Consider the following 108611-nt stretch of genomic DNA (forward strand, 5'->3'; position numbering starts at 1 on the left):
TTTAAAAAATCTTTTTGGCTTTCACAATGTTTAGCTATTTAATATTTATTCCTACATGCATGAATCATTATTCTTATTAATATTCATGCTTCTCTCATCGTTCTTTACCTCCACTGTATTCATTCCCACCACAATACAACATTATCAAAGTAAGCTACATCCCAGAAATTAAAAGGAAGCCGAGAATTGAGCTTCTTAAAAAAATATATTCAATTATAGGAAAATAATTTATTATGACATTTTCTTGTCTGTTAGGAAAAAATATTTATTAATGACTGAAAGCCCAAGTATAAAATTATGTGATGTAATTATTACAATGTGCTTCTTTCATAAAATCCTATTGTATTTTATATTAAATTATTTGTTTTAAAACTTCTCCACATTAAAAAAGAATGAAAATTTCTCTTGATCTTCTATGTTGAATGAATCAATTCTCTGTTTTAAATGGACTAAAGGTTAATTGCTCAAATCACTTCTGGAGTCTATTCATAACTTAGTCTTTGTGTTATTATTCAAATTATACCAAAACATTAAATATTAACCCGGCCAGTGGCTATGAAGTCCAGTTGAAACAATCAATCCTGGAGATAAGAATGTTAGGGTCATATTACAGCATTCTTTTGCAAAACAAGGAAAAATATTTAGTGCATGGAATGCAGAAAATTCTAACAAGATTTATTTACAACTGTTTGCTTTTCCTTTTTCAGATTTATTAGAATAAATATTTGTGCAGCTGTAAGTGTTGCTGGTAGCAGGTCCTTGATGGCTTCTCAGGGAAAATATGTAGTGGTAGCTTGAGTGTCAGGTTTGGGAGTAGAAGCTGGCTATTACATAAGGTGTTCTCATTGTCTATGCATGGCTTCAGCTTTGCCTGCCTACACCCTTAGCACCTCACTGTGGCTGAATACATGCAACCTTCATGATGTACTCTTAAAGTTATCTTCGTGTCATATGTACACATTTCTCAGAATGCAAACTTAGGCAGGCACACGTAACTATTTTTCTAAAAGTGTATCTAAAATCTACCTTGAACCTCCTATTTCTATCACTGACAGGCAACTTCATCAGTCTTGGTCATTTGAAGTTAATACTTAGGTTTCTGCCCTTCCCATTTTCTCCCTACTGCGGCAAATAAGTCCTGAACAGACTTATTAGTGTCCAAGTGTTGGGGTAGAATGAGTGGGTGATGAACACATGGTGTACCTTCTCTTAAGAGGTAAGTCTTTGGATCCTGGCTCAGTTCCTGGTATACTCACTGCCAGGATTTCCCTTCACGTACTTCTCCATACAGAACTGACTTCAGTGCTGTTCTGTATCAGTCTGGTACCCACAAAAAACTCAGACAGTGGGTTCAGTTCCTCCTGTGTCTAGCTGTGCCATGCCACCAGTACTGCGGTGACATTATCACTGCGTCATGGAGCACAGAGGCAAGAGTGTTTCTTACCCAAGTCTCAGATGGACAGCAGGGCACGGTATATCTCTACTTGTATTAATGAGGATAAATTCAGTTATGCCGTGGTGGCAAATGCTCCCCAAATCTCAGTGGCTTAAAAGGACAAAGGTCTATTTCTCACTTGTATGTCACTCCTGGGTCAGGCATGGTACTGCTGGTTCTTGCCCTCTTCACTCCTGGGTCCACGTTGATGGAACTGACTCTGTCTGGGACACTGCTGATATCAGAGCAGAGGAAGAGAGAACAGGGTGAACTTGGTTCTGGCTAGTAGCACAGCTCACACTTTATTGACCAAAGAAGTCAAATGGATAAGCAGAGAACTATAATTATTCCCCAGAAAAGGGGCAGCTTATGTTTTTAAATAATACAATCTACCACTCTAATCCTGGGTTCATAACGAAAGGGAAGGATCTATCTTTCTCTAATAATTTTGCCTGAGGAATGGTGAGAAGTCAGCACCTTCATGCTCAAGGATATCAGTATTACTTTTCCTCTTCTTAAGTTCTCCTCTCCAGTCAAATCTAGTCTTCAGGGAGGATGGTCTGGTTCTTGATCTGTTTTCTTTTAGTTGATTGCTTATGGGGAAATTTTTTATGTTCAGTTTCTTTCAGCATTTAACCCTTTGAAGATTAAGAGCACCCAACTTTTGCAAATCACAAATCTGAGTCCAAGGGGCATCCTAGTTATTATGGTTTTATAATATATTTTCATATCTACTAAACCAATCTGATTACATGAACCACAGCCTTGTCTAATGCAATAAAACTATGAGCCATTCGTGTAGGGCCATCCAAGATGGACAGGTCATAGTAGAGAATTCTGAAAAAACGTGGTCCACTGGAGAAGGGAATGGCAAACCACTTCAGTATTATTGCCTTGAGAACTCCATGAATGTTATGAAAAGGCAAAAAGATGAATTCCCCAAGTCAGTAGGTGCCAAATATGCTACTGGGGATCAGTGGAGAAATAACTCCAGAAAGAATGAAGAGATGGAACCAAAGCAAAAACAACATCCAGCTGTGGATGTGACTGGTGATGGAAGTAAAGTGTGATGCTGTAAAGAGCAATAATGCATAGGAACCTGGAATGTTAGGTCCATGAATCAAGGCAAATTGGAAGTGATCAAACAGGAGATGGCAAGAGTGAACATCAACAATTTAGGAATCAGCGAACTAAAATGGATTGGCATGGGTGAATTTAACTCAGATGAACATTATATCTACTATCGTGGGCACGAATCCCTTAGAAGAAATGGAGTTGCCATCATAGTCAACAAAAGAATCCGAAATGCAGTACTTGGATGCAGTCTCCAAAACGACAGAATGATCTCTGTTCATTTCCAAGGCAAACCATTCAATATCACAGTAATCCAAGTCTATGCCCCACCCAGTAACGCTGAAGAAGCTGAAGCTGAACGGTTCTATGAAGACCTACAAGACCTTTCAGAACTAACACCCCAAAAAGATGTCCTTTTCATTACAGGGGACTGGAACGCAAAAGCAGGAAGTCAAGAAAAACCTGGAGGAACAGGCACATTTGACCTCGGAGTACAAAATGAAGCAGGCCAAAGGCTAACAGAGTTTTGCCAAGAGAACACACTGGTCATAGCAAACACCCTCTTCCAACAACACGAGAAAAGACTCTACACATGGACATCACCAGATGGTCAACGCTGAAATCAGATTGATTATATTCTTTGCAGCCAAAGATGGAGAAGCTCTATATAGTCAGCAAAAACAAGACTGGGAGCCGACTGTGGCTCAGATCATGAACTCCTTATTACCAAATTCAGACCTAAAGTGAAGAAAGCAGGGAAAACCACTAGACCATTCAGGTATGACCTAAATCAAATCCCTTAGAATTATACAGTAGGAGTGACAAATAGATTCCAGGGATTAGATCTGATAGACAGAGAGCCTGAAGAACTATGAATGGAGGTTCGTTACATTGTACAGGAGGCAGTGATCAAGACCATCCCCAAGAAAAAGAAATGCAAAAAGGCAAAATGGTTGTCTGAGGAGGCCTTACAAACAGCTGTTAATAAAAGAGAAGCGAAAGGCAAAGGAGAAAAGAAAAGATATACCCATTTGAATGCAGAGTTCCACAGAATACCAAAGAGAGATAAAGCCTTCCTCAGCAATCAGTGCAAAGAAATAGAGGAAAACAATATAATGGGAAAGTCTAGAGATCTCTTCAAGAAAATTAGATATACCAAGGGAAGATTTCATGCAAAGATGGGCACAATAAAGGACAGAAATGGTATGGACCTAACAGAAGCAGAAGATATTAAGAAAAGGTGGCAAGAATGCACAGAAAACTATGTAAAAAAAGATCTTCAAGACCCAGATAATCACGATGGTGTGATCACTCACCTAGAGCCAGACATCCTGAAATGCGAAGCCAAGTGGGCCTTAGGAAGCATCACTACAAACAAAGCTAGTGGAGATGATGGAATTCCATTTCAGCTATTTCAGATCCTAAAAGATGATGCTGTGAAAGTGCTATATTTAATATGCCAGCAAATGCGGAAAACTCAGCAGTTGCCACAGGACTGGAAAAGGTCAGTTTTCATTCCAATCCCAAAGAAAGGGAATCCCAAAGAATGCTCAAACTACTGCACAATTGCACTCATCTCACACGGTAGTAAAGTGCTCAAAATTCTCCAAGCCAGGCTTCAACAGTACATGAACTGTGAACTTCCAGATGTTCAAGTTGGATTTAGAAAAGGCAGAGGAACCAGAGATCAAATTGCCAACATCTGCTGGATCAGCAAAAAAGCAAGAGAGTTCCAGAAAAACATCTACGTCTACTTTATTGACTATGCCAAAGCCTTTGACTGTGTGGATCACAACAAACTGTGGAAAATTCTTCAAGAGATGGGAATACCAGACCAACTGACCTGCCTTCTGAGAAATGTGTATGCAGGTCAGGAAGCAACAGGTAGAACTGGACATGGAACAACAGACAGGTTCCAAATAGGGAAAGTAGTACATCAAGGCTGTATATTGTCACCCTGCTTATTTAACTTATATTCAGAGTACATCATGAGAAACGCTGGGCTGGATGAAGCATAAGCTGGAATCAAGATTGCCGAGAGAAATGTCAATAACCTCAGATACACAGATGACACCACCCTTATGGGAGAAAACAACCAAGAACTAAAGAGCCTCTTGATGAAAGTGAAAGAGGAGAGTGAAAAAGTTGGCTTAAAACTCAATATTCAGAAAACTAAGATCATGGCATCTGGTCCCATCACTTCATGGCAAATAGATGGGGAAAAAACGGAAACAGTGACAGACTTTATTTTGGGGGGCTCCAAAATCACTGCAGATGATGACTGCAGCAATGAACTTAAAAGACGCTTGCTCCTTAGAAGAAAAGTTATGACCAACCTAGACAGCATATTAAAAAGCAGAGACATTACTTTGCCAACAAAGGTTCATCTAATCAAAGCTATGGTTCTTCCAGTAGTCATGTACGGATGTGAGAGTTGGAATATAAAGAAAGCTGAGCAATGAAGAATTGATGCTTTTGAACTGTGGTGCTGGAGAAGCCTCTTGAGAGTCCCTTGGATGGCAAGGAGATCCAACCAGTCCATCCTAAAGGAAATCAGTCCTGAATATTCATTGAAAGGACTGATGCTGAAGCTGATACTCCAATAATTTGGCCACCTGATGTGAACTGACTCATTGGAAAACACCCTGATGCTGGGAAAAATTGGAGGCGGGAGGATAAGGGGATGACAGAGGATGACATGGCTGGATGGCATCACTGACTCAATGCACATGAGTTTGAGTAACCTATGGGAGTTGGTGATGGATAGGGAGGCGTGGCATGCTGCAGTCCATGGAGTTGCAAAGAGTTGGACACGACTGAACAACTGAACTAAACTGCAAGCAAGATCCCCATTATGATTTTCAAAATTGGTCACTTGGTACAAGGATAAAAATATGCAGAAGTAAGTAGTGATGGGATCAAACTCTAAGAAGTACTGATATTTTTGAATGATTCATACATGTCATATGAGATGGTTTACTCAATTTAAATGAAGTTTAAATTAATGTTGATTTTTGATGTTTTGGTATTTCGGACTATTCCTGTGACTTTCATTATGGCTTTCCACTTGAAGTTGCAGTTGAGAGAGACTCTACATGGCCATCACCTTCCTTGTGCCTTCTATCGTTTATTTTGGTTTCTTTAGAAATGACCTTTTCTTCAGGCTTTCCTCAGAACTTCCAGATAAGTTATTTCAGGTACCACTGACATCTCACTCTATAGCTGCCATTCCACTTCCTTATACCATTCACCTGCTTTAAGCATCATCATTGCTAATTAGGGCAGATAAGCAAAACTGAACGGTGATTCAGTTCAGATACTTCCCAAAGGTAAGAAAGACAAATCTATGAGCCCCTGCCCTATACTTGGAGGTCTAAGCTGAGCTGCGGGCAGAGGAACAGGAGCCTCTTTTCATAAGTCCTGAGAGGAAGAAGTCCTGTCTGTGTCCCATTTTGCTTCTCATCATGGCAGCTGGCTGACCTGGTTTTAGTTTTGTTTGCTTATTTATTTACTTTGCAGCATTTCTTCCCTGCCAAGTAAATGCTGCCTGACACAAGCTCTCCAAGGTCACAATTGTTCTTCCAGCCATCACTATTCCATTCTATCAAGTATTGTAGAATCCATCTCCTACACTGGCCTGCCTTTCCCCTCATAGAAACAATGTTATAAATCTTTGGGTCTCCAGGAACATAAACTAGACCAGTTTGTATACAGGAAGCTGATCAGTAAATGTTTGTTGAAAAAGTTTTGAATGATTTTCCAGCCAGTGATCTTTAAGGCAAAGCATATCCTCAGGCTTTGTGTTTACCATTTTTTGCTGTTAATTTTAATTTGGTTTTACTGATTAAAATTTTTTTTTTTTTGTAGAAAAGTGAGATACTGTAGGCCCTACAAGGATTTACAGAATCTGGTGGATAATCCCTCCACAAAACTAGCATTTAGAGCCACATTTGTCTCTTTACTTGCCCTTTGCGTCCTGTCTCCTTTTCCCTGTTCCTGCCTATAGGTCAATAAACTAGCTCTTCTTCCTGCCCCATCCCCTCTGCATATCTTTCTCGCATCACTTCCTTGTCTTCTGCTCAGATTTATTAAAAACCATCTAGTTAGAATGTCTTTTTCCTTTTGCAACACAGTTCACCATCTTTCCTTCTCCTTTCTCCCTTTTAAGGATTCATACATCAAAGGTAATCACATCTGGGTCTACAGGATCCCTGTTCCACTTTGCGTTGCTCCAGTTCAGGAAGTTCCCAAGTTACAACATAATGAGTTGCCAAAATCCCTTTGCTAATAAGTTGTTTGGAACTTGGAACAAATTTCTCAGCAAAAAGAAGGCTCTATGTGGTGTTTACAGTTCCCAGTCCAGCCTACAAGTTACTCACTCAACATACTACAGATTTATTGAGTCAAGCATTTGGTAAGTGCTGGTGGTTGAGAATTTTTGTGTTTACCACATTGCCCTTCAGCACTGTTATTTGAGTTGAGCTGTTCACTCCCCTGGCCTCATTCTCATATATATCGTCTGTAAGAGTTTTGCTTGTTCCGGTAAACATGATCTTTAGCACTAACTGCAAGTTGTATCTCTCTATATACAATTTATCTGTAAGACACCACAGTTGTTTTCTGCACACCCAGAAGAAGCAACAATATTTTGGGCACATGTTGATGAACATATAACCCAATCTCTATGAAAGTTTGAAGCACACTAGGCTGTCATGGCCTACAGGATGAGATCCATTGCATAAAGAATAAAACATTATTATTTGCAGAGGGAGCAGAATTTCTTTAATGGTAACAATCCAGATTGTTTCCTGGGACTTGATTCCTAGTTAGCATACAAAAGGACCCAATATCAGCATTGAATGATGAATGAAAGAATGGATGAATGAATGGCAAAGGGTTACTGGAAGACTTCTCCGCTTCTGTCTGGGTGAAGCATGAGGAAGGACCTCACTTTACCGTATTTCCCTCCTGTGTGGTCACTGGGAAAACGCGACTCTGCACGTCTGTGCCCTTTTTGCTTTGCAGACTTTAGAGAGAACAAAGTCTTCATGACAAACATTGTTTTACTTTGCACCTTCCTTCTTTACCAAAGGTGGGTCAATGGAGGCTTTAAATTTCAGCTTTGAGAAACAGTATCCAAGACTCTTGACCCCGAGGCCCATAATTCTCTTACAAGAACTTTAAGTATTTTTTGTTCCCTGTTGCAATAAACAGGTGCCTAGGAAAGGCCCCGAATCAAATGTCTGTAAACACCCTTGGCCTCTGCGGCTGCCTGCTCCCTTAAAGGGCTTCGGGATTCGAGTTTTAGAGCAAGTGGCCAGCTGCCTCCCACGTGGGCTGTACTTTCCTGAAGCCACTTCAAAGGAATCTCTCCCCGCAGAATGAGGAGAGGTACAGGGGGACAGTGCTTTAATACAGGGCTCCAAGGTATGGCTCTGTAGGGCCTATGGGTGCTAGGGGTCCTTCAATGAGTGCCATCTCCTCCTGGAGGCCGGTCGCACTCCTGAGGACCAGTCCCAGGCAGAAGGGCACCTGAAGAACCCCGAGCGCCGATCCGTGCCTCGCCGGTGGGGGGCGCTCTCCCGTGGGAACAGTCGGGCCGAGCGGAGCCGGGAGAGGCGGAGCAGGGCGGGACGCGGACCCTCCGCCCCCGGGGCCCCGCCCCTCGCTCTGCCAAACTTTGGGTTCCCAGGGAGTCTCAGCGGCCACTGGAGAGGAGGCGCGCCGCCGCCCGCCCGCCCGCCCGCCGCGTCCTCCGCCGCTGCTAGCGCCCGGCCCCGGTCGCCCGTCGCGCTCGGCCCCGAGGGCATGCGGCAGCAGCAGCGGTCCCGGTTCCCGGGCTCGGCGGCGCGGGCGAGCGTGAGCGGTGAGTGGGGCGCGGAGCTCGGGGAGGGTTCCCGGAGCTGCAGCCGGCCGGGCCGCGTGGGGAGGTCGGGGCTCATCTCTGCCGGGCCCAGCCCGCGGCCTTTTTGGGGTGCCTGGCGTCCAGCCCGGACCCCAAACCTATTCCACGTACCTTGGACAGACCTCTTTGGGCGACGTGGAGCACATCTTGCCCTTTCCGCCTTCCCTTTGTCCCGCTAGGAGTGAAAAGCCGTCGGGATGCGGAATCCGCGCTGCGTCCGTCCGTGCTATGAGCTGGTGGGCTGGACGCAGAGGAGCGGAGAGCCAGGCGCAGGTTCCGCTCTGCCTTTGCACAGGTGCCTCTTTTCCAAACTCGATCTTGCAGCCCTCGATGGTAAACTGAGGTTCTCCCGTAGAGCCCACAGAGATAACATTTTCCAGCCATCAACTCCTTCCGGGCTGGCGGTGTGTTAGTTAGGGAACAGTTCGAACCATGCGAGGTATCCAAAGATTTGGGAAATGGTTATTATGAATTCACTAGTAACTCTGTCACAGGCAGTGCTTTGAGAGTAAGTGAAGGTCCTGACGGTCCCCCTCACCATCGGCAGACAAAAGTGCTTTGTTCTGTAGCAGTGTTACTTTATTGCTTTCCTTCAACAAGTTACAACTACCTAAACTTGCTTAGAAATTTCTCAAGCAAGTACTTTGAGGAGTGACTGTGCGTATTGGAAACAGTTTAGTTTTATTAAGGGAATCAGTAAAACTGCCCCCAAAACATGTAGGTCATTTTTAAAGGGCATTTTCCACGAAATGTTACTTATTACTGTCACTGCTGTGCATTTCTCCCCCCTCACTTCTTTGCTGCCCTGGGTATTGCCTGGCTTTGGCATATTATTTTAGAAGTTAAGAGCTTCTTTTAGCTTCTCGCGGTTCCTACTTTTGTAAGTCAGAGAATAAAGTAAACGCCGGTTACAGGCGATCCCTCTCCACCAGTCGGTTACTGTTTCATGCACTGCACAGCATGTCATCAGTGCATAAACTTTTGTATTGCTAAGGAGAGTTATTGGGTTTTCCAGTGAATTACTTATCAGGGGTTGCTAACCCTACTTCTCATGAGGAATTGCATCCAATTTTGTGTGTTCTGATCCAGTGAATAGAATTTTCCTTTTTTTGAACAGAAAGGATACAGTTAGAAACACACCACCTCTGCTCTATTAACTCCATGCTTGTCCAAACAAAGTGGGCTGTTCTAAAAAAGACCAGCAAGCAACCCCTGCCAGTGAGGTTTCTATACTTGAGATAAGCTTCTGGAGGTGTCTCTTGTACCATGTGACTGTACGTATCATGTGGTGATATTCAGTCATCTGGATATAACATATCATTGTTATGTTAGTATAATACCAAGTGCGTGCATGTGTGTGAACGCATGCTCAGTCATATCCGACTCTTTGCAGCTCCATTGACTGTTGCCTGCCAGGTTCCTCTGTCCGTCCGTGGAATTCTCCAGGCAAGAATACTGGAGTGGGTTGCCATTCCCTTCTCCAGGGGTTCCTCCCAACCCAGGGATCAAAGCCATGTCTCACATCTCCTGCATCGGCAGATGGGTTCTTTAACACCAGCGCTACCTGGGAAGTCCATACAAGTACCAAGTACCTAAAAAAACCAGATTATTTGAACACATTTTTCAGGTTTTCTATTTTTGTCTTTAGAATTCAAAACTTTGTAGCTTTAACTCTAAGTAACACATTTCTAAATCTTACAAATACATAAATAGTAGTTACCAGCCTCTTTATATTATTAGGTCAGGTCTAGTTAAATATCTAGGTTTCCCTGGTAGCTCAGGGGTAGAGTCTGTCTGCCAAAACTGGAGACTTGGGTTTGATCCCTGGGTCAGGAAGAATCCCTGGAGAAGGAAATGGCAACCCACTGGGAAATCCTATGGACAGAGGAGCCTGGTGGGCTACAGTCCATGGGGTCACAAAGAGTTGAATAGGACTTAGTGACTAAAGAACAATTTACATATCTGGATGATTTACAAGATGTTTAATTGAGTAGATCTACGTATGTTTTCTACAAATGAAGACTAAAATGAAAACAGTTCAAAATGGGATAATTTTCCATTTATGTTCATCATAACCTATTTGAAAATCTACATGCTAATCCTCTCTCATTTTTCCAAAACACATAGACACAGAGGAAACTTTGCACATATAGCACCATAGCCAGTTAGCAATCACGGCACACACCCTCAAAGTGGTGCACCCATGCCGGAAGCTGGCTGCCTCTCCCCCAGGTTTTTCATCTTGGAGCAGAAATCCACCATAATCTAAGCCTAGCGTCTGATTTCTTCGGGCTGTGGCTGGGGGAATCATTGTAACTCGAATGGGAATTGCTATAACTCAAATTACCCATTAGCCATTCTCTGTGAAGTATATATTAGTTCAAAATGCTTTCTGGACTGTGATTATACCCAACAGAGTGGTTAAGTCTGATTGCAAGGTTCTAAATGGCAGAGCCCAGGCCCAGGGCGTTATTACTGTGGTGTAAAGAGAAGAGCTGGGCTTTGCAGTCAGACTAGCCTTTGTTCCAGGCCAGGCTTTGCGACTATGAATACTTTGCTTCACCTCTCTAATTTCCTTGTCTGTAAAAATGAAGATTATATCCACCTCCCAAGATGAAAAGAGAAAACACTTAGTGGGGTCTTGATGTACAGGAAGTACTCCTTAAATGTTGGCTGCCCCCTTTCCCTCCTAGATAAACCCTAAAGTATTGACATTTCTGTAAACATGGTGCAAATGTACATTGTATTGGTGAGAGTGCAAAGAGAGATTCCCAAGCCCTGGGTGACTTAGAGATGTTCTTCTCACTTTTCTTACTCATTTTCCTGCTTCCTCGCCATGGCCCTTTTACTCTTCTGTCCATCGTTTCTCCTGAAGGTACTGAGCTGCCCCCTCTCTGACCTCTGTCCCTCATCCTCGATTCTTTCTGTATGTGGAGGAGTCCCCTGGAACCTAGTCCTGCCGTGGCTGGGAAAGGTGGAGGTAAGGGATGCAGAGCTGAGTGAAAGCCCCAAGAGCTGTGCCCTTACAGTGCTGCGTTAGAGAGGCAGTTTGGTGTACAGGGGTCTGAGTTCTAATCCCAGCCACACTTGAGTGAAGTCTTGTGACCTTGAATAAATCGTGTATCATCTTTGAATCAGTTTTCTCATTTGCACAGTGGGGATAATAATTCCTTTTCTGGCTACCTGCATTGGTTGTGTTGGGTCCCGTTAAATCAGGTGTGCAGGAAAGCTTTGTGCTCAGCCAGAGTCACATAACGGAGAAGGCAATGGCACCCCACTCCAGTACTCTTGCCTGGAAAATCCCACGGATGGAGGAGCCTGGTAGGCTGCAGTCCATGGGGTTGCTGAGGGTCAGACGTGACTGAGTGACTTCACTTTCACTTTTCACTTTCATGCATTGGAGAAGGAAATGGCAACCCAATTCAGTGTTCTTGCCTGGAGAATCCCTGGGACGGGGGAGCCTGGTGAGCTGCCGTCTATGGGGTCGCACAGAGTCGGACATGACTGAAGTGACTTAGCAGTAGCAGGGTCACATAAATGTTGGAATTAAAGAGGCAGGGCCTCCAGATATGGGGCAGACAGGCTGTAGGGCTGGGAGGATCTCCACATGGGTGCTGAGTGAACTTGCTGCCTCCTCAAGGAGGAAATCCTGCCAAAGGCTGCGAGATTGCTCTGTGGGAAATATAAGAGGAAGAGAGATTTCAGGACCAAGATTACCTAACATTGTGTGATCGAAGGCTCAGGGCAAAGGTCCAAAGAAGTTTTCATTCCATCTTAGAATTACCTGTGCTGTCTGCTAATCTCAGTTCTTAGTAGATAGAAACATAGAGTTAACTAACCAGCCAGTGAGTCAGAGCAGAGTGGTATTGGTGATCATCAGACATTAAATTGGGGTGCCCACTGCAGATGGTGATTGCAGCTATGAAATTAAAAGACGCTTACTCCTTGGAAGAAAAGTTATGACCAACCTAGATAGTATATTCAAAAGCAGAGACATTACTTTGCTGACTAAGGTCCGTCTACTCAAGGCTATGGTTTTTCCAGTGGTCATGTATGGATGTGAGAGTTGGACTGTGAAGAAGGCTGAGCGCTGAAGAATAGATGCTTTTGAACTGTGGTGTTGGAGAAGACTCTTGAGAGTCCCCTGGACTGCAAGGAGATCCAACCAGTCCATTCTGAAGGAGATCAACCCTGGGATTTTTTTGGAAGGAATGATTCTAAAGCGGAAACTCCAATACTTTGGCCACCTCATGCGAAGAGTTGACTCATTGGAAAAGACTCTGATGCTGGGAAAGATTGAGGGCAGGAGGAGAAGGGGACGACAGAGGATGAGATGGCTGGATGGCATCACAGACTTGATGGACGTGAGTCTGAGTGAACTCCAGGAGTTGGTGATGGACAGGGAGGCCTGGCGTGCTGCGATTCATGGGGTCGCAAAGAGTCAGATATGTCTGAGCAGCTGAACTGAATTGATCCTGCCCCTGGGCTTCCCAGGTAGCACTAGTGGTAAAGGACCAGCCGGCCAATGAGGGAGACAGAAGACATGTGGGTTGATCCCTGGGCCAGGAGGATTGTCTGGAGGAGGGCACGGCAACCCACTCCAGTATTCTCGCCTGGAGAATCCCATGGACAGAAGAACCTGGTGGGCTACAGTCCGTGGGGCCGCAAAGAGTTGGACACTACTGATGCAACTTAGCACGCATGCACAAGCCGTCCTCACTGGCCTGTGCCTACTTGGTAACTTGAATCTCCAAGGCTTACTCTGCAAAGCACTAAACTGACTCAAGGCATTCCCCCTCTTACCCCAAACAATGAAGTTTATTACTTAATTCAGTCTGAAAGGTGTGTGTTTCTCTCTGTCTGACTTGCCTGGTGAGCCAGGATAACAAAGCCCAGTGAAAGGAAAGTCTCACTTCCTGGATTGTACCCCCTCTTTCCTCCCCAGGCTGATGTCTTCATCCTTATTGCTCCTCATCTCCTGGCCTGGCCTCTGTGGCCCCGACCCCTAAGCCTCTTGTCCCATCTGCCTACTGTCTTGAACTTCCCTGCTCCTGTGGACCTTGCCTCTCATCCTCAGATGTGAATTATTCATACAGCCAAGTCTGGGCCAGAATGAGTGTCACTCTGAAAAACAACCTGCCCCACCCCTTCCTAACGATGTTAGTCAGCCCCTGAAATTACTCATCAGCTATCCTGTGTCTTTATTGTTCCCTGGATGTTTGGCTGGAGGACCTACTAGCCGTGGTTGATTCAGCCTTGTGCAGCCTGATATGGTATCATCAAGGTGGCTTGGCAGGTGGGTTGGAGGGCATTTTATCTCCTCCATAAGTGCCACTAGTTTGCCCAAAGGCTCTTCAAACAAATATGCAATCTGAATAAAAGCAGTGTGCTTGCTTTGTAAATGCACCTTTAAGGCAAGTCCCCTGGTCTCCCCTTTCAGTCATGCTGCCTCCAGACCCCTCTTTTTCAGAAAGGCTTGAGCTGTCCCCAGATGGACTCAGAGCATGTAAATCAAAGGTGGGCAGTAGAGTCCATCACAGATGTTCACTTCCCAAAGAGAGCTAGAATCCAATGTTAAGGCTCAGAGCCCTTGTTATCTTCAACTAGTTATTGAAGATCAAAGCAAGACATTGGGTGTAGAACATCCCTGAATAATTTGCCTCCTGCCCTGGTTGATTTCTAATAGGTCAATCCTTTGAATAGGAGCCCTTTCCCTGAACTAAACTGTTACATGGGTCTGGCAAGGAGAAAATAAGTATTATCTTTTTCTATATCCCCATGACATTAGGCAGAGAAGGCAATGGCACCCAACTCCAGTATTCTTGCCTGGAAAATCCCAGGGATGGAGGAGCCTGGTGGCCTGCCATCTGTGGGGTCACACAGTCGGACACGACTGAAGCAACTTAGCAGCAGCAGCAGCAGCATGGCCTTAGGATTAGTCAGGGTTCTCCAAAGAATGGAACCAATGGGATAGCTATTTATAAGAGGATGTTTGTTTTAGGAATTGACTTAGGGTCATGGAGGGTGAGAAGTCACACAGTCTTGCCATCTGCAAGCTGAAGAACCAGCAAAGTAGTGTAATTCAGTCTGAGTCTGAAGGCCTGGGAATAGAAGCTCTGATGTCTGAGGACAGGAGGAGATGTTATCCCAGCTCAGACAACAGGGAATAGTGGCTCTTCTGCCTCCTTTTTGCTGTATTCAGTCTCTCAGCAGACTGGATGATACTCAACCATGTTGCTTAAGGATCATCTTCTTTACTCAGTCAGCAGATCCAAATGCTAATCTCTTCTAGAACCACCCTCACAGCACACTTACTTACCAGCTACCTGGGCATCCCTTAACCCAGTCGAGTTGCACATAACAATAATCCTTGTACCACCAAACCAGGAAGTTGCCATTGTTACAACAGTACCATCCAGTCCACAAAGCCCACCCATATTTCATCAAGAGTCCCCTAGATGTCTCTTTTTTCCTGCCTGATTTGGGATTCATGTTAAATTTGTCATGTTGTTTTCTAGAATAGTTCCTCAGACTTTCCCTTTCCTAAAGCCCTTGCAGTTATACAGGTCTTGCATACAGTAGATGACTCTCAACCTGGGTCTGGTGGGCATTTCTTCCCAACCAGACTTGAGCATATGTTCTTGGCAGGATGCTCTGCTCTTCTCAGCACATCACATCAGAAGGTACACAATATCAGCCTATCCACCACTGGAATTTTGGCCCTAATCACCTGATTTTGTTGGTGTCTGCCACATCTCCCCACCTTCAATTCACCATTTTTCCCTTTGAAACATATTGGTGTTTGTGGAGAGGCGTTTCGAGATTATTCTAATAGCCTGTTCCTCATTAAACCTCTACCTAAAGCCTTATTGGGATTCCCTGATAGCTCAGTTGGTAAGAATCCGCCTGCAATGCAGGAGACCCCAGTTTGATCCTTGGGTCAGGAAGATCCACTGGAGAAGGGATAGGCTACCCACTCCAATATTCTTTGGCTTCCGTTGTGGCTCAGCTTGTAAAGAATCTACCTGCAATGTGGGAGACCTGGGTTCAATCCCTGGACTGGGAAGATCCCCTGGAGAAGAGTAAGACTACCCACTCTAGTATTCTGGCTTGGAGAATTCCATGGACTGTAAAGTCCGTGGGGTTGACAAACAGTCAGACATGACTTTTTATTCTTCCCTGCCAATTTCTGCCTGAATCAGCTACCTCTCTGAAGGTTGCCAAATGGTGATTCTTTAGTTCCTTCAGTCTTTCCACATTTGTTAGTTGGCATTCTATTATAAGGAAGAACTTTCTTTCTCCTTCATGCATTTACTCATTATATTAGGACGTATTCATGGATTCCTTTTGAATACAATGTGTTGAGATCTCTTACTATCATTATGTATTTTGATGCTCAAATTGTTCTCAGTTTGACCAGTTGAGAGTTCCTCTGAACTGACTCCTTTGTCCTTTTGGCATCCTTATCATTCACTGAGCATTTTAAAGTTTTCTGTCATCATGAGATAGCCCAGGCTTATCTTGTACTTTCCCTGACCTGGTTAGTCATCACTTTTGGTAGAGAATAGTATTTAGAAAACAAGATATGGAAGGTTGGTGTGCCCGTTGTTACTGGGGTATTGTTGCTTTAGATCTCTCAGAGGACAAAACTAGGAAATATATGTATATATACATATACATTTATATATTATCTACATAAGGCCATAAAATCATGAGTTTATACTGCTGCTGCTGCTGCTAAGTCGCTTCAGTCGTGTCTGACTCTGTGCGACCCCATAGACGGGGCTCACTGTCTCTGGGATTCTCCAGGCAAGAACACTGGAGTGGGTTGCCATTTCCTTCTCCAGTGCATGAAAGTGAAAAGCGAAAGTGAAGTCGCTCAGTCGTGCCCAACTCTTAGCGACCCCATGGACTGTAGCCCACCAGGCTCCTCCATCCATGGGATTTTCCAGGCAAGAGTGCTGGAGTGGGGTGCCATTGCCTTCTCCAGAGTTCATACTAAGACCTCCAATTCCAATCCAACACCCAAGGATCTTTCTAGTCTTACCTGTTTATATATTTCTACATATCATCTCTGGCAGTTAGAAACTTGACTCCCATTACCTTCAGTATTTTTACTTATTTGTTCAAAGTAGCTCATCTCTCAGTCACAAAGGCCATCCTGCTTCCCCTGCATCCACCTCTCTTCCCACTGCTGCCTGTCTTTGACTGCCAGGCCTGTTAGCTCAGGCATGTGTGCAGCTTTACTATCAGCCTCCAATCCCTCCAGCTCCCTATGTGGTTCCCCAGCTATAGCCCATTCTTCCTTGCAACTCCCCAGATTCCCTTTCATCATAACTGCATTCTCAGCCACCTGCTGGCCCATCAGTTCTGGGGAGGGAAGAAAGGAAAAGGCAGAGGAAGACAGAAGATGGGAATGATAGAAAGCAAAAAGAGAAATAGTATATACATTTTTTAAAGTTTCCATGAGTTGATACTAGGTCATCACTAGCCTTTCTTAGTTAAGTTCTAGTCTAACTTTTCTGTAGTCAGATAATTGATGTCTGTGGCCTAGTTCAGCTGGTAAACTCTGTTGAGTTGATGGGGAAGGTAAAATTCCTTAGGAGAAACTGTTTCTTAAATTGTATCATTCAACATGTTAGAAGTAAACTGGGTTGCTTGCTCTCCTGAGTTTTCTCTGAAGCAGGCAAACTAACTAATCGTTGCTATTTTCTATCTTGTATTTAGAGTTTTAGCCACTAATTTTCATTTGATAATGGATTTTCCCCATAAACTCTTGTCAAAAATTCCAAATAGAGATACATTTACAAATTTTTATTGACATTTACCACAATCATATTATATTACTCTAGAATCACTAAATGTTTGCAGAAGGCATTAATGTCATTATGGAGAACAAATCTGCATATTTTATTTCTCCTGGGGTTAGGGGATTAACTACTGAAAAAAAGAGGCTCCAGTGGTCAGTGTGATGAAAAGAGCCCTGGACTCAAAGGATGAGAGCTGGTCAGTGAATCAGTGTCTCCTAGTTTTGCTTTTCTCCTCTGTGAGAGGGAGAAAGCTATACTGCTCATCTCACCATGGGCTCAGTGGGAAAAGAGACATGAACTACCTTGAAAGCTGCTCACTGGTCTTTTAATGAATATATTTTGATGGGTTACTCCAAGATCCAAAGTGGTAGAGGAAGTGTAGTAAAATTATTAGAAGATTAAAGATTGGGTTTAATTTTATCAGGTGAAGATTAAACACCCAGCTGGCTAAACTCCATTTGTACTTTTTCTCTGGAGCTGCGTGTTTCCAGCTGGTAGTGGGAAACACCAGTTAGTGACCCTGGACAGGGTGGTAGAGGGGAGACGTCTTGAGGTTGTAGTGCCAGTGACCCACCCAGCCTGAGGGAGGGATTTCCTCCTTTGATCTTCCCTCCCTGGTAGTCTCTCTTGGGATCCCCCGTTCCCCACCTGTTGGGAACAGACTTGCCCTGTTGCTTTACTGGACTTGTCTGACTCCTCTGGACCTGGAAGTGGGTTGAGAACTTTACACTGGCTGTTTCATTCACTTTGTCCCAATAACCCGATAACCTGACAAGTTAGTCTTGTCTCACTTTCATAACAGAGAAAATTGAGGCTCAAAGAGGATAAGTAACTGTCCTCATGTGTGCGTGCTCAGTTGTATCCACCTCTCTGTGATCCCATGGACTGCAGCCCACTAGGCTCCTCTGTCCATGGGATTTCCCAGGCAAGAATACTGGAGTGGGTTGCCATTCCTTCTGCAGGGGATCTTCCTGACTCAGGGGTGGAAACCACGGTCTAGTGCCACCTGGGAAGCCCAACTGTCCTCAGGCCCCACTGACAATAACAATACAGCCTCTGTGTCAGAAACTATTCTGAATGCCTCATTAAATCTCCCAGTAGTCTTAGGGAGAGCGTACTGTTGTTATCCCCATTTTATAGATGACAAAATTAGGGCACAGAGAGGTTAAACCTGGTAAGCAAGGCTTTGGGTTTACCTGTTGGCTCAGTGGTAAAGAATCTGCCCACCAGTGCAGGAGACACAGGTTGGATCCCTGGGTCAGAAAGATCCCCTGGAAGCAAATGGCAACCCACTCCAGTGTTCCTACCTGGGAAATCCCATAGACAGAGGAGACTGTCAGGCTATAGTCCATGGGGTCACAAAGAGTCTGATACAGCTGAGCAACTAAACAACAACAACAAAAGCAAGGCTTTACGTTCAGGCCAGTTATCACCAGAGGCCATGCTCTTTTTGGTCTTGTGATATCCAGTTTCCCCAGCACCATTTGTTGAAGAGACTGTCTTTTCTCCATTGCATATTCTTGACACCCTTGCCAAAGATCAGTTGATCCTATATACATGAATTTATCCCTAGGCTCTCTATTCTGTTCCATTTGTCTATGTGTGTCAGTCACTCAGTCGTGTCCGACTTTGTGACCCCATGGACTGTAGCATACCAGGATCCTCTCTGCATGGAATTCTCCAGGCAAGATTACTGCAGCAGATAGCCATTGCTTTCTCTAGGGGATCTTCCTGACCCAGGGATCAAACCCAGGTCCCCCACATTGCAGGCAAATTTTTTACCATCTGAGCCACCAGTGAAGCCTCCATTTGTCTATATGTCTGTCTTTATGTCATAGTTTTTCTGATCACTGTAACTTTGTATTGCTTTGTAGTATGTTTTGAAACCAGAAAATATGAGGATTCCGTATTTGTTCTTTCTCAAGATTGTATTGGCTATTTGGAATCCTTTGTGTTTTCACATGAATTGTAAGAGTTTTTTCTATTTCTGTAAAAAAAAAAAAGTACCACTGAGATTTTGATAGCAATTGCTCTAAATTTGTTGTGTAGGCATCTTAACAATCAGTTCATTTAAGTTCAGTTCAGTTGCTCAGTTGTGTCCAACTCTTTCTGATCCCATGGACCTTAGCATGCCACGCCTCCCTGTCCATCACAACTCCTGGAATTTATTCAAACTCATGTCCATTGAGTTGGTGATGCCATCCAATCATCTCATCCTCTGTGACCCCTTCTCCTCCTGCCTTCAATCTTTCCCAGCATCAGTCTTTTCCGATGAGTTGGCTCTTTGCATCAGGTGGCCAAAGTATTGGAGCTTCAGCTTCGGCATCAGTCCTACCAATGAGTATTCAGGACTGATTTCTTTTAGGATGGACTGGTTGGATCTCCTTGTAGTCCAAGGGACTCTCAAGAGTCTTCTCCAACACCACAGTTCAAAAGTATCAGTTCTTCAGCACTCAGCTTTCTTTATAGTCCAACTCTCACATCCATACATGACTACTGCAAAAACCATATTTTTGACTAGACAGACTTTTGTTGGCAAAGTAATGTCTCTGCTTTTTAATATGCTGTCTAGGTTGGCCATAGCTTTTCTTCCAGTGAGCAAGCGTCTTTTAATTTCATGGCTGCAGTCACTATCTGCAGTGATTTTGGAGCCCAAGAAAGTAAAGTCTCTCACTGTTTCCATCTTTTCGCCATCTATTTGCCATGAAGTGATGGGACCAGATGCCATGATCTTAGTTTTCTGAATGTTGAGTTTTAAGCCAGCTTTTTCACTCTCCTCTTTCACTTTCATCAAGAGACTCTGTAGTTCTTCACTTTGTGCCATAATATCTTAACAATATTAAGTTCTAATCCATGAGCACAGCATGTCTTTCCATTTACTTATGTCTTCTTCAGGTTCTTCCACCACTGTTTTATGGTTTTGAATATACAAATATTTTGCTTCCTTGGTTATATTAATTCTTAAGTATTTTATTCATTATAGTGCTATTGTGAATCAGACTGTTTTCTTAATTTCATTTTCAGTTTGTTTGTTGTTTGTTTGGAAATGCAGCTGATTTTTGTATGTAGATTTTGTGTCCTGCAACTTTACTGAATCTATCCATTAGTTCTAACAGGCTTTTTTTTAAATGTGTGTGGGATCTTTAGGGTTTTCTACATATGAGATCATGTCATCTGCAGACATATAAGTTTATACCTTCCTTTCTGATGTGAATACCTTTTATGTCGTCATCTTGTTTGATTCTGGCAAGAACTGAGATACTTTATTGAACAGAAGTGGCCAGAATGAGTATCTTTGCCTTGTCCCTCCTGATCTTAAAGGAAGAACTTTTAGTTTCTCACTGTTGAGTATGATGTTCATTGTCGGGGCCTTGCTCTTTAACCACTCTGCTCACCTGCTTTACTATTAGTACTTGAACCCAGAACCCAAAACTTGTGTTCTTCCCCCACACCATGTTGCCTCTCCTCTGCTTCCTCACCCCCTTCTACCTGCCCCTTCCTGCTTCCCTGCTTTGTTTCAAGCAGCAGCAGAGGGAAGTGGCAGTGCCCTTGGCCTCATCACAGCAGTGCTGGGCCCATACTTTCAGGCAGGGGAAGAGTCTTTCCTGGACTGTAGTTAGCTTAGTGTAGGTATAGGATGCCTTTGTTATTGGTCCTTGTTAAATTGAAGTGTTAGAGCGTGTACAGTGATTCCAGAATGCCAGTTGTATATTCCATTGAATTTGGGGGAAAATTTTGAGTTAATGGACTTTCTTAGGAAGTATTATCTACCATTTATTGAATACACCCTATGTGCTAAGCATCTTGCTAGGCGCTTTATAAACATTGCTTTCATTATCCTTTCAACAGTCTATATAGTTGTTGTAGTTATTGTGCTGTAGTTACTTCTAGAGAGGAAGGAAAGGGCTCTGGCCAGATCAGTGATGTGCCAGATTAGAGGTGTTGCTGATAGCGATGAGCCTGTATCTGACCAAGGGCCAGCCGCCGCCACAGCCTGTGCTGCTTTCTCCCTGCTCCCCAGCCTCCTGTGTGTCACAGCCTGCCATACTTTCCTCGAAAGGATTTAGATGACCAGAACTCCACAGGTCTGGCCTTCCCTTCTCCAAACCCTGTTTTAAATACTCATGGTAAAATGTCCATTTCATTGCTTATTCTGACCGACAAACATTCATTATACAATGCAGGAATAGAAACAAGCAGACCACAACAAAATAAAACTCCCATTCTGAAAAGTGGAAGACACCTAGCAGCCACAGGTGTGTAAAAATGATGAACCACCGCTGGGCAGGGATTGTTAAGGTTTCCCTGCCTCAGTCCCTGCTTCTGCTCTCTGGGAGAGTCTTCCTAGCAGCCTTGACTTTGACTGTCGCCTGGGAAGTTCTTCCTTGTCCAATACCCTCTGTGGCCATATCTGAAATGGATGTTGGAAAGTGTGAGCTCATGCCACGCTGTAGCTTCCATAGCAGTATGGTTCCTTAAAAAGTTTACAGTCTTCTGATCTGTTTGCTTCTGGTCAGTTCCATACACCAGTTACCATATCCAAGTTCTGTTCTGGACCAAGTTCTTTACATTCCTTATTTCCCAGCTTCTGTCTGGGCCCATCTCTCTCTTCCTCTCCTTAGTGGTCTCTTTCTGACTTCCTTTAAAACACGGACTTGGGCAGGAGGGTGCACACTTACTCTGATCTTTCCTATCAGCCTGACTTCTTTGTTCCAACGCCATGTTTTACTGAGAGGCCTTTGAGAAGGGCTATGAGCAACGATACTATTTTCTAGTCTTTGCAGTTGTAGAAGCAGTTAACTTTTCTGATCCTCCAAGGCCTCCAACTTCTAGGTACTGCCCATTTTTCTCCACTTTTTCTTACAAATGATCCTTGCCTGAGCTCATCTCTTTCTGGGAATGCCTTTCTAAAAGCGAGGGCTTCCCAGGTGACTCAGGGGTGAAGAATCTGCCTGCCGATGCAGGAGATGCTGGTTGGATCCCTGGGTCAGGAAGATCCCCTGGAGAAGGGCATGTCAATCCACTCCAGTATTCTTGCCAGGATAATCCCATGGACAGAGGATGCTGGTGGTCTGCAGGCCATAGGGTCACAAAGAGTCACACGTGACTAAGTGAGCACGCACACACACACTAAAAACTGTGAGGAGCAGCCAATGCTTGCTCATAGTATGTTTCCTTCCAACGCTTGCACCTAGAGCTGCAGGCTTCTTTGGCAGAGAGGCCCCCAAATACAGTTATTTGAAGATGACAGAAGTGTTTTTTTCTCTCTCTTGTTAATAATCCTGAGGTGAGTGGTTTGGATTTGAAGGGTTCCTTTTATTTTGTTTCTCTACCATCTACCAGGGAACGTTTCTCAAACTCCCTTTGTTTAAAGATAGATTTCTTAACATCCAGTATGCTGAAGACCAGTATTTTGGTTTGGACTCCACAGATCATGCATTTATATTTCATAACAATGTCAAATTGTGACAGACATTTCTAGGTGTTTATTCATAATTTCTGTATTTTTATCTGTTTGTTAATGGAAAGTTGTCCCCAGATGACTTTGAGTTGTGCTTCTAGGGCTCTGCCTTGGTCTGAATGTTGAGTGCCGGATCACAGGCCTCTCTGAGCTCCAGCATGCGGGAAGGTTAAAGAGCATGAAAGTGTCGGGCTGTTCCAGGGCTAACCCGGGAGCTGTGCTCTTCATTAATGCTCACAGTCCATTAGCAAGGAGTTAGCCACACGACCACCCTGGCTGTAAGGAGGCTGGGAAATGGAGTGTATTACTCTGTAGGAAAAGGAAGACATGATCTAACAGTCTGTGCCATAGACCATAAAGCCAAGAATGACGAAACAAATCATTATGAGAGAAGTCACACGGCAGCAGACAGTCATGGGCAAGTGAGTTGGAAGAACTGTCCTGAGCTCAATGTCCTGTCGCCCAGAACAGGGCCTCTTGGAGTCTGCGGTTCTGCTGGTCCTTTTATGCAGCCCGAGGGCCACAGGCTGGTAGTGTGGTGAGGTTAACAAGGGGAAAGTTTGCTCAAGAAGGGGCCAAGAACCATTCTCAGGAGGAAATCCAGAAATGAGATATACAGATTTGGCGTTAGAATCCACAAGGCTGTATTCAAAGTGCTGGGGCAGAGGTGGATCTGATTGCCTGAGATGCTACAGTAATCAGGATTGGTGGACCACTGGGAAAGGGGTTCTAACAGTCTCTCCTGAATCCAAGCAAAGCCCTGGAAGAGGGAAGACAAAAGATCCTGGCCAGTGTGAGCTGGGAGAAGTCTCTCCAATCCCAAACCTCTCTGCCAGCTTGCAAATGCTATGCTACAAACAACCAGTAAAACCCAAGACCACCCTTGCTTTAGCCTCTGTGTTAAAACCTGGTGCTTAAGCCTCAAACTTTGTTCCTATTCCAACAGCTGAACTGAAGGAGGTTTCCTTCCATCCTGCACAGATGCTACCCTCATGGTGACTTTCTTGTTTATCTTGGAGGCAGTTTGGGAGCTTAGCATGAGAGAGAGAGGATATGAGCAGTGCCAGGGCTTGAGCTACTTCTAGAGTCACCATATAGAGGAAATAACTTAAGCAATTATAGCTCTGGTGCAAGAAAGTTTAAAGGGAAAAGAAGAGAGACCTGAGAGCCAAGTCTAGGAATATGTACACTCCAAGGCTGATGGAAGAAAGCATGACAGAAGTACTGAGGACAGTGGAAAGAGAACCAGGAAAGAGTAGAGTCACAGAGGCTTGGGAGGGGAGTTTCAAAAAGAGAGTAACTCTCTGTCCATATCCACAGTGAAACCGAAGAAAAAGAGAGACTGGAAATAAAGGATTTGTCATTGAATTATTCAGTAAAATTGAGCATATTTTTTATTACGTGCTAATTACAAACAAGTTTCTGTGTTTGTGCTTCAGAGAACAGGGAGACAGAAGGATACCAGCTCTGCCCAACAGGTTTGGAAGTGAGGTGAAGACAAATAAATATTTAATACGGTGTGTTGAATGCCATAGGAGAGGTACCAAGTATTTCATAGCCGAATTTCTTGAAAGAATAGCCTATACTTTCTTTCTACTTCTGTATCACCCAGGCATCATTCCATAAAGTGTGATCAAGTTCTTGCCTCCTCTACCCCCAACCAGCAAACTAAAACTAACCAGCACATGAACTAGGCACGTGTTGTCCATGCCTAGGGACATGCCTGTGATGCCCATGTCCATTGGGCATCAGGTGCACAAATGTAAGTAAGAAACTGGTGGCCTTTCAGAAGCTTGCAGTCTGGTGGTACAGGCTGATACTGAGACAGAGGCTGCTTCTACAGTGCAGTAACAGGCGAGTTCCCTCCAGTGGCTAAAAGAATCTGACTTTAGTAATAAAGAGTCACCTTAGGAGAATGAATGTGTATATGTCTGAAAGTTCCAGGGATATACATGTGTATAGGTTCCAGAGTTAAGGACTGCCTCTGATCTCCCCCAAGTGTGTTTGTATTCATTTTTTTAAAATTTAAATTTATTTATTTTAATTGGAGGCTAATTACTTTACAATATTGTATTGGTTTTGCCATACATCAACATGTATCCGCCACGGGTATACACGTGTTCCCCATCCTGAACCCCCCCTCCCACCACCCTCCCTGTACCATCCCTCTGGGTCATCCCAGTGCACCAGCCCCAAGCATCCTGTATCATGCATCAAACCTGGACTGGTGATTAATTTCATATATGATATTATACATGTTTCAATGCCATTCTCACAAATCATCCCACCCTCTCCCTCTCCCACAGAGTCCAAAAGACTGTTCTATACATCTGTGTCTCTTTTGCTGTCTCGCATACAGGGTTATCGTTACCATCTTTCTAAATTCCATATATATGTGTCAGTATACTGTATTGGTGTTTTTCTTTCTGGCTTACTTCACTCTGTATAATAGGCTCCAGTTTCGTCCACCTCATTAGAACTGATTCAAATGTATTCTTTTTAATGGCTGAGTAATACTCCATTGTGTATATGTACCACAGCTTTCTTATCCATTCATCTGCTGATGGACATCTAGGTTGTTTCCATGTCCTGGCTATTATAAACAGTGCTGCGATGAACATTGGGGTACACGTGTCTCTTTCAATTCTGGTTTTCTCTGTGTGTATGCCCAGCAGTGGGATTGCTGGGTCATAAGTCAATTCTATTTCCAGTTTTTTAAGGAATCTCCACACTGTTCTCCATAGTGGCTGTACTAGTTTGCATTCCCACCAACAGTGTAAAAGGGTTTCCTTTTCTCCACACCCTCTCCAGCATTTATTCCTTGTAGATTTTTGGATCGCAGCCATTCTGACTGGCGTGAAATGGTACCTCATTGTGGTTTTGATTTGTATTTCTCTGATAATGAGTGATGTTGAGCATCTTTTCATGTGTTTGGTAGCCATTTTGGAAGAGTAGAGGTGAGGAATGCTGGAATAAGATGAGACTGTTGTTGGAATGGAGATGAGCTGATTCCTGAGCCCCTCCCTCTCCCTCAGTGCCTTAGGCCCCCACCTCTTTGTCTACTTAGGGACTAAGTCTGGTTCATGTCCGCAGGGCCTAAAAATCATCTGCTGTTATAGCATCACCACCATTATAGTATCTACAGCATTTTAGCATCTCCACCAGCCTTCAGAGCTTCTGGGAGAGCAGCACTCATCCAGCAGCCCCCGTGGCTGGCCCTGCCACTGGAAATGCCACTGTGGAGGGTGGATCAGCGGTGCCACCAAAAGGCAGCCCTGTGGCAATGTCTGCCTGGCCTCAAATCGGGTGGCAATGCCCCTTGGCTCAGGTTGTCATTACCCTGCCCCTCTCCGCCCCGCCCTCTTCACAGCACCTTAAGGAAAAGTCTGCTGCTTCTTTCTCTCCACTTGTAGTTTCAGACCTGGCTAACCTGAGGCCCAAATGAACACCTCAACCCATGTAATTTATTTCCATGGTATACAAGACCAGGAACTCAGAGCTGATGCTGGAGCACAGCTGATGCTGGAGTACACTGCAGGACATCCAGGAGGTAGACTCCAGCATGCAGGGTCTCTTGTGCAGTCATCTTTCTTGTATATAACCCCTGATGCAGATGCATCTGTGCTCAGTCGTGTCTGACTGTTCCCAACCCCATGGACTGTAGTCTGCCAGGCTCTTCTGTCCATGGGATTTCCCACGCAAGAATACTGGAGTGGGTTGCCATCGCCTACTGCAGGGGATATTCCTGACCCTGGGATTGAACCCGTATCTCCTGCATTGGCAGGCAGATTCTTTACCACTGAACCACTAGTGAAGCCTGCATATAACCCCTAACTGTGGGCAAATCACTCATCGATTGAATCACTTAGTGTGTGTAGGGAAATTTGCTAGGGTTCTGGCATGTCTAAGGGGACATAGGGAACATCTAAAGAATTGTAATACTGGCCCATACCTTTGAGAATACTGTTTATTCCTCTTTCCTTCTCTGAGAGTTGCTACATTTATAGCTAGGAGATAGTATGTGTGCTTGATCATACTAAAAGAGTTAAGAAAACCTATAACTGATAGCATATTAACATCTTTCAAATAACACTGTTGTATTATAATGTACTTGAAGATGATATCTGTTTCACTCCGTGAGAGTTAATTTGGTATCTGGAGGAGGGGGTTGATCACGTGGTAACTGGGGGAGGGCAGAGTTCATGGAAATCAAGAGATGGTGCAATGACCCAGAGCTGGAAACAGCAAGGAGCTGTTAACACCCCTCAAGCTGAAAGCCAAGGAGAGGGGGAAGGGGAGGCTGCCAGTAACGAGAGGCTGCCTGCCAGGTACTAACCCAGCCAACTCAGAGCAATATGCCAGGGAGTGAGCAGGGGAAGTCAGTGTCTCAGCTCTGCCCCACCCCCTCCTCTTCGTCTTTCACTGTACCTCTCAGGGTAGGAGCTGGAGGGCAAGGAAGCCAGTTGATGAGGTCCCAACAGGGAAAAGAGCAAGTGGAGAGGGTCGGAGAGGGAGCTGGATGGGCGGATGGTTGAAATCAGGCACAGTGTTCTCCTGTCTTTTGTATGCACTTCTGTGACCTGATTACCTTCATACAGGTGTGCTGTTTTGCTTCTCTGCACGCATAGGGTGGTAGAGGGGGATGGAATGGGGATGGCTGTGAGACTCCTGCTTTAGTGACCAGACAGCGGTGCTCTCCTTTAGAGCTTCTGAAGCTTTCATTAAAACAACCGTCTCCCTCTGTAGCCACATGCTTTGAAAGTGTGATTTTCCTTTCTATATCAAATTTCAGGATTCAAACAGGCACTAACCTGGGCGGGCATGCTTTCCAGAAGCAAGGAGGGGTCACTGCAGGTCACTATTCACTTGTTACCGGGAACAGCGGGGGACTATTTGGAACACACCATGTAGAATAGGAGATTCTTGAACATCCTTCTCAGTACCAGAGGCAGATTTAGTCACGAAATGGATCGAGCCAAGGAATGAATGCAGTATGTGGTTACATTAAGACAAGCAATTTAGACCAAAATTTTCTCTGTTGTGAATTTTACAAGGAAAAGAAATCTGATTTTCTTCTTCTGAGAAGTCATTGGCTGTAAGTAGGAACTTCTCAAAATATATCTTCACAGAGTGACAAAGTTCTTTGTACAAAAAAATATCTCTTTCAGGGATGAATGTCCACATTTAAAATTTTGGCATTCTCTCCTCCTTCAAACATGTGATTACATGATGATCTAAGGATCATTTGCTACATAATAGAACATATGGAGTTATATTATATGTAAATATTATTCATTTTAAGCATTCTGATTAGCATCTTTACTTTTAGGACGGCCAAAATGTATGTCATCTGTCCAGCCTAATGAATTAGAGATTAAAATTGTATACAATTGACAGAGTAAACACAGTTAAAGATTTATATTACATGAGGATAAGCTGAGTCAGAGAATTTGCTGATCACGTAAAATCCATGTCTCACCTCTTTTATTTGGTTTAGTTCGGTATGTTTTCAAGTTCGCTTTCCTGTTTAACCAAGAGGTTTAAGACAGTCCTCAGTCAGTCATCAGTGACATCTGGGGAACAATACGTTTGACTCTAGTTGTTTATTAAACAAGTCCCTGGGTAGAAGCTGTGTGTTTACAGCCTGCGTGTTCATAAATCCACCCACCTGATGGAGAGAGAAAGCAGTGATCGAATCAGCTGACATGCAACAGGCGGTCCTCCCTACCCACAGGGCTTAGAAATGAGCTCTGACACAGTAATCTGTTTATTCTGCTGAGTTCTCTCTGCCATTTCCCCTGTGTGTCACCACTCGAAGCTGAAGATGGCTCGAGGCACGGAAGTTTCTCATTTCCCAAGCGCACCCGGTTGTGCCTGCTCCTCCTGTGTGTCTGCTGCTTGGGGAACACCACTACCAGTAGCGTCTCTCGGTGTACCGCCGGACCTGGATGCTATGTGGAGAACAGGGGTCGAGATCAGAATAACTTTATGTACCTGAGTTTACCATTTGCTCTTAAACAGAGTAATGAAACTTTTCAACAGAATTGAGTTTAACTTGCTTAAGAGAACTGGTCTAGTGTATTCAGAGAGGGTCGCAGATTTGTAGTAGCCCTACACTTAGCGGGGAGCCCTGATATAAATGTATGAGCTTTACCTGAGAATATCGAGGATCCCAGTCTTCTGTCATGGACGGTATCTGTTTAAGTTGAATCTCCAATAGATGGCTGCTCCTCTGTGTTATTTTGCTACAGCAAAGAGTAAAATTACTGCTTATAAAACCTGCAGGCTTTATTTATTTTGAAATTGCTGCAGTATAGCAGAGCTGACATCCTCTCCCCTCTCTTTTTAAAATCTATTTTAAATATTATTTGGTTATAGGACAGTTTCATATTTACAGAAAAATTGACCAGATAGTATAGAGAGTTCCCATGTTATACCCCTACTCCTATTACTAACACCTCCCATTAATACGGTGCATTTGTTACACTTAATGAGCTGATATGGAAACATTATTATTAACTAAATATTTAGTTAGTTATTCTCAGATATTAATAATATTATATAATTATAATAATTGCATATAATTATTATATATAATATGTAAATATATTTATAAATATATAAATATAATGTTTATATTATAATTGTATGTGTTATATAATAATAAATATAATATTCAAATATTCTCACTTTTTACATAATATTCCTTTTCGGTTAAAGGATCTAAGATACACATTATATTTAGATGTCATGTCTCCTTAGGTTCCTTTTAGCTGGAACAGTTTCTCAGATTTTCTTTGTTTTTGATGATTTTGATGATTTTTGAGAATGTTCTCCTATTGGAATTTATCTGAGGTTTTTCTCAGATCAGGCTGGGATTATGGGTTTTGCGGGGGTTCCTTGGTAGCTCAGCTGTTAAAGAATATGCCTGCAAGGCAGGAGTCCCTGGTTCAATTCCTGGGTCGGGAAGATCACCCGGAGAAGGGGTAGGCTACCCACTCCAGTATTCTTGGGCTTGGGCTTCCCTGGTGGCTTAGATGGTAAAGAATCTGCCTGCAACGCGGGAGACCTGGGTTCGAACCCTGGGTTGGAAAAATCCCCTGGAGAAAGGCATGGCAACTCATTCCAGTATTCTGGCCTGGAGAATCCCCATGGACAGAGGAGCCCGGCAGGCTACAGCCCATGGGGTCGTAGAGTGGACATGACTGAGTAAGCAGCAGCAGCATGGTTTGGGGAAAGAAGATTACAGAGTAAAGTGTCATTCTTAATGTATCTGATCAAGGTTACAGGCTAGCAGTGTGACTGGTTACCGTTGATGCTGACCTTGATTACCTGGCCGAAGTCATGTTTGTCAAGGTTCTGCACTGAAAAGAGGCCCACACCCTGTCATGCTCTCCTCTTCGGGAAGAAGTCACCATGCACTGTCCACATGTAAGGACTGGGAGAGATGTTCCCCTCCTTTGAACATGTACATAATTTATTTGGAATTCTTCTGCATGAGAGAGTCATCTCTTCTTTTTCATTTATTGTATTTTTCAGTCTTATTTCCATCAGTATGACTAATAGATTTTTTAAAATACATTGGGTGATAGTCCAATCCTACTTTACTTTGTTGCTCAATTGGCCTACCTTTGGCCATTGAGTCCCCCTTTTCTTTGGAAGTTGTGTGCAAAGAGGAGTCTTAATTTCTGATGTCCATACAGACTGGGGAGAGGTCTCTACCATGGGACTACCCTTCAGACCACCCTGATTTGTCTGCTCTGGTGAAGTTTCTGTTCCAAGGTGGCAAACACCACTCCTCATACCTCTCAGCTAGCAGAGCTGGGAGGGAAGTCTACAGAGGAAAGTGAAAGAGTTCTGAGACCCTACTTAGAGAGTATGCAGCAGCAGAAGCAGCAGTGGAAAGTAATAATGCTCAGTTTGGTTAAACAGGCAGGGTGCATGTGGGCACATGTGTACTTCATTTAATTCTGCATTGAACTAGTGTCTACTGAGTGCCTACTGTGTGCTGGGCATTGTTCCACATGCTGGGGATATGCCGCAATAGCACAAAGGCCCCAGCTTCCTAAGCACATGGGGAGACATACCATAACCCCAGGTAGACAGTGTCGGGTGGTGAGAAATGCTGTAAAGAATAATAAAGCAAGGGACAGGGTGACAGGCAGTTGGCAAGGGGTCAGGTGGGAGTTTGGAGAGGTGCTCTTTTACAAAGTGGCACGGAAGGGACTCTCTGATGAAGTGATGTTTGGGCAGGAATGAGGTGGCAGAGTGAGCCCTGAGAATATCTAGGGGAAGAGGCTTCTGAGCAGAGGGGGAGCAGTTTAAGGGCCTTGAAATTCATGGCTGAAATGAACCTCAGGAATCATGTATGGAGTTAAAATATCCCATGCTATCCCAATTTTGCTATTAACATGAATTAGTAAGAAGAATTCAGTGCACAAATGTGGTTGATTGGCAGGAGTGGTCTCTTTTCTGGTTGTTAGTGTACCAGCTAACCTGATCTCCAGCTCCCATCTGGCTGGGGTTTCCAGAGAGGACAGGAGAGTTCTACACTTGTGGACCACAGGAAACGAAAATGTGCACAGCACCAACAGATCCTGTTTTGGAGGTATGCTGTTTCATCCTAAGGGGAAAAAGAAAGTGGTGTTGAAAGCCAACTAAAAGGCCAGCAGCAACTTGTCTCCCAAGATGTAGTTTGAAATAAGCTGCTTGAGTGGTTTTCACATGTTTTAATTTTCATAATTGTTTCCACATTATGGGCTGGCTGGACAGTGTTTTAGAGACTCAAGTTTGGGAGAGTCTAAATGAAAGCTTTGCTCCTGAAGTTTTCATTTGGATTCCACATATAGACTTTCTAAACCATCATTTTCTGAAGTCTTAAATTACTGAAGTTTAAAGTTGTGGTAATACCTCCAGAGTTTAACATCTTTTGTTTCTGGGTCAAAACTATTCAAACCCTCTAAACCTTTAGTATAGAAAAAAAAAAGAAGAAGAAGAAGAAAGAAAGAAAGAAAAAGAAAGCCCAGCTTGAGATTTGGTGGAATTCAAGTTGAACAACATTAGTCTTTAAATTGTATTGTGTGGCCTGCTTTCTATGAAATTTGAAAGCGTATTTTCAGGAAAAAAAATGCCTTTTCCTATATTTCTCGGGGCTTTAAAAACAAAATAAAAAATCTAAAGGGTATTTAGGCTGTCCCATTTTTTTTTTAATATGCGTATAGCACAAGACAGTCTTTGAACGTGATTTGATGGGATCATTCTATTTTGGTAATTCCATGGTTATTGTAAGTATGACTATAGTTCTTCATCTGTCTGGTATTTCATTTGTCTGTGGAGAGAAAATGTAGTGTTGTGGAGAAGCTTGCAAGCCTGGGAGCACAGCTGCCTCAGGAGAAGACAAGGTCTTCCTCTTACTAGCTGTGTGACCTTAGGCGAGGATACTTCAGTTTCCTCACCCACACAATAGATCATATAATAGTATCTGCATCACTGTGGGTATGATTAAATGAGAAAACCTACATAAAATGCTTAGTCCAGCATCAGGCACAGAGTAATCACTCAAATATAGCAATTAAAAATAGTAATAGTAAAGTCAAGATATTAAGTAACTAACCCAAGAACCGGTAGTTAATCAGTGAAATTCTCCAGTTGGCATAGTTAGTGGGTGATGTGTAAGTCATCAAAGGCATTTAACTGAACCTCTTCCTTTTAGTGGGGAAGAGATAGTGTTAAATGGGGATTCATTTGTCCCCTCCACACATGCTAATGCTATAGATGTGAGCATAAAAGGCAAGGTCCCTGGTCTCATGGAGCAGAGAGGTCTAGCAGAGGGGGATGGATAATAAAGTCAAAACACGCACAAAAAGTATGTCGTAACTGGTAGAGAAAGCAAGGCTATCTGATAGCGGGAACTGAGGGTTACTTTGGATTGGTTAGAGGGGGTATCTCTGAGGAGGGGATGTTTAGAATTTATAATAGAATCATATTTTGAGGTTTGAGAGAGGTCAAGAAATAAGTCGATCATTTGTTATAAGCTCACTAAATTTTTGGTAATTTCCAGCTAAGAGAATATGGTGATCTGTTGTTAATATATATTGGGGACTGTCAACAAGCTTGACAGCTTATGGCAAAGGAAAAAAATTTCAGAAGTACTAATTCACAAACTTCCATTATTCATTTTTGGGACTTTGGGGTGATTATGTTGGGAATGTTTTATAAGAGAGTTAGAGAACCTCTTGATTTGGCCTCTTGATGGGACCTCTTGATTTGGCCAGTTGTCAGCATTATAAGGTTTTGTTGTTTCATGAAGTTTTAAGTAGAAAATCATTTTATTTTCATTATCATTGGAAAACTCTAAAGTGTGCTATGCTGATAAGAGTAATAATAATGAACATAAGTGAATCCTTGAGGTTTTTCCTTTGAGGATTAAATTTGATTTTTCAGTGTCATAGTTTCCAAAGACAGAATTTGTAAACCAGCATTTAAGAGTCTATTTATTTATTACAAAAAATGTAGACTGTAGAAAAAACTGGAAAGAAAAAATAAAACCCCACAATTCTACCATTCTTTGTTAACTATTTACACTTTGAGTTTTTTCCCCTCTTCTTTTTTCTGTCTTTTAAAAGTAGTCAAGATGCACACACACACACATATTTGTGTGTGTTTATATGTGTGTGTATATATATATATATAAATATATGTGTACTTACATATATATGTATATATACATATACTTTATTTTAATTAAAACAATAGCATATGCTTTTCTTCATATTAATACAGCCTCATAGTAAACATGATTTTCAATGGGTGCGTAATATTCCATCCTGTGGAATCTTTTTCACGAATTCCCTATATTAACTTTTTAATATTCTCATTGTCTACTTCTCCCAAAAGTAGAATTAGAGCCTGGGACGTAGGAAACTGTGGTGGGAGTTCTGGTTAATCATGGTTTTCCTGTGGTTTTCAACTTTGTAAGACAAAACTACTTCTCATTCTTAGGACAACTTTTGCTAAAATATGTTGAAGAATGTGCCATTTCGGTTTGATGAGGGAAAGTTGAATTTGAAGATTTTTAAAGTTTTTTAAGAATCATTGAGGTTTTAGGGCATGATGTAATTACGAATTCAACCAAGTTTATGAACCACAATAAATGTTAAAAACCCCTTTTAAAGGAAATTAGGAAAATTTAGCTTTCTGCTAGTATGTTAATTCCTACGTCTTTCTGACATTAATCTTGATAAACTGATGAGTTAAAGATAATATAATTTTATAACTTCCCAAGAGGTTCAGTGGTAAAGAATCCACTTGCCAATGCAAGAGACTCAGGTTCGATCTGTGAGTTGGGAAGATCCCCTGGAGAAGGAAATGGCAACCCGCTCCAGTATTCTTGCCTGGGAAATCCAATGGACAAGAGAAACCTGGTGGGCTACAATCCATGGGGTCACAAAAAAGTCAGACATGACTTAGCAACTAAACAGCAATAAATATAATTTTTAAATCAGAACAGTGTTTCTTTATCTAGAACATATAGCAAAATAAAATACATGAAATATTTTTCATTAGTAGAAGGACGTGTAGCAATTGCATACTAAAAAGACACATAATCATTAAAATTTCTTATGTGGTTTTTGGATTTTTTCAGTACTGTTGAAACCTACATTTTCTCTTTGGATTATAAAATTGAATTTTACTAGATTAGTATCTTCCATTCAACTCTCATCTGCTGCTGGTGGGATTAGAAATATCTGTCTCGAGGGCAGTTCGACAACATATACAAGAAACCTTTAAATAAATTTATATTTGCTACTTCATCAACTAAAATCTATGGATTAATCCTAAGGAAATAATTGGCCAAGTGTGTAAAGATTAATGCATAAGAATGTAGTCTTTCTTGTCAAAGTGAAATATTAGAAACAACTTAAATATCCAACAGTTAGGGATTAGTTAAGTAAATTGTGGTATATTCGTACTGGAATATTGTGAAAATTATCATATAGACATGTAGTTTTAATTTGGGAAAATTATCATGATATAATGTAGATATATTGACCTGTTTTATGAAGTTGTCTGATATTGGCAGTTAGTGGTTGGTGAATATCTTCCAAAGAGAATAGTTTTTGTTTTGTCATTAGTAAAAGGCACTTAGACCCATTTGTATTTTGAGATCATTCCCATTTGTTTATCTGAAACATATATCATGATATTTTACCTTTCATTATTTATGGCAGAGACACATATATCTAATTCAGTAAAAATTTCATTGTACTATTATAAATTAAAATGAAGACTGTCTACAATAAATCTCTATTTTGTACTACTTTAGACTGATATTTGATCCCCTTATCCTGATTCTGGATGTGATATTGAGCTTTACAAGAGCCTTTAGAATTTATGAGAGCCTTAAAAGCTGGGGATTTCCACTAACTTTTCACTGTTAGAGCCACTTCGTTCCCACCAGTGGACTGCTCAGTGCACGTGTCTACCAGGTATCCAGTTTTCCAGAAAAAATATTGTAGCCTCGTTTCTTGAGAGAGAGCCCTGGTCATTCTCTCCAGAAGATAGATTTCCTGGTCTTCAACTCCATTCTCCATTGATTGGACCCTTCACAGCAATGGCCGGATCACTCCGAGGCAAAACACCTGGTCTTCCCAACAAGCACGGATGCATCCGCTTCGTTTGAGCCCCTGCCCAGCCCCTCCTTGGTCAGAACCCCTCACTTTTGGACTGCCAGAGACCTCATCCTGAGATTAGTATCTTACTTGTCTTCCTGGTACCCCAGTGTGGGGTGTACTTTCAGACATGTGTCTGGACAACTTGTCTTTACTTGGCAAGTGCATTTTCATACCCTCGGACTCCAGATTCTAGTCTTACCCATGAAGGACTGGTCCTCTGCTACCGGCCATTAAACAGAGCCCAGGGAAGGAAACTGACTTGAAGTGATTGAGGTGGATAATCAAATATGCAAATTCACATTGGTGCAGTTTGGCTTAGGAGAGTAAGAAAGAAGTGAACAAGAAGGAAAAAAAGGAGGATTGAGGACAAAGTCGCCAGCCCTGTGCCACGTGCTTCACCAGTGTCATCGTAGCTTGAAACTAAAACATGGCAAAGGTGGATCAGAAGTCTTGGGAAAGCCATATGGTCATGTGAAGAGTAACTCAACACCTGATCTCTTGGCAAGAATGTGCCTGGCATTACCAACTTGCCCTTGATTAATGAACAGAACCTATAAATAAGCAAGGAGCTGGAAACCACCAGGAGAACTGTTAACATGCTATGCTGTAATTGTTACCAGTATAGAGTGGAATATTGCAAGGTTCAGAATATTTGACCTAGTGTTGCCTCCTGATCAGTCATTCTTTCAGGCAGCCAGCCAATCATTCAGTAAATATTGGTCTTGAGACAGCCAGGGCAGATGGATCCTGGGGTTATCATGATGAACAAAATAGATACGTACCCTCGCTCACTGAGCTTGCACCTAACCTGAGAAACAGGCAACCGTGACTGATGTGAGATAAATGTTGTAATAGGAGGTCAAGGACCAGGGTCCTGGAGCAAGGGACATTTATACCGGGATCTGAAAGATTAACAGGAGTTGACTAGCATAAGGGGCTTAGCAATGGCAACTGGTGGTTTAGTGACTGATTTTTGCAAAGAGTGATATTTGTCTCTTCTTTAAATTTCTTTCTAGGATGTTCAGTTCTTCTCCACAATGAATGAGTGTTACTATGATAAGCGGATGGACTTTTTTTATAATAGGAGCAACACTGACACTGCTGATGAGTGGACAGGAACGAAGCTTTTAACTGCTTTGTGTCTTGGAACATTTTTCTGCCTGTTTATCTTTTTTTCTAATTCTCTAGTCATCGCAGCAGTGATCAAAAACAGAAAGTTTCATTTCCCCTTCTACTACCTGTTGGCTAACCTAGCTGCTGCAGACTTCTTTGCTGGAATTGCCTATGTGTACCTGATGTTTAATACTGGCCCAGTTTCAAAAACTCTGACTGTCAACCGGTGGTTTCTCCGCCAGGGACTTCTGGACGCTAGCTTAACAGCCTCCTTGACCAATTTGTTGGTTATTGCCGTGGAAAGGCACATGTCAATCATGAGAATGCGGGTCCACAGCAACCTGACCAAAAAGAGGGTGACGCTGCTCATCTTGTTCGTCTGGGCCATCGCCATCTTTATGGGAGCTGTCCCCACGCTGGGCTGGAATTGCCTCTGTGACATCTCTGCCTGCTCTTCCCTGGCCCCCATTTATAGCAGGAGTTACCTCATTTTCTGGACTGTGTCCAACCTCATGGCCTTCTTCATTATGGTCGTGGTGTACCTGAGGATCTACATGTATGTAAAGAGGAAAACCAACGTCTTGTCTCCACATACGAGTGGGTCCATCAGCCGCCGGAGGACACCCATGAAGCTAATGAAGACGGTGATGACTGTCTTAGGTAAGAGGAACCAAGTCAGACGTTATTCCCCTTCATTCAGCAAATATTTATTGAGTACCTGCTATAAAACAAGGCACTTACTAGGTAGCAGGAATGCAGGAGTGAACATGAACAGACGTAAACCCCCACCTGCCTGGAGCTTATACTCTAATAGGGGAAGGCAATGTAAGTACTGTAATGGGACAAACAAAATAATTTTATAGTAAATTTTATTATAAATTTGTAAAATAAGATGTTGAGGAGTCTAGTGGGAAAAAATAGAGCAGGGAAGATAAGGAGTGTGCTAAACAGGTATAGTTTTTGCAATTTAAAAAAAGTATTGTGAGGGACAGTTTCACCTAGAAGATTACCTTGTAGCCGAGATAGGAAAGTGGTGAGGGAGCGAATCGTGTGGGTATGGGGGGATGGGTGTTCTGGGCAAAAGATGCAATGAGTTTTGGAGGCTGAACAGCAAGGAGGCCAGTATGGCTGGAGTGGAGTGAGCGAGGTGGGCAATGAGGTCAGAGAGCTGAGGGGGTGGGGGTGGGGAGACTCAGATTCAGTGGGGCTGTGCAGTTACCATCAAGGCTTTGACTTTTCTGAATGAGAGAAGAAGCCATTAGAAGGTTCTGAATGAGGGAGTGACATGATCTCACAGTTTAGTGGCATCTCTTTGGCTGCTGTTTTGAGGAAATACTGTAGTGGGGCAAAAGCAGAGGCTTAAGAGGGCATTTCAGTGCCCAAGAGAGATGGTCCAGAGAGCAGGACCAGAGAGCAGTCGAGAGGTGATGCGACATGGCTGGTTTCTGAATTTTATTAGATGATAGCATCAATAGGATTTGCTGATGAGTAAGGTACAAAGGAAGATGGCAGGGCTAGGGGAAGGTGGAGGTGGGGAAGACAGAAGAGATTTGGGGAGAAGGTGGGGAGTTTGTCTTTGGTCTAGCTAAGTTTAGGGATTTTTTTAGACATCTCAAGGAGTTATTGAATGAAGCTTTCAGGATTTAGGGGTGGACTGGAGATTTATATTTGAAAGTCACTGGGGGGGAAAGTGGTATTTTAAACCAAAAACCTAGATGAGCCCACTGTGAAAGGGAGTGTGGATGGAGGAAAGAAGAGGGCCAAGGAATGAGCCCCAGGACATTCCAATATAGGGAAGATGGAAAGGCAGGGGCAACCGGCATAAAACCAAGAACAGGGGTGGCCAGAAACCCAGGGGAACACAGTGGCCTGGAAACTGAAAAAGAAAGAGTGTATCAACCGTGGTCATACTCTTGAGAGGTAGAGTCACACAAGGTCTCACTGGGTTTAGCAGAGTGGAAGTTGTTTGGTGACCTTGGAATGGTCTAAACTAACAGCTGTTTGGTGACCTTGAACCAAAGGAAATTAAGAAAAGGACAGAAGAGAACCTTTAAGACAATGGGTTTGAGCAGCTCTCAGGAGTTTTGCTTCCCACTGTGATTCTTGGACCAAGAAGACTCATTTGGGTGAAGAATTTTACCTTTGTTTTGTTCTCTGTGACAGGTAGCCAGTTGTGTACCAATTCCAGTCCTGTGTCCAGGTGACAGGTAGACTTTGTGATGGGTGGACAAAGACTTTTATGGTTTTGCAGGCCTTGACTTCCACATTAGAGAGGCCATTTCTCACCCTGTGTGGTGGCTGCAGCTGTGGGGACCATTATTGAGGGAGATTCAGGAGGATAGTCCTTTTAATTCCCAATGTGAAGTAACTATAAAGTGAATTCCTGGGGAGCAGTTCATAATGGAAGATGCAGGGGATTCGTGGTCTGGAATGGGAACCATCAGGATATCAGTAGGTCCTGAAACTGCTAGTGTGGTTTGGAGGTCAGCAGACACATAGTATGATTGTTAAAATAATTTCAAACTGAGGATTTATTTAAGATAACAAATATTTATATAGGGTTTAATATGTGTAAGCATTGTCCTAAGGATTTTATAGATATTAGCTTATTTAATCCCCTTGGCAACCCTGTGAGGTCAGCTACTGTTATCCCTATATCAGATGAAGAAACTGAGTGGAGAGTTTAAGTAGTATGGCCAAGGTCATTCATTGTTAATGGTGGAACCAACACTGACCAGTTGGCCGTTGAAGTCCACATGTTTATTACCACATTCTGTAACTAGTTTTGCTTTATTTGGACTTTTTACTGGCTTCTTTGTTCTGTCTTCAAGTTTGAATACCTCATTCTCCTTGTAGTGCCTTGACAAGAATGTAGACAACAATAAGAAAAGGTGGAGTCAAACTGATCCATTTTTCTACTCTTGAGCTAGAACTATTGATGTTTTTGGTCTTTATTCTTAGTGTCAATAAACTCTACTTTTCCTACTTGCAAGCATAACCGTTTGCTTTGTTGTTGATGTTCAGCTGCTTAGTCATGTCTGACTCTTTGCAACCCCATGGAGTGCAGCACGCCAGGCTTCCCTGTCCTTTACCATCTCCCGGAGCTTGCTCAAACTCATGCCCATTGAATCAGTGATACCATCCAAAAATATCATCATCTGTCATCCCCTTCTCTTGCCACAATCTTTCCCAGTCTCGGGGTCTTTTTCCAATGAGTTGGCTCTTCGCATTAGGTGACCAAGTATTAGAGCTTCAGCTTCAGCATCAGTCCTTCCAATGAATACTCAGGGTTGATTTCCTTTAGGATTAACTGGTTTGATCTCCTTGCTGTCCAAAGGACTCTCAAGAGTCTTCTCCAACACCACACTTTGAAAGAGTCAATTCTTTGATGCTCAGCCTTCTTTATGGTCCAACACTCACATCCCTACATACAAGAAGAACCATTGCTTTGACTATACAAACCTTTGTTGTTTTTTAATACACTATCTAAGTTTATCATAGCTTTACTTCCAAGGAGTAAGTGTCTTTTAATTCCATGGCTGCAGTTACTGTCTGCAGTGATTTTGGAGGCCAAGAAAATAAAGTATGTCACAGTTTCCATTGTTTCCCCATCTATTTGCCATGAAGTGATGAGACTGGATGCTATGGTCTTAGTTTTTTGAATGTTGAGTTTTAAGCCAGCTTTTTCACTCTCCTCTTTCACCTTTATCAAGAGGCTCTTTCCTCTTCACTTTCTGCCATGAGGGTGGTATCATCTGCATATCTGTGGTTATTGTTATTTCTCCTGGCAATCTTGATTCCAGCTTGTGCTTCATCCAGCCTGGCATTTCACATGATGTACTCTGCATATAAGTTAAATAAGCAGGGTGACAAGATATAGCCTTGACGTACTACTTTCCCAGTTTGGAACCAGTCCATTTTTCCATGTCCATTTCTAACTGTTGCTTCTTCAACTGTGTACAGTTTTCTCAGGAGGCATGTAAGGTGGTCTGGTATTCCCATGTCTTTAAGAATTTTCTGGAGTTTGTTGTGATCAACACAGTCAAAGGCTTTAGCATAGTCAATGAAGCAGAAGTAGATGTTTTTCTGGAATTCTCTTGCTTTTTCTGTGATCCAATGGATGTTGGCAATTTGATCTCTGATTCTCCTGCCTTTTCTAAATTCAGCTTGTACATCTGAAAGTTTTCAGTTCATATACTGTTGAAGCTTACCTTGGAGAATTTTGAGCATGACCTTGCTAACATGTGAAATGAGTGCAATTGGACGGTAGTTCAAACATTCTTTGGCATTGCCTTTCTTTGGGATTGGAATGAAAACTGACCTTTTCCAGTCCTGTGGCCACTGCTGAGTTTTCCAAATTTGCTGGCATATTGAGTGCAGCATTTTTACAGCATCATCTTTTAGGATTTGAATTAGCTCAGCTGGAATTCCATCACCTCCTCTAGCTTTGTTCGTAGTGATGCCTCCTGAGGCCCACTTGACTTCACACTCCAGGATGTCTGGCTCTAGGTGAGTGATCACACCATTGTGGTTATCTGGGTTGTGAAGATCTCTTTTGTGTATTCTTGCCACCTCTTCTTAATATCTTCTGCTTCTGTTAGGTCCATACCATTTCTGTCCTTTATTGTGCCATCTGTGCATGAAACGTTCCCTTGGTGTCTCTAATTTTCCTGAAGAGATCTCCAGTCTTTCCCGTTCTGCTGTTTTCCTGTTTCTTGCATTGTTCACTTAGAAAGTTTTCTCACCTGTCTCTGCTGTCCCTTGGAACTCTGCATTCATATGGGTTTATCTTTCCTTTTCTCCTTTGTTTTTCACTTATTTTCTCTCAGCTATTTGTAAGGTTTCCTTAGACAACCATTTTCTCTTTTTGTTTCTTTTTTTGGGGGGGGGGATAGTTTTGATCACTGCCTTCTGTACAGTGTTTGAACCTCTGTCCTTAGTTCTTCAGGCACTCTGTTTATCAGATCTAATCCTTTGAATCTATTTGTCACTTCCACTATATAATCAACAGATTTGATTTAGGTCACACCTGAATGGCCTAGTGATTTTCCCTACTTTTTTCAATTTAAGTCTGGATTTTGCAATAAGGCGTTCATGATCTGAGCCATAGTCAACTCCTGGTCATGTTTTTGCTAACTGTAGAGAGCTTCTCCATCTTTGGCTGCAAGGAATATGTCGATCTAACTTCGGTGTTGACCATCTCATGATGTCCATGTGTAGAGATGCCCCTTGTGTTTTTAGAAGAGGGTAATTACTATGAGCAGTGTGTTCTCTTGGCAAAACTCTGTTAGCCTTTGACCTGCTTGCTTCATTTTGTACTCCAAGGCCAAACTTCCCTGTTACTCCTGGTATCCCTTGACTTCCTAGTTTTGCATTCCAGTCCCCTATGATGAAAAGGACATCTTTTTTTGGTGTTAGAAGGTCTTGTAGATCTTCATAGAACCATTTGACTTCAGCTTCTATGGCATGAGTGGTTGGGGCATAGATTTGGATTACCGTGATATTGAAGGTTTGCCTTAGCAATGAACTGAGATCATTCTGTCATTTTTGAGATTGCACCCATGTACTGCATTTTGGACTCTTTTGTTGACTATGAGGGCTACTCCATTTTTCCCAAGGGATTCTTGCCCATTATAGTAGATATAACGGTCATATGAATTAAATTCACCCATTCCCATCCATTTTAGTTCACTGATTTCTAAAATGTTGATGTTTGACCACTTGCTGTCTCCTGTTTGACCACTTCCAATTTACCTTGATTCAGGTAAATTGATCTGGCCCTAACATTCCTGGTTCCTATGCAATACTGTTCTTTACAGCATCGAATTTTACTTTCACCACCAGACACATCCACAATTGGGCTTTATTTCTACTTTGGCTTAGCCTCTTTCATTCCTTCCAGAGCTATTTCTCCGCTCTTTCTTCAGTAGCATATTGGGCATTTGCTTGGCTTTGTACCTTCAGAAACTACTTGCCTGATTGAAGAGAAAACTTTTTCCACCATGTTCTATATTTTACAGAGCGTGAGATGGAAAATAACTCTGTCATCCTGTTCTGTCCTGGAACAGGACTCTGTGAGATGGTCATCATGGTCACCAGCTTCAGTGTCATATGTAACTTTGTCTGGAACATATAACAAGTTTTTCTGGAAGGATTAAAATTAAGGTTGTATAGTTTGGGCAGGCGTGGTGTTGGATAAGGGCCAAACCAGAAGAAACAGTGAAATTGCCAGGCAGGATAGGAGAAGTCATGGCATCAAAAGGAAACAGCATTGAGGAATTGGTTAACGGCAGGAAAAGAGCTTGGTGTGGAAGACCTGGGGAAGTTCCTCAGTGGTGAGACAGAGGCATCTGGTGGAAGACGGGAAGTGTGGGGACAGAGGAAATGAAACTGAAGAGCTTGGTGGTATGAGGTTTTTAGACTTACAACTCCTGACTTCATTGGATAACAGATTTAGGTGTTTAGCCCCACTGCTATGATTTTCTACAAAGATGATGTGAAGCTCAACTTTCTCTGGTTAAATTTCCTTATCAGAGATTCAATAGGTAATTTTTAAATTCTTTTCAAGTTCTAAAATTCAGTAGTCTACCATGACAATAAATAACCAAAGCCTACACAAAGTGCAAGGATTCACTGAGCATCAAATCACAAAGCCTCCTTCCATGAGAGCATTTTCTATGGTATTCTTAGGAAGGAAGCCACTCAGTTGCTCTGTCTGATGCATGTAAGAATTCAGTTGCCTAATTCAGGTGTCTGTCATATGATATTATATATATTAGAAAAATCAAAGGACTGGCACCTACCACCACTATATTTACTGGTTCTGAGTATGTTGAAATTAACAGCTTAATACTTATTTATTTAATGATTACTTGATTAAAATAAATTCATGATAAAATACTAAATCCTCATGTTTACTCCTTGATGTGTATTTTGTAGAAAATTTTAATTTAAAATTAAGGTTTCTTGTAAACATAAATTCTTTTAAGTATTAGAAAATTAATAAATACATATCAACTGTCTGTTAAATAGAATCTAAGAGCCCAAAGTCTGTATGAATTCAGTGAGCTTAATCTCATTTCAAAAAAGGAAGAAGGGATAACAGGGCCCCATAGAATTTGAGGAAGGCTTCTTAGGGATCTGGAATGGTAGGTGGGATTTGTATTGGCAGGAGGGGAGGAATTCTAAGCAGGAGAAACAGTATAATCAGAAGTGTGATGGTAGAAACATCTCAAGCTTGTGCAACACAGATGCGTGTTGAGGTACAAGGGGAAGTGACTATGAAGAAGAAAAGTTTAGTTGGCTCTTCTCTTTGGAAGGAAAAGCGTAGATCCAGATGACCTTTGTGTTTCTTTCCAGGTTTAGGATTTTGGTTGAACACAAAAAGCATACAGAACTGGATGGGGAGCACTCTTTAGGCTTGAGGAGATAGATGATGGTAGTGACGATGGCAGTACGAATGTTAAGTCTGTGCGTGACTAGAAAGGCATCTAGGCAGTGTGTTCCTATCTCAGCTACCCTGAGGCGGAAGGCTGCTCACATCTGGGTTATGATGTGTGATGATCGCTTTATGTGAAAGAAGTTGCTCGTTGAATGCTCTCATTGAAAAGACACTGGAGACATACAATCCTACTTTCCACAGGGCACGAAGGCCCTGCCTAAGAGAGACCCCTGTATTTTGAAATCTTACTGGACAGCCAGCCTATGGCAACCAAACACACAAAATACCCTGTGTGGAAACCTCTAACTTATTGTCATCAGCAGCACCCTATGTGAACTGTGCACCCAGGGATGTCTTGTTTCCTAGGAAATGGCCTGGACTTTCTTTTATTTTGCAATATCTGGAAATGCAAAAGAAAAGAAAGATTCTAAGGATCTGTGAACCATTCTTTTGAAATTTTTCATAAGCCTTCCTATCTCTTAGGATGGTATTTTCAAGTTGCAAGTGTGACCTACTAGCAAATAATGAAATCAGTTAGGAAATTGTAACTGACACTTTTTTTTTAATGACATACAGTAGAATAGAAGAGGAAGTATCAGAGTGAATTACATATAGTAGATATAAGTGTATTGTTTCATAGTGTGTGTGTGTGTGAGAGAGAGAGAGGGAGAGACTGGTTTATGGTATAATTTTTTTGTTTTTACTATGGCTTATGGAGAAGAATGGGCTTCCCGGGAGATGCTAATGTTAAAGAACCCGCCTGCCAATGCAGCAGATACTAGTTACACAGAGATGTGGTTTTGATCCTGGGATTGGGAAGATCCCTTGGAGGAGGGCATGGCAACGCACTCCAGTATTTGTGCCTGGAGAATCCCATAGATAGAGCAGCCTGGTAGCCTACCGTCCATAGGGTCACAAAGAGTCAGACATGACTGAAGCAACTTAGCACACAGACATGCATGCATGCATGGAGAAGAATATTTGAAAAGCCATGGTCTTAGGGTCAAGGTTATTTTTCGGCCAGTACAGACTGAGGTTTTAAAAAATATGAGCAGCATTAAGTTAAGGGACTTTTCAGTTTGTGGACATTGAAACAAAGAGCTGAAAGTTTTTCTTATTTCTGCCTCCCACCTCTCCACTTAGATCAATGCTGAATCCTCCTTACCTTCTCTCAGTGGGGAGGGAAGGGTGGCAAAGTGGTGGAAGAGAAGAAGCAGTACCTGGAATTCTCATGCTAGGAAATGGGTGAAAAGTTAGTGCCATATGAGCCTTGCTAGAGTACTACTAGTAATCATACACAAAATTTCTGCGACACAGTGTCTTTTTCAGTGTTTTAATTGTTCTTGTTTGGACTTGTGGAAATTCTATAGGATAAGTGGGGAAGATACTATTATCCTTTTTTTCCTGCCACTCCCCTAACTGCTCCCTGTTACTCAGTTATAAGTCATTATTGAGTTCCTCAGTTGGCATCACTGAGCCTTTGCTCAGACTGGAACACCTTTCTTCTTGTTCTTCCTGGGAAACTCCTATTCAGTTTGTAAGGCTCAACCCAAGGGCCTCTATTCTCTGAGTCTTGCCCTGCCTAGATACATCTGGCTCCTATCTCCTTTGGGCCACTCTCTGACTTATCTATATCTCAATCAATCAGCACACTTCATTTGTTTGCATGCCTTTAGTTTGAACTAGGGTGTCCACTTTTGGAAGATGGGACCTGTACCTTGTTGGTCTGCCTTTGCATATATAACATGCTGTCTGGAATACATGTGCTGAGGTTATAATAGAAGGAATAAGTGAGGAAACTGAGGTTTAGAGAAGTGGCTTTTCAAAAGCTAGAACTAAAAGTAGAACCCAAGTTTCTTCACATGCAGCCCGACCTTCGGCAGGCTTTGGCTGTGACTTGCCTGTGAGGTAAGAGATGGGAAGGGAGTGGGTGGGTGGGTGTCCCCTGTCATACTGTGGGAGGCTGAGGTCTCAGAAGGGCCAGTGACAGTGTCTCTTGGGAAGAGGAAAACGAATGGATGTTTTCTGAGTGCTTACTCTGAGGTCTGCATCTTACACACTTTTAGGATTTTCTTTCTCTTAACCCTCATGACGACTCTCTGCCAATCTGTTTTATACATGAGGAAACTCAGATGGACTTAAGCATCTTGCCCAAAGGCCCATACTGGTAAAAATAATAGTAGTTCATACTCGCTGTTGTGCTACACATGGTTCTGAGACATGTTTTACTTCATTTAATCTTCGGTGAGGGAAGATTCTGTTATTATAACCAGTAAGCCAAGGCCCTGAGAGGTTCAATGTCTTGCCTGAGATTAGTATTAATAACAGAGCTGACTTTCAAATCTGAGCAGATTGGCTCCAAGACCCAGTTTTTCAAGGTTAGTTAGCAGCCTCTGGTAAGTGGTAGGGCTAGAATAGCACTGATGCACATAATGAGGTTTATGAGCTTCCCTGCTGGCTCGGATGGTAAGGAATCTGCATGCAGCGCAGGAGACACAGGTTCAATCCCTGGGTTGGAAAGATCCCCTGGAGAAGACAATGGCAACCCACTCCAGTATTCTTGCCCGGAAAATCCCATGGAGAGGAGCCTGGTGGCCTACAGTCCATGGGATCATGAAGAGTTGGACACAACTGAGAAACTAATACTACTAAGGTTTATACTTTGTATCACCCTTCACTTCTAGTTCAATTTATCTCAGTAAAGGCCCTTGATGTCTGACGTTTACCTTGCACTTCGTCTTAAAGATTCTACAGCATGGTGACAGTGATGACAGCATCTCCCAGGGAATGAGAGCACCACACTCTTCAGGCTTTTTGTTCTTTAAAGTCAACGGCAAGAGTAGGGGCTTTGAAATAGGGAGGGAACCAGATTTAAAATACGGCTTTGCTGCTTCCAAACTGCGTGACCTTGAGCAATTCACCTGGCCTCTCTGTGACTTCGTTTCCCCATCTGTAAAACAGATCATATCAGTACCCCTGGCATGCCAAGGTTTTGAGGATGCAGTGAGACAATGCAGGTAAAGTGCCGATAGTAGTGCTTGACACAGGGAAAGTACTAAACAACTTAACATAGTTAAGTACTAAGAAGAGTAAGTTGCTCTGAAGAGCTCTGCCCTGCATTCAAGCCCTCTTATCCCCAGTAATGTTGCAGGTACTGTGGAGATGGGGACTGGAGGCCCACTGTTGGCACCATCATGATGGCAGATTTTTGTAACATGGGCAAGTAGCCAGAAAGAAGCTAACTGGGTGTGCTTTGCAGAGGCTGCCTGACAGAGACACATGGCAGAAGTTCAGCTCCAGGAGACCCAGGCCAACCTGAAAATATGCCACCATGGCCCTGAAGGGCTCTGCGCTTGCATCGCTAGTCCCTATAAACCACCCTCTGCTGCCCCGTCAGCTCTAGTGAAATCCTGTCAATGGTTCCTGTCTCTAACAAATGGTCTTTGCATTAATAACTCATTTTGCCTTTGCATCATTTATGAATCAGACATGCTAAGTGAGACCCTAACTATCAAGTGTTAGCTTAATAGGAATCCTGTAATATAGTACCAACATCTTATGTGTGGATCCATAAGATATTTCTCATAAGAAACTGTCCCCATCTTCTAATGAATTTTACCAGGATTCCTAGTTAACCATGTACTATTACCACCTTTACTAGGATTGGGAGATTTGCCCTTTGAAAAGAATTGGGAACACACAGACGTATACACACACACACATGCACAGAAATCAGGACTCAAGAGAAACTAGCTATGGGTCCCCAGGAAATGTGAAATGTTTCTTTCTAGCTTTTGTGACCTTGTAGTGGCTTCTGCATCACAAAAGCCTGCTTTCGGTGTTTGCTGCCTTGCATGCCTTCATAATCAAATATCTGTTTTTAAAAAAAGCTAAAGCTTTGCCTTAAGAAATGCTGAGTGAAATGATCAGATTTTTGGCACTCAAGAGCTCTCTTGTTGCTGTGCATTTGTTTCAGAATGACTAATGCTTTTCAGAGTCAAGCCATCCAGGCACCAGCACTCAGTACATTTTGTCCAGGGGTGTTTGTACTTTTGTCTTGGAAATGGCTAATTAAAGGAGCACCTTTGTGGCAGACGCTTCTCCCATGGGCTTCTCACTGCAGCAGGGGCCTTCAGGAGAGGGGCTTGACTTCCAGGCCAGCTGTAAATGAATGAGGGTAAAAATGTAGTCACTTCCCAAATGCTGCCCCCAGCAACAGAGTGTCACAGACCCTTCCATTCTGAGGGGAAATGTGAAAATTGAGAAAACCTCAGCATCTGGATTCAGCTCTAAGTTTTTAAAAAAGCGTCATTGTCACTGTATCCCACCTTTTCAAATTGTCTGCACTTCTTAATACTTCTTATCCCACATTTTTAGGAGTCTGTCTCTCCCCTTCTGCCTCTGCTGTATATGTCCTTTGTTTTATCATCTCTGGCTCTTAGTTCTTTTTTTTTTTTTTTCCTGCTTTCATGTTTTAGATACCTTCCTTTGCAAGTCAGTTCAAAAGTCATTTTTCCAAATCTTTGTCCTCATTTCCAGTGTAATCACTTCCCTGCCTTCCTCCCACTTCCGTTTCCTCCGTGTGCCCCTTGAGTTCTGTTCATCTAAATTCATTCAGCTTCTTTCATTTCCCTATCACACTCCCTCCTTCAGAACTGTTTTTTCTGGCTTTTCATCTTTTCAGAAATCTGAAACCTTTCTCTTCAGCTGGAACAATGACTGAATATTTCCTGAGTATCAGGTACAAGAACACGTCTCAAATTCTGCCTCTTCGCTTTTCCCCCCAACTTTATGAAGGAATAATATAGAATTGTATGTGTGTAAAGTACCCAGCATGGCAATCTGATAGACATATACCTTGTGGGACTGATGACCGAGATCAAGATAATGAACACATTCATCACTTCATAGAGTTAACTCTGTTCCCTTTTTCTGTGGTGAGAACAAAAAGATACAGGCTCAGAAACTTTCAAGTAAACAGTCATCAACTCCAGTCATCATACTGTATATTAGATCCTCAGAACTTACACTTCCTCTAACTGAAAATGTGTGCCCTTTGATCTACACCTCCCATCCCTCCTCCCCTCCCTTTGGCAATCACTATTCTGTGAAGTCAGCCTTTTTTTTTTAAGAGTTCACATATACACAGTGTGTGCAGCATTTGTTTTTCTGTCTGGCTTATTTCATTTAGCAGAGAAGTCTCATTACTCAACTGCATCCCACTCTCCTGCCAGCACCTAGCCTCCTGGAAGGTTTAGTTCCAGAGCTCAGTGATGCCCCCTCTTAGGTCCTTGGCATCTGCCAGAGGAGAATGTGCTTATTTCCTGTCATACCAGCTGAGTAGCCTGACACCTGGAAGAGCATGGTATATGTTGATCCATGGTAGAATTTACATCAAATCTGTATTAACCATGTGTGTAATTTTAAAATTTCCACTGGTTCTAAGGGGGGAAAGGAGGGGAGTGGGATAAATTGGGAGATTGGGATTGACATATATATATATATATATATATATATATCCTTCACACTATTTTTTGTTATGTATTCAGATATTACCTTTTATTTTGGGGAGGATATAGTTGCTTTCCATATATACACTAATGATACTATGTACAAAATAAATAACTAATAAGAAGCTAGTGTATAGCACAGGGAACTCAGTGCTCTGTGGTGACCTAAATGGGAAGGAAATCCAAAAAGAGGGGATATATGTAAACCTATAGTTAATTCACTTTGCTGTGCAGTAGAAACTAGCACAACATTGTAAAGCAACTAGACTCCAATAAAAATTAATTAAAAAAATAAAATTTCCACTGAGGACTGCTCTCAGTGTGTAGCTAAAGCACACATTTTATGGGAGGGAATTGGGAATAAAGGGTGTTTGCTGGAATCACAGCCGCTCATAGACCTAGGGGTCAGCATGGAAGCTGGGATAAAGGGAAACCAGGCATTACTGGTGGGGAGGGGACACCACATGGGCAGCCCTCCCCCTGCTCTGATTGTCCCTCTAGTCCTTCCCTCTCCACCAGGTTGATATCATAGCTCTGCACAGTGTGAGAAAGAAAGATCCCATTACCTAGAAAAATCAATATCGGTTGAGAGATTTATCCAGGTTCATCTTGTAAATCATCACTAGTGTGGGGGCCAGAGCTTTGGGTTTCCTAGCCCTTGCTGCTTCCTGCCAGAGAAGGCAATGGCACCCCACTCCAGTACTCTTGCCTGGAAAATCCCATGGACGGAGGAGCCTGGTAGGCTGCAGTCCATGGGGTCGCTAAGAGTCGGACACGACTGAGCGACTTCCCTTTCACTTTTCACTTTCATGCATTGGAGAAGGAAGTGGCAACCCACTCCAGTGTTCTTGCCTGAATCCCAGGGATGGGGGAGCCTGGTAGGCTTCCGTCTATGGGGTCGCACAGAGTCGGACATGACTGAAGCGACTTAGCAGCAGCAGCAGCTGCTTCCTGCAGGTCTCACTTCTTGCCTTGGTGAAATACACCTGTCCTTGGGTGCCTGCGGGGCAGTGATGAACAATAAGAGTTGTATATTTCCATCGAGTCAAGCGAGTTTACATAAACAATAAAACAAATAAAACAATGAGCCTGTTTTATCCTTTTTGTTTTCTTAACAAGAAGAAACTTCTGCTTTTTATACTTCCCCATCATAAATATCTATTGAGTACCTCCTTGATTTTAGACGGTATACTAACTGTAAGACATGGCTTCTGTTCTGAAGGCTACAAATCTGTGCTGCTCTAATGTTTTATGGTCGTCAGGGCATGGCCATGATTTGAGACAATGGTTAGGTGGTGTGTGAGATAGATTGTGTGAGTGACTTATAGGGAATCCTACTTATAGGCTTATCTGAGAAAATAAGCTTATTAAAAAAGATAACTAAAGGAACAAAGAAATATACACAAGAGCAAGTAAAGGGTCCAGGCAAAAAGTACTGTGGGTTTGGATGATCTTTGGAGTCCTCCTTGAAGACAGAGGAGAGATGAGGGGGTCTGCGTGATGTATGGAGAGGAGAGGGCAAGGCCTTACTGATAGGGGACAGGTAGAGTGGGAGGAAGGCATATAGACATCTAGAGAGACATGCCGAGGTCAAGAGGGGAAGGACAGGACAGGGCAGGCGGGTCTCTGGAATAAGGGCTTTGCATAGTGATGACAGTTTGGTTTGAGAAGTGACTGGACCAGAGATTGAAAGGCCTTGAATCCCAAGGCTGCATGGACTTGATTGTCAAATGTCTACAGAGACGGAGCAGAACACCTTGCTGTGTGCATTGGGCCCGGGGTGGGAACCAGGCCCTAGGGAGGGGAGGCACCTGGCTACCCTGACAGCTCAACCCTTGTTAAAAGCCTCCGTGCAGGCCAAGGCAAATAGGTCTGTGGCCAGTCTTCAGCCCATAGCTAAGCTGCCTCACTTGGCAATGGAGAGCTCCTGTAGGATCTTGGGGTATTGATGGCTTGAGAAGATGGGAACTGCAAGATGTGCTGGAGAGGGAGAGATCCCTTAGGAGACTGCTGGTATTGGCCCAGGACTCTGGGGCAGTAGATAGCTCAGATACCAGAGAGAGACAGAGCTGGCTTGTCCTAGCATTAGTTTGCCAACAAAGGTCCATCTAGTCAAGGCTATGGATTTTCCAGTAGTCATGTATGGATGTGAGAGTTGGACTATAAAGAAAGTTGAGTGCTGAAGAATTGATGCTTTTGAACTGTGGTGTTGGAGAAGACTCGTGAGAGTCCCTTGGACTGCAGGGTGATCCAACCCGTCCATCCTAAAGGAGATCAGTCCTGGGTGTTCATTGGAAGGACTGATGTTGAAGCTGAAACTCCAGTACTTTGGCCACCTGATACAAAGAGCTGACTTATTCAAAAAGACCCTGATGCTGGGAAAGATTGAGGGCAGGAGGAGAAGGGGACAACAGAGGATGAGATGGTTGGATGGCATCACCGGCTCAATGGACATGAGTTTGGGTAAACTCCAGGAGTTGGTGATGGACAGGGAGGCCTGGCGTGCTGTGATTCATGGGGTCACAAAGAGTCGGACACAACTGAGCAACTGACCTGAACTGAATGGGTGCTGCAGGAAAGCACATCTGTCACCAGCAGTCCCAGTCTACACAGGGAGGCAAGAGCAGCCAGGGAGGCCCAGGAGACTGCAGGGGAGAGGAGAGAAGCAGGCCAGTGGAGCATGGGCTGGTGGAAATCTGGCAGGAGAGGAGCTGGAATAAGCATGTGGCCAAGGTCGGAGAGACCTGGAGGCAGGAAGCAGGGATCTATCATGGGGACTAGGAATTGTGGGTAGGGGGCTGGTAAGAACAAGATTGGACCTACTCAGTTTTCCCACTTTCCTTTAGGCTTTTGGGCTTTTCCCTTTTCCCCTCCCAGCTGACCTCTCCTTCCTTCTAACCAAGAAGACATAAGTTACCTGGCATGAATTCCCCTAATTTCTTTCCCTTCACCAACTTAGTCAACTGGAAAGGCCCCCATCCGTTACCTTCTAGCTTTTCTGTGAGAGTGATTTCTCATCTCCCCAGGGGCCTCATCCTTAGTTTTGCTCTCAGGTGCTCTATTTTTGGCCATTAAAAAATGTAACCCTTGATCTTAACCTCCCTTTTCTAACGACTGCTACCACTTATTACACTGTTTTCTTAAGACCTCAGACGATGCTACCCTTGCCATTCTGATGAGACTGCACTGATGAAGCCACCATCACCGTGTTGTTGCTTACCGTTGCGTCTGTCTGGATTCCTTTTTCCCAGTCTTCTCTGCCCCAGGCCTTCCTCCATACCACCAGCTGAGGCATCTTCCTAAAAAGCACAGTTAACTCTGTCCAATCTTTTCTCATTCCTCCTACGTGCTAGATAAAACTCAGATTCCTTTGCTGGAATTGCAAGGCTCTTTTCACCTCTCTGTTTCCAGTCTTCTTTCCCAGTCCATGCTTCTGTGTGTCAGGCCTCTCACTGTCACCTTGCAGGAATGCAGGGATGGTTTAATGCTCCTTGTGGTCATTCTTAAAAGGGCAAACTCCTATCCGTCTTTCAGGATCTTTCTCTGTGATATTTTCTGATTCTCAGGCAGAGTTAATTATCCAGTGCTTCTCTAGCACACTGTCTATATGCATAAAAATATTTAGCTCATTTTACTGTAATTCATTTGCAAAATTTCTATATCTCTTACTAGATTGTGAACTTGTAAAGGGCAAGAATAACAAAGAATATCTCCATTCTGCACAGATGTTTATAAAATGAACTAACAAACATATTTACTGGATGGGTCACTGGGAAGCAGCTGCCCTAGCGTCTATCCTTGTCCTTGTTATAACCACAGAGATGGTCCTGCTGCCACTCAGGATCCTTCTTTCTAACTCTAGGCTATCTTAATCTGATTGCTTTCTGGAATACAGGTCCCCTATGTCCTGCTTTTCACCAGTGGCCTTCTTTTTTTGAGCTGGGAAAGTTTTGAAAAGGGTAGAAAGTAAGGCTGGGATGGGAACTGACTTGTGTGAGGAGTGACCCTAATCTCCTTCAAAGGAGGCATGGGACTAAAGGTTGAGGGAGCTCCAGAGAATACCTGGAGTTTTATTATGTTGCTTGGGAAGCAGTTATATCAGGGCTGCTGACAGGACCAGCTGCATAATTTGTGGACCTCTTTTAAAAGAAGGCAGGAAAGGGGGAGGATTGAGAGTTTGGGGTTAACAGATGCAGACTATTATATACAGACTGGATAAACAACAAGGTTTGTGTGTGTGTGTGTGTGTGTGTGTGTGTGTGTGCACGCGCACACGCATGTGTGCACACATGCGTGCTCAGTCGCTCAATCGTGTCTGACTCTTTGCAAACCCATCAACTGTAGCCCACCAGGGTCCTCTGTCCATGGAATTTTCCAGGCAAGAATACTGGAGCAGGTTGCCATTTCCTACTCCAGGGGATCTTTCCAACCCAGGGATCAAACCCATGTCTCTTGTGTCTCCTGCATTGGCAGGCGGATTCTTTACCACTGTGCCAGCTGGGAAGCCCCACTGTATAGCATAGGGAACTATATTCCATATCCTGTGACAAGCCATAATGGAAAAGAACATAAAGAAGTATATATATATATATATATATATATATAAAACAATCACTTTGCTATATAGCATAGTGATTTAACACAACACTATACACTGTGAATTAACTATACTTCAATAAAAAATTTTTTTAATTAAAAATTACAGGGAAAAAAAGTACCACTAAAGGTAGTAAGATATAAAGCTTTTTCCTTTTGTCTGCACATCTCCTCTGCTCACACTCATACTCATTGTCCTGTCAAACTTCACTTACAAAAAGTTAAGTTCAAAGATACACTTAGGATTTCAAGCAGAGCTGTAAGCCAGGCACAGGGCCCTTGTGTGAGCGACTTGTGACTGCACAGTCTTCACGCCCACAAGGTTGGCCCTGGCTGCTCAGTTTGACCCCTTGACCTTAAGTCACCCAGAGCCCCGCTGCTGTGATGCAGGGCACTTTGAATGACTTAAGTCTCACTGAATTTGTACCATCAGTTTTATGAAGACCAGCCGTGTGCGTTGTCTCATGATCAGTCTCCTTGACTACGAGAGGTGTTTGCTTAGAGGCTTCCTTGTCTTCCCCAGGGCCTGTGCCTCTTTCCAGGGCAAGTCTCCTTATCACCTGTTTTGAGTACTGGTGGGAGGTGGAGTGGGGCTATGTGGCTGAGACAGACCTGGGGCTCCAGCTCAGAGCTCATGTGTTGCTGGGGTTTCGGAACTGGATTCACCGATGAGTCAGGGAACAGCCTGTTCCTGCTCTGTATCTGCTCTGAGCTGCCTCTCTGGGTTCAGGACAAGGCTTATGAGATAAGGGTTGTATCCAGAACCGTCCCCCTCATGACTGGATCACCATGAGGACACTGCAGATGAGCCTTGTACAAAAGGTCAGGATTTTGCACGCGACTTGAACAATCCCTCCCGTGGGAGGTCTGTGTTTTCCTCCTGAGGACACGTTCCAAGCTTCTCAATCCTGGGGCTCCTCATCACTAGGTCTGTCATTCTGTGGACAGCTCTGGGCTCCAGAGAAGTTTAGTGAGTTTGTTCCTGAGGGTCTGGATGCTGGAAAGCATGTAGCCAAATTCCTAGGACCTGCATGGCCCCTTTGATATCTTATTGTTACTCTAGGGACCCATGGCAAGCCTTTTGTTTTGAAGGCTTACAAACACACATTTCTTTTCTCATAGTTTAGAGGCTGGAAGGCCAAGATCAAGCAGGACTGGATTCATCTGAGCTCTGTCTCATCGTCCTGTAGATGGATGTCTTCTTGCTGCGTCTTCACATGGCCTTTTTTCTATCCACCACGTTGCAGACTTTTGAATGTAATCGTGGAGTGGAGTTCAGTGCTCTCACTGGGTCTGGGGAGTCTAAGGATATTGAGGTCTCACAGCAGGCCTGAGTGGTGCTGGGTGCTCCATTGGATCTCTCTGCAGCTTAGAAGCTAAAATGGTGTCTCTTTGGTAGCACAGAATGGACCCTCAGAAGGACCTAGAGGTGGTCCTACAAGAGGGGAATGTTAATTTCTGGGGTGAGAACTGGACTCTCTTCATTTGTTCTGACTTGGAGGGGAAATATTGTTCCCCTGCTTTAAGGCAACTCACAGTTCAGGGCCTGGAGGATCTTTAGGTGTCCCGATTCTTCCTTGGGGCCTCTATATAATAAAGGGCCGTATAGACCCTTCTGACACAGGGAGTCTCTCCGAATGTGGTCCCCAGGGGCAAGGCCAAGAACCAGCCCCTGGATTCTGGATTTCTGCCATTTGGGAGAGACATTGGCCAGCCTGGGGGCCCTTCAGTGAAGTCCGGACATTCTTAAGTTGAGGGCTTTCATGGATTCCCTCAAACCCAGGGATGAGATAACACAGGCAACTTCACTCCTGGGTGGGAGAGTCAGGCCTAGGTCTGCCCCACATGGAAAACTGATGCTTGGATTCAGCTTGGCGGGCCTCAGTGATTGTAGACTGGAGGAGCCATGGCCTTCGGATCTGGCCAAGAAGAATGGGGATCTCTAAACTGTGGAGTTCCCTGGCACCTGGCTCTGCAACTTCTCTGCACCCCCTAAGGCTAGGCTCTGGGAATGTGGAAGCAGGGCAGCCTTAAGAGGCATCAGGGCCCCAGGAGAGAGTGCCATCTTGAATCATCAAGAGACTGGCTTAACTTGGCATTGGCAGGCAGATTCTGCAGGCGGCCCGAACTAGATCCCTGCAGGGAAGATCCCCTGCAGAAGGGAATGGCAATCCACTCCAGTATTCTCGCTTGGAGAAGTCCATGGACAGAGGAGCTTGGCAGGCTATAGTCCATGGGGTTGCAAGGAGTCAGACGTGACTGAGCAACTAACTTAAACTAGGCTCTGGTCTTCCAGAGAACACAGCCGAGCCAGGGTTCATTAGCTGCAGGCAGCCTTGGACAATGGAAAAGAAAGTGGACTAGAGTCTAAGGGCTCTATAGGAGATGCCATATTCTCTTAAGGCCCCTTGGAGGCTTACTGGAGGACACTAATGCCTGTCCCACATTTGTCAGTCAGGGGCATCGGATGAGACGACCCTTCCTACGCTGAACAAGCAAGATCAGATGCAAAACTCACTGCACCTGTGGGAGATGAAGTTCTCTAGCAGCTGTGGGCTCCTCTGGAGTTTCCTAGGGAGCTCTCTGGACATTCCCTTGACATGGGAAATGGATGCCTGGAGATCTGATAGGACAGATGGCCCTCTGGAGTCTGGTGGCCATGTACGTGGAGCTTTTCCCACACATCTAGACCAGGATCAGGTCACAGAGTGATGGCAGGACCCCCTGTGGGGTTAAGGAAGTAGTACAGATGGGGCTGCCCACACTCAGGTGGAGAGCGCTGTTCCCTTCAAGCTGCCACTGTCCCCTCTCCGCTGCAGGTGAAGCCTGGGTCAGCTGAGAGGAGGGGGGCCGGGTTGTGGGACCGCTGTGGAGGGAAGGAGCTGGCTCCAGGCAGGCTCACAAATGCCTGTGCCTCTGGTGCTGAGGGAGTGCCACAGAGAGATCAGTATAAGTGGCGGGTCCTCATTGACAGTAGGGGCCCGAGATTAGTGCCCAGGAGCCTCCAAGGAAGGGTGGGGATCCAGGCGGAAAAGCTGGGACAACAGATGCCACTTCTTGCAACAGCCAGGTGCAGGCAGCCCCCTTGGGAGCGGCAGTGGAAAGTGAGGGTCAGGGAAAGCTGGCTGTGGGTACTGGGAACTAGTCATCAACCTGGGCCAGGCTGGGATCAAAATGGGTGGATGAATTGTCTGCAGGGCTGGAAGGTCCCTGAGAGACTGACAGTCTCTGAGAGTCCCTGAGACAGGTCTCTGAGAGTCCAGAAGAGACCCAGCCTCAGTGGACCTTGAGTATCAGGTTGCCATGGAGACCTTATTAGTGGGGCTGGAATATAAGGCAGACACCAGGGTTAAAGCGGAACTGAGGATTCAGGCTCCTCAGATTCCTCCCGATCAGAGATGGGCTCTAAGTGGCTCCAAGTACTTGGTTTGGAGGGTTGAGAAAGGAGGGGCACAGACAGTTCATTATAGAATGTGGTTTCAGGGTGGTGTGGTGATGCTTTGCATCAAGGTCGCCCGGGTGTTTTGTACATACTTAGAGCTCTCCTTCCCCTCCTACACACGCATACCAGTTTCTACTTCAGTGGTCTGCTGGCACAGCCCTGATGTGCATCTTTTGAAAAAACTACCAAGGTGTTCTAAATGCCCTCATTCCATGCATACACGCTGCAGAAGCAAGAGTTCCTGTGATGGCACTGAGAAAAGAAAAGGAAAGATAGAATTAAAAGACATTAAAATGATAGATGCCTCAACAGGTGGAGACATATCAGACATGAGGGGAGCAGCCAAAGGAGCAGCCAGCTTCCAAATTTTAAATGTGGGTGACTGACAGAACAAAGAAAATGGTGGTTTAGAAATGGAAAAGTTTAGTGAAATAGAGAGAATCAAACCCAAATCTCTGATATTCCTAGAAAACATAAAGTATCATTTCTTTTAAGGCCTTTGGCCTGTTTCCCCAACTCCAGTCTTTAGGAAAATAACCTACGGCTAGATCCTCACAACTTCCAGGTAGCACATCGAAGCTGTATCATTTGCTCTGATAGACCTACCTATTCATGTACATTTCTTCTCTTCTGCCTCTCTGTTATAGAGACTTAACACATTTTTTTCATCAATGTCTTATTCTTTTCGTTATAGGAATAAACTATTTTGGTAGGTTGAAATTAGCCAGTGTGAATTTGTATCAGATCTCATTTGCCCTGACACAAACAATCCCTTGGTGGGTAATGAAAACAATTTAGGGATATGGTTTGAAGGAGAAAACAATATTACTCAAACTATTGACACTAGGGGACCTCTCGCTGACCTCTCAAGATGCCCTGCAGACTGTGCTTGTAGTATTACTGCACTCTTGAGGAAACATGGAGTGGAAGCTTGCCCCAAATATTTTAGAGAATGCTTCACGTGGGAGAGTCGTAAAGGCAGAGAAGGGGAGAAGGGACTTCTAAAATTAACCTGATGACAAGGTTGACTCGTTTTGAGAAACATGTCTCCAACACCAGTCTGTCTGAACTGGGCACAGGAGCCCGTTGCTATAGCACCTTGAAGATAAAAATTGCATAGGGTTCTGTAATATTGTGTTTTGAGATTCTCTAATAGGACTACAACTGTCAAGGAAATGCAAATTAGGCCTAACATTTCTAGCCTTGATTCTGAGTGTCGGGTGAAGCCCTTTGAGGCAGAGACTGGTTTGTCTTTATATTGTACTGTGAACTACACCCAGGAATTGAATTATCCAAGCAAGGACATCTTTAAGAAGACAACCTTTTCGTGCCTTGAAGTATAGATGGCACCCCCAAGGAAGAGAGAATAATGATTATTATTTAAAATTAATGTCTACTGTTTCAGTTATATAAATGGGACATCTTTAAAATGCCTGTTTTAATATAGAGGAAAATTTATCTGGGAAGTTATTTTTAGTCTTTTATGATCAATAAAGAGCTTCCCAGATGGCGCTAGTGGTAAAGAACCCACTGCTAATGCAGGAAACATGAGAGACACGGGTTTGATCCCTGGGCCAGGAAGATCCCCTGGAGGAGGGCATGGCAACCCACTCAAGTATTCTTGCCTGGAGGATCCCATGGACAGAGGAGCCTGGTAGACTACAGTCCATAGTGTCACAAAGAATTGAACCCTACTGAAGCAACTTAACACGCACGATGATCAATAAACATGCTATCTCGAATTTGGTTTTTAGATCCGTAGTGCTGGGAAATTGATAGAACTTGTAATATTGATTAAAAACTTGCTTGAAACTGAAAGAATTGGAATATACCCACCTAATCTGGGAATGTGCCCTCTTATTTGAAGTCATGTCAAGAGTGAGAGGGGCTTCCCTGGTGGCTCAGATGATAAAGCGTCTGCCTGCAATGCTGGAGACCTGGGTTCGATTCCTGGGTCAGGAAGATCCCCTGGAGAAGGGAAATGGCAATCCACTCCAGCACTCCTCCAGAATGGAGGAACCTGATAGGCTACAGTCCATGGAGTTGCAAAGAGTCGGACATGACTGAGCGACTTCACTTTCACAAGAGTGAGAAATTCCAGGGTTATGGCTACTTGAAACAAGTAGGACATATCATGCCCTCGTTTGTACACCCTGCTTGTGTATAATGGTAGCTGTGCCCCAATGAACAAAACTTCCTTCATAAACTTCCCAGTGGCTAAAACGTCCACCCCTTCATAGATCATAGCCTTATGGTGGCAAAAGTCTTGCATAACTCAATGATGCTATTAATATGAGCCGTGCTGTGCAGGGCCACCCACGGTGGACAGGTCATAGTGGAGAGTTCAAACCAGTCAATCGTAAAGGAAGTCAACCTTGAATATTCATTGGAAGGACTGATGCTGAAGCTGAAGCTCAGTACTTTGGCCACCTAATGTGAAGAGCCAACTCATTGGAAAAGACCCTGATGCTGGGAAAGACTGAGGGGAGAGGAGAAGGGGGCGACAGAGGATGAGATGGTTGGATGGCATCATTGACTCAATGGACATGAATTTGAGCAAACTCTTGGAGATGGTAAAGGACAGGGAAGCCTGGTGTGCTGCAGTGCATGGGGTCGCAAAGAGTCAGACACAACTTAACAACTAAGCAACAACAGAGTATCCGTTTCTGCACTTGGTGGAATTAGTGCCCCTCTTTTTTCTAAGTCTTATTTTTCCTCCCGGTAAATGCATGTTTGTCTTATCAAAGCGTACATTTTCTCTTCTTAAGTAAAATACTGAATATTTATTCTGAAGAAGTTTCCCTAAACTGTTCTGGTTTTAAGTGCATTTATTTGAGCATAACTAAGATTAATTGGCCTTGGTAAAGATGGACCAACACGCTTTGCAGGAAAAAAAAAAGTACAGTTTTTTTGTTTTGTTTTGTTTTTTTGCTGCAGTCATATTTTATTTTATAGTTCCTTAGGTGCTTATTACTGCTCCTGACTATACCCAATCCCTTACATCTTAGAGGATTTCATAGTTTCCTGAGTCTATTCACCTCCCTTTTCTCTGGGTAATGTATGGGATGAAATGGGAGTTTAACGTCAAAGCATTTGATTCTAGTTGTACTATACAAGGGAGAAATTTAATTTCTCTCTGCCCGAATTTCCTCACCTGCAAAAATCATAACACACATCCTTTCTACAATCTGTTCTTAGGAAGAAATGAAATATAATGCTAACAAGAAACTTAAACAATATACATAATGGCTTCTTGGAATTTAAAGTGTTTTTAAAACTCATCCCATGAATTTGATTTAGCTACCCAATAACCCTGAGCAGTAGACAGGACAAGAATTCCTAGCCTCATGTTATGAGTCAGGAATAAATAAAACCTAGAGTTGATAGAATTTGTTAATCTGACTGTCACGACGAGAGCTCAAAATGTAGATAATTTTGTAAATATTAAAGTTCTCTGGCTCCAGAATTTCAATGATATTTAAAACCTTTATTGTTTTTTATTATTATAACATGGCATTTGTTGCTAAAATGTACACATGACAGAAATGTATTATTTAGAAAGTGGAAGTCCCCCTCAGCCCTCTCTTTAGAGCCATCAGCACCACTGTTAACAGTTTTCTGTGTCATCTTGGAGGCATTTACCCTGCAAATAAAATGTGTGATACACACACATGGTGATGATATTTGAACAGAGGTAGTCTTAATACTCGTAATAGTTCTCTATCTTGCTTTGTTCCCTTGACCATAATATCTTGGATTTTTTGTCATATCAGTATCCACATGTGTATCTGATTTTCTTCAGTGACTGTATATGATTATATTGTATTCCACACTGAATTATTGATATTTTATGGATTACTTGGGCTTCCTGGGTGGCTCAGTGGTAAAGTATCCACCTGCCAATACAGAGACGCAGGAGACGTGGGTTCGGAACCTGGCTTGGGAAGATCCCCTGGAGGAGCAAATGGCAACCCACTCCAGTATTCTTGCCTGGAGAATCCCATGGACAGAGGAGCCTGGAGGGTTACAGTGCATGGGGTCACACAGAGTTGGACACGACTGAGCATGCACGCACCTATGGGCCACTTCTGATTTTGCACTGTTAGCAATACTGCTGCAGTGAGCATCCTTGTATATACATCTCTGGGGATTTGTGGGACTATTTTGTGCACTATATTATTTGAGAGTTTGTAGATCAAGAAAATGCCTGTTTAAGATCTTGTTAGGTATTTCTAAACTGTCCTCCAGCTGATTTTATCAAACCCCTCTCCCACAAGCATGCAGTATTTTCTCCTCATGCTTTCCATCGGTACCAGGTTTATATAATTCACATACCTTTAAATGAAGTGTTCCTGCTTTAGCACAAGATGTGCAGAAGGGTGAGAGCTATCCATCTCCCGATTCCTGTCAGCAAACCAAGGGCAAAAAGCATAGAGGAGTAAATCAGAGCCGACAGGGAGTTAGAAATGAGAGATCTGGCTTCTGTTCCTATTCACTCATTCTTAGCATTCACCCAGGGCCCATATAGGCCAGGCCCAACTTAGGCCCCAGGAATAGAGTGATGCAAAGACAAAGTCCCTGCCTTCGTGAGCTTACATTCTAGTGGGCGTGCACCTTAAATAAATTATAATATCATCTCAAGTAGTGTGATGCTCTTTGATTAAAACATAAAGCAGAGGAAGAGATAAAGAGTGTGGCAGGGTAGGGGCAGGAGGAGAGGGGGTGGTCCTGGAATTTTCTCTGCAGACTTGATGCCTGAATAGAACCCCAGATGCAGTGAGGGCAGAGCCCAGTGCTATTCAGAGAGGGTCCCCCCAGAGCTGGCAGGAGCAAGAGCAAGAGCCTGAGAAAGGAGCAGTTTGGCAGGTTCCAAAAGTAGCCCCAAGGTGTCACTGACTTGATGTGTCTGAAGAGGATAATGGGGCTACTTCCTTTCTTTATAGGAGGCCTAGTGCAGGTGAGTGAATTTAGAAATAAATTAAGTGATGCTCTTAGGGTAAACTAGGACTTTTAACCACTAAAATCCCTCAGCTAGTCCCAGCCAGGGTCCAGCAGAGGTGGTGTTCTCATTGTCTCTCTTACTAGCAATACAGCTCCCTGCCTGGAAATATGAAAGTATAAAACCATACCCCCCACCCCTCCAGCCTGCAGGTTAGACCAGCATACTCTTATGACTGACATGTCCTTCCCTCTGCTTCTTTGCTTCATAAGAATGTGGTTCTTCACTGAAGTGTTTTAAAAACCACCAGAGAGAAGTCACAATTGAAAACCCAAGTTTGTTTGGAAGGTGGTCACAGAAAGCAGCTTCCACTCTCCAGGTCTGGGAAGTTACTCCTGTGTCCAAAGATGAATCACCTGTCCCCTCATCTCTGACTTGGGGACTCAGGCAGAGGCTGAGGGCAGCAGCCAGGAGATTGAAGAGTAGCTGAGTGGAGCTTGAAAGAAGACGCACTGAAAGCAAAAAGGCAGCTTTAAATGTGAGGATGAAGGTAGAAGTTACAATTTTCTGTGGGCCAGAGCCTCCATAGGCATTGAACTTCTGGCTCATCCCTGACAAACACCGCAGGCTTGAGTTCCTTTTAATGATGTGAAGAGTGAGGCAGGAGTTTACTTTCTCTTCAGCGCTTGGTCCCCTCCTTGTAGAGCTCATCTTTTAAGAAAAGGATGAAATTGCCTGGCTTTAAGGATTATAGAGGCCAAAGCATTGCATACTGGGTGGTTTATGCTGCTTGCACACCAGCTCCTTCATGTCTCAACATGTGGTGAGTCTTTTTTTTATCTTCTCCAAGAGTCTTATGTAAGAAGGCTCAAACAAGAAAAACCTCCCTGTGAATCAAACAGTACCCCTGGAAGACTTTGATATTCATGCCAAGTGTGATACTGAACTTGAAATTCAAACATAAGACTGTTACTATCTTCTGCTTCTGAAAGGAGCTCTTGAGTCTACCCCCTTTACCTACATAAGGAAGAAATGTGCCTACTTAGAAGTGCTTTAACAGATGATTTTTTTTTTTTAGGTGACAAGTTTATAAGAGTGCTATTAGAAGCTTCCCTGGTGGCTCAGGGTAAAGTGTCTGCCTGTAATGTGGGAGATCTGGGTTTGATCCCTGGGTCGGAAAGATCCCCTCGAGAAGGAAATGGCAACCCACTCCAATATTCTTGCCTGGAAAATCCCATGGACAGAGAAGCCTGGTAGGCTACAGTCCATGGGGTTGCAAAGAGTTGGACAACGACTAAGCAAACAACTAAGCAACTTCACAACTTCACATGAATAAACAGATGGATGAGGCTTAAAGTCTGCACACTTTGCACTTTATCAAAATGAAAACTAATCTATTTAAGTGCACCTCTTTAATACATCTCTTCAAATCTCTGACTTATGAAGCTAAGGAAAATGGAAGGAAAATAATTTCTAAAAGCTTATTTACATCATTAAAGCCCCTTGTGTGGCCATACATTATTTCTATGCCAGCCCTTCCCCCCAAACTCTTTGGGAATTTTTTGGCTTTAAACTGATGAATGAGTCAACTTTCTGTCTGAGACTCTAAAATTATAGCAGATGATTGATCTGATTGCAGTGGTTATGACACATCTGGAAGAAACTATATGTTTCAGTTTCTGAAATATATGGAAATCTATGCTTACATTTAGAGTTCCATTCATTTATTAACTATACTCTTAACTGCAAAAACAGGGATTGACCACATCTGTCAGCTTAAGTGAAAAAGTAGAAGAACCAAGAGTGTATAGATCACCAGACCTAAGGAGTGGCCTGGAAGCAGGGTGTGGAAAGTCCTGTGTTCTCCAGGAAATTCTACTCCCTTTTCATCTGAGTTTCCCCTATGTGCTTATTTTCTTCTTATCTCCCTCTGCAAACTGCTTTTTATTAGCCTGCCAGGCTCCTCTGTCCATGGAATTTTCCAGGCATGAATACTGGAGTGGGTAGCCATTTCCTCCTCCAGGAGATCTTCCCAAACCAGGGACTGAACTGGTGTCTCTCACATTGCAGGCAGATTCTTTAACATCTGAGCCACCAGGGAAGCCCTTTTATTTTCCAGCTACTTCTATCTAGATTGTGCAAAATGTGCAGCACGTAGCTCCTGTGTGTATGTATCAAGGTCTCTCTCTCCCATTTACATATTCTCTGGGATGAGTCTTACCTGGCCCAGCCTGAAACCAGAACAAAGCTTAGAACATTCACATCTGGCCAGAAACCGGGGTCTAAGGATGGGATTTTGATTGGTCCAGTTTGGGTCAGATGTTTCAGAGGAACCAGTTTTGGTCAGGAGTGGTATCAGGTGTGCCAGGAGCCTTACCTGTGTAACCATGTGGATGGAGTGTCTGTATGTATGAGGGAGAGAGGCAGAGAGTGAGAGACACAGAAGGATAAGGGATGTGATACTTAATTTCTACAAAGCTAAGACACAGAGAGATTAATTGAGGGGTATGCAATTGCCAGAGAAGAGGGAGTCTTTGACTTGTAGTTGTCTGTTTTCACCTCCAAACATGAGGCCCTACACACTGCATAATTTACAAGTACAGTGGTGGGTACTGACCAATGACAGAGGAGCCCCTGAGAATTTCCTAGGGTCTCATGGGGGGCCTCATCCACTTATCTTTCCCACTAAAGAACAAACTCCACTTCAGAGAAATCTAAAAACTCTCCAGATTTTTAGTTGGGGTTTTGTTGTTTCAAAAAATTTGATTAAATTCATGAATAAAATAAACGTTATTTGTCATAAGGGACAATTAGTTGTCCTCCCAAACTTCTCATGCAAATAAATAATTTCATGATTATGCTACATTTTAAGGAAGATTTAATCTCCATCACAAAAATGGGAAATGGAGTTTCGGGAATCCATTTTTAACCTGGGATCCAGAAAAAATAGACAGCCACAGCACCTCAATGAATACTGTTTTATTTTCTTTGCCAAGCATTGCCAAAGAATGGATCATTGTTGAAAACTGAAGGATAATGTTTATAGTAAAAGTTCTGGTTGCTGTTTCTTCACAGGGAAATTCCCGCGAGCATTTAAATGGGTCACAGACGAGAGGACCAAGGCTTTGGACTGCTTGGCAGAGGGTCTACTCTGAGTGAAACTTTCCTGTATTTCTATGTCTCTTTTGGTGAAAACCAGCCATTGTTTTCAGCAAATAGGATCGCCACTCCAGTATTCTCTAAACAGAGAGTGTTCCTAACAAGGGATGCAATACTCAGTGACTCCACAAAATCCTGGCAGAGTGTCCGTTCAGTTATATCCTTTCTAAATTATTGTTTTAATAAGGCATCTGCTGTTTTTTAGAGCACACAGATAAACCCCTGTCAAGGTCTGAGGATGCAAGTTTTTTCACTGTCAGTGAATAAATTGTTCAGGGAATTTTCGCCATAAATTTTTCCCCATCAAATCAACTTCTTTGGTCCTAACGCTTCTCACAAATCTGAGCTTGTCCTGTTAGTTAGTCTTAGGAAGCATTTCTTGATAGCTCTTATTTAATTTGGTCCTTATATAGGGCTTCTCAGGGGAGGCAGTGGCAGAGAACCTGCCTGCCAGTGCAGGAGATGCAAAAGACATGGGTTTATTCCCTGGGTCGGAAGATTCCACTGACAACCCACTCCAGTATTCTTGCCTGGAGAATCCACCTGGAAAAGCCGAATGACAGAGGATCCTGATGGGCTGCAGTCCTTGGGTTGCAAAGGGTTGAACACGACTCAACACAGCACGGGAGCATGCGGCAGTTTATTCTTTCTGCGAGGCCTTTTCCTCTTTGGAGCTGGTTAGAGCTGACTCATTCATCTGCTGTTTTTGTTAGTTTGTTGTTTTTGTTGTTCTCTAAAAAAAATCTGCTGACAGGATATTTTGTAAGGAATCCATCCTTAAGCTGTTTCTTTGATGCTTTGTAACAAGTATTTGGGCAATGGTGTTTAATTCTAGGACCAGCAGATGTTTGAGGATTGTCCCTTTATCTTAGTTTCTCTTGCCTGTAAAATTGAACTAATGATATTCATTCCATTTTACAAGTGCTTTTAATTTCTTTGTTAACAGGAATGCTAATAATAGCAAACACTTGTATAGTCCTTATTTGTGCCAGGAATTCATCTAAGCACGCACAGACATCAACTTATTTAGCTCTTACATGAAATATGTATTATCATTATCCCCATTCTAGGCAGAGAGGTACATTGCTCATGGTTACACAGTCGTGGGAAGATCTGAATGCAAAAAGCTCCTAGAACGTGCTGTGTGCCATCTGTGCTGTGCAAGTTGCTTCAGTCGTGCCTGACTCTTTGTGACCCCATGGATTGTAGCCCACCAGGCTCCTCTGTCCATGGGATTCCCCGGGCAAGAATACTGGAGTTTGTTGCCATGCCTCCTCCAGGGGAATCTTCCTGATCCAGGGATCAAACCCTCATCTCTTAAATCTCCTGTATTGGCAGGCAGGTTCTTTACCACTAGCACCACCTGGGAAGCCCAAGAATGTGCTACTAACCTTTATACCATTTGCCACCCTTTCTACCATATTGCCAAGCATTGCTGTCACTGCCATCAGTTATTAATTTACTGAGCTTCATCTCAGAGACCACCAAAAATCAGACATGTATTTTCCCTTCAGGACTGCACTCTGTGCGGAAGGTTGGGAAAATAGATAACTGTAAGTTCTATGATAAACACAGGAGCCTCTGGGAGGACTTTAGAAGTGGCACATAATCCAGCTTTGAGAGATCATGTGAGCTCATCTATAAAAGAGGAACATGATAATCCCTACCTCAGAGAGCTGATGAGAGGATTCAGTGACTGGATGCACAAAAATGCCCTGAACAGAACCACTCACATTAAGTGAAAGCTATTCTTTTTTATTAAACCGAACACTGGAAACTGGAGTGGTGTGAGGAACTGGCATGTGGTTCTTTAAAGTGTTGGAGACAGAGGGAGCTTCAGGGACAAAAACCTGGAAACAAAAGATGGCATGGCCTGTTCAGGGCGCTGCAAATAACACAGAAGGTAGAAGCAAGGGGTGAAGGGACAAGGAGACTGGTGGATCAGTCAAGGTGAGGTCAAGAAGGACCTGCTGGTCAGGCTGTAGACTTTGGGCTCATCCTGAAGACTTCTAAGCAAGGAGGTAGTTTTGTCAGTCTTGACACATATAGAGACTGCTGACCACACTTTGCAGAATATAGGGGCAGAAAGACCACTTGGAAAGGTATTAAATTAACCCAGGCTAGCAATGATCTACCATACAATTTCACTCATCTCACATGCTAGCAAGAGAGTTCCAGAAAAACATCTGCTTTATTTACTATGCCAAAGCCTTTGACTCTGTGGATCACAACAAACTGTGGAAATTCTTAAAGAGATGAGGATAACAGACCACCTTACCTGCCTCCTGAGAAATCCATGTGCAGGTCAAGAAGCAACCGTTAGAACTGGACATGAAACAATGGACTGGTTCCACATTGGGAAAGGAGTATGTCAAGGCTGTATCTTGTCACCCTGCTTATTTAACTTATATGCAGAGTACATCATGCAAAATGCCAGGCTGGATGAAGCACAAGCTGGAGTCAAGATTTCTGGGAGAAATATCAATAACCTCAGATACGCAGATGTCACCACCCTTATGGCAGAAAGTGAAGAGGAACTGAAGAGCCTCTTGATGAACGTGAAAGAGTAGAGTGAAAAAGCTGGCTTAAAACTCAACATTCAGAAAACTAAGATCATGGCATCTGGTCCTATCACTTCATGGGAAATAGGTGGGGAAACAGTGGAAACAGTGACAGACTTTATTTTCTTGGGCTCCAAAATCACTGCAGATGGTGACTGCAGCCATGAAAGTAAAAGATGCTTGCTCCTTGGAAGAAAAGCTGTGACCAACTTAGACAGTATATTAAAAAGCAAAGACATTACTTTGTCAACAAAGGTCTGTCTAGTCAAAGCTATGGTTTTTGCAGTAGTCATGTATGGATGTGAGAGTTGGACTATAAAGAAAGCTGAGCACTAAGAATTGGTGCTTTTGAACTGTGGTGTTGGAGAAGACTCTTGAGAGTCCCTTAGACTGCAAGGAGATCCAACCAGTTCATCCTAAAGGAAATCAGTCCTGAATATTCATTGGAGGGACTGATGCTGAAGCTGAAGCTCCAATACTTTGCACACCTGATATGAAGAATTGACTCATTGGAAAAGACCCTGATGCTGGGAAAGATTGAAGGCAAGAGGAGAAGGGGAAGACAGACGATGAGATGGTTGGATGGCATCACTGACTCAATGGACATGAGTTTGAGGAGGCTCTGGAAGTTGGTGATGGACAGGGATGCCTGGCATGCTGCAGTCCATGGGGTTGCAAAAAGTTGGACATGACTGAGTGACTGAACTGAGGCATGATGGTAATTCAATCTATGGGAAACATAGGGTAGTTGGAAAGAAGAAATGGATTAAAGAGATACTAAAGAGATACTTGAAAGTCCTTGGCGATTGTTTCCATTTGAAGGTGGGAGAAGGGACAAGTCAAGGATGATATCCAAATTTTTGGCCTGAACAACTGAGTGGACAGCGATCCTATTTCCTTGAACTCATAGCATGTAACCCATATATAAGAGTGAGGGTTCTAGCAGCATTGAGGAACATGAGAGATGGTAGAGTACACAGTGAAAGAGGGTGACCTATGAAAGAATCCACCGAGGAGCCGGCACAATCAATACTGGTTGGCACAGATTTCTCAACATTTGTGCAGAGAGGCTAGTAATCCAACTATATTAGCACAGGGTTATAGGGGAAAATGGTCCTCACCCTCAGATTTCTTTTGTTCTGAGAATATCTGCTGGCCCCTTAGCCTCCAGGGCCCTCCCTGGCAGGAGGGGAGCGCACCTTGTTTCTCAAGGAGTTGGCCTGATGCTCTTTATGCCCCAATACATGATATACCTGTTTTATAGAGCTCTGCTATTCTAGGGAGTTTTAAAATCACATCCTGTTATATCAGGAGGGACTTCAGATGCCATCTAGTTCGGCCATTCACAGAGGATATTTCACAAGTAGATGAGATAATACTGAATTATGTGTATTGTAAGGACACCGTTTATGACTCATATCGTTTTTGCTTCCAGCTCCAAGTAAGATTGTTTTCACCCTAGTTTTTGTGCCAATAAGAACATAACTCTCCCCAGCCTCACTACCCTCCTATTTCTGTATCTTGTTACTTCAATAAGATTTCATCATTTTTTTTCCAGTGGCAACAAACTGATAAGAATATTATTTGTGTGTGTCTTACATATATATGTGTTGTTTTGCATGTATATGTGTATTATATATGATATGTGTGTGTTTTCAAAATATGTGTGTATAATATATGTTTTACATATATGTGTATATCTATATTATGTGGGGCTATGTGTGTGTTTTACATATATGTATATATATATTATATATTAATATGTTCCTGTGTGTATGTGTTAGTCGCTCAATCGTGTCCGACTCTTTGTGACCCCATGGACTGTAGTAGCCTGCCCAGCTCCTCTGTCCACGGGGATTCTCCAGCCAAGAATAGTGAAGTGGGTTGCCATTTCCTTCTCCAAGGGATCTTCCCAACCCAGGGATTGAAATCAGGTCTTCTGCATTACAGGCAGATTCTTTACCATCTGAGCCACCAGGGAAGCCATATATTAATATATGTATCATATTTCCATGTTTTATGATGAGAAACTCCTGCCTAAGTTTGACATTTCATGTACCCTCTGTAGATTCCATTAGAGTTGTTTTCTTTCTAGAATAGGAAAGGACCCCACATTCTCTGAACTGGCCCCTAACTGGCTCAAAACCTGCAGGGAGGCATATCTGCTGCCTAGAATCAAGCTGGGGGAAGTTTCTGTCTTTTTTTAAATGAAGTGCTATGTTCATATCAAGGGGGTTTTATAATAAATAATTGATAAAGTAAAAGTTTTTCTTTCAGTGATATATATATTTTTAAGAATGTAGGGCTTTTAATTTGCTAAAGATATCAGCCTTATTGTATTATTTGCTGATAAGATTTACTAACCCATTTGTCTCTCAGTTCCCACACCTGTGAAATGAAGCAGTTAGCACAGAAATGATTGTTTATTTTGAGACTTGTGGTTTTAAGATTTTGTTCTAATTTACTAAATAAAGTCTCAAATGAGTGTTTATGGTTGATTGTAAATGAAATAGTCTTATTCTTTCCTGGGACATAACGTATATGTGGAAAAAAATAATGGTTTTGGACTTTAGAAATTTAAATTTCATTGCCTGATCACCTTTACAAGATCTCTGAGTATTTTATAAATATGAACATTTTTATATGAAGTCAGAAGATAAGTCATGAATTTATATTGCAAAACTATTTTAATATTTGATAAAGAAACATATACTCAGCAAAATTGTAGAATGGATTTTTAAGTAAAAAAATAAGAAATGGTGCTCACAAGACCCATACATATTAAATAACAAATTAATTCAGTTTATAATTTGTGATAAGGTTGCTAGAAGAGTAGCTAAGAGAATGCTATAGACAGTATGTATATGTGGATGTCAAGAAGACCTTTGATAATTGGACATTGTATTCTCATCATCAAGAGGAACTGTGGGCAAGATTACAGAATAGTCAGGAGATTCACCAGTAACTGAACGTTTCATCTGAGCCTTGGTGATTAGGTACAGGCTTGATGTCAACCTAGCCAGAATCTCAGGACTGCCAGAGGACTCTGTGCTTGGTCTGTATTTCCCCAGCAAAGGAGCAATGACTTAGAGAAGATAGAAAAAAACATTACTCGCAGATGTCAAAATATGCAGGTAGCAAAAAGAGAGAAGAATTGCTAATATGTTAGGTAGGAGGTTCCAGACTCAAACAGCTATCAACAGAATAGATCTGCCAAAGCGAACAAGAACAGCACTTTAGAAGAACAGATATAGTCATTAGGTTTCAACGAAACACATACACGTTGCAATTAAGAGATTAGGAACATCTTAAAACAACACATGTCGGGGGTAGGGGGAAAGAAGAAGAAAGGGTTTTTATGGACCAGAAGTGCAGTTGCGTTGAGGACATCATGTGTACTTGTCCCAAAGTGGAGTGTAGTCATAGACGTGTTGATTGAGTGTGAAGGATCTAGACTTAGCGGATTGTCCTGTATTCACAGTGGCACCATAAAGCCAGATCTGGAGCTCACATTTTGAGACGAATATTGTCAGTGTAGTGAGCACATACTGGAGGGTGATGGGTTTGGAAGGATCCAGAACAGATGAAGGAATTGGAATTGTCACCAAAAAGGAAATGAGGACACAACAATTATTTTAAAACATTTTATGAGTTGTTACCTGGAAAAGGAATTACATTTTAGAAGTTTGAAATTTAAGATAGGATCAAGGGGTAGAAATTATAGCAGGAATATTTTAACTCATTATCAGATGCATTTCCTAAAAATGAGAGCCATTCTCCAGGGGAGCCAGCTGCCAAGTGATGTGAGGGAGCTTCCTCTTGCTGGAGGTGCTGGGTAACTAAGACATGACTCTTAGTGTATGGTGCTATCCAAGGATTCTTACACAGTGTGGGAGGATGGATGGACAAACTGTAGGAAGACTTGTGAGTCTCAGAGTCTATGACTCTATAAAAAATGTTTTATTGGATTTACTGATAACATTTTTGTGCAAGTATGGGAAGATGACTTGATCTAATTTGAGCTGGGTGCAAGCATTAACTTTAGTTGGGTTGGGTGTATATCATCCGCATAAAGCAAAAACAATCTTGCCAAAAGCCCCATGCAGTGCATCAGCTCTGGCTAGGCTAACTAGAATTGCCAAGAGGATTCATAATAAAATCTCTCTATGGTAAAAACTAAGGACTGTGAAATTGAGGTTCCAGGCTATAGGGACATCATTCTTGTTCATCTTTCTTCTCATTTGCTATTGGCTCCTACCTGGCAATCTAAGAGTCAAATTCTGCTCAGATAGTATAAAAAGATCTGTGTGATATGCTTGTACTTGAACAAATGTCTACATATATCTTAGAAAGTGAAATGAAAATGTTAGTTGCTCAGTTGTGTCTGATTCTGTGACTCTGTGGACCGTAGCCTGCCAGGCTCCTCTGTCCATGGAATTCTCCAGGCAAGAATACTGCAGTGGGTTGCCATTTCCTCCCTTAGGGGATTTTAATTCGCTCATTTGATCACTCGCTCATTAATAAATATTAAGTGCCTGCTTTATGTCAGGCACTCTGCTAAGAACTGGGAATGCAAAAGTAAATTGGCAGAATGTAGTCCTCATCCCTTGAGGTATGTACGGTCTAGAAGAGAAAACAGGCATGAAGGTGAAAAATACCTACAGCATCACTAATGCTGTAATAGAGATGTGCTAAATGGGGAGGGCTCTGCAGGCTACTTCTGCCCCTCAGGTCTTCTCACTTAGTTATTCCTATGTTCTAAAAGGCTGTTAAAAAACATAATGAAAAAATTAAAGACCAAGTATCTTGATAAAAATCATTATTCCAGTGGGATGACTTAGGAAACAACAACTAATTTTTGCATCTTAAGTAACTGGTTTCTTAGTATGTTCCCACCTCTTCCCACTCTGGAGTCTGATTCTGAGCATCTTTAAACCTGGAGAGCAGGGTCAGCAGCAAGAATGGCGAACGCATCATGTCTAACTCAGTGCTGAGCACTGATCTAGATCCTTTGTATAATCAGTCATGTAGCCATTATAGCAACCCCAGGAGGTGGGCATCCTTGTTATCTCCATGTTGCAGATCAGGTATAACTGAGGTATAGGTAGATTAAACAGGTTAAATAAAAATAGCCCAAGGGTGCCCCAAAGCAAGTGTAGGTTAGGGGTTTGAACCCAGTAGTTTGGCCCTAGTAGACAAGCTATTAAAATTAATTCTCTGCCATGTTGCTCCTCTGACCAAAGCTGTTGTATTAATAGGTTTTTCAAATATCATATCACAAAGGCTTTTCCTGGAGAAAGAATAAGAGATGCTGATCATGATGATGACTTTGTGCTCCATGCTGTACTAAAGAAACTTAAGTCCGTTCTCCCAACTGGGCCTCACCAACCCCACAAGGGAAATTTTATTGTCTATTTTGCAGATGAGAAAACAAGGTTTAGCAAGTTTAAGAAAATTACTCGTTTATCTAACTAGTAAATCCTTCAGTATAGGAATATTGTTAGGGAAAAAGATCAAATTAGTCATTGTACCCAGTAATAAACACACATTTGCTTCAGGAAAATGTTGAGTTGGCCAAAAAAGTTCATTTGGGTTTTTCCATATCTTCTAGAAAAACCCAAACAAACTTTTGGCCAACCCAATAAAAAGGTATATGTTGAAAGAGGAAGTGTTTAATAGTTTCCAGTGGGTGGGGGCTAAAGGATAAGATAAGCTTTCTGTTATTTGAGTATCACGATGTCTTTAGTTCCACAGTTTGAGTGAGACAGTATCTCAGACTTTATTTATTTGCCCTTTATTGAACTTAGGGTGTTTGATGTACCCAGTATCCTCTACCGGGGTAAATAGATAGTCTATAGTTCAAAGACAGACTCCTTAAATTTTGAATGACCTTTCTCAGCATCCATATCTATGTGATTTGGATGTTTCTTCTTCCCTGATTAACAATTTACAAATTATTTATTGTTGTTTACATATTTGACTTACTAATCTTATTTGATTACTAGAATAGTAAAGCTAATGTTTTGAACAGAGGGTTCTTTCAAACTATGATGTAATGTGACTTAAATGTGTTTGATTAACCCAAATACAGCTTCCCTGGTGGCTCAGACAGTAAAGAATCCACCTGCAAGGCAGGAGAACTGGTTGGGAAGATCCCCTGGAGGAGGGCATGGCAACCCACTCCAGTATTCTTGCCTGGAGAATCCCCATGGACAGAGGAGCATGACAGGCTACAGTCCATGGGGTTGCAAAGCGTTGGACACGACTGAGCAACTAAGCACACAACCCAAATGTGGAAACACGTGGACTATAAGATAAGCCTCAGGCTCCTCTGTTCTAGGTTATAATAAATCACCTCAAATGAGAAGAGTAGTCCTTGGCCTCCCAGGTACCTATGATAACATGGTTTATAACACGGAAAAAGAATGCACTGGCAGCTCTACCATTTTGCTGCTATTATTGCACTAAGGGACAGTGCCTCTTCGCAAAGGCATTTGGTATATTTGCATGTCATGTGTGTGGTCAGTGGGTTAGGAACATTTCAGCTTTCCTTTCCTGCTTCCTTGAAAACTGAGTAACTACTAAACATCCAGCCCCCACCCCCTATTAGGTGTCGGGAATCCAAGGTGAATACGGCAGCATCTCTGCCCTTCAGGTGCTCTCAGTCCAGCTGGCCAGATGAAGGGATAATCCACTACCAGTGTCTCATTCAGTGATACATATGTGGAGAGCCTATGGGAACATGGGGTGGGGATCATTTGACCCAGCCTGGGAGGAGTGTCTGGGGAGAGCTGCACACAGGAGGAAAAAAAGGAACCAACTTCGAAAGAGTAAGAAGAACCCAAGGCCATAAAGTTAGCGCACAGAAGACTGTAGGTGAAGCTTGGAGCCAAAGCTGGTTTCCCTCCTTCCCTCCTCCCCCTGGCCTGCCCTCTGTCTGGATTGTGTGTGTGTGTGTGTTTGTAATTAACTAGAATGCCATCATATTTATTTGGATTGAGGAAATAAAATTACCAAGACATTTGGATACTCAATACCTGGCAAATCCAGTTACCATCAGAGGTTGCTTTTTGCACAGAATCAGAACAAAAGCGATATCCCAGCCATGAAAAAGGCTGACATTGACCAAAAACTTTCTCCCTTGAAATTGTATATGGCCATTCTAGACATCCTTGGCTCGGATGACATTCTTTCTTCTGAGATGTTATTGCCTTCAGTCAGATTTCAGGAAAGGTGTTGCAGGTCTGGGACTATAATATCTCTTTAGGACTTAACTAAAAGAACAACCTCTTTCCTCTTGTTTCCAGGTTCTTACAGAATGTTTTATTGGCATCTCCTTGTACTACTTGTAGTGTCCATTGCTTCTTTCACACTTCTCTGTTACATGTATTCTATTTATGTCCTCCAACCTTACTTTGCTTTCTTCTCCTTTCATCCTCATTGTATACTTAACTACATATTACCTCATATTCCTTCTGTCAGGCTTTGGAAGTTTGTTCAATGCAAACTAAGAACATATTTCCAAATTATGGGGTTTTTTTTCTCTTTTTCTGATTACATAGTATGTTCACTAGGGTATTAACCAGATTGTGCTTTACCAGTAATTTTCTTTTTGTCAAATAGGAACCTGACTGAAAATGGCTTTTATTAAGTTCCTGTAAGCCTGTACAGTTCACCATTATCAAACTATGTCTCACAAGAGTCCACAGAGTATATTCGAATTGAAGATTTTTCCTTTCCTGTGGGAAGATCCCTAAGTGGGATGTAAGCAGATTTGGTCATCAAACTTTAAGACCTGGGTTTGTCTAGCACTCTGTACATTTACCCTGAGCATGAGACTCCCTTGGGACATTGGTTAAACATTCAGATTCTGTCCAATTGGGATGATTTGCAATTAGTAAATGAGTTAGCCAACCAGTCAACAAATAAACAAGATAATTGCAGAGAGTGACACAAGGAAATCCAACAGAATAATATTTGAGGAAATGACAGGGCTGGGTGCTACTTTATATGGCCCAAAGGAAGAGCTCTCCAAGGGGTACACTTGGAGCTGAACTCTGAGAAGGAGCCAGTGAAATCAGGAACTGGGAAAGAGCTTGTATGTCTCATTTTATTTACCTGTGCCCTGGGTGGTTAGCACTATTGTTGGCGTCTCATGTGGCTCAGTGAATTTTTGTTAGGTAATGCATGCAGTCCTGAGATAACACTGCTTATACCCAGATTCTGAACAATAGAATCAAATAAATGCTGTTTAAGTCTGCATGGGTCTCTAAGTCAGGTTTAGAGCACTTAGAACTTGAATGTTTAACCAATGTCCCAAGGGAGTCTGATGCTCAGGGTAAATGTGCAAAGTGCTGGACAAACCTGGGTCTTAAAGTTTGATGACCAACTCTGCTTACATCCCACTTAGGGATCTTCCCACAGGAAAGGAAAAATCTGGACTCCTTCAATTTGAATATACTGTGTAGTCTCCTGTGATATGTAGTTTGATAACGGTGAACTGTATAGGCTTATAGGAACTTAATGTGGGGTTATTATCACAAGTAGGATACAAGCGGAATTCCTGAAGAAATAGAGAAAATGAAGAAAAGTGGATAAAGGAGAGCATCCGGGATGAATAGGACATGGTTGGGGGAGGTGGAGAGAGAGGATGGCAGTAGAGCAGCTAAGGAGTTGAAGGGGAAAAAAACTAGAAAAGAAGGCCATCTTTGCACCCCTGGCATCACTGTACTGCTGTCCAGCAGGGAACCCCTAAAGAAAACTAGAAAAGAAGGCCATCTTTGCACCCCTGGCATCACTATACTGCTAGTTAATAGGCTGATCAGTAATTATTGCCATCTTCTTGGGATTTGAGCAGCGTGCTCTAACTAGCATAGCATTGCTTCTATTTTGCAAAGTAAACTAAAAAAAAAATCTTTGGAAAACAAAGATGGTGTCACATTATGGTGGTGGTTTAGTCACTAAAGGAAATTATGGTAAATACCAATTCCAGCTAGCTTAGGACAAGTTAGATATGATCAGAAGTAGTAGGTAGAAAATATTTTGACAGAATCTGAATGGCAGTCAAATTCATATATCTGCCAAGTTAAAACTATAGATGTTCGTCACTTGGATTTATTTTTACCCATTTGGTCGCAGAAAGCATAACACATGCAAAATGAGTTATTAGAGAAGCTGCCTACTTAAGAACTAGCAGGGTGTATTTACAGCAGACTCTCTCTACATTGGTGTGTGGAGAAGGAAGCTGTAGGTGAAACACAGAATTATCCAATGTAAGAGCCAGAAGGAAATTTCCAGGTCATTCTAGTCCAACTCCTTTAATATACAGAGGAAGAACCTGGGGGGAGAGACATAGAATGACCTTTTTCAAAGCTGCTCTAGTCCAGGGCCTGGATTTGAATCAAGATCCCTTACTTCTTCATTTAACAAGCTTCTGTTAAGTACCTATTGTATGTACCATGCATGGCCAAGCACTGGGTATCACTAGCTGAAGAAGATACACACAGGATCTCCCCTGAGGATGTCATTCTAGCAGGGCAGCCAGAATAGGACAGAGTGTGATAAAGTGTGTGTGTGTGTGTGTATGCAGGTGTGAGTGTACAATAGCAACTGAAGCTCTCTACCAGATGTGAAAGCACAGCAGGGGAAGTATCTGACCCCATCTGGGTAGTCAGAATGAACATTTTTGGAGTGTTTTCTGTATTAGACACTCTCCGCCCATTATCTCATTAAATCTCACAAAAATCCTGTCCAGTCAGTATCTTTAATGCTCAAGAAGTGCAGAGAGGCTCAGGAAAAATTAACTGATGTCCCTGTGGGCATAAACCAGGATTTCAGCTCCAGGACTGCCTGATCTTAAGCCCTTTTTACTGTAATAGGGATAAGTAGATTCATCTCAAGGGCAAATTCCAGCTGATTGCTAGAGGCTAAGCACTGTGCTGTGAAGGAGTCCAGGCAGTATCTAGGTTCAGAAGCACATGGGGTGATAGGTTAATGATGGCGGCCGTTGGGCTTCCCAGACGGCACTAGTGGTAAAGAACCCACCCTGCCAGTGCAGAAGACATAAGAAATGTGAGTTTGATCCCTGGGTTGTGAAGATCCCCTGGAGGAGGCCATGGAAACCCACTCCAGTATTCTTCCTAGAGGATTCCATGGACGGCGGAGCTTGGCGGGCTACAGTCCATAGGGTCGCAAAGAGTCTGGACATGACTGAAGTGACTTAGCACTCACGGGTGTAGAATGAAAAGGGTAGCCCTGAGTCAGGACTTGTACTTCCTGAGCTATACCATGCTCTCACTGTTCCAGGCCCAACTCTGAGTCACATCTTTCAGCTCCTAACACATCCTGTTCCCTTCCTCTGAGCTCAGGATAGTATTTTGTGCCATTGACGTGTCTAGAATCTTGTCTCCTAATCAGGTCAGCTCCCCTGTGCACAGCTACGCTGTGTGTGTGTGTGTGTGTGTGTGTGTGTGTATGCACTCAGTCATGGCCAACTCTTTGCAACCCCATGGACGGTAGCCCACCAGGCTCCTCTGTCCATGTAATTTTCCAAGCAAGAATACCGGAGTGGGTTGCCATTTCCTCCTCCAGGGAATCTTCTCAAACCAGGGATCAAACTCGTGTCTCTTGTATCTCCTGCATTGGCAGTAACTCTTTTCAATATTTTCAGCCCCATCAAAGATATCCCTTTTGCAATGCCCCACAACCTAGCTGTACGCTAATGGCAGCTTATGTGTTATATAAATTATTACATGCCTACAGTTTTGTATGTTTGTATGTATAGGTGTAATGGCAGGCCTTCCTAATTCAAAGGCGTGACTCCAGCAGGAAGAAGTTCAGATCCTGGGGCAGGCTAGCTGGGATGTGTCAGGGTTTAAGATTACACCAGGCAAACAGCTGCTGTCAGTACACACAGTTGACCTCACACCTTTTCTTAGATGCTGGAGAGCCCTTGTTACAGTAGTTACAGAGGTGCTGAGGTATGCAGGCCCCTGCATATAATGCTTAAAGAGGAATCTGGAGGTTGAGATGGTGTTCTCTTACTGCTGCAGTTTATAATTTCCAGCTGTCTCTCTGAGTTAGACACTAGAATTAGGTTTAGGCTGTGGTTCTAGCTGGTATGCCTCTGCTTTAAATTTTATCTCCTAACCCCTTGGCACCAAAGAATTTCAATTTTCCAAAGCTGGCCACAAATTTGAAACAAGTGTCTAAAACCAGTTGTTAGAGTCAAAAGACCCAGCAGTAGTAACAATCGTGTTAAATGAATCATTTGTGGAATGCTTAACTGCTCATCATCTGTTTGAAGTATCTCTGTGCTTTCTTGTTTTCTGCAGTAAAAATAAGTCAGGTTTACTAAAGGTATATATTTTCATTCCTTTCACATATGTGACAATCTATTTTCTGAATTATTGGAGTTCTAAAACACTGTGGGTAAACGAATATAAATTTGAACGCAAACCACATCTGGAGGTGTTACTTTTAAATTATTACATAAATTCCTTAGTGTCATAAGAGCATTTTCACTTCAATATTCCATTAACATGTAACTTACGCATTGGGATACTTCTAACCAAGAACATCTATTGATTAAAAATTTTTTACTTTTAAAATTCTTTTCAAATAAGAAGAGAGCTTCCTGTGGATGAGGCTCCCAACCTGATTTTTATGTAGAGTTGTAATTTTCTATTTTAGTAAATCAGACAGTCCTGTGGCTTAGTAGGTTAGCATTATTGCTAGTACCCTGCTGTTTTTCTCCTGGACTAAAAACAAAGAATAACAGAGTGAACATATCTAAAATATATCCTCTTATTTGATGAAATGAGTAGCCCATGTGCCAAAGTGAAACTATTCTGTGTGAGTGATTTATTGTTAAGGATGTTTTATTTGTGTGTCACTCACATGTGAATGGAGAAGGCAATGGCACCCTACTCCAGTACGATTGCCTGGAAAATCCCATGAATAGTGGAGCCTGGTGGGCTGCCGTCTATGGGGTCGCACAGAGTCGGACACGACTGAAGCGACTTAGCAGCAGCAGCAGCAGCACATGTGAAGGTTTCTTTTTAATTGTATGTGTCAATTTTTAAACAAATGAAAATAAGGCTAACTAGACAGAATAGAAAACTATGAGTACTAAAGAACAGGATTAAAAAAAAAAAACTTGAGGGAAGTCTGAATGCTCTACATATCTTGTCTTTCACCCAGACCCCAAGAACTATCTTAACTACATTCCAGTGAGGGGCCTTTCTCCCAGATGGACTGGTATTCTTCTTTCCTATAATGTGTATCTCCTCTTTCCTGTAATGCAGCAATGATGTATTAACCAGAGTATTGTTTGAGATATTTTGAAACCTTCTAAATAAGGTAGGTGGTGGTTGTAGATTATTTCAAGATAATATTGACTAGAGAATTGGAAAGATTTCACTTGCCACCAATATTTTCAGTTGTAATTTTATTTTCAAAGTGTTAAACATCCCTTAATTTGATGTTTCTGATTATCTTAAATTGCAGTCATTAGATATCATTTCAGTATTTAATTGAATATTTTAGTATCTGATTCACTATACTTTAGAAAGTTACATGAAACTCATGATACTAGTTTCTTAGTATAGCACTGAAACTAGTTGAATTACTGGAGGAAGGCTCATTTGTAGTCTAATTGGACTGTTAGTGAGTCTCTTATTAAACAGGTACTGAAAGGAAAAAAAAGGTACTGAAAGAAAAAGAAATGATTAAAGAAAATCATTAAAATAAACAAATAATTGCAGGAGCTTCCCTGGTAATCCAGTGGTTAGGAATCTTCCTTCCAGTGCATGGGACATAGGTTTGATCCCTGGTCAGGGAACTAAGGTCTCACATGCCAGCGAAGTAAGCCTGCAAGCTGATGAAGACCCAGTGCATCCATAAAAAAAATAAACAGATGCTTCTCATCAACATAACTGACCTGTCATGAGGCACTAGAAGGAAGTTATATTTGTTATCCAAATGTAATCACCTGGAAGCCATTCACCGTTAGTAGCTGGCACATGGCATGCAGTTGCCTGCTGCTGCTGCTGCTGCTAAGTCACTTCAGTCATGTCCAACTCTGTGCGACCCCATAGATGGCAGCCCACCAGGCTCCCCCATCCCTGGGATTCTCCAGGCAAGAACACTGGAGTGGGTTGCCATTTCCTTCTCCAATGCATCAAAGTGAAAAGTGAAAGTGAAGTCGCTCAGTCATGTCTGACTCTTAGCGACCCCATGGACTGCAGCCCACCAGGCTCCTCCGTCCACGGGATTTTCCAGGCAAGAGGACTGGAGTGGGGTGCCATTGCCTTCTCCAATGCAGTTGCCTAGTAAGTATTTATTAATGAAAGTACAGCTTCAATTCCACCTACTGCTGATGACTCCCAAGGCAACATTAGAATCGGGAGCGCTCATTATTCTGAGCCAGGTTTCCGGCTGCTTTCTCCTCCTCTATACCTGGAGGAGTCACAGACAGTCCAAGTCCCCAGTGCCTAAACCTGAAGCAGCATCTCTTCCTTCTAAACCTGTCCTTCCTCTCTCTCCTGCTTGGTTACCAGAATCACATGCTGCCCAAGCACCCTGGATTCTTTCCTTTCCCTCGCTTCCTAGATCCAGATATTTATACATCAAATCTTACAGGTTTTTCTTCTTAGCACCTCCTAACCTGGTTACATCTCTCCATCTCCATCACCATTGTTTTTTCAAATCCTTAAACTTTTCACCTGAATTTCAGCTGGTCTTCAGGGGTGTCTCCCTGCCAGATCAGTGGTTCTTATACTTTACAGTACTAAAGCATTTCCCAGGGAGCTGTTTAAAACTGGAAATGCCCAGATCATACCTTCATCAGGTTCTCATTTGGGAGGTATGGGTGGGACCCAGAAATCTGAATTTCAAGCCAGCAACCCTGGTGATTCTGATGCGTACCACCGTCCCATCCTGAGCACTCAGATACAGCTTTGCTCTAAAATATAAGTCTTATCCATGCCACTGATTAAAATATTCGAAGTACTACCATTCTACAGCAGTGGTTTTCAAACTGTGGTCATTGAGGTTCCCAGGGGTTCCTCAAGGGTTCCTCAATGTGTGTATGTGTAAGGCATGGTGGTGGGGGGCACATTGTATGGTGAAGGGTATATTCTCTATGAAGATCCTTATTCAACTACTCCCACCCCATCTCTTTCTTTAGTCACAGCAGCGCTCATTTTGAAGTTTAACAAAAGGTTTCCTTTGGGAAGTAACCCTCTACGTTTTAAAAAAATAATGAAGTAGATTTCAATTTAAAAAAAAATCAGAACCTCACAATGAGAAATAATGTACATTCTCTATCATGACCCAAAACATGCAAATATTTTTCTGTGTAACTGAAACAAGTTTCATGAAACATACCCTTACTATATTTGATATGTCCTGATGTTTTTCTGTTCTATTTTATTTTTTAGAAAATTGCTGGTTTCAGCCTATTAAATGATTTCACAAGCCACTGATGACTTGCCACTGAGCCACCAAAAACCTCATCTCTAACCTTTCTCAATAGGTTTTCTTTATGAACCGTGGAACATAGAAATATTTTCTTAATCCTCCCATGATGGTCTATGACTCATACCATTCTAGGTGCTTGGAAGAGAGGTTAATTCAGTGTTAATACACTGCATGCCTGAGGGCATTCAGACTTAATTCTCCTGATGAACTCCTGATTGAAAAATACTTATGGGATGTGATTTACACAATAAATCCAAACTCTTGAGAACTTCCCACAGGGCCCTTCCAGGTCTTACCCAAGTTCATCTCTCAGACTTCATTTTACTTCCCTAGTCACCTTCCTGGGTTAAAACCATCCAAACCTGTTTGGAATTCCCCAAGTGTATCCACACTATTCCTCACCCCTGCACAGTCATTCTTGACCTTCAGTGTTATTTCACCTGACACCTTCCTTGACAGTAGTCAGAACCATCCCATTCTGGTTCCCTGCCTGTCAGTACCTGAAGGGCAGGGTATTATACTGCTTGCATCAGAAATGCTAGTGCTTATTCATTACCTGGCCTTGTGGTTGTTAATAAACTTCAGTTACATTCAATGGACATGTCTTCTCTGCTACTTGAGTGTGGGGCTCTATACTTCATTCTGAGGATACAGACAGGTATGAGGCACAGCCTGCATACTTGGGAAGTTTATAATGGACCTGAGCAATGGGACCTATGTATTAAAAATTACTTCAGTATAGCACAATGCTCAAGAATTTGCATGGAGGAATCAGGCTGGTGTTCAAATTCTGACTCTTCTATTCATTGGCTTCTGACTAAACCGTTGAGCCATTCTGAAGTTCAGATTCATCAAGTATGAGACTGAAAATAAGAGTAGCAACCTCACAGGGCCATGAGATTTAAACAATGGGTGTACGTAAAGCTTTAAGCACACTGCCTAGCCCAGAGGTTTGGGAGAAGTTAGAGTGGAACTAAGCAGGTGATATGCCCGGTGCCACGTGGATGTTGTAAGTGGGAAGAGTCACAGGAATTGAGAGAAGAGAATGGTCACTGAGGGTTGGACAAATGGGAGAGGTCCAGTGGAGGAGGCAGAATAGGAGCTAAGCTTGGAATGAAAAGTAGACCTTAGATTAGGAGCCAGGAAGGCATTCTTGGCAGGGTGAACCAGAGAGAGAGCTAAGGCCAGCAGAAGATGGTGTATGCCTTGCCTGTAGACTAGTTTCCATGGTTGTGTTTATACATTTCATTTATGCATAAGATTTGTTCAAACATTTTTCCAAATAGAAGCTGAAGGTATTGATCTAAAGGTGATTTTTTTTTTGTTGTTTGTTTTAAAGAATTCTACCTCCTTTCTCTTTTCCATGTCTTTTGGCCAAATCTATATAGAGTCTACAATTTTGCTGACAAGGTCAGCTTGATGAAACCATATTGGTCAGCTTACAGAAGTGATTTGTGAAACTGGCCATGCATTGTAATCACCCAGAAAACTTCTACAGATTTCCCCATCTGACCATAGAGAGTCTGATATAGGACCAGAGGACATGCATTAGTAAAATGCTCCCTTGGGAATTTGATGGACAACCAGCTTTGGGAATTGCTATCTTGGAGAATTTGTCTTAATCAGTTTTTAGCCATACTGTCTGATAGTGGTGTCTGGGAAACCAACAAGTTGAATTTCTTTGGATTGCGTGGGGAGTTGAAACTCAGAGTTTGTAGATAGCAGTTTTCTACTTGGAAAACAGTTCAGAAGCCACTTAACCCTCTCTCTCTCATTTGGGGAAAATCCCTTCCCTTTGTACATCTCAGGACAATCTGGGCAAAGAAGACACTCAGGCCAAAGGAGGCTCTCTGTCTGCTGGACAACAAATTCCTCTCCAAAATAGCTTTATTTTCTTTAAAAAAATTTTTTGTTCAAATTCTGCTTTTTGATACTTTTCCATTTGGTTCAGGGTGACCTTCAAGCTAAGTTGTGCTTATTTTTATGTAATGACCCTTCAGGTATTTGGGGACAATTAACATAATCTTGTGCCTTTTCTTCTCTAAGAAAAATGTACCTGATTTCCTCCATTTCCCAGATAGATACCTTTAGATCTGCTCCTATTTGTTAATGCCTAATTTAGGGGGAAAAACAATCCAGTCTTGACATATGTCTCTTGGTAAGCCTAGCTTATTCCTAGCTGTTTGTTCTAGGCATTGAGTTTAAATACTCAAATAACACTCATCTTAGTTTTTTCTTCTAGAATTTATTGGAAATTCATAAGGGGCTGACTGATATATATTTGCTAGAACGCACCATCTGGCCCTCTTTTAAGAACTGGGACAGTTGCCCATTTCTATGTTTCTAACATCTCCCACATTCTTCAAGAATTCTCCAAGAGGACAGATTCCCAAGGCCAGAACCATTCCTGGCATTTTCTTCTCCTTTTAAATATTTTTTGGGGACCTCATATCTGCTGCTGCTGACACACAGTAAAAAACCCCTAACAAATGAACTGTTAAGATAAGCTGTGCCTCCACTCTGTGGTGTGTTTAGAAGGAGAGCCTGGCCACTGGGTGGAGGAGTCACAGAGCTGCGGTTTCCCAGGGTCCCTGCTTGGAGTGTAATCGTCACCTCAAATGGCACCACTGAAGCACCATCTCTGGTTCAGCAGCCCAGTGTGTTTGGGCTGTTCTGTCAGAGCCTTGCCTTTTGTTGTTCTTGGAAACAGTGTAATAAAAAGGTCAGCAGATTTTTTTTTTTTTTTTGGCTCTTCATACCCCAATGGCCAGCCTATATTTTTGCTGAAATTCTTTCTCCTTTCCTCCCTCCCCTTCCCCTTCTTTCTTTCCTTCTTCAACTTCCTTCCTTCTTTCCTTCCTTCCTTTGCCAGAAAATCTTTCTGTTAGCAAACCAAAGAATGACGTAGTTGTGATATATGCAGGTTTAGAGTTAGATATGACATTCTATGAACAGGACTTTAAAGGCCAAAAGTACTCTCTCCTCTTCCCCATCACTTACTTTAGAAATAAGATCCTTTGCACTTACTTCTGAGCCTAGTACGTGAACAGGAGCACAGGCTCTGGGGCCAGGCAGCCTGAGTTCAAATTTTGGCCCTTCCACTTATCAGCTGCATGGCTTTGAGCAGATTACCAACTTATCCATGGTTCATTTTTCTCAGATTTAAAATGAGGGTACTGTGACTCAGACGGTAAAGAATCCGTCTGCAACAAGGGAGACCTGGATTGGATTCCTGGCTTGGGAAGATGCCCTGGAGGAGGGCATGGCAACCCACTCTCCTATTCTTACCTGGAGAATGCCCATGAACAGAGGACCCTGGTGGGCTACAGTCCATGGGGTCACAAAGACACAACTGAGTGACTAAGCACAGCACACAGCACTGTGTGTGTGTATATCAGTTCAGTTCAGTCGCTCAGTCGTGTCCGACTCTTTGCGACCCCATGAATCGCAGCACGCCAGGCCTCCCTGTCCATCACCATCTCCCGGAGTTCACTCAGACTCACGTCCATCAAGTCAGTGAAGCCATCCAGCCATCTCATCCTCTGTCGTCCCCTTCTCCTCCTGCCCCCAATCCCTCCCAGCATCAGAGTCTTTTCCCATGAGTCAACTCTTCGCATAAAGGTGGCCAAAGTACTGGAGTTTCAGCTTCAGCATCATTCCTTCCAAAGAAATCCCAGGGTTGATCTCCTTCAGAATGGACTGGTTGGATCTCCTTGCAGTCCAAGGGACTCTCCAGAGTCTTCTCCAACACCACAGTTCAAAAGCATCAATTCTTCAGCGCTCAGCTTTCTTCACAGTCCATATATATAAAATAGTACCTATTTCCAAGGATTGCTATGAGGATTAAATGATTAATTCATATAAAATGGTTACAACAGTGCCTGGTATATAATCACTGCCCAAAGAAAAGTGTTTCAGTGTTGATTGAATGAAATATTTTATGAAGTTCAATGCAAAACAAAAATGTGTATGAATTACCACATTATGACAAACATATCTGAAGATTTATTTAGAGTGTTAAGGTCCCCTGATTAATCCAAACTAGAGTTTTATGCTGAGGAAAAAAGCTTTAATGATTCGATTTAAAGCTTTAAAAATTCCATTTTAAAAACAATCTTTAGAAAAACATATTGGCAATTTACTTTTATCCCTTTTTTGATGTGTGTGTGTATGAAATAGATCATTCAAACAAAATTATATGTGTACAGTTTAAAGAATAATACTTAAAAGAATTTTAAAAATTAAAACACCTGTGTACTTGCTACGCAATGTAATTATCAGTGTCTTTAGAACCTCCTTTGGACCCTATCCTGGTGGGCCCCTCTCTCCTGTAGAAGTAACCATATCATAAATCTCATGTTAATCATCTTGGCTTCCTTCATGGGTTTTACCACATATGGTTGTAATGTTAGACATCAAATTATTTCAGTTGGCTTTGTTAACTATACAGTTAACTTTGATTTTGATTATTAGGATACCATTTACCCTTGAACAAAAGGTGTTTGAATTGAGCAGGTTCATTTATGTGAAGATTTTTTTCAGGAAATACATTCTACAGTACTACATGATCTGATCTGAGGTTATGTCTTACAGATGTGGAATCACAGATGCAAGGGCCAAATGTAGTTATATATTGATTTTCGACTGTGCAGGGGTCAGCGCCCCTAACCCCCATGTGGTTCAAGGATCAACATATTTGGATTCACTTCCAGTACCTTATTTTCCTCTTTATCCCTACTTTTTATGTTTGCCACCTTTCTTTTGTATTGAGATCCTTTTTTTCCTTTGCTTGCATCTTTCCCCTTCCGTTAGTTTGGAAGTTATATACACTATTAAAGTTTGACAAGGGGCTTCTCTGGTGGCTAAGTGGTAAAGAATCTGCCTGTCAGTGCAGGAGACACAAGTTCAATCGCTGATCCAGGAAGATCCCATATGCTGTGGAGCAACTAAGCCCAGGTGCCACAACTACTGAGTTTGTGCTCTAGAGCCCAGGAGCCGAAACTGCAGAAGCCCTTTTGTCCCAGAGCCTGTGCTGCACAAGAGAAGCCGCCACAGTGAGAAACCCAAGCACCCTGACTAGAGAGTAGCCCCTACTCACTGCAACTAGAGTAAAGCCCTCACAGCAACAAACATCTAGCACGGTGAAAAATAAAAAATAAGGAAATATCAAAAAAACTTTGATATGTATATTTAACTAAGTATGAAGTTTACCAATCTTCCTCCTCCTACCCGTTAACACAAAACCCTTGGAAACTCCCTCTGGAATTTCTTTAGAATTCTGCAGTTTTACACAGAAAGGACACATCAAATAGAAGTTGGTAGCTACAGCTTTTGATGTCTGCTTTGTTTAGTTCTTCCCTGTTGACAACACAGTAATCCTGTCTCAGAAACAGCAGAAAGAGCAGAAGTGTTATTGTTCTAGGAAATATAGACCATTGGAGCTAGATGGGGCCTTTTTCAAACTTTCTGACTAATCCCAACAGTCAGAAATATCTTACTTTATGCCCAATGCATGCATAAATATAGTATATAAAACTGAAACAAAAATTGCATGACACAGTATTTCCCTTGGTCTGTGTAATATACTCTGAGCTGTTTCATTCCATTGCATTTATTCTTTCATTTAAAAAAAAAAAACTTTTCCAAACTCATTAATTTGATTGCATACCCACTAAGGTGCCCCAGCTCACAGACTGAAAAACCCACAACTTGCCACAGATCCTCAATTTACAGTTTAGGAAGATGAAGCCCCAACTGACAACATGGATCTCCAGAGTTGTACAGTAAGTGAAGACTTTGGACCCAAATCTCTGATCTTTTAACTCCAAGGTCACTTCTTTCTTCATATATGTCAGCCAACCCCCAAATAATAGAGGATGGAGAGAAAAGGGAGCCACTGGAGAGGTGTAGTTATGAAATGGGAAGTGAAACCCCCTGAGGACTCTGGCATATCTTTTGTCAGATGTCTCTCACAAAGCATCTCATGATAACCACTGCTGAGTGAACCCAGTGCAGTGTTAGACTCCCCTTTTCATTACCTCTGACCTTCCCGATTACCTCATAAGTCAAGATCATTATCTTTATTAAGTGAGGGAACAAAGAAGGCTCAGAGAGGTGATTTGCCTTATTAGTAGCTCGTAAGGTGAGGAGCTGGGCCTAGCTGTCTGACCCCAAAACTCATGGAGTTTCACGGCCTCACACCGCCTCTTTATAATTCTTGACTCGACTTGCTTATCATTATATCTCTCAGAACAAAGATAAAGCACTAAGAGGAATACTGTTCAGGTCTGAATCTAACCGAGAGGAGTAACTAGTTCGTGATACAGTTCACAGACTTGCTTGTCCATTCTCTCTCCCCCATTAACTCCCAGAGCGCATGATCCTCACCTCATTCACCTTCTAGCACAGTTCTTGGCACACTGAAAGCTCACAGTGACTATCTGTGGAATGCATAAGTAAGGGCATTAAGAAATGATCAGGACTTTTGGAAAAAGAAGTCACACCCCAAGGTGGAGGCAGGTCCCATGATGGCCAAGTGCGCCGCCTGTGAAGGAAGATTGCCTAGGTTCAAAATTCAATGTCACTTGCAAGCTGTTTTCTCATAAGCAAGTTACTGAATTTCTCTTGTGCCTCAGTTTCCTGAGGATGATAATGATATCTGCTTTCGTAGTGTGGTTCTATGAGTTAATAAAGGGAAGCATTCATGTGTTAGCTGTCATTGTTATCTGATGTTATGCTGACTAAGTGGGGAAATAATGAACCTGTGTCTCATATCTCAGAAGAATAAATCAGAAAGTTCTGAAGTAAGCTAAATTGGTCAGATGGATAGAGACTCAGAAGAGACCCTCCTTCATGTGCAGTTGGTGCTAAAATTATGCTAAATAAATGTGTTAATAAAAGCACATCTCTATCTCATCATGAAAGAGAAAGACTTATTTCTGACAAAAATATCTATCTCAACTTAGAGCAGCTGATTAAGCAGATGGCCTGTGAATGTCAAAAAGAATTTCGTGCCTACTCAGCTTAAACGTGGTTTTGTTAAGAATATAGTTTTTGAGCAAGTGACTTGATTAAAAGACTAGGAGACACCTATGTATGCAGTGTGTCTTATTTAGGACAGCATTTGGAAAGTCTGAGTTGGAGAACAGCAGAGTTCAGGGTTCCCCACATATACTATGTGTGTGAGGCTTCCCCCACATAGACTCTGGAATTGGGCCTCAATTTTCTCACCTGCAGAATGTGGTTAATGACTGCACAGCCTTCTAGTGTGATTTGGCGAACACATGGAAACAAGGTCTGTGTTGTGTTCAATATGTAAGAGATAAGTGTAAGCCTCTAACTAAGGTACCTGAGTAAGCAGATGGGAAGGTGAAATGGCATGTGGTTTATAGTCTGCTTCTAACAAGCCCAGGTCTCAAATGCTTAGAGGAAGTCTGGAAGTTTGCTTTGCAGTTGTCAAAACAAATCCTCAAAGTCCCTTGATGCCACTGATGGAAGACTGGGCGAGAAGAAACCTAAATAATTAACCTGACGTCTGAGTGCCTGTTGCTTCCTCTCTCTCTCTTTCCAGGGGCCTTTGTCGTGTGCTGGACGCCCGGCCTGGTGGTTCTGCTGCTCGACGGCCTGAACTGCACGCGGTGCAATGTCCAGCACGTGAAAAGGTGGTTCCTGTTGCTGGCGCTGCTCAACTCCGTCATGAACCCCATCATCTACTCCTACAAGGATGAGGACATGTACAGCACCATGAAGAGGATGCTCTGCTGCTTCTCGCAAGAGAAGAACCCGGAGAGGCGGCCCTCCCGCCTCCCCTCCATGGTCCTCAGCCGGAGCGACACCGGGGGCAGCCAGTATATGGAGGATAACAACCGAGGCCCCGTCTGCAACAAGAGCAGCTCGTAGGCTGCGATGCCCCTCCACCCACCCCGGCCTCCTAGGGGAGAAGAGGTGTTTGGAATGGGTACCTGTCTCCAACAAAGCCCGCGTACAGTGTTATTTGAGCTCTGAATGAATCGTTGGGAAGTTTGTTTTAAAAATTGTTTTACGTCAAGTAAAAGCACGGGCAGAAGAGAGAGGACACGTACATTTAGAGAGAAGCACAGAAAGAGGGACGGCAGCACAATGGATTCCCACCCGAGGCCCCGTGACCCTCTCGGAGCACTGCCCACCAGGCCGTGTGTTCTGGTCTCTGCCGCCATCTTGTAGGCATTGTCTCTTGTTTTCAAAGGATGTTGTTAAAGGGCTTAGGCCAAAATAAATAAAAACGTTACTTGAGCCACTATCCGTAGCTGCTTGGAAAGCATATGTAGTTCTTTCTGCATGCATTTGAAATTTTTAAAAATGCTTCAGCAGTGATGTTTTTCTCCTCAAACAAACCATGGCCAGTAGCTAGGTGTTCAATAGGAATCTCAAAGTAACACATGAGTCAGGGCTCCAGATAATGAACTTGATCTTTAACTGGAGCCCTGACTGATGTGTTACTTTGAGACAGTCTGAGGAAAAAAGATTTACTCTAATAACAAAAAAGGTAAACATTAAACACTCTACTTGCAGCAAAAAAAGAGGCCTTGATATAGTCCTCTCAGTGTGCACGCTTGTGAATACACACCTGCATATTGACACACTTCAAATTTGTATTGAAAGACATCACAGATAGTGATGGTGAAATAAATTCACTGGCCACCTAGACTTTTCAGCCTAGGACTAATAGTTGTAGAAATGACCTCTTATGCTCTTAATAGCAAGAGGTGATTCATTTGAAAACAGATCAGCAGGGTGAAAAGCATATTAGCATGTGGGCTGAGTTCCTTGCATATAGGATTGCGTATGAGCTCCAGTTCCAGTTCAGTCGCTCAGTTGTGTCCAACTCTTTGTGACCCCATGAACCACAGCACACCAGGCCTCCCTGTCCATCACCAACTCCCTGGAGTTCATGCAAACTCATGTCCATTGAGTCAGTGATGCCATCTAACCATCTCATCTTCTGTTGTCCCCTTCTCCTCCTGCCCTCAATCTTTCCCAGCATCAGGATCTTTTCAAATGAGTCAGTTCTTCCCATCTGGTGGACAAAGTATTGGAATTTCAGCATCAGTCCTTCCAGTGTACACCCAGGACTGATCTCCTTTAGGATGGACTGGTTGGATCTCCTTGCAGTCCAAGGGACTCTCAAGAGTCTTCTCCAACACCAGTTTAAAAGCATCAATTCTTCGGCGCTCAGTAGTTGAGTCTTTCTATCAAGTTCCCTCCATACCCTGGTAACTTGTCAGATTTAATATATACAGTAATTTTCACATCTCATATTTTACCTACAATTATTGACATATTTCCAATACTTGCTTTACTTATGGCCTGCATTTTGATCTGGGTTCTATTTAAAATTTTTCTCCTTCCGAGACCCAAGTAGCATGAAAGGCAGGTCAGTAAGAAAAGCTTTATGCATGTAGGCTACTGGCCAGAGTTTTCTATGTAAAGCATGTAGATTATATTCTGATTTTAACATAAGAATAACTTCAAAGCAGATATTATAGTATTTATGTAGTTTGCAAAAGAAGTTTACATTTTTTTTGCTATTGTGATATAAAATTTTTGTGCAAAAACTACTTGTAATAAAAGGATTTGAGAAGTCATGCTTTTAAATATAATGACCTAAAATAGAGAGTAGTATGATTTGAAGGTATAAATTTCACAAACTGTGTAGTAAGTGGATCTATCTGAAGCGTATACCAAAGCTACCTATAAAATAAAATAAAAAAGAGAGAATCTGTTTTCTCTTGTTGGAGGTGTATTATTACTTTGTGTATTTTCTAAGTAAAAATATAGTTTGTGGTAACTATAGCTCTCATTTCTATTACAGAAGAAAAATCAGATTTGCTTTGAAGTACATACTCTCAGCGTTTTATGTAAGCATTTTGAATCTACAGCTGGGCAAGGGGTGGAGAATTGAAATTGAAAACCAGTCCCTGAATAGCTACTAAGGGACCTTTAAAGGTTTTATTTTGAGGAAAGCACCATTTTTAGTACCTTTCAGCAGAGTGTCATGTTCAGAACGGTGTCTGGAGGGGATCCAAGTGTGGAAACTCAGGGTGGAAATAGATAGCTTTTGTTTTTATGCACACACATATCTCAGCGCTGGTCCAAGAGTAGAGGAGTCATGTATATTTGCAGATGACAAGTGCCAGCCATCTCAGGACTCACCAGGAACACAGCAAAGCCATCTCTTTGTTGGAAAAATATAAAGAAAGAATGCTCCTGTTCAAATTCTAGGACCCCCAAGTTTATCTGCAAGTCATTGAGATGATACTTCTAAAAATCTGACCTAACCTTTTCAGACGGGCCCTGGACTCAAAGCAGGGGCTACACCCAAGCCAAACAAGATTCACTTTCTCCTTAGATTTGTAGCACTGCCCGAGGTGTTCTGCTAAATATGTATTGATGAGAGAATTTAGTTCTTCATGAAGATTGTCTCTTGGAAAGAAAAAAGTTTTTTGGAAATAAATTGAAATTTCTTGATGAAAAAATTTTTAAGTGAGTGGTAGACTTGTGTAAGCCTCAAACAAAACTCTAATTTCCTTCACAGTCAGCACTTTGATACTCTTTATAAATATTTGCAAAGTTTGGAAACCTCAATGCCTCTGCTTCACTGGCACCCTGAGCCCATGTTTGGATGGCCCAGGATCAGGGACTGGGGGAGCTCAGCAGCCGCAGCAGCAGCAGGCAGGATGGGGGGAGGGTACAGGAGGAGTGTTGGGGGTACAGCTCTGTTCATCTTCTGGGGCTGCCCCACGTAGATGACAAGGCATGCAGTGCCCTGAGTTCCTAGACTAATTGCAGGAGATTGAGAGTATTTTGTTTTTATTAGCTCATTGATCCTCTAATCATTCTGTGAGTGGGAGCGGAGGCAATCAGAATGCTTGGCCCTCTTAACTGATTGACTAGGCATAATGCAGGCAAGCCCTGTGATGACACTCATGAAATTGACTGAGAGACAGACTCAAGCCCTGTTAGAACCTGGAGTGAAAATAACCAAAGTGTTATTCTACACAATGGTGCATCTCACTGCATACTAACAAGAATTTAAAACACACACATATCTGACTTACGGGATGTTTACCAGAGAATTCTATGCCCTTGCTGGGTCGCTAAACGTGAGATTAAATTGGAAACTCCTAGGGCTCCTTTTAACATTGTACATTGTCTTTCAGGCATAGGGGTTGGGGTTAGAATCACTTAAAGGCATGAAGGAACGTTAGGAAAAGCTGCATTTTGTGAGGAATGTTCCCCTGAACATTTTACATAATTTAAGATACTCATCATGTAAGACTAGTTTTCACAGAGGAATAACATTAGGATTGTAGGGATTTTTATTTGGCCTTTATGCTTTACTTATTTTCACATCATTCTCTCCAGTGTCTTAGAGTGTGCTCTCTCCTAAATTAACAGATGGTCAGGTGTTTAAGGATTCAGAGTATTTTGTCACATGTAATTTCTGAGCTAAAGGTTTATGGTGCAAACACTAGTACTGTGGTCACTAAAATCACATGGGGAGATTCCGGTACACGTGAATAAGAGGGTGGGTCACATTATACTACATATAAAGCAGCACCTCTGCATGTCAGTCCACGAACATGGTTTGCAATTTATTGGATTTTGGAATTTACCATTCTTGCTAACTTTTTAGAGAACTGCTATTGTATACAGCAAACTTTATAGAATTCTTTCTAGGTTACAAACTTCAAGTTTACAGAATTCAAATTTCATAAACTTCATCTGTATTGTGTTTATTACTGAGATTAACACCTACACATTCTATATTAGTCACAAGGCTATATTGAAGAAAAACGAGGGTGGTGCCCACCCCAGGTCCATGTTACATCTTTGTGCATATTCGAAAATGCTATCCCTTCTTCAAGACACTTCACTTGCATCTATTGGAAATCATCTGATATATTAATTTTGTTAGAAGTTTACCACTACTTGTCAGACTGCTGTACTAACACATAAGCATATTTACAGTATGATTGGCACACATAGGGGGGTTGTTCGCTTCACCACTCACATAAATGTTATGATGGCCATCTTAAAGAAATCACTAGGCTGAAATTCAGAAAATCACTAGGCTGAATTCTGTTCTGTCCTAAACTATCTATGAAATTCCAGATATGATTGCTGATCTAAATAACAGACTTAAATGATCTGTGAGAACATTTCCAGCTCCAAAATTCTGTCATCCTATACATCACCTCCCAGATGTGAATCATAAAAAGAACCCCAAGCCTTGGATTCTTTGGATTTTATTCCTTGCATTAGGAATTTCAACTAAAAGGAGCTGATTCATTGCAGTGGTTCTGAAGATTTAGTGTATGTAAAGATCACCTAGGGAGACCATTTGAAATCTAGGAGGCAGGTGTGTAACTGAAATGTGTAACTGTAAATCCATCATCAACACAGGGAAGAAAGAATTTCTGGAGTAAAATGGAACCGCTAGTCAAAATGGAGAACCTAAAAGATTGGATGATCTGCTTATGGGTGCTAAAGCGAACTTAAATTCGAAATGTGTGAATTGTTGTTTACTCCATCCAGGCAAACGGAAACCCACACACTTATTTTTACACTGCATTTAACCAACATCTTTGAACATTTCCTAGGTGCTAGGGAACAAACAAGCAAAAAATCCCTTAAAAGAATGGACAAAATCATCCACACAAGTAATTGGACAGAAATAAAGAGAAAGGAAGCTGAAAATATTAAGGATGGACTATGGCAAGGTAGCTGTCCACCTGGTATCACTTGGAGCATTGTTTGATATTGGTGTATTTTTTAGATCCAGCTTCTGTAAATAAAATTATTGATATAGAATTCTCCAACGGGAGAGGAAGAAAAAGAAATCACAAAAGGGGTACTTCAGCGGTTAAAATCAGCTTACATACAATTAATGGGTTGGGGGTCTGGTACTGATCGTCTAAACTAGACTTGTCTTTAAGAGGACACTTGACTACATGTTTATATAAATTAGGAGATTGCAGATTTCAGTCAGTCTTCCCATTTACAGAAACCACTCTGGACACTTGAAGCAGGAAGGCATTTAAAATACGTAATTAGATGCTGATAAGAGAGTTGGAAAAGCTAGAGGAGCAGAGGTGAAAGGAACCCATTGTTAGCTTGCAGGTTTGTGGCTAACCTTGGAGGAATTCTCGCCACATAGCTCAGGAAATTGTGGAAGCCACCCAGGGAGGCAGGTGATTTGTTGGGGGATACACACGGAAAACTGCGGTGGAGGGGCCACGGCAAAGTCTCACAGCTATTGCTGGGAAGAATATGGCCTCTGCCTGCCTTCTGCCTGCCTTCTCGCTTGTATGTGGCACTTGCAGAATCGAAACTGGGAAATTTGCTGGCTTTGTATTCTAGGAAATATAATTCCCAGGCTTCCAACTTTTCAGATTCAGGGGCGAGCAGAGAAAGGATCAGCAAGCCTGCGGACTGCTGACAGACAATACAGCAGGGAAAAGAAAAAGGAACGGGGCAGGGTCTTCTTGGCTTCTGAGACTCTGCCTTTCTGAGATATGGGTCCCATCAGTTTTTCTTGACTGTGGATAGAACACAATATAACTAGTTCTAGAGTGAGTGAAATGTGAAAGTCACTCAGTTGTGTCCAGCTCTTTATCGACCCCATAGACTATACGGTCCATGGAATTCTCTAGCCCAGAATACTGGAGTGGATAGCCTTTCCCTTCTCCAGGGAATCTTCCCAACGCAGGGATTGAACCCAGGTCTCCCGCATTGCAGGTAGATTCTTTTACCAGCTGAGCCACAAGGGAAGTCCAGTTCTAGAGTAAGAGATGAAAATTCTGTAAAAACTAGTGTTGGTATGTGCAACTTTTGAATTCCACCTTACAGTATATGGATCTTCTGAAGGCTGAATGGGTAAATAAGACAAAAAAAGAATGTAAGAATATAGTTTACTTATTGGCTATTTATTATCCAAATCTGTGATATCCAACTGGAGATTTGAGCATGAGAAATAAAATGTATAGTTACAGTTGATATATAGCCATGGCAAATTTAGTATTACTTAATCGTCCCGGGTGGTTCCGTGGTAAAGAATCTGCTTGTCATTTCAAGAGACATAGGAGATGGGGATTTGATCCCTGGGTTGAGAAGAACCCCTGGGGAAGGAAACAGCACCCCACTCCAGTACTCTTGCCTAGAGAATCCCATGGACGGAGGAGCCTGGTGGGCTACAGTGCATGAGATCACAGAGTCGGACACGACTGTGCGACTAAACAACAACAACCTTTCTTTTAGATTTTGAGATGGTGAGAAGAGAATCTTGAAACAACGAGTGAGCCCAGAAAATGAGGTGTTAAATATAGGTGTGCAAAAAAGTCAGAAATGAGTGTTCCACAGTCTTAAAAGATGCAATGGATCAATTCTTTTGTAGAGCTGAATGGAATAGGTCTAAGTTTCAGAGTTTGTGGCTTGTTTGGGGAGCAGGGGGAAGCAGCACTAAAGTTTCTCCTTTTGATAGAAATAACGGTCTGATTTAGGCATTATTGCGAGGAAGTTGTAACGTAGGGATTGTCTTGATGTTACAAATGAGGAAACTGAAGACCACAAGATTGAATGAATACGTAAGTGACTAAATCAGGGGTAAACTCAGCTAAGTTCTTCAGAGGTTCTTCTCTACTAAGAAAAAGTTTCCTACAACTATACATGTAACTTCACATTTCAAAGAGCCAACGTTTACTAATAATAAATAAGTTAGCTATTTTAGGGATTGAGAATGTTTATACTCTGACCAATTCAGCTTCTAAGAATGTATGCTAAAGAAATGATTCTAAATTAAGAAAAGGTTTATTGCACAAAGGTGATCAAAACAACATGATTCATAACACTGGAAACTTCTAAACAATGTAAATATTCAAGCATGTGATAAAGGTAAAGCATTGAAGTCAAGCCTGTGAACTCAAATCAATTTCTCTGCATTTACAAGCAGCCATTTCACTTACTAGCTCTGTGACTTTGGGCAATTCCTCTGTGCATCAGCTTTTCTTCTACAAAATGGGATCACAACTCTATCTCCCTCATAGAATTGTTGTAGGTTAAATTATAAGTCAAGCACTTAGAACAATGCTGGGCACTGTGAAAGTGTATTTATTGTTATTGATAGAATGCTATTTGGTGATTTTAAGTTATGGGTAGGGATAATCTAATAAGAAAAAGCGTGTGATGATGTAGGATTTGCCAGTGGATTGGATATGGCAGCAAAAGAGGTGTGTTAAGGCAACTTCAAGTGTTTTGATCCAAACCACTACAAAAGTAGGATTTCTTTCAATGATGGAGAGGAGGCAGAAACAACAGATTTGGGGATGGCTAGGAGAAGGCGATAGCACCCTACTCCAGTACTCTTGCCGGGAAAATCCCATGGATGAAGGAGCCTGGTGGGCTGCAGTCCATGGGGTCGCTAAGAGTCGGACATGACTGAACGACTTTACTTTCACTTTTCACTTTCACACTTTGGAGAAGGAAATGGCAATCCACTCCAGTGTTCTTGCCTGGAGAATCCCAGGGACGGGGGAGCCTGGTGGGCTGCCGTCTATGGGGTCGCACAGAGTTGGACACGACTGAAGCGACTTAGCAGCAGCAGCAGGAATCAAGAATTCAGTTTTAGTGTGGTACTTAATGTTGTAGAGATACATGTAAGTGGAGATGTTGAAAAGTCAGCTGCAGAAACAAACCTCCCACTCAGGGAGAGGTCCAGGCTGGAGATACTAATCTTGGAATCACTAGTGTATGAATGGTATTTATAGTCACAAGGCTAGGCTAAGTCCCAGGGACAGTAAGTATAGATGGATCAACAGATTCAAGAATTGACCCCTGGGCATTTGCAATGTTGGAGGTCAGAAAAATGAGGAATCAGTTGAGGAGACTGGGGAGGAGCAACCAGTGGCATAGGGAGAAAACCAAGAGTCAACAAGACCTGGGAGTCATCCACTGTGTGCAATGCTGGAACTTGAGGCCCAAGAATTGACTGTTGATTTGGCCATGGAGGTGTTTGTGATCTTGACAAAGCTGAGTGAGTTAAAGTCACTCAGTCATGTCCAACTCTTTGCAACCCCACGGACTATACAATCTATGGAATTCTCCAGGCCACAAAACTGGAGTGGGTAGCCTTTCCCTTCTCCAGGGAATCTTCCCAACCCAGGGATAGAATCCAGGTCTCCCACATTTGCAGGCGGATTCTTTACCAGCTAAGCCACAAGGGAAGCCCAAGAATACTGGAGTGGGTAGCCTATCCCTTCTCCAGCAGATCTTCCTGACCCAGGAATTGAACTGGAGTGTCCTGCATTGCAGGTGGATTCTTTACCCACTGAACTATTGTTGGTGAAAGCATAACCGAATGATTGTAGGGGGTTCAAGAGGGATTATGAGGAGAGGATAGGAGACAAGTGAGGAATAGTTTTTGTTTGTTTTATTTGGGATGTGCCAAGTGGCATGTGGGATCTTAGTTCCCACATCAGGGTTAGAACCCTGCCCCCTGCAATGGAAGTGCAGAATCTTAACCACTGAATGGCTAGGGAAGTCCCAGGACTAGCTATTTTTAAATCATTGTTTTTGTTTTCCTAAAAAGGCATCAAAGAAATGGGGCAGTAGTTGAAGAGATATGCAAGGTCTGGGGACCAGGGTAGGGATTTTTTTTTAAGATGGGAATCACTGCAGCTTATTAGTTGCTGGTGGGAATGCTCCAGTAAAGGGGGAATACGTGATGATTCAGGAGAGTCATGGTGATAACTGCTGAAAGGAATGGGCTTTGAGATACAAAAGGAAGGTTTGACCTTTGACAGCAGTGGGGACATTCCATTCCTACTTGGGGGGTGGCGGGGAGGAAAGGTATGCAGGCATGGACCTGGAAGTAAATCTGATGGGTGTGTGTATGTATTTTTTTCCCCATCTTATCAGTTAGTGAGGGCTTCAGATTCTTAGCAGAGAATAATGATAAGGCAAGAGGTGTTGGAGGCTTCCCAGGTGGTTCAGCGGTAAAGAATCATCCTGTCACTGTGGGAGACAGAGGTTCAATCCCTGGGTCAGAAAGATCCCCTGGAGAAGGAAATGGGAACCCATTCCAATATTCTTGCCTGGGAAATCCCATGGACAGAGGAGCCTGGCAGGCTACAGTCCATGGGGTCGCAAAAGAGTCAGACAGGACTTACTGAATATACAACAAAGATGAGTTGGAGGTTTGAGTAGCAAAGGTGAGGTGAGAAATCTCTGTTCAAGAAGTAGGCCAGTGAATGCATTTAATAGTGCTTCCGACAAAGGTCCACCCAGTGAGACTTGGGACCAGAAAGTTCATGTGTTTCCTTTGAGTCTGACTAGTTGACTGGCTGCAGTCATGGTGAAAACAGAGTTGAAATGTCTGTCAAGTAATGTCTGCGCTCCATCCCAACCAATTAGATCAGAATCTCTGGAACTTGGTCCCAGGGGTACATCCAAAGTGATTGCCATGTGTAGCCAGAGTTCAGAACCATGGATTAAAGCAAGAAGGTGAAGGTGGGGGGGGTGGGTCACAGAAGAGCCTAAGATCCTGGACATCCTGCTGTGAAAAAATTCAGTATCTGTTTGATAACCAAATTGTGGCTGAAATTTTAACTGAGAAAAGAAGGCAAAATAGGAGAAACTAACATTGATTGAGTGCCCATTATGGGTTAGGAGTTGTGTTGCGCACTATATACATATCCCACCCCACCCCACCCCCGCCCCTGCCAATAAGATAATAATTAGATAAAAACCTTGGAGATAAGAATTTTAATCTCTACTTCATAGCATTGAGATTTAGACAAGTGATGTGAGTTGCCAGTACTAATATGTAGTCAAGCCAGGATTTAGATCCAGAACCAGTTTACTCTAAATTTTTGCCTAAGATTTTGTGGTAAATGTGAGACATGAGCTGTGTGTCAAAGGTGGAGTGAGGTTTTGATTTTGGAGAGGCGAAAAGGTTTCCCAGCTGGAGGGATGCTGTAAGAAAAAAAAAATGGAATGGCAGCAAGAAAGAACATGATGAACACAAGGGAAATTCAGGAGAAGGGTGCCTCCTGTGGCTCGGTAGGTTGAAGTAAATGAAAGAACGAATGACTCAACCAACCAACTAACATACAGAGCAAGTGTCTCCTCTCAGTGGGCAGACAGCTGGGCAGCCTGCCAGGGGATTTAGGGCTCCAGGAAGTTGCACTGCAGAACTGCTAAGCAAACGTTCTCCGTCTTGTTTGTATAATTCATTATTTTTAAGAAATGTTAGCTGTTGGGGTCCATTGAGATAAAAGATGGCCTCTAAGTATAATCTCATTATCCTCTGTCACCCTGGCTTGGGAGTTTTATGTGTTTGCAGAATCTTAGAATCTATATTTCTTCAGCTTTAATCTCAGGGTCAATATCCCAACACAGCACTGCTCATAATAAATAGCTAGTAGAAAATGATAAAGTAGGCTACTGTATTTTATTTTATTTGGCTTTCAAGCCAATCCATTTTATAGCTGTCTGCTTGAGTGCTGGAAAAAAACAAAAACAAAAAATTCTGGAGACAGCAAAGAATCATATGAAAAACCAGAACATGCTGACAAAAAAATCTTTTTATCTCCCCTGCTTCCCCCACAGAAAGAGGCCCTAGATAGACTGTTGATTATGCATCTAATAAGGTGGCTGCTCATGGAAATGGTCCCTTTGATTGGTTTGCAGAATAACTCTGTTTTATGCCCCTTTGGCCCATAATACAGCTTCTCATAGGCACCTGTGTGATATGCTCAGTCATGACATTGCTTTGCTTGCCTTCTCACAGAGATTTTTTTTTTTTTTACTTTGAGGCTATGGAAAATCATAATTCCTGAAGTGGTAGCAAATAAAAAAAAAAAGAAAGGAAGAGAAATGAAAAATAAAATAGCCTGTCCTCAATAGCAATGGTGATTACAAAGCTGAATTTCTCCTCTCTTTGTCTAGTTATTACTTTTGGAAATACACGTGGTTCAAATAAGGTTGAAAGTGTTTTACCTGCTCTATGATGGAAAACCTACACTTCTGAGGTTTTACATTATAGGAAAAAAAAGTATTAATGGTCCCAAAATAAAGTATGCAATAAATTCAGCATAAAAGACACTGATTAAGTATACCTGTTATGCTTATCAGACTTTCAGTTTCTGACCAAGAAAGTGTTTTTATTTCAAGTCATTCATTAATGCATCATGCACTCACTATTCATTCATTTTCCGAGCACACTTTCAGAGTACCTATCATAAAGCATTGTGAAATAAATACCAAGGAAAATGAGATTGACTGTAAGCTCATAAAGAGCTTACATTAGTGACTAAGCCTCTTCGAGTAGATATTCATGGAGCAAGAAACGGGCTAAAATCAGTGGTTGCCCACACTGTCCAAGATGCACAGCCTTTGCACAATTTACAGACTATGGCATAAAACTCACTGTTGTTATGGAACCAACTGGAATTTTCATAAGAACAAATGACTCCAAGAGTATTGCATGCTAATGTGCACATTTTATGTAGGTTATATGAATGAGTTTTATAAGCCTACTTTTAAAATTATTATTGCTATCCCAAGGTGTATTTCTTGATTTTTATTTCCTTTATTACTTTTTAACACTTAAAATCCATTTGAGTTCCACTACCGAAGCCTATGCAAAAAGTCAAAAGATGTTTAGCTAGAGAGGAAGAGTTAGGGGAAACTGAGAGGGCTACAACAGATACAAATAAGCTGGACTGTTAAGGGGCTCACTGACTTCATGTGGAAGACATTTCCAGTTAAAAACAGGGTCTAGTGCCGTTGAGGATCGGCCCCTTGCTTCCAGGACACGCATTTTTCAGTTGCCCCTTCTCAATCTCTTTTGCTGAGGTCACTCTTCTCCCTGGCATCTCAGTGCTGCTGGACTCTGCTGTCAGTCCAGTTCTCTTTTCTGTTCACCTCCACTATCTTGGTCATCTCATCTAGTCACGTGGCTCTAAGTATATACATGCTGACAGCTCTGAAATTTTTATCTATAGCCAAGACCACTCTGTTTCTCTCTCAAACTTTAAACTCATAGAAAATCCCCCCCCTTGAGGGAGAGCTAAATTAGGGCTTTAGTATTAACATACAAACACTACTATATATAACATAGATAAACAACAAAGACCTATTGTATAGCAGAGGGAACTATACTTAATATCTTGTTCAGTTCAGTCGCTCAGTCACGTCCGACTCTTTGCAACCCCATGGATTGCAACACACCAGGCTCCCCTATCCATCCCTAATTCCCAAAGCTTACTCAAACTCATGTCTGTTGCATCAGTGATGCCATCCAACAATCTCATCCTCTGTCGTCCCCTTCTCCTCCAGCCTTCAATCTTTCGTAGCATCTGGTCTTTTCCAATGAGTCGTTTCTTCGCATCAGGTGGCCAAAGTATTGGAGTTTCAGTTTCAGCATTACTGATGCTGAATATTCAGGACTGATTTCCTTTAGGATGGACTGGTTGGATCTTGCAATCCAAGGGACTCTCAAGAGTCTTCTTCAACACCACAGTGCAAAAGCATCAATACTTCAGCTCTTAACTTTCTTTATGGTCCAACTCTCACATTCATACATGACTACTGGAAAAACCATAGCTTTGACTAGATGGACCTTTGTTGGCAAAGTAATGGCTCTGCTTTTTAATACACTGTATAGGTTGGTCATAGCTTTTCTTCCAAGGAGCAAGCATCTTTTAATTTCATGGCTGCAGTCACCATCTGCAGTGATTTTGGAGCCCAAGCAAATAAAGTCTTTCACTGTTTCCATGGTTTCCCCATCTATTTGCCATGAAGTGATGGGACCAAATGCCATAATCTTAGTTTTCTGAATATTGAGTTTTAAGCCAAATTTTTCTCTCCTCTTTCACTTTCATCAAGAGACTCTTTACTTCTTCTTTGCTTTCTGCCATAAGAGTGGTGTCATCCAGCCCAGCATTTCTCATGATGCACTCTGCATGTAAGTTAAATAAGCAGGGTGACAATATACAGCCTTGACATACACAATTCCCAATTTGGAACCAGTCTGTTGTTCCATGTCCAGTTCTAACTGTTGCTTCCTGACCTGAAGCAGGAAGAAGACTTCTCAGGAAGCAGGTCAGATGGTCTGGCATTCCCATCTCTTTCAGAATTTTCCACACTTTGTTGTGATTCACACAGTCAAAGGCTTTGACGTAGTCAATAGAGCAGAAGTAGATGTTTTTCTGGAACTCTCTTGCTTTTTTGATGATCCAGTGGATGTTGGCAATTTGATCTCTGGTTCCTCTCCTTTTCTAAGTCCAGCTTGAACATCTGGAATTTCACAGTTCACATACTGTTGTAGCCTGGCTTGGAGAATTTTGAATATTATCTTGCTACTGTGTGAGATGAGTATAATTGTGCAGTAGTTTGAGCATTCTTTGGCATTGCCTTTCTTTGGGATTGGGATGAAAACTGACCTTTTCCAGTCCTGTGGCCACTGCTGAGTTGTCCAAATTTTCTGGCATATTGAGTGCAGCACTTTCACAGCATCATCTTTTAGGATTTGAAATAGTTCAACTGGAATTCCATCACCTCCACTAGCTTTGTTTGTAGTGATGCTTCCTAAGGCCCACTTGACTTCACATTCTAGGTGAGTGATCACACCATCGTGGTTATCTGGGTCATGGAAATCTTCTTTGTATAGTTCTATATATTCTTGCCACCTCTTCTTAATATCTTCTGCTTCTGTTAGGTTCATACCATTTTTTCCTTTATTGTGCTCATCTTTGCATGAAATGTTCCCTTGGTATCTCTGATTTCCTTGAAGAGATCTTTAGTCTTTCTCATTCTGTTGTTTTCCTCTATTTCTTTGCATTGATTGCTGAGGAAAACTTTCTTATCTCTCCATGCTATTCTTTGGAACTCTGCATTCAGATGCTTATATCTTTCCTTTTCTCCTTTGCCTTTCGTTTCTCTTCTCAGACAAAGATTTTGCCTTTTTGCATTTCTTTTTCTTGGGGATGGTCTTGATCACTGCCTCCTGTACAATGTCATGAACCTCCATCCATAGTTCTTCAGGCACTCTTGTCTATCAGATCTAATCCTTTGAATCCATTTGTCATTTCCACTGTATAATCATAAGAGAATTGATTTAGGTCATACCTGTATGGTCTAGTGGTTTTCCCTACTTTCTTCAATTTAAGTCTGAATTTGGCAATAGGGAGTTCAGGATCTGAGCCACAGTCAGCTCCCAGTCTTGTTTTTGCTGACTGTATATAGCTTCTCCATCTTTGACTGAAAGATCTGATTTTGGTATTGACCATCTGGTGATGTCCATGTGTAGAGTCTCCTCTTGTGTTGTTGGAAGAGGGTGTTTGCTATGGCCAGTATGTTCTCTTGGCAAAGCTCTATTAGCCTTTGCCCTGCTTCATTCCATACTCCAAGGCCAAATTTGCCTGTTACTCCAGGTATCTCTTGACTTTCTACTTTTGCATTCCAGTCCCCTATAATGAAGAGGATGTCTTTTTGGGTGTTAGTTCTAGAAGGTTTTGTAGGTCTTCATAGAACCGTTCAACTTCTGCTTTTTCATCATTATTGGTCAGGACATAGACTTGGATTACTGTGATGTTGAATGGCCCAACCCACAGAGACTGAGCCAGAGTGTGTCTGAGTGTCTCCTGTGGAGGTCCGGGTCAGCAGTGGCCTTCCTCAGGGGCAGGGGCTCTGGGTGCAGCAGACTTGGGTATGGCATAAGGCTTCTTGGAGGAGGCTGCCATTAACCCCACCACAGAACTGCCAGAACTTACACAGGACTGGGGTAACAGACTCTTGGGGGGCACAAACCAAATCTTGTGCACACCAGGACCTGGAGAAAGGAGCAGTGACCCCACAAGAGACTGACCCAGACATGCCCATGAGTGTCCAGGAGGCTCCAGCGGAGGCATGAGTTGGCAGTGGCCTGATGCAGGGTTGGGGGCACTGACTGCACCAGTGCTTACATGGAACCTTTTGAAGGAGGTCGCCATTATCTTCATCACCTCCACCATAGTTTGGCCTCAGGTCAAGCAACAGGGAGGGAACACAGCCCTGCCCATCAACAGAACAATATCTTGTAATAACCCATAATATAAAAGAATCTGAAAAAGGATATATATTAATATATATATATTTATTGGGCTTCCCTGGTGGCTCAGAGGTTAAAGCATCTGCCTGGAATGCTGGAGACCCGGGTTCAATTCCTAGGTCGGGAAGATCCCCTGGAGAAGGAAATGGCAACCCACTCCAGTACTCTTGCCTGGAGAATCCCATGGAGGGAGGAGCCTGGTGGGCTACAGTCCATGGGGTCGCAAAGAGTTGGACGCGACTGAACAACTTCACTCACTCACTCATATATATTTATTATATGTATAACTGAATCACTTTGCTGTACACTTGAAACTAGTACAACATTTTAAATCAACTATGCTTCATTTTTTTTAATTAGGAGGAGAAAAAGAAAGAAAATTCCTCTTTGAATGTGTTGCTATTCATGCATGCATGCTCAGTCGTGTCGAACTCTTTGCGACCCTATGGGCTGTAGGCCACCAGGTTCCTCTGTCCGTGGTATTTTCCAGGCTAGAGTACTGGAGTAGGTTGCTATTTCCTCCTCCAAGGAATCTTCTTGACCCAAGGATTGAACCCACGTCTCCTGTATTGGCAGGGAGATTCTTTACCACTGAGCCACCAGGGAAGCCCATCTCGTCATTCAGTGCCCCCTGAAACCCGACCTCCTCACAGTCCTCCCCGTCTCCACTGATGGTAACACAATTCTTCAGGTTGCTCAGGCCAACAATCTTAGTGCCTTCCTTTACCTTTCCTCAAAGATCCCACACCAGTATGTCAACAAATTGCCTTCACTTTTTTTATCATGAAAGCAGAATCTGCCCACTTTCCTGGTCTGAGCTACCTTTGTCTCTTGCCTAGATTCCTGTATACCCTCTGACTGGTCCCCCTGCTTTTACCCTTCTCTTCCAACCATCTATTATCCACACTGTATCCAAAGTGATCCTTTTCAAATTCAAGTTAAATCATGTCATCCCTCTGCTCTTAATCTTGCAATGACCTCCCATCTTATTAAAGGGATGCTGAGAATCCCAGGGACGGGGGAGCCTGTTGGGCTGCCGTCTATGGGGTCGCACAGAGTCGGACATGACTGAAGCGACTTAGCAGCAGCAGCAGCAATGACATTCAAGATCTAGCCTTGTCACCTCTCTACCGCTTTCCCTTCTACTCTCCTTCTTGCTCATATCACTCCAGTTGCATCACCTCTTGCTTGTCCTTGAACATGTCAGGAATGCTCCCACCTCAGGGCCTTTGCACTGTTGGTTCCTGAACTGCCTGAAATGCTGTATCCCCATCTATCTGCACACCCCTCACCTCCTTCAAGTCCTTACTCAAATGTCTCCTTCATTATGGGGCCTGCCTTCTTGGCACTGCCTTTCCCCCTTCCCCTGCTCCATTTATTGGGTCATACTTTTCCCTTCAATAAGGCTCCTTCCACTAGAACTTAAGCTCCATAAGGCAGAGACTGGTGCTTGTTTTGTTCAGTGATCCATCCCAAACACGTAGAACAGTGGCTAGAAAATAGTAGATGCTCAATAAATATTTTGAATGCATTTTATGGAGAAGAAAACCTCCTTTTAAGGACTATAGTCCTCTATCTACCAAATTTGTGTTCAATAGTCCCTAAAGGAACACAGGAACACTCTTCTGAACAGCTGCTAGATGTATAAATTCTAGTATTCTAAACACTAACACTTTTTTAAAAAATGCTTTTTGCACTGTGAGAAGTACTGTACAGGCACTTCTCTTTTAACCCTCACTACCCAATGAAGTAACTTGAAATGATGTTGCTTCCACTTTATAGACAGGGGTCCACCATCTCAGAAAGACTAGGTAATTTTCTCAAGTCATACAGCTTATATGTATAGAATAGTTTCTTAACCACTCTACAAATCCATCTCCTTTAAGTAAGAACCTACTATCAGTGTTGGTTCTTCGAGAGTCATTGCTCAATGATTTGTTCAAACTTCTAAGAGTCCTACCCAGTTGTTTGAAACTGGCAGTGGAAAGATCTTAGGAATGTGACCAACTAGTCAGGCAAAACCATAACAAGAATGACAGACTTCAACTGGGTTCCACTGAATCTCTAACCCTGAGAGTTAATGAGCCTAACAGATTGAAAAGACATGGATCTAGGATTCTCAAGTTCAGATGTCTTTAGAGATAAGCAGAAAAAATATTTTTATATGTTGTGTTAATAAATACAAAGCTTAATCAAGTGAAGTGTGCAGTCCAGGTAGGAGGAGAGTTGGTGCCAAATTCCATGAGGAGTTAAAGGCAGTCAATAAAATAGAATATAAATTCAAATCTGGACTGTGAAACAAGCTCACCTGAAGGGCATTTGTAGCTATGCTATAAATAGCACTAGTATGTCCCAGCAGTGTTGCCATCAGAAAGGCACCCAGTTACCACCTCTGAGCATTACCGTGATTCATTGGAATGACAGCCACTTTGTAGGGATAGTGGATTGAATGGTGGCCCCCAGAAAGACATGTCCATGTCCAAATCCCTGGAACCTTATATGAGAAAAGGCTCTTTGCAGACATAATAAGATTAAGGATCTTGAAATGAGATCGTGGTAATCCTGGCTGGATTACCAGAGTAGACCCTAAATCCAAGGCAAGAGTCCTTAGACAGAAGAGGAGGAATTCCTTGGTGGTCCATTGGTTAAAAATCCACCTGCGAGTGAAGGGGATAGGGAAGATCCCCGGTCTGGAAAGATCCCACATGCCATGGAACAACTATGCCCATGTGCCACATAGAGCCCATTTTTTGCCACAAGAGAAGTCACCACAAGAGAAACCCACACACCGCAAAGAGTAGTCCCCTCGCTGCAAATAGAGAAAGCCTGAGTGCGGCAAATAGAGAAAGCCTGAGTGCGGCAAATAGAGAAAGCCTGAGTGC

The 108611-nt window shown here is 42.6% G+C and overlaps 1 protein-coding gene across 1 annotated transcript; it reads left to right on the top strand.

The window, feature by feature from the left end:
* The first annotated feature begins 8280 nt into the window (after nucleotides 1-8280).
* LPAR3 (lysophosphatidic acid receptor 3) lies at nucleotides 8281-92383 on the top strand. Its single transcript, XM_040232430.1, has 3 exons — nucleotides 8281-8375; nucleotides 36376-37132; nucleotides 90172-92383. The coding sequence occupies exons 2-3, from the start codon at nucleotides 36397-36399 to the stop codon at nucleotides 90498-90500; spliced, it is 1065 nt and encodes a 354-aa protein (XP_040088364.1). The 5' UTR covers nucleotides 8281-8375; nucleotides 36376-36396; the 3' UTR covers nucleotides 90501-92383.
* The last annotated feature ends 16228 nt before the right edge of the window (nucleotides 92384-108611 follow it).

Source organism: Oryx dammah, unplaced genomic scaffold (assembly GCF_014754425.2).
Source record: "Oryx dammah isolate SB20612 unplaced genomic scaffold, SCBI_Odam_1.1 HiC_scaffold_28, whole genome shotgun sequence".
Lineage (NCBI taxonomy): Eukaryota > Metazoa > Chordata > Mammalia > Artiodactyla > Bovidae > Oryx > Oryx dammah.

Coding starts and splice junctions, on each gene's coding strand:
- LPAR3 (XM_040232430.1), top strand. CDS start 36,397: ATGAATGAGTGTTACTATGATAAGCGGATGGACTTTTTTTATAATAGG. Junction 37,133..90,171: donor GACGGTGATGACTGTCTTAG/GTAAGAGGAACC, acceptor CTCTCTTTCCAG/GGGCCTTTGTCGTGTGCTGG.